Source organism: Peromyscus californicus, unplaced genomic scaffold (assembly GCF_007827085.1).
Source record: "Peromyscus californicus insignis strain IS unplaced genomic scaffold, ASM782708v3 Scaffold_10__1_contigs__length_136768540, whole genome shotgun sequence".
NCBI classification, from domain to species: domain Eukaryota; kingdom Metazoa; phylum Chordata; class Mammalia; order Rodentia; family Cricetidae; genus Peromyscus; species Peromyscus californicus.
In genome coordinates, this window is record NW_026294391.1 from 20351915 (window position 1) to 20496093 (window position 144179).

The 144179-nt window shown below is 41.8% G+C and overlaps 1 protein-coding gene, 1 long non-coding RNA gene and 1 pseudogene across 3 annotated transcripts; 2 read left to right on the top strand and 1 right to left on the bottom strand.

Moving 5' to 3' along the window:
• Window positions 1-23012: 23012 nt before the first annotated feature.
• Window positions 23013-90461, top strand: Clcn4 (chloride voltage-gated channel 4). Of its 2 annotated transcripts, none has more exons than XM_052712492.1 (13): window positions 23013-23160; window positions 24397-24560; window positions 50360-50531; window positions 52575-52674; window positions 55816-56003; window positions 58802-58924; window positions 66091-66297; window positions 66406-66486; window positions 67580-68125; window positions 70970-71156; window positions 72167-72565; window positions 79131-79347; window positions 88489-90461. In XM_052712492.1, the coding sequence occupies exons 2-13, from the start codon at window positions 24547-24549 to the stop codon at window positions 88577-88579; spliced, it is 2325 nt and encodes a 774-aa protein (XP_052568452.1). In that variant the 5' UTR covers window positions 23013-23160; window positions 24397-24546; the 3' UTR covers window positions 88580-90461. The 2 variants fall into 2 exon arrangements, with proteins under 2 accessions (XP_052568452.1, XP_052568536.1); XM_052712576.1 differs by having other exon boundaries at window positions 23014-23160; window positions 50377-50531.
• LOC128113960 (60S ribosomal protein L17-like) lies at window positions 90137-101391 on the bottom strand (annotated as a pseudogene).
• Window positions 101392-127304: 25913 nt separating this feature from the next.
• Window positions 127305-129513, top strand: LOC128094340 (uncharacterized). Its single transcript, XR_008212939.1, has 2 exons — window positions 127305-128729; window positions 129092-129513. It is a non-coding gene; the product is annotated as an uncharacterized LOC128094340 (long non-coding RNA).
• The last annotated feature ends 14666 nt before the right edge of the window (window positions 129514-144179 follow it).

Genomic DNA, 144179 nt, shown 5'->3' on the forward strand with positions numbered 1-144179 from the left:
TTTCACAGTTTCTAGGTCTCCATTCTGACTTCCAGCTCATTCATTGGATATTCATGGCCCCTCCAAACCACTGGTTATTTTTTTTAAAATAAATCTTGGCTGTAGCTTACAATCTCTCCATCTAGGACACTTGTTTTAAAAGTTCCAGTATCCTGAAGGGCACTTGTGGGATTCGACAATAATCTGAGCACTTGGGAGGCAAATGAGGCAGGAGGACTCTCTGAATTTGAGACCAGCCTGATCTACAAATCCGAGTTCCAAGACAGTCAAGGCTACACAGAGAAACCCTGTGTTGAAAACCAAAAAAACACCAAAACAAAGCAGAAAATTTGACATGAGATACAACATGTGAGGTCTGAAATTATGGCTTGTTGTCCTCTGTTTGCTCCCATCCCTCTCACATGGCTGATAGAGCCATATACAGGAGGCCAGAGGAGTGAAATATATGAGGAAAACAAAACATCAGGAGAGAGTGGACTCATCAAAAAAGGAAAGGGGGAAGAAGGTTTCGAACTTAGGGAATCAAGCTGTAGTAGTCTAGCTCTCTGACTCAAAGCCACACACTGAACCTTGCCTGAGGGCAGCTAAGGTGACTTGTGAGACTGCTGTGACGTCTGTTAAACACTCCTGAAGTCAGGACTGAAGAATGTATCTAGATCCACTTCCAAGGACACGAGACTCTCAGGCCTGGTTTAAACTTCCCTCCTTGTGTGAACCTCCAGTTCTTAAAACCACAGTAAACTGCCATTTAAGGGAACCTACACTTGGAGACCTCCCCTAAAAATCCTGCTTGGGACCCAACTGACCCTTGGTTGGGTCGATCACATGAGGAATGTCAATCATCTCTGCAAATCCGTGTAATGCTTTGGCCCAGTACCTGACACATATACCTCCTCAATAAATGTCTGTATTCCTTAGATGTTCTGTGTAAGGTCCTACTCGGGAGATAGGTGAGAAGATTGAAGAAATCACCAGGTCCATCACTACTGGAACTGTGGTCCTCTGGGAAGAGCAGCCTGTGCTCTGAACCACTGAACCACTGAGTCATCTCTCCAGCCCTAGCTGCTATGATCTAACGTAATCTTTATTACTTTTATTTTTGGTTGATATATTTGCATATATATGGGGTGAGAGACGTATTCAGGTTCACTGGATAATGACACATAGGAGTATTGTGTTTGGGAACAAAAAAACTCAAAACTAACTTAAGAAAATCATGGAAATCTGGTGGCAAAGAGAATTGAACACCAGAAATGGAACCGAAGGTCTTGTGCACAGTGAAGCCAGAACTGGGACAATAGGCAATAATCCCAGGGAGCATTGTACCCGCTCAAATGTCATACAGAAGACTATGACCCATGCTAAGGAGTACTGGTGGTATCAATACAGATAACCTAGCTAAACCCAACTCCACAGACCTAAGACTCAGAACTCTGTACTTCTGTCTTAGGACAGTAGGGAACAAATAGTGACCTTAGAACTGTTTATATAGAAATATAAGCACAAGTCTTAAATATGCTGATCTAACAGATACAAGACATATCCATATCTCTGTCTCTATGTCTATATCCCGCATCCCAATTCTTCCTATCTTCCACCTCTACTTCACAGTTTCTCGGTCTCCATTCTGACTTGCAGCTCATTCTTTGGTTATTCATGGCCTCTCCAAACCACTGGTTAATTTTTTTTTCAATCAATCATGGCTGTAGCTCACAATCTCTCCATCTAGGACAATTGTTTTAAAAGTGTCAGTATCATGCAGGGGCAGTTGTGTGGTTCGACACTGATCTGAGCCCTCGGGAGGCAAATGAGTCAGGAGCACTCTCTGAATGTGAGTCCAGCCTGATTTCCAAAGTCGAGTTCCAGGACAATCAAGACTACAAAGAGAAACCGTGTGTGGAAAAACCAAAAAAAATACCCACCAAAACAAAACAGGAAAATGTTGACATGAGATAAATTTGTGAGGTCTGAAATTATGGCTTGTTGTCCTCTGCTTGCTCCCATCCCTCTCACATTTCTGAGAGAGCCATATATAGGAGGCCAGAGGAGTGAAATGTATGAGGAAAACAAAAGATCAGGAGACAGTGGACTGATGAAAAAAGGAAAGGGGGAAGAGGGTGTCGAACTTAGGGCCTCAGCTGTAGTAGTCTAGCTCTCTCACTTCAAGCCACACACTGAACCTTGCCCGAGGACAGCTAAAGGGACTTGTGAGACTGCTGTGAGTTCTGTTAAACACTCCTGAAGTCAGGACTTCAAATGTAAATAGATCCACTTCCAAGGACAGGAGACTCTCAGGCCTGGTTTAAACTTCCCTCCTTGTGTGAACCTCCAGTTCTCAAAACCACAGTAAACTGCCATTTAAGGGACCTGCACTTGGAGACCTCCCCTAAAAATCCTGCTTGTGACCCAACTGATCCTTGGTTGGGTTGATCACATGAGGAATGTCTATCATCTGTGCAAAGCCGTGTAATGCTTTGGCCCAGAACCTGACACATATCACCTCCTCAAAAAATGTCGGTATTCCTTAGATGTTCTGTGTAAGGTCCTATGTGGGAGATAGGTGAGAAGAATGAAGAAATCACCTGGTCCATCACTACTGCATATTTGGGTTTTTGCAGCCATGGGAACAATAGCTGCTGTAATATTTTAAAAATGATTTATTCATTTCTATTTAATGTGCATTGGTATTTTTTTTCTGTATGCATGTCTGTGTGAGGGTGTTGGATTCTCAGTAACAGGAGTTACAGACTGTTGTTAGTTGTCATGTGGTGCTGGCAATTAAACTATGGTCCTCTGGGAACACAGCCTGTGCTCTGAACCACTGAGTCATCTCTCCAGCCCTAGTTGCTATAATCTAACGTAATCTTTATTACTTTTATTTTTGGTTGATATATTTGCATATATATGGGGTGAGAGACATATTTGGGTTCACTGGACAATGATACATAGGAGTATTGTGTTTTGGAACAAAAACACTCAAAACTAACTTAAGAAAATCAGGGAAATCAGGTGTCAAAGGGAATTGAACACCAGGAATGGAACCTAAGGTCTTCTACACAGTGAAGCCAGAACTCTGACAATAGACTATAATAGCAGGGAGCATTGTAGCCTCTCAAATGGCATACAAAAGACTATGTCCCATGCTAAGGAGTACTAGTGGTGTCAAGACAAATAACCTAGCTAAAACCATCTCCACAGACCTAAGACTCAGAACACTGGACTTCTATCTTAGGACAGTATCGAACAAAGAGTGAGCAATGAATTGTTTATCTAAAAATATAAGAACAAGGCTTAAATGTGCTGATCTAACAGATTCAAGACATATCCACATCTCTATATCTATCTCTATCTCTATCTCTATTTCAGGCTTCCCCATTCTTCCTCACTTCAGGCCTCAACTTCACAGTTTCTAGGTCTCCATTCTGACTTCCAGCTCATTCATTGGATATTCATGGCCTCTCCAAACCAGTGGTTAATTTTTTTAAATCAATCTTGGCTATAGCTCACAATATCTTCGTCTAGGACACTTGTTTTAAAAGTGTCAGTATCTTGAAGGGGCAATTGTGGGGTTCGACACTAATCTGAGCACTCAGGAGGCAAATGAGGCAGGAGTACTCTCTGAATGTGAGACCAGCCTGATCTACAAAGTCGAGTTCCAGGACAACCAAGACTACCCAGAGAAACCCTATGTGGAAAATCCAAAAAAAAAACACCAAAACAATCACGAAAAATTTGACATGAGATAAAACTTGTGAGGTCTGAAATTATGGCTTGTTGTCCTCTGCTTGCTCCCATCCCTCTCAAATGGCTGATAGAGCCATATACAGGAGGCCAGAGGAGTGAAATGTATGAGGAAAACAACAAATCAGGAGCGAGTGGACTCATCAAAAAGGAAAGGGGGAAGGGGGTTTCGAACTTAGGGTCTCAGCTGTAGTAGTCTAGCTCTCTGACTTAAAGCCACACACTGAACATTGCCTGAGGGCAGCTAAGGTGACCTGTGAGACTGCTGTGACGTCTATTAAACACTCCTGAAGTCAGGACTTTGAATGTAACTAGATCCATTTCCATGGACACAAGACTCTCAGGCCTGGTTTAAACTGCCCTTCGTGGGTGAACCTCCAGTTCTCAAAACCAGAGTAATCTGCATTTAAGGGTTCCGACCCTTGGAAACCTCCCCTAAAAATCCTCCTTGTGACCCAACTGACTCTTGGTTGGGTGGATATCGTGAGGAATGTCAATCATCTCTGCAAAGCCGTGTAATGCTTTGGCCCAGTTCCTGACATATATCACCTCCTCAATAAATGTCTGTATTCCTTAAATGTTCTGTGTAAGGTCCTACTCGGGAAAGAGGTGAGAAGATTGAAGAAATCACCAGGTCCATCACTACTGCATATTTGGGTATTTGTAGCCATAGGAACAATAGCTGTTGTAATATTTTAATAGTGATTTATTTATTTCTATTTTATGTGAATTGATATTTTTTATTTTCCGTATGCATGTCTGTGTGAGGGTATCTGATCCTGGGGAACTGGAGTTACAGACCGTTGTGAGTTGTCTTGTGGGTTCTGCCAATTGAACTGTGGTCCTCTGGGAAGTGCAGCCTGTGCTCTGAACCACTGAGTCATCTCTCCAGCCCTAGCTGCTATGATCTAACGTAATATTTATTACTTTTATTTTTGGTTGATATATTTGCATATATATGGGGTGAGAGACGTATTTGGTTTCACTGGATAATGATACAATGGAGTATTGTGTTTGGGAACAAAAAAACAGAAAACTAACTTCAGAAAATCATGGAAATCAGGTGTCAAAGAGAATTGAGCACCAGAAATGGAACTGAAGGTCTTCTACACAGTTAAGCCAGAACTCTGACAATAGGCGATAATCCCAGGGAGCATTGTACCCGCTCAAATGTCATACAGAAGACTATGACCCATGCTAAGGAGTACTAGTGGTATCAAGACTTAACCTAGCTAAACCCAACTCCACGGACCTAAGACTCAGAACACTGTACTTCTGTCTTAGGACAGTAGGGAACAAATAGTGAGCTTAGAACGGTTTATACAGAAATATAAGCACAAGTCTTAAATATGCTGATCTAACAGATACAAGACATATCCATATCTCTGTCTCTATGTCTATATCCCGCATCCCAATTCTTCCTATCTTCCACCTGAACTTCACAGTTTCGCGGTCTCCATTCTGACTTGCAGCTCATTCTTTGGTTATTCATGGCCTCTCCAAACCACTGGTTAATTTTTTTTTTCAATCAATCATGGCTGTAGCTCACAATCTCTCCATCTAGGACAATTGTTTTAAAAGTGTCAGTATCATGCAGGGGCAGTTGTGGGGTTCGACACTGATCTGAGCACTTAGGAGGCAAATGAGTCAGGAGCACTCTCTGAATGTGAGTCCAGCCTGATCTCCAAAGCCGAGTTCCAGAACAACCAAGACTACAAAGAGAAACCGTGTGTGGAAAAACCAAAAAAAAAAAAAAAAAAAAAAAAAACCAAAACAAAACAGGAAAAAGTTGACATGAGATAAAATTTGTGAGATCTAAAATTATGGCTTGTTGTCCTCTGCTTGCTCCCATCCCTCTCACATGGCTGAGAGAGCCACATATAATCGGCCAGAGGAGTGAAATGTATGAGGAAAACAAAAGATCAGGAGAGAGTGGACTCATGAAAAAGGGAAAGGGGGAAGAGGGTTTCGAACTTAGGGCCTCAGCTGTAGTAGTCTAGCTCTCTCACTTCAAGCCACACACTGAACCTTGCCCGAGGACAGCTAAAGGGACTTGTGAGACTGCTGTGAGTTCTGTTAAACACTCCTGAAGTCAGGACTTAAAATGTAACTAGATCCACGTCCAAGGACACAAGACTCTCCGGCCTGGTTAAAGTGCGCTTCGTGTGTGAACCTCCAGTTCTCAAAACCACAGTAAACTGCGTTTAAGGGTTCCGACCCTTGGAAACCTCCCCTAAAAATCCTCCTTGTGACCCAACTGACCCTTGGTTGGGTGGTTCTCCTGAGGAATGTCAATCATCTCTTCAAGGCCGTGTAATGCTTTGGCCCAGTACCTGACACATATCACCTCCTCAATAAATGTCGGTATTCCTTAGATGTTCTGTGTAAGGTCCTGTGCGGGAGATAGGTGAGAAGATTGAAGAAATCACCCGGTCCATCACTACTGAATATTTGGGTATTTGTAGCCATAGGAACAATAGCTGATGTAATATTTTAAAAATGATTTATTCATTTCTATTTAATGTGCATTGGTATTTTTTTCTGTATGCATGTCTGTGTGAGGGTGTTGGAACCTCAGTAACAGGAGTTACAGACTGTTGTGAGTTGTCATGTGGTGCTGGCAATTGAACTATGGTCCTCTGGGAACACAGCCTATGCTCTGAACCACTGAGTCATCATTCCAGCCCTAGCTGCTATAATCTAACGTAATCTTTATTACTTTTATTTTTGGTTGATATATTTGCATATATATGGGGTGAGAGAGGTATTTGGGTTCACTGGATAATGATACATAGTAGTATTGTGTTTTGGAACAAAAACACTCAAAACTAACTTAAGAAAATCAGGGAAATCAGGTGTCAAAGGGATTTGAACACCAGGAATGGAACCGAAGGTCTTCTACACAGTGAAGCCAGAACTCTGACAAAAGGCTATAATCCCAGAGAGCATTGTAGCCTCTCAAATGGCATACAAAAGACTATGTCCCATGCTAAGGAGTACTAGTGGTGTCAAGACAAATAACCTAGCTAAAACCAATTCCACAGACCTAAGACTCAGAACACTGTATTTCTATCTTAGGACAGTAGGGAACAAATAGTGAGCAATGAATTGTTTATCTAAAAATATAAGAACAAGGCTTAAATGTGCTGATCTAACAGATTCAAGACATATCCACATCTCTATCTCTATGTCTATCTCTATCTCCATCTCTATCTCTATATCTATTTCAGGCTTCCCCATTCTTCCTCACTTCAGGCCTCAACTTCACAGTTTCTAGGTCTCCATTCCGACTTCCAGCTCATTCATTGGATATTCATGGCCTCTCCAAACCAGTGGTTAATTTTATTAAATCAGTCTTGGCTGTAGCTCACAATCTCTCCATCTAGGACAATTGTTTTAAAAGTGTCAGTATCTTGCAGGGGCAATTGTGGGGTTCTACACTAATCTGAGCACTCAGGAGGCAAATGAGGCAGGAGTACTCTCTGAATGTGAGACCAGCCTGATCTACAAAGCTGAGTTCCAGGACAACCAAACTACACAGAGAAACCCTATGTGGATAAACCAAAAAAAAAAAAAAAAAAAAACCACCAAAACAAACAGGAAAAAGTTGACATGAGATAAAACTTGTGAGGTCTGAAATTATGGCTTGTTGTCCTCTGTTTGCTCCCATCCCTCTCACATGGCTGATAGAGCCATATACAGGAGGCCAGAGGAGTGAAATGTATGAGGAAAACAAAACATCAGGAGAGATTGGACTCATCAAAAAAGGAAAGGGGGAAGAGGGTTTCGAACTTAGGGTCTCAAGCTGTAGTAGTCTAGCTCTCTGACTCAAAGCCACACACTGAACCTTGCCCGAGGGCAGCTATGGTGACTTGTGAGACTGCTGTGACGTCTGTTAAACACTCCTGAAGTCAGGACTTAAAATGTAACTAGATCCACTTCCAAGGACACGAGACTCTCAGGCCTGGTTTAAACTTCCCTCCTTGTGTGAACCTCCAGTTTTTAAAACCACAGTAAACTGCCTTTTAAGGGACCCTACACTTGGAGACCTCCCCTAAAAATCCTGCTTGTGACCCAACTGAACCTTGGTTGGTTTGATCACATGAGGAATGTCAATCATCTCTGCAAATCCGTGTAATGCTTTGGCCCTGTACCTGACAGGTATCACCTCCTCAATAAATGTCTGTATTCCTTAGATGTTCTGTGTACGGTCCTATGCGGGAGATAGGTGAGAAGATAGAAGAAATCACCCGGACCATTTCTACTGGATTTTTGGGTATTTGTAGCAATAGGAACAATAGCTGTTGTAATATTTTAATAGTGATGTTTTTATTTCTATTTTATGTGCGTTGGTATTTTTTTCTGTATGCATGTCTGTGTGAGGGTATCTCTTCCTGGGGAACTGGAGGTACAGACCGTTGTGAGGTGTCATGTGGGTGCTCCCAATTGAACCGGTGTCCTCTGGGAACTGCAGCCTGTGCTCTGAACCACTGAGTCATCTCTCCATCCCTAGCTGCTGTATAATCTAACGTAACCTTTATTAGTTTTATTTTTGGTTGATACATTTGCATACAAATGGTATGTGTGAATTATTTGGGTTCATTGGTTAATGATACATAGGTGTCTTGCGTTTGGGAACAAAAAAGTTCAAAATTAACTTAAGAAAATCAGGCGGCAAAGGGAATTGAACACCAGGAATGAAACCTAAGGTCTTCTGCACAGTGAAGCCAGAACTCTGACTCTAGGCAATAATCCCAGGGAGCATTGTCGCCTCTCAAATGACATACAAAAGACGATGATCCATGTTAAGGAGTACTAGTGGTTTCAAGACAGATAACCTCGCTAAACCAATCCCCACACACCTGAGACTCAGAACACTGTACTTCTGTGGTAGGAGAGTAGGGAACGAATAGTAAACAATGAACAGTTTATCTAAAAATATAAGAAGAAGGCTTAAATGTGATGATCAATTAGATTCAAGACATATCCACATCGCTATCTCTATCTCCAAATCTATTTCCAGCTTCCCAATTCTTCCTCACTTTATGCCTCAACTTCACAGTTTCTAGGTCTGCATTCTGACTTCCAGGTCATTTATTAATATTCCTGGACCCTTCAAACCACTGGCTAATTTTTTTTTCAATCAATCATGGCTGTAGCTCACAATCTCTCCATCTAGGACACTTGTTTTAAAAGTTTCAGTATCGTGCAGGAACAGTTGTGGGGTTCGACACTAATCTGAGCACCGGGAGGCAAATGAGGCAGGAGGACTCTCTGAATTTGAGACCAGCCTGATCTACAAAGCCGAGTTCCAGGACAGCCAAGGCTACACAGAGAACCCTGTATGGAAAAACAAAAAAACACCAAAACAAAACAGGAAATTTGACATGAGATACAACTTGTGAAGTCTGAAATTATGTCTTTTTTTCTGTTTGCTCCTATCCTTCTCACAATTCTCAGAGAACCACATATAGGAGGCCAGAGGAGTGAAATGTATGAGGAAAAGAAAAGATCAGGAGAGAGTGGACTCATAAAAATGCAAAGGGGGAAGGGGGTTTCTCACTTAGGGCCTCAGGTGTAGTAGTCTAGTGCTCTGACTTCAAGCCACACACTGAACCTTGCCCGAGGGCAGCTAAAGGATCTTGTGAAACTGCTCTGAAGTCTGTTAAACACTCCTGAATTCAGGACTTGCAGTGTAGCTAGATCCACTTCCAAGGAACCAAGACTCTCAGACCCGGTTTAAATTGCCCTCCTTGTATGAACCTCCAGTTCTCCAAAGCACAATAAACTGCCATTTAAGGGACCCTACACTTGGTGACCTCCCCTAAAAATCCTCTTTGTGACCCAACTGACCATTGGTTGGGTAGATCTCATGAGGAATGTCAATCATTTCTGTAAAGCCGTGTAATGCTTTGGCCCAGAACCTGAAACATATCACCTCCTCAATAAATGTCTGTATTCCTTAGATGTTGTGTGTAAGGTCTTACGCGGGAGATAGGTGAGAAGATTGAAGAAATCAACTGGTCCATCACTACTGGATATTTGGGTATTTGTAGCCATAGGAACAATAGTTGCTGTTATATTTTAAAAGTGATTTATTTATTTCTATTTTATGTGCATTGATATTTTTTTCTGTATGCATGTGTGTGAGGGTGTTGGATCCTCAGGAACTGGAGATACAGACCGTTGTGAGTTGTCATGTGGGTGCTGCAAATTGAACCATGGTCCTCTGGGAATAGCAGCCTGTGCTCTGAACCACTGAGTCATCTCTCCAGCCCTAGCTGCTATAATCTAACGTAATCTTTATTACTTTTATTTGTGGTTTATATATTTGCACATATATGGGATGTGGGATGTATTTGGGTTCATTGGATAAAGATACACAGGTGTCTTGTGTTAGAAAACAAAAAAACTCAAAACAGACTTAAGAAAATCAGGGAAATCAGGTGTCAAAGGGAATTGAACACCAGGAATGGAACCTAAGATCTTCTACACAGTGAACCCAGAAATCTGACTCTAGTCGATAATCCCAAGGAGCATTGTACCCTCTCAAATGGCATACAGAAGACTATGACCCATGCTAAGGAGTACTAGTGGTGTCAAGACAGATAACCTTGCTAAACCCATCTCCACACACCTAAGAATTAGTACACTATACTTCTGTCTTAGGACAGTAGGGAACAAATAGGGAACAATGAACTGTTCATCTACAAATATAAGAACAAGGCTTAAATGTGCTGATCTAACAGATTCAAGACATATCCATATCTCTATCTCTATCTCTATCTCTATCTCTATCTCTATCTCTATCTCTATCTCTATATCCCGAATCCCAATTCCTCCTGACTTCATGCCTCAACTTCACAGTTTCTAGGTTTCCATTCTGACTTCCAGCTCATTCATTGGATATTCATGGCTTCTCCAAAAACTGGTTAAGTTTTTTTTTAAATCAATCTTGGCTGTAGCTCACAATCTCTCCATCTAGAACCCTTGTTTTAAAAGTGTCAGTATCATGCCGGCACATTTGTGGGGTTCGACACTAATCTGAGTATTCGGGAGGAAAATGAAGTAGGAAGACTCTGAATGTGAGACCAGCCTGATCTACAAAGCTGAGTTCCAGGACAACCAAGACTACACAGAGAAACCCTGTGTGCAAAAACAAAAAAAAAAAAACACCAAAAAAAAAAAAAAACAGGAAAAAGTTGACATGAGATAAAGTTTGTGAGTTCTGAAATTATGGATTGTTGTCCTCTGTTTGCTCCGATCCCTCTCACATGGCTGAGAGAGCCACATATATGAGGCCAGAGGAGTGAGATGCATGAGGAAAACAAATGATCAGGAGAGAGTGGACTCATGATAAAGGGAAATGGGTTTCGAACTTAGAGCGTCAGCTGTAGTAGTCCCGGTCTCTGACTCAAAGCCACACACTGAACCTTGCCTGAGGGCAGCTAAAGGATCTTGTGAGACTGCTGTGACTGAAGTCTAGTTACTTAAAATGTAACTAGATCCATTTCCAAGGATACGGGACTCTAAGGCCTGCTTTAAACTGCCCTTGGTGTGTGAACCTCCAGTTCTCAAAACCACAGTAATCTGCGTTTAAGGGTTCCGACACTTGGAAACATCCCCTAAAAATCCTCCTTGTGACCCAACTGACCCTTGCTTGGGTAGATCTCGTGAGGAATGTCAATCATCTCTGCAAAGCCGTGTAATGCTTTGACCCAGTTCCTGACACATATCACCTCCTCAATAAATGTCTGTATTCCTTAGATGTTCTGTGTAAGGTCCCACTCCGGAGATAGGTGAGAAGATTGAAGAAATCACCTGGTCCATCACTACTGAATATTTGTGTATTTGTAGCCATAGGAACAATAGCTGCTGTAATATTTTAATAGTGATTTATTTATTTCTATTTTATGTGAATTGGTAGTTTTTTCTGTATGCATGTCTGTGTGAGGGTATCTGGTCCTCGGGAACTGGAGTTACAGACTATTGTGAGTTGTCATGTGGGTTCTGCCAATTGATTTGTGGTTCTCTGGGAACACAGCCTGTGCTCTGAACCACTTAGTCATCTCTCCACCTCTAGTTGCTATAATCTAACTTAATCTTTATTACTTTTATTTTTGGTTGATATATTTGCATATATATGGGATGAGGACATATTTGGGTTCATTGGATAAAGATACATAGGAGTCATGTGTTTGGGAACAAAAAAGCTTAAAACTAACTTAAGAAAATCAGGGAAATCAGGCGGCAAAGGTAATTGAACTCCAAGAATTGAACCTAAGGTCTTCTACACAGTGAACCCAGAACTCTGACTCTAGGCGATAATCCCTGGGAGCATTGTACCCTCTGAAATTGCATACAGAAGACTATGACCCATGCTAAGGAGTACTAATGGTGTCAAGACAAATAACCTAGCTAAAACCATCTCCACAGACTTAAGACTCAGAACACTGTACTTCTGTCTTAGGACAGTAGGGAACAAATAGTGAGCAATGAACGTTTATCTACAAATATAAGAACAAGGCTTAAATGTGCTGATCTAACAGATTCAAGACATATCCACATCTCTATCTCTATATCTATTTGAGGCTTCCGAATTCTTCCTCACTTCATGCCTCTACTTCACAGTTTCCAGTTCTCCATTCTGACTCCCAACTCATTCATTGGATATTCATGGCCTCTCCAAACCACTGGGTAATTTTTTTTTAAATCAATGTTGTCTCTAGCTCACAATCTCTCCATCTAGGACACTTGTTTTAAAAGTGTCTGTATTGTGCAGGCAGAGTTGTGGGGTTTGAAACTTATCTGAACACTCGGGAGGCACATGAGGCAGGGGGACTGTCTGAAGTGGAGACCAGCCTGATCTACAAAGCCGAACTCCAGGACAACCAAGACCAAGAGAAACCCTGTGTGGAAAAACTAAAAAAACACCAAAACAAAACAGGAAAAAGTTGACATGACATAAAATTTGTGAGGTTGAAATTATGGCTTGTTGTTCTCTGTTTGTTCCCATCCCTCTCACATGGCTGAGAGAGCCACATATATGCGGCCAGAGGAGTGAGATTATGAGGAAAACAAAAGAGCATGACAGAGTGGACTCATGAAAAAGGGAAAGGGGAAAGAGGGTCTCGAACCTAGGGCCTCAGCAAGAGTAGTCCAGGTCTCTGACTCAAAGCCACACACTAAACTCTGCCCGAGGGCAGCTAAAGGGTCTTGTGAGACTGCTGTAACATCTGTTAAACAATCCTGAAGTTAGGACTTAGAATGTAGTTAGATCCACTTCCAAGGACACGAGACTCTCAGGCCTGGTTTAAACTTCCCTCCTTGTGTGAACCTCCAGTTCTCAAAACCACAGTAAACTGCCATTTAAGGGACCCTACACTTGGAGACCTCCCCTAAAAAATTCTCCTTGTGACCCAAAGGACCCTTGGTTGGATTGATCACATGAGGAATGTCAATCATCTCTGCAAATCCGTGTAATGCTTTGGCCCAGTACCTGACACATATCACCTCCTCAATAAATGTCTGTATTCCTTAGATGTTCTGTGTACGGTCCTACTCGGGAGATAGGTGAGAAGATTGAAGAAATCACCAGGTCCATCACTACTGGATTTTTGGGTATTTGTAGCCATAGGAACAATAGCTGTTGTAATATTTTAATAGTGATTTATTCATTTCTATTTTATGTGCTTTGGTATTTTTTTCTGTATGCATGTCTGTGTGAGGGTGTCGGGTCCTCGGGAACTGGAGTTACAGACGGAGATGAGTTGTCATGTTGGTGCTCCCAATTGAACCGTGGTCCTCTGGGATCAGCAGCCTGTGCTCTGAACCAGTGAGTCATCTCTCCAGGCCTAGCTGCTATAATCTAACGTAACCTTTATTAGTTTTATTTTTGGTTGATACATTTGCATACATATGTTATGAGTGAACTATTTGGGTTCATTGGATAATGATACATAGGTGTCTTGGGTTTGGGAACAAAAAAGCTCAAAACTAACTTAAGAAAATCAGGCGGCAAAGGGAATTGTACACCAGGAATGGACCCTAAGGTCTTCTACACAGTGAAGCCAGACTGTGACAATAGGCGATAATCCCAGGGAGCATTGTCGCCTCTCAAATGGCATACAAAAGACGATGATCCATGTTAAGGAGTACTAGTGGTTTCAAGACAGATAACCTCGCTAAACCCATCTCCAAACACCTAACACTCAGAACACTGTACTTCTGTGTTAGGAGAGTAGGGAACGAATATTAAGCAATGAACAGGTTATCTAAAAATATAAGAAGAAGGCTTAAATGTGATGATCAATTAGATTCAAGACATATCCACATCTCTATCTCTATCTCTATATCTATTTCCAGCTTCCCAATTCTTCCTCACTTTATGCCTCAATTTCACAGTTTCTAGGTCTCCATTCTGAATTCCAGCTCATTCATTGGATATTCATGGCCCCTTCAAACCACTGGTTAATTTTTTTAAAAATAAATCTTGGCTGTAGCTCACAATCTCTCCATCTAGGTAACTTGTTTTAAAAGTGTCAGTATCGTGCAATGGCAGTTGTGGGGTTTGACACTAATCTGAGCATTTGGGAGGCAAATGAGGCAGGAGTACTCTCTGAATTTGAGACCTGCCTGATCTACAAAGCCGAGTTCCAAGACAGCCAAGGCTACACAGAGAAACCCTGTGTTGAAAAACAAAAAAACACCAAAACAAAACAGGAAATGTGACATGACATACAACTTGTGAGGTCTGAAGTTATGGCTTTTTGTTTTCTGTTTTCTCCCATCCCTCTCACAATTCTCAGAGAGCCATATATAGGACACCAGATGAGTGAAATGTATGAGGAAAACAAAAGATCAGGAGAGAGTGGACTCATAAAAAGAGAAAGGGGGAAGGGAATGTCGAATTTAAGGCCTCAGCTGTAGTAGTCTAGTGTTCTGACTTAAAGCCAAACACTGAAACTTGCCCGAGGGCAGCTTAAGGGTCTTGTGAGACAGCTCTGAAGTCTGTTAAACACTCCTGAAGTCAGGACTTACAGTGTAGCTAGATCCACTTCCAAAGACCCGAGACTCTCAGACCCGGTTTAAACGTTCCTCCTTGTGTGAACCTCCAGTTCTCAAAACCACAGTAAACTGCCATTTAAGGGACCCGACACTTGGAGACCTCCCCTAAAAATCCTGCTTGTGACCCAACTGACCCTTGGTTGCGTTGATCACATGAGGAATGTCAATCATCTCTGCAAAGCCGTGTAATGCTTTGGCCCAGTACCTGACACATATCACCTCCTCAATAAATGTCTGTATTCCTTTAATGTTCTGTGTAAGGTCCTACTCGGGAGATAGGTGAGAAGATTGAAGAAATCACCAGGTTCATCACTAATGGATTTTTGAGTATTTGTAGCCATAGGAACAATAGCTGCTGTTATATTTTAAAAGTGATTTATTCATTTCTATTTTATGTGCATTGGTAGTTTTTTCTGTATGCATGTCTGTGTGAGGGTGTTGGATCCTCAGTAACAGGAGTTACAGACTGTTGTGAGTTGTCATGTGGGTTCTGCCAATTGAACCTTTGTCCTCTGGGAACACAGCCTGTGCTCTGAACCACTGAGTCATCTCTCCAGCCCTAGCTGCTATAATCTAATGTAATCTTTATTACTTTTATTTTGGTTAATATATTTGCATATATATGGGATGAGAGATATGATTGGGTTCACTGGATAATGGTTCATAGGAGTATTGCGTTTGGTAACAAAAAACTCAAAACTAACTTAAGAAAATTAATGAAATCAGGTGGCAAAGGGAATTGAACACCAGAAATGGAACCTAAGGTCTTCTACACAGTGAAGCCAGAACTCTGACAATAGGCGATAATCCCAGGGAGCATTGTACCCTCTCCAATGGCACACAAAAGACTATGACCCATGCTAATGAGTACTAGTGGTGTCAAGACAGATAATCTAACTAAACTCATCTCCACAGAACTAAGACTCAGAACACTGTACTTCTGTCTTTGGACAGTAGGGAACAAATAGTGAGCAATGAACTGTTTGTCTACAAAAGAAGAACAAGGCTCAAATGTGCTGATCTAACAAAGTCAACACATATCCACATCTTTATCTCTATCTCTATCTCTATATCTATTTCAGGCTTCCCAATTCTTCCTCACTTCATGCCTCTACTTCCCAGTTTCTAGTTCTCCATTCTGACTTCCAACTCATTCATTGGATTTTCATGGCCTCTCCAAACTATTGGTTAAGTTTTTTTTTTTTTAAATCAATCTTGGCTGTAGCTCACAATCTCTCCAGCTAGGACACTTGTTTTAAAAGTTTCAGTATCCTGCAGGCACAGTTGTGGGGTTCAAAACTAATCTGAGCACTCTGGAGGCAAATGAAGCAGGAAGACTCTGAATTTGAGACCAGCCTAATCTACAAAGCCGAGTTCCAGGACAACCAAGACTACACAGAGAAACCCTGTGTTGAAAAACCAAAAAAAAAAAAAAAAAAAACCACCAAAATAAAACAGGAAAAAGTTGACATGAGATAAAATTTGTGAGGTCTGAAATTATGGCTTGTTGTCCTCTATTTGCTCCCATCCCTCTCACATGGCTGAGAGAGCCACATATAATCGGCCAGAGGAGTGAAATGTATGAGGAAAACAAAAGATCAGGAGAGAGAGGACTCATGAAAAAGGGAAAGGGGGAAGAGGGTTTCGAACTTAGGGCCTCAGCTGTAGTAGTCTAGCTCTCTCACTTCAAGCCACACACTGAACCTTGCCCGAGGGCAGCTAAAGGGACTTGTGAGACTGCTGTGACGTCTGTTAAACACTCCTGACGTCAGGACTTCAAATGTAACTAGATCCACTTCCAAGGACAGGAGACTCTCAGGCCTGGTTTAAAGTGCGCTTCGTGTGTGAACCTCCAGTTCTCAAAACCACAGTAAACTGCGTTTAAGGGTTCCGACCCTTGGAAACCTTTGTTAAAAATCCTCCTTGTGACCCAACTGACCCTTGGTTGGGTGGATCTCGTGGGGAATGTCAATCATCTGTGCAAAGCTCTGTAATGCTTTGGCCCAGTACCTGACACATATCACCTCCTCAATAAATGTCGGTATTCCTTAGATGTTCTGTGTATGCTCCTACGCAGGAGATAGATGAGATGATTGAAGAAATCACCCGGTCCATCACTACTGGATTTTTTTGGTATAGATGAGATGATTGAAGAAATCACCCGGTCCATCACTACTGGATTTTTTGGTATTTGTAGCCATAGGAACAATAGCTGTTGTAATATTTTAATAGTGATTTATTTATTTCTATTTTATGTGCATTCGTATTTTTTTCTGTATGCATGTCTGTGTGAGGGTGTCAGGTCCTCGGGAACTGGAGGTACAGACCGTTGTGAGTTGTCATGTGTGTGCTTCCAATCGAACCGTGGTTCTCTGGGAACAGCAGCCTGTGCTCTGAACCACTGAGTCATCTCTCCAGGCCTAGCTGCTACAATCTAATGTAACCTTTATTAGTTTAATTTTTGGTTGATACTTTTGCATACACATGGTATGTGTGAACTATTTAGGTTCATTGGATAATGATACATAGGTGCCTTGGGTTTGGGAACAAAAAAGCTCAAAAATAACTTAAGAAAATCAGGGGAGTAAGGGAATTGAACACCAGGAATGGAACCTAAGGTCTTCTACACAGTGAACCCAGAACTCTGACTCTAGGTCATAATCCCAGGGAGCAATGTACCCTCTCAAATTGCATACAGAAGACTATGACCCATGCTAAGGAGTACTAGTGGTGTCAAGACAGATAACCTAGCTAAACCCATCTCCACACACCTAAGACTCAGAACACTGTACTTCTGTCTTAGGACAGTAGGGAACAAATAGTGAGCAATTAACTGTTTATCTACAAATATAAGAACAAGGCTTAAATGTGCTGATCTAACAGATTCAAGACGTATCCATATCTCTATCTCTATCTCTATCTCTATATCCCGCATCCCAATTCTTCCTGACTTCATGCCTCAACTTCACAGTTTCTAGGCCTCCATTCTGACTTCCAGCTCATTCATTGGATATTCGTGGCCTCTCCAAATCTCTGGTTAAGTTGTTTTTTTTTTTTTTTTTAAATCAATCTTGGCTGTAGCTCACAATCTCTCCATCTAGGACACTTGTTTTAAATGTGTCAGTATCGTGCAGGCCCAGTTGTGGGTTTTGACACTAATCTGAGCCCTCGGGAGGCAAATGAGGCAGGAGGACTCTCTGAATTTGAGACCAGCCTGATCTACAAAGCCGAGTTCCAGGACAGCCAAGACTACACAGACAAACCCAGTCTTGAAACATCAACAAGGAAATACTCAAGATGCAAAGTCAAGTAGAATAGGGCTTTTTAAGACTCACAATTCACAGAATAACTTACTAGATACTCATGGCTGAATTTTGGACACAAGGGAAGCAATTGCCTTGTGTGCAAAGTTTAAGAGCAGTATTAAATGCATCAATAAATATTATGCTATTTGTTACAGTAAAAATTAGTACAAGGGGATAGAGAGGCGGCTCAGCAGCAGTTAAGAGCACTGACTGCTATTCCAAAGGACCTGGGTTTGATGCTAATACTGGCATGGCCAGTTCACCACCATGTGTAACTCCAGTTCTAGGGGATCCAATGCTGTCTTCTGGCCTTTGCAGGCACCAGGACTGCAATGATGCTCAAACATACATGCAGTTACAACACACATATGCTTAAAATAATAGTAAAAATTAATGGAAACATCTGTATTGCAGAAAATAGCGAATTTTAATGTATGCTGTTTGAGCCTTGAGAGAAGGCTCTATGTTTAATCATACTTGTTCTTGCATAGTACCTGGATTTAATTTCCAGAACCCACATGGTAGCTCACAATTGTCCGTAACTCCAGCCCCAGAGCATCCAACAGCCCCAGAGGATCCAACACCTTCTTCTGACCTCTGAGGGCAGCATATACGAATGTGGTGCTCTAACATACAATTAGGCACAACACTAAAACACATAAGATGAAATAAAATAAATCTAAAAATTACATTGTTGTTTGAGGAGCCTAAATTATTGTGCAAGGGGAGCAATCTTTTCCAGTAAGCCATGGGTTTATATGTCTCATGTGTCCTCCTAAGATAGGTTTATACAGTTTTACAATGGCATGTAAATAAATTGGGCATGGTGTGTATGTGTGTGTACTCTTAAAATTTCCACTCATTTGAAAACACAGGAGAACTATATATAGGTACATACATTTCCCCTCACGTCTCCCATGCCCCCCCCCCAAAAAAAGGGCACTGCTTCCTCTTTCTCAATGGCTCACTTATGCCTCACAACAACTCCAAATGGTGGTGTCTCAGGGTTACTATTGCTGTGATGAAACACCATGACCAAAGCAACTTGGGGAGGAAAGGGTTTAGTTGGCTTACATTTCCACATCATTGTTCATCTTTGAAGGAAGTCAGGACAGGAATTCAAACAGGGCAGGAACCTGGGGGCAGGAGCTGATGTAGAGGCCATGGAGAAGTGCTGCTTACTGGCTTACTCACATGGTTTGCTCAGCCTGCTTTTTTTGTTTGTTTGTTTGTTTGTTTTTTTTCAGACAGGGTTTCTCTGTGTAGTTTTGATGCCTGTCCTGGGACTCACTCTGTAGACCAGGCTGGCCTTGAACTCACAGAGATTTGCCTGCCTCTGCCTCCCAAGTGCTGGGATTAAAGGTGTGCGCCACCACTGCCCAGCGGTCAGCCTGCTTTCTTATAGAACCCAGGACCACCAGCCCAAGGATGGCACCACCTACCATGGGCTGGATCCTCCCCCATTGATCACTACTTGTGAAAATGCCTTACACCCGGATCTTATGGAGGCATTTTCTCAATTGAGTTTCCTTCCTTTCAGATAACTCTTAACTTGTGTCAAGTTGACATAAAACTAGCCAGCATGGGTAGATTCTGTAACACTGCCTCTATTCACAGAAGGGAAAAGTAAGATTTATGCACACTTGAAAAGATAGCACAGATAGGACTGGGGCTGTAGTTCAATTGGTAGAATGCTGCTTAGCATGCACAAAACCATGACTTTGATCCTTCGCACTGCAGGTATTGGGTATGGTGATGCATGCCTGTAATCTCAGCTTTTGAGAAAGAGAGAGGAAGGAGGATCAGAAGTTCAAGGTCATTCTCAGCTACATAGCAAGTTTTAGGACTGTCTGTGATACATGAGATTATTTTTTAAAAAACACAGAAAGTAATATTGTAACATATTCAAAATATATCAAGATGGTATGTTAGATGTGTTAACTTTTGGTTGAGAATATCTTTAACATTTATTTTTGTTTTTAATTATGTATGTATGTATGTGTGTGGGTATGTGCACATGGGAGTGTAGGTACTTGCAGACAGAGTTCAGAAGAAGGTGTCTGATCTTCTGGAGCTAGAGTTACAGTCAGTTTGGAGCCACCAGATGTAGGTGCTGGGAACCAAACTGGGGCCTCTGTAAGAGCAACAAGTATACTCTTAACCTCTAAGCCATCTCACTAGCCTCTTGGTTGAAGACATTTGTGCAGAACCTGAATTGCTGTAACTTGGTATGGCCTAGAGATAGTGCTGAATGTTAGACTTTCCTTGGCAGGTAGATCCAGCTCTTCTTGTTTCCAAGAGCTATAGGACTGATGTGAGCAATTTATTTGAGTCTAATGTGGTGCATGCCATGCCAGTGTCTTGGGAGCTGTGGATTCACAGAGGAAATAAGGGGACAATCGGGGCAGGGACATCATGTAGAGATAAGCAGGGACCACGAGTCCATGTCTGAACACACAGTGTTCCAGGTTGAAGAGCAAGAGGCAGTGTCAAGGCTATCTTCTGTCCCTTCTGCAAGACAAGCACACAGCATTTTCCCTGTGCTATTGCTGATAATACCTGGCTGAAAGCATCAAAGGACACCCTAAAGATAAATGTGCTCAATGCACTGAATATTTGACACATGTACCTAAGAGCACTTGGGACATGTATGGGTAAAACATATTTAAATGCATTGCAAAACTCTTAAAACTTTCCACCAGCCTCTCAGAGCCAGCCACTGGGTTTTCCTCCCCAGAGATATAAACCACCTATTTCTTGTGGCTCTTTCAGAGATGGTGTATGTGCAGGCAGGCAGTTATTCTTTCCTTATGCTTTAGTGCCGACATGTAAGTACTTCATTATATAGCAGAGCCTCCAGCACATTATCAAGGGGGATATATTCAGAATGGCAGGGACCTAATCATACCTTATAAGTCATTCTAAGCCAGAGGCCCTCAGCCTCAGTCTTATTGATATTTGAGGCTACATCATTCACTGTCATGGGCAGCAGTTCTGCACACTGTGGCCTGTTCCCTAGCGTCTCTCAACTCCACCCACTGGATGCCAGGAATACACTGCCAGTCCCTATAGTGCCTGGGTCAGGCAGCTGAAAATGTCCCCAGGGGAAAAGGAGTAAAATTATTACCACTAAGAACTAGTGTTCTAGTTGTACAAGGTGGATCACAACACTTAAGAGGCAACCTGAGCTGCAGAGTGCGATTGTCTCAAAGCAAAACAAAGCATGCCAAACTGAACAACAATCACATTGTGTTGTAAATCTTGTGTGGCATTTCTGGAAATAGAGCAGATATTGAAGAGGGGGGAAGTGGAAAAGATTCTATGTTATGAAATTCCAAATATGTGAAGATAACATTGGAATCTAGAAATCAGAGCCTAATTGTGCTTCCACAACTACTGAAGAAACTTTTTTTCTTTATTTTACATACCAACCACAGTTTTCCCTCCCTCCTCTCCTCCTGTCCCCCCCCCCCACTTCCTCTCTTACTGCCCCCTCCCATCCACTCCTCCGTCTCCATTCAGATGGCTCTTTGGAACCCATTCCCTATGGTGGGGTGTCTTGTTCATGCCTTGTTCAGCTTTGATGCAGGGGGAGGAGCTCGGTCCTGCTGCAACTTGATATGTCATGCTTTGTGGATTCCGAAGGGAGACCTTATCTCATCCATCTGAAGAAACTTTTTGAGACAACCAACTCTCTCTCTCTCTTTCTCTCTCTCTCCCTCCTTCTCTCTCCAAAAATGAGAAGCATGGTTACAAGAAAGAGAAAATGCCATGATTGACCCTCAATTCCAGTGCCTGACAGGTAGAACTCCAGAGTAGGGCTGGGATTGTTTCCTTCAAGCTTTGTGCTTAGGACTGGAGATTCTTCAAATAAGAACTGTGCATCAAAAATTAGTTACAAGTGTGTATTCTGCATACTTCTTTGGCTATAAAACTGTGTCACTGTGGAGAAATGAGATTGCAAAGAAGAGGAAGGAGAGGAAGAAGGAGGAGGAGGAGGAGGGAACTAAAACATTCTTAATCCTATTTGCTGGTGAGTTGCCACTTTTTGATAATTTGGTGAATTATTCTTTATTATTTTCCATGTTCATATATAAAAGTTTGTGTGTAACTAGCTGCAACTATATTATACCCACAAACAACAGATAAATCACTTGGTACATAATGTTTTGGAGCCTAATTGTGTTCCATTTAACCTGGTACAAATGTCTTTTTCTTCCTAAGCATCTACCATCATAGTAACTTTTATTCTCTTTTGGTATTTGAGGGTAAAAGATATTACAAGAATAATTTCATTCTGTTGGAATTTCATGGCCCCATTTTAGGTCTGTTGTGTGTGTGTGTGTGTATGAGAGAGAGACAAACAGAAAGTGTGTGTGTATGTGTGTTTAAGAGACAGAGACAGAGAAAGTGTGTATGTGTGTGTAAGAGAGAGAGACAGACAGAAAGGGTGTGTGTATATACAGGGTATGTGTGTGTGTGTGTGTGTGTTTGGTGGGGGGTGTTTGCTTTCAATTGAGCAATCACCTGGGTAAAGAGAAGATGAAACTAACCTGTTTTTTTTTTTTTTATGTCCCCGGATGAGGAAGGTGTAGGCATTTAGTCATTTCAGCCAAGCTGAACACAAAGGAAAGCTGTGGGCAGCAGGGTGAGTTATATGCGCTGCAGTCCTCCACCCCCGCCCCCACCCCAGGAAACTACGACCAGGGAGCACCAGCCACTAGAGGTGGGGCGTCCTGTATTACAGAAACACGGTTCTCTCCAGACACTTTTCCACCAAGGTTGGAAGGCAGACCACATTACAAAGTATCTTTCAGAGCCAAGAGGTGGCCAGGAGGGCACGGCTGGGCTGAGTGGCTGAGCTGAACACGTGATACTGCCAGACTGCCTCCTGGGCCCTCTGTGAGCCTGAGGCTGAAATCAACATTTGCCTCTGGCAGGGAAATGAACTTGTTAGTTTCCGTGTGCTTCAGATCCTCAGCCCAAAGGAGCCAGGGGTTGCAGTAGCAGTTTGGCTTTGTGTATCGAGAACCTCACAGCTATAAAGGTAAGTTGTTTGTCACTCTGGGAAACAAACCTGAGAGCAGTGACCTAGAAATCCACACCACCACTGTCAATTTACAAAAATATGATCTTGAAAAGAATAGATTGCTGACAGAGGCAAGGGCTGTATTTAACCTTAATTAGAGTTTGACCTTGTGAGCAGAAATGTGGTTAATCTGGAGGCAATGGTGGTAAAGGGGACAGGGTTAAATATAGAAGGAAATAAAAGCTGTTGGAATAAGTGGCCAGCCAACTTACCTCATGCCTGCTTGTAAAACAATCTATTTAACGTGTCTTTCAGGAGAGTGAGCAAAAGGAGAGTTATAATTGTGATTTAAACTTAAAACAATCCCTGTGAAATTGGGGTACAAATGAAAAGAGCTTCCACCACTGCCCTTTTACATCCCCACAACATTTATGTGGTTTGGCAAACAACAAAGATTTTATACATGAACTGCTTTAAGTTCTAAATGTGCTAGTTCCAATTTATGAACTGATCACGGAATATTCTAAAAGCCTTTAAAGAAAGGCTATTTTACTGTCAATGAAAACGACAATATGCATTATAATAGTAAAGTGACTCACTTCTTCAGAATGTCAGAAAAATTAGACAAACCGAAATAATGAGTTGTTTTCACCAAACTCATGCTTGAGAGATGAAATGGCTTACCCGGGAGTTAAGAAAAATAAGCACAGACACATACAGTTGTGTTCTCAGTGTTTTATTTTAAATAATCAAATATTGCAGTGAGTAGTATTAATGTGTAGTGCCACTGTTTTTGTTTCCCTTAGCAAATAAAACTAATGTAATGCAGCTACTGAGAATAATTAAAAGTATTAGTTATCGGTACACTTAGCAGAATATTTCAGCAAGAACTGCTTGAGTGTAATACTTGGCATATACTTTGGAACACCAAACCTCAAATGCAGTGTGTTCATGCATATTTCAGGTGTCATTTTTGATTTTCGTAAAATATATTTCTTTATTGCATCTGATAAAGTAGAACACCAGATTGTGTTCCATTCCACAATAATCTCCTTATTGCTACCCTTTTTTTTGAAATCCTATTATATGCTTGGAACCTGTAATAATGTCGATTGCTCCTGTGCACTGTTTCCCCTAACTTTCCAAACAAGGCCAAGCAATAGGCATGCATCAAGACAAACACTCTGAAAGGAGGTCAGATTGACCGTTACCCGCCTCCTTTGGAACATCCAGGGTCTTTCCACCCCACCCTAGGACCTCCGGTCTTGCTCCCAGCCCAAGGACTCCAAAGCCATCACGTGGCAGCGTGGAGCCCGCCTCCTGATGACGTCACAGCACTCGCAGCAGACGTGCTGAAGAAAGGATGCTCTAGGATGCTGTCCAGGTGGACGGCCAGGCTGCAAGATGCGGCACTGCAGGTAAGGGGTGCGTGGTGCCTGAATGCCTTTCATGGAGTTCCCAACAGTGGAGCGCTCCAGGTGGAGCCCGGGTCGGTGGTCTTGCTGCCCTGGCAGCACCCCCTAAAACCGAAAGTGGGGCCTTTGGCTGCTGCAGAGCGTGCTGCCCACAGCTGCTTCCTCCTGCTCCTTTTGCTGTTGCAAGCATCAGATGGGGAGTGGCCTGATGCAGGTCCATGCGTGAGTTGGGTCTTGGCGTGTTCACCTGCAGAAAGTGGGCAGGGGCCAGACAGAAAGATAAGAGCCTCTTGCAAGGAGGGGGAGAAAAATATGTACCGACTACAACACATGCATTCTAAGGACAGAGAACAAGAGCAAGAGCCGCTTTTCAAAGATAACCATAAACCATTTTCCTTCTGCCATCGTGCTGGCTCAATAAAAATATCTTTATTAATTCTTCTCACAGAGGTTGCTTCTCAGCAGTGATCCTAATTTCATTCAAAGCAAAAACTTGCTGGGGAATGGCAACTTCTTAGCTGGAATATCCAGGCCAGGTGTGCATTATTTTGCAAGGTACCAGCGTTTAAACATATTTTTTTCAGGCAGGTGTTTTCAGTAAATTTAAAAATAATAGCATTCAATTAAATACAATAAAATATAGTTTGCAAAGATAATGGGGCACTGTAAAACATGGCTATATCTCTAAGAACAAAATGCTGCTTAGCAAGAGCTGGGGGTTGGAGATAACCCAGACCTTCAGAATTTCCAGCGCTCTTCTTAATTGCTTTGCTGCATAATTAGCTCACTGAAGGAAGGGGCTTGATGACTCAGCGGGAGATGGAGGGGTCAGGTGACTTCAGTCCCAGCATGACAGCCTGTGTGTGCACGTGGTGGGGGGTTTAATGCCCTCTTTCCCACCAACCCTGTTTACATTCCTTTTCTTTTGGTCTGTGGCCAGGACATGTGTGGGCACCCTAGGGAGGAGAATTAACATTTTTTTCTGAAAACCTGATGCCTCTAGAAGCTGAGGCATCAGTCAACTGCACTGGAACTTACTCCCTGAAGAAATCCATCCACCAGCAACTTTGGTGAAACAGTGCTATTCAAACTGATAATTAAAGATGGCATTTTGTTCAGACTTTGGGCTATCCTGGTGGGTTGTTGTATCGTTCATTCAGTGATATATTTATTGTGATTTTCTTCCTTTGGTTTAGGTTGGCTGCAAGCTTTAAGATTAGTCAGAATTGTAGCTCAGTGTTAGGTCATGTGCTTTATATTTGAGAGACCCTGGATTCCATTTCTAACAGCAAAAACAAAGCACCCTCAGGTCCCCATCCTTTCTTCTCCCGAACCAACTCTTGACAGAGCAAAGCAGTGATGGAAGCAGGTGAAATAGATACTTGGAGCTACTTCTGATTTTGCAGCTGTATAACCTGGGAATAGTCACTGTGATCTTTTCTTTTTAGACTTCAGCTTTCTCGTTCTTAAAGTAACAGTCATTTGGTTTACAGTTTCTTAACTTTAGGGTGGCTATGAGGGGCATCTGATTCACTGTAGGATGTTTAGCCTAGTCTGGCCTCCACCTACTGATGCCAGTATGAAGCTCTTCCTTCTGTTGTGACAACCCAAAATGTCACCAGACATTGCCACCTGCTTAAGGATTACATTGACCCTGGTTAAGAGTTACTGATTTAGACAATAGCTTTATTCTTTTTGCCACCCTGGTATTGGGGGTGGAATCTAGGGTTGTGTATTGTCTGTTAGGTAAGCACTTTACCACTGAGCCATAGTCCCAGCCCATAGATGTACTTTAAATGTTTTTCCAGCTCTTACATTCCAGAATTTTTTTTTTATGATTTGTTTGATGTGGAGCCCTTGTTCTGAAATTGTCATACTGGGTATACGTGAATTATAAATGTGAAGGCTTTCTTTATTGAAGATTATCATTTGCAGTTTCTGAGGGAAGAGGAGAGGGATGCTTGCATGGCATTTGTAGTTGGGGGCTGGACTGACACAAAAGTGAGTGTTGGGGACAAAGAAACAGGCATTAGCCAGTCATGGGCTGACATCTCCCCAGCAAACCTGTATATATTATAAGTCTCAATCTGGGTGAAAAGTGTCCAGTGAAGATGCCATTTTTCCCTTTTGCAAGGGTGAGAATGACAAGCTGCAGTGGAGGTATCTGAAGGATGGAGTGAGATGCTTTGTTCTGGGGCCAGGTATGGTGAAGTAAGGATGGCAGTAGGGTCCCCACAGCTATGAGGAGGTCAACATGACTACCTGCTGAACCAGCAATCTGGCAGGTATCTCAGGGAAGCCATGCATGCAGGCCTTAAGATTTAGGATAGGACTATGTGTCTTCACACTTATGAGGGTAGACAATTGGCCACATTACTTCTCATCTTAGCGTAGATGCAAGATATGTAAGATGGGGCCAACTAGTACTTTCTGGTCCTGCTTCTTCACGTTTAGAAAGGACCAGACTCATGGAAGATAGAAACATTCCAAGAGACATGAAACTGTGGTCCTGGTGCTGTTGCAAGGTGGGAAACATGTTTACTAAGGGTTTGAAGAATCTGAAAATATTTCTTTGTCTCCTGTGCCTGAGGATTTGGGATGTACCCCCTCCAATTCTTTTGTCATCAGCTCATGTCTGTCTGCCCCTCCTCTCTTGGCCCCATCCTTAGGAAATGGTTTGCTTTTAGTGAAACAGGCTGCTGCTGAAATCTAGGATGATAGCAGCTGGCCATATCTGCTCCTCAGGTGGCTTTCTGCTTGGGCTTCTTTCCCCTGAGTCCAGATAGCTCCTCTTGCAGCCAGAGAGGTAACAACTCTTGTTACCTCAGAAGGCTTGGCCTTCACTCTGAGCTATCCGGCCTTGCTTCTTCATAATTCAGTATCGTAAAAGCAAATTAGAATGAGGACATGAGGGTATTCTTCATCAAATGATACCTAAGAGATCAAAGAACCTAATAAAATTTGTGGCCCTTGATTGGATCCCAGACTGAACAAACATGCAGTAGACATCGGGAGGACACTTGAAGAGTTATGTGTCTGGCTATCACATGATCCAAGGAGACTAGTGCTGATTTGGTAAAATGAATCTGAGACTTACCCTCTTACTGGGTACAATCTTGTGTAATCCTCTCCCTTGGCAGTTGGGCCACACCTAGTGACTCACATGGATATAAAATGGCTGGGACAAAGATGTGGCACTTCTAAAACTAGGGTATAAAGAACCAAGACTTCAGTCTTGGGTATGTGTTCTCTCTCTTGAGTCACTCCAGCACAGGAGCGAGATGCTGAGAATTCCTGCCTTGTGTTGGGAGCCAAAACCAGTTGTGGCATGGGTGCACTTGGCAACAGATCTCTCGGCCCCAGCTGAGGCTTGAGGTTGTGGCCGTCTTCTGAGAGGCCTGGGACCTAGGGACTTAGCTCAGGCACACTCAGATTTGTGTCAGAAACACCGTGATAATTAGTTTTAATTGTTAATGTGACACAATGAATATCACCTGGAAAGAGTCTCAATAATGAATTGTCTAGATTGGGTTGACCAGTAGGCGTGTGGGGGAAGATTTATTTTGATTGCATTAATTGGTATGGGAAGACGTAGCCCATTGTGGGCAGCACCATTCCCAGAGTTTGGCTCCTGAACTGTATAATGGTATAGAAAGTTAGCTGAGCAATAAATATTCATGCATTTATTCTCTCCTGCCCTTGACTGTTAATGTAATTTGCTGCTTTAAGTTTCCACTGCTTTGACTTCTCTGCAATGATGGACTGTCATCTGGAATTGTATGCCAGATAAACCCCTTCTCCCTTGAAGTTGCTTTTGTTAGGGTATTGTATCACAGCAACAGGAAAGGAAACTAGGACACTCAGTGAGATAAGACATGCTTATTTCCTACGACTGTGTTTTGGGTAATTTGTTACACAGCAATATATGTATGGATAACTCATACATATGTTTATGGGCAGGGGGTCTTACATTTTGGAGATTCTTGTTGAAGTACTCCAGTTGAAGAGGTAAAACGCCATGATAAAAGCAATTTACTTTTTTTTTAATTTTTAGTACTTTTTGGAGATCTCTTTAATATGTGTTTAAGTTGAAGACAGAGAATTATTCTCCTAACTGTATTATTTTCAGTGCCTTGTAGCATGGCCCCTCCCTGCTCATCCAGTGGGTGTGTTGGACGTGGGAAAGTCTCACTGTTAGTCTTTTGCTTAACTATGTTTTCAGAAGCAACCCAACAGACATTTTCTTTCTCATATGCAGGGATGAGCTTCTTTTATACATCATGATGTTAATTATATATTAATGAAAAATAATACCTTATTTTTGATGAAATAGGCATTTATGGACATGGTGACAATTTCAAGGTTACATAAAGACCATTTTATTCCCTTATATTCTTGTACTCCCTACTGCCTAACCTATAGATAATCTGGTTATATACTATTTCAGAAAATGCTTGTGCAGACACACCCATCTATATAGTATGTCATCACTTGCCTCTTTTCTCCCCTGTCTTGACATGCAGTATGTACAAAATTGGGGCTGGAGATATGGCTCAGTAGTTAAGAGTACTTGTTGTTCTTGCATAGGACCTGGGTTTGCTTCCCAGTACCCATATGCCAGTTCAAACTGCCTGTAACTCCAGTTCCAGCAGATCTCACACTCTTTTGACCTCTATAAGCAGCAGGATCACATGTAGTGTGTATGTGTGTGTGTGTATATACACACATACACACATACATACATATATGCAAGTAAAAACACATAAAATAAGTAAATCCAAATGAATATACGCAAAGTCAGATTCAGGAAGATTACTTCCATTAATTTTGGTATATCTATACATTGAACATTACTAGACCTTCCAAGGATACTATCTTGTCCCATTGGCTAGAGTGGCCACTACCATTTTGGTTCCTATTAGCACAGGTTTGCCTGTTCTCGAATTTCACATAGATGGAATCACAAAATACACTTTCACATCTAGCTCCTTTGCTCTGAATGCCTTAGAAATTCATCCCTGTTACAGCAGTGACTCAATTTGTGTTCTTGTAAATAGCACCATAAGAAATAAAATTGGGTAGCCAGGTATGGTGCCTCATGCCTGTAATCCCAGCACTAAGGAGGCTGATGCAGAGGACTGTGAAGAGTTTGAGGCCAACATGAAGTGAATTCCAGAGTAGCCTGGGCTACAGAGTGAGACTTTGTCTCAAAAAAAAAAAAGATAAAATTAAAGCACCTGAGTACCTGACAGCTCTGTTTCTCTAGCTATTTTTAGAGGATTAATTTATATCCGCACATTCACAGTACATTCCTATCTCAAGGTCAGTACAGGAATTTACCACACCAATGATGATTGATAGACATGTGGATTAGGCACTCTTTTTTAATCAATGATAATGGTTTTATATAACTAGAAAATCTCTAAAGAGGAAGCAATCCCCTGAGATGAAACTACAGTGTTTAGATGTGGAAGTAAACTTCAAAATCAAAACAAATTTTGTAATTTACTTCTGTGGAGTAGATGTCCAGAGAAGCTGAATGACTGGTCTAAGATCAAGCAGCCAGTTTTGATAGAGCTAAGTATGAACAATTGAGATACCTTTATTTTTTCCAGTCTGTCTTCTTCAGTGCAAACCAAAGTTATGTGATAAGTGTGGTGGTGCATTTTGGAGGCTGTGGCAGGAGTATTGACAGTTTGAGGCTACCTTGGGCTACATAATGAGTTCCAGGCCAGCTTAAGCTGTATAGTTTGACATTGCCTCAAAACAACAAAAAAGTGTGGCAGTTGGCTACAGAGATGGCTTAATGATTAAGAACTAGCAATGTTCTTTCAGAGGACCCAAGGTCAGCTCCCCCCACCCACACCAGGCAACTGACAACGACCCCTAACTCCATTTCTAAGAGAGCCAAAGCCCACTTCTGGCCTTGGTGAGCACCTTCACTCAAGTGCACATGCCGCCATATGGACACATACCCATACATATAATTTAAAAAAATAAAACGAATCCTTAAAAGACCCAAAGGCATTAATGTCCTTAGAAAAGACCAGTAACATTAATATGAATATGGCAAAAGCATTTCCATAAGACATGAACCTCATTATTCATTCATTCCTCTGCTCAACACCTTAACAACACTAGTTTATTTTTGAGTGTGTATGCATGCATACCCACATGTGCAGGTGTGTGTGTTTACACATAAAAGTATATTCATGTGTATGAATGTGGGTATATATAGAGAGGTCAGAGGACAACCTTTGGTGTGGGGCCTCATCTTCCACCCTGTTTGAGACAGGGTCTTTGTTCTTTTTCTACTGCATATACAAGGATAGCTGGCCCACAAGCTTCTAGGGATTCTCCTGTCTCCATCTCTAGTCTTTTTATAGGAGTGCTGGGATTATAGATGCGTGCATCACAGATGTTCATGCTGTGTATCTGGCTTTTTTTTTTTTTTTTAGGTTTTTTTAGTTTTTCAAAACAGAGTTTCTCCATATAGCCCTGGCTGTCCTGGAACTCACTCGGTAGACCAAGCTGACCTCAAGCTCACAGAGACCTGCCTGTCTCTGCCTCCCAAGTGCTGAAATTAAAGGTGTACACCACCACTACCCGGCTTTTGTATCTGGCTTTTATGTGTGTTTGGCAATTCCAACTCAGGTCCTCACATATACGTGGCCTATGCTTTTACTCACCAAGCCATTCCTCCAATATCTTTAAAACATTTTAATCCATCAGCTATTCCTTGCATCTCTGTTGTGTGTCTAGGCTAGTTTCTCAACTTGATACTATGTATATTTGAGGCTGTGTGATTGTTTTGTTTCTGTTGTTTTAGAGACAGGCCCTCAGACTTGTAGCCCAGGCTGGCTTCAAATTTATAGTGTTCCTGCCTCAATCTTCCAAATACTGGTATTACAGTCATACACCACCACACCCTGTTGGGGCTGCAAGGTTCTTTATGGTGGTGGTAGTGTAGGATGTTTAACAGTTCCCCTCACCTGCATCTACATAGCAATCCCTCTAGTTGGGACACCCTAAAATATTTCCAGGGGTTGGGGATTTAGCTCAGTGGTAGAGTGCTTGTTAGAGGCCCTGGGTTTGGTCCTCAGCTCTGGAAAAAAAGACAAAAAAAATAATAAAATATTTCCAGTCATTACCAGGTGTCCGCTGGATGTAAAAATTGTAGACGACTTTGGGATGGTGAGGGGGCTGTGATGCAATCATCTCTGCTGCTGGCCCTCTAAACACCAGGCTGGTGACAGTGACAAGAGCTCCCCATTAGCCATTTAGTGGCTGAGAGCCACAGGACCCAAGAGGAGACAGTCTCAAACAGAGGGAGGCTGGGAACAAAGGAATGCATAGAGACATAGGAGAACTAAACTGGCCCTGTTTCAAAGTGTTAACAAATTACAAACGTGTAGCACACAGAGCTCAGAGAAGATCACTTCCTATTGCCTCCTCTCACTTCTTCCCTGCCCACCAGTGCTCTCTGTGCACTGCTATCCCAATCTGCCTTACAGGACTGAGCAGGCTGCTGTGTGGTATGGCAGGCTTCCTACAGCCCCGGGCCCACACAGCTATTTGTCCCATTTTGAAACCTAGCCTGTGTGTTGGAAAGGAGACCAGGCCAACCTCATATGGCCTCTAGTGACACAATCAACCCAGTGTTCTCCACCCTCACCCAAGAGGGGGATGGGGCTGTGAGATTTCTGTGTTGCTATTGCCAAGAGCCAGCTACTTAGAATTTCCCCACAGACACTTCCCAGTAACAACAAAAAGAAAAGGCTCAAAATAATAATAATAACAGCAACAATAATGAGTATATGGCTCCTAGTGCTTCTTCAAGCACTTTATATGAGTTAAACTCATAGGGCCCCTGGCACTCTATGAATCAAGAACTGTTACCATGGGCCCTTGTTCATATAAATAAAGTGAGGCAGGAAAGAACATAATTCTCACACACCACGAGAAGCAGGTTGTATAGACCCCAGGCGCCAAGGCCTTTTGCCATGCCCAACAGGCAATGATCATTTTGGGACCCTGATGCTCCCTGGTTACACTGAGTGGTTTGTTGGAAGCCATGTTTCTCCGAAACAGTGTGGAAGTAGTTTACTAAAGACACTTGGGTTATTCTCTCATCTCTCAGGTGGGCAAAGGCAGACACATCCACACAAAACCTGGTTATTACTATATTCATTGTTTGGGCTGCTGTAACAGAGGATCATATACCAGGTGGTTCAGTAACAGCAAATTCCTCATAGTCTGAGATTAAGTTGTGGGTGGCGTTGTTTCCTTCTGAGGGCTGTGAGGAAAAAGACTCTTGTAGGTCTCTCTCCCTGGCTTGTCCTCTTAGGGTTGTGTTTCTGTGCCCAAATTATGTCTTATAACGACACTGATCTTATTGGATTAGGGGTTCCATCCTAATGACTTTATTTCAACTTAATTACTTCTTTAAAGACCTTGTCTCCAAATATGGTCACTCTCTGAAATACTGATGCCTGGGACTTCGACACAGGAATTTGGAGGTGAATACAATTCAACCATAACAGTGCCAAACAGTGCTTGAGGGAAGTTGTGCCCTGTGTCTCTCCCTGTCCTGGCATTCCTCACATTAGCCTTCTGCTGACCTTTTTTTTTTTTCTGGCACGTTTTTCTCTACAATCTGTTTTCTGCCTCCCGGTGATAGTTTCACTCATAGATTAATAAAAGTGAAATAGCCACCAATGACCAGTGACTTTGTTAGCTTACATGCAGGGGGGCATCAAACACAGCTTTGATGTGTCCCTCCTGTGTCCTCATACTGGCCACAGCAAAGAGAACAAGGCTGATGTGGCTGGGGTGGTGGGTGAAGTTTCAGTCCTTTCACATGTTTCGGGAGAAACCGGGTTGGTGAAAGGTCTGACTAAGCTGTGTGGAAAAATAGCTCACTGTGGTGGCTCCTCCTATACACTGACCACAAAGTTTTTTTAAGCTAACAAGCACCTCGCAGGCTTCCTCTGGAGGAGGAATAGTAAGTATCACATTTAGCCAAATCAACCCAGACCAGAAACTAAGACCTGAGAAGTAAGCAAACACAACCAGGCCACAGAGCCCTGGAAGAACTGCTAAGTCAGCATAAGTCCAGGCCTTAGTGACCACCCTGAGATGTATGTGCAGGTTCCCTAGCGAAAGCCAGAACAGGTCCTAGGGGATCTGCAAAGCAGGCCACTGGATGGCCTTATTTCAGCCAAATTCCAACTCAACCCCAGGGGAGGTGTGCCTACTCAACAGCATTCTCTCTGCCATCCTTGTTGTTGTTGTTGGGTGATCATTAGACCCAAGCCTTCCTTACACCCATCTTTTGTAGCTTCAAGTCTGGTTAAACTTACCTTCCTGTAAGGAAAGCTCTGGTCTCAAACTTATACGAAGTCCAGCCAATAGCTGGATACTGTGCTTTCAAGAATTGCTGGTCATCTTTTGCCTCTGACTATTGAACTCCAGAGACCTCCACAACTCCAATGACCTTGTCTTCAGTTCCATCAGATGTCCCATCATCTATTAACTGATACAATTTTGTCCCTAGGGTTCATTTGGCAGTATATTTTTTAAAGCTAATTTTAAAAGATTTTCAGACAGGGTCTCATGTATCCCAGGCCAGCCTCAAACTCATTTTGCTAAGGATGACCTTGAATTTCTGATCTTCCTGCCTCTACCCTCCCACATAGGGGATTAAAGGTATAGGCCACTACTCCTGGTGGGATTCAAACCCAGGGCCTCTTGCATACTAGGCAAACATTCTGTGAACTGAGCTACACCCTCAGGCACTGACCAACACTTTAGAAAAATTTATTTATTTATTTACATGTGTATGTGTGTATTTGTGTATATATCTATGCTCATGCATGTATGATGCTTTATTGGAGCACAGTCAATTGAGAGTTGGTTCTTTCCATTTACCACGTGGCTCCTGGGGATCAAAATCAAGTTATTGGTGGTAAATGTTTGAGCTATTGAGCTGTCTCACTAGCCCAACAGTAACTTTTAAAGAAAAGTTTATCCTCGGGTAAGTTTTTTTTTTTTTAATTTAAGATATATTTATTTATTATGTGTACAGTGGTCTGTCTGTATGTTTGCCTGCAGTCCAGAAGAGAACATCAGATCTCATTATAAATGGTTGTGAGCCACCATGTGGTTGCTACAAATTGAACTCAGGACCTCTGGAAGAGCAGTCAATGCTCTTAACCGCTGAGCCATCTCTCCAACCCCCCACCCCAACAGTATCTCTCCAACCCCCCACCCCAACAGTAACTTTTCAAAGTAACATGGCATTAACTCAAATGAATTTGAAATGGCTGGGGATTCCCACAGGCAGCAAGATGAAGGGAGGAGCTTCCATTGCTGAGGAACCCAGCTTCTAAGATGGATCTTCCCTTATGTCTGATATATAGGCCCCTCTGTTGATTAACTATAAAGGCTTTTGTGTATGTACTTTATCTGCCCTCATGGCAGTTTATTGTCTGTGTATCTTTTCTCTCTCATTGCTTTTAAGAGACCTTGGTTTGGGGTTATAGAGATGGCTCAGTGGTTAAGAGCACTGGCTGCTCTTCTAGAGGACCCAGGTTCAACTCCCAGCACTGACATGGCAGCTCATAATTTCCTGTAACTACAGTCTCAAAGATCCAGCACCTTCTTCTGGTCTCTGAGTACACTGCACATATGTGGTACACAGACATACATTCAGGTTGGATACTCATCCATACACATAAAATAAAAATAAATATGTAAAACATATAGAGAGAAAGATCCTGGTTTTCACTAGTTTTGGCAATCTGATTGTGATGTGCCTGGGTGGTTCTTTTTATTTTGAGATGCATTGAGCTTCTTGTTTCATTTAGAATAAGATTTTCTACAATTAATGTTCTAGTTATGATATCAAAAATTATTTCAGATAAAGTTCCTGAGATACTTTATATAATAATTGTACAGTGCTGTAGATGGAACCTAGGGTCTCAAATATGCTGATCCACTCTCTAGCCCCTTGAATGGGTTTATAAACCAGTTTCCCTGTTGAATTCTCACACTCCTCCACCATTTGCCTGAAAACATTAGGGGTTGGTCTCATGGTTGGTTTAAGGAGCTGCCAGATTGTGGTTAGTGCTTAAATTATCTGGAGGGGCAAGGGAGTAGGGGTATTTGTACACCAGTTCTGAGAGTCATTGCTAACATTGGCTCCCAACCATACATTTCAAACATGTCACATGAACAGAACCACCATCCCTGGCTTCCACAACAAAGTTAGAGATAGAGATGCTACTAGAAATCAGTTGGAGCTTACTACAAAGTTTTGAGTGATGTGGGCAGGGTACATCAGATATAGTTGTTATTCTAGAAATTGGATAAGAACAACAGAGACACATGTACAAGGCAGTTCACATCTATGTGGTCACATAGCAGTGTTGCAACCATTGGCAAAACTGGTCAAGGTCCAGACTTGTCTATAATTTCTTTGGAATGTGGCAATAGTGCCTGGTAAAAGTTAAGGACAGAGGTATGGGGAGAGCCTCATGTACCTAGCTCTGCATCATGTGTGTGTGTGTGTGTGTGTGTGTGTGTGTGTGTGTGTGTGTGTGTGTGTGAGAGAGAGAGAGAGAGAGAGAGAGAGAGAGAGAGAGAGAGAGAGAGAGAGAGAGAGAGAGAGATGGGGGGAGAGAGAGAGGCAGAGACAGAGACACAGAAACAGAGAGACAGACATACAGAGAGATAGAGAGACAGACATGTAGGTAGAAAATAAAATCTTGGTTGCTCTGTTATGTTTCCTTTTTTTTTCCTTCGTTCATTTTTTTCCCCTTGAGACTGTGTCTCATATATCCTAGTTAAAGCTAACACCTGCTATATAGTGTGGGAGGACACTGAAATCCTGACTCTCTCCCTGTTCTGGTTAGTTTCTTTTGTCAACTTGACATAGGCCAGGGTCATATGGGAAGACGAAATTTCATCCATCCAATTGGCCTGTAGGCAAGTCTATGGGAGCATTTTCTTGATTAGTGATTGATGTGGGAGAGGCCAGCCCATTTTGGGCTGTACCATCCCTGGGCAACTGGTTCTGAGTGGGATAAGAAAGCAGTCTGAGCAAGCCATGGGGAGCAACCTAGTAAGCAGTGCCCCTTCATGGCTTCTGCTTCAGTTCCTGCCTCCAGGTTTTTGTCCTGTTTGGCTTGCTGCCTTGCTTTCCCCTGTTGTTGGACTGTAAAATGTAAGATGAAATAAACCCTTTTCTCCTCAATTTGCTTTTGTCATGATGTTTTTATCACAGCAAAAGAAAGCAAACTGGGGCCCTCTCTTGGGTCCTAGTATCATAGACTGCTAGAATTATATACATGCATGACCATAGCTGGCTCTTCACTGTTTTTAAACTTTCATTTTTAATCTTTCAATTCTAAGCAGTATGAGTAAATCGCTAGAGCAATATTTTCTACTGCCTTAAAATATTTGTGGCAAATTTATTTTTGCCTCCATCCACTCAGGCAGGTTAGGAACATTAAGTGCTTAATGGTGGTGAATGTCTGTCATTCAAGATACTGAAGGAGTCGGACTGTTGTAAGTTTTAGGCAGTCTGAGGTATAGAACAACAGAAAACAGACAAAGTAAACAAAAAAAAGTAGCACAGTTCTCTGTTGGGCAATGTGATGCTAGAGGTTACCTTGTACTGGATGGCAGTGTTTAAACATTTTGTTGAGTGCAGAGACTCTGGGCTCTGAGGAAAGGCAACCGGGGGCATCATTATTCAGTGTGAGCTCTCAATACTCCTTTCACCAGAGAACAAAGTGGAGAATGAGAAAGTGGCCTGGCTATCCAAAGCCAGTGGGCTGATGATGCCCCTATATCTGACTGCCAAGTCTAAGAGCAATTCCCTGAAACCCCCAGCCACCCTGGTCAGGACACAACATATTGCCCCCATCCGTCACTAAACCAGTCTTGTGACTTTTGTTGTTTGTGTCTTTGCTTTTCTCTGTAGAATTGCCGTTGAATTGTTCATTCTTGTGAATCATAGCCTAGTTCTGCCTGTTTTTGAATATTCCATATATAGAATCACATAATGTGTATTCTGATGTGTCTGAATTGTTTGGCTCACCCTTTTGTGTTTAAAAGTCATCTATTGCAAGCATGTTTAGGGATGTGCTTGAGTTGGAGCAGGTTAGAAGAAAAGCTACTGAAGGGAACAGAGAAACTGGCATGAGTTTTAGAGCAGTGCCTGTTCCTCAGTGCTCTGTTGGTATCATGGGCTCTTCAGTTTGGGACTTCTGGCAACCTACAGGCCCAGCAGAGAAGCTCCAATGAGGCTGGGTTGAGTTGGTTGCTGGAGCAATTGCTGACTGAACCAGGAGATCCTGAGAGGCTCCCTCTGGTGGTCATATGTGATGACACTATGTGTGAGCCTGTATCAATTCCTGAGTTGTGCACTTTATGTAACCCATGTAGATTACAAGAAAAAGACCTTTAAAAGGCTATTTGTGGATTAGTCATTTGAAATCGGCTAGAAAATCTGTAAGAAATGAAGGTTTTTTTTCCCTGTAGGGGAGTGATGCTTATTTTTAGATGCCACCTGACCTAGGCCTGTCTCTGAGCATGCTATTCTCAGGTCCTCTCCTCCAGCTGTGCACTTCTAGAATTCCTATTGAGTCTTATGCTATTCACTAGAGGTGACCTCTAATACTGTCCTTGGATACTTTATTAGAGAAATGCAGCCATTATATTTTATTCATGAACCAAAGCAACAAGAAACTGGAAGAATTAATTAGTTGGGGGAAATCCTTCTGGTTGGAGAATCTCATAGAAACCTTAGAGTGTGTGTGGGTAGGGTGTGGGTGTGTGTGTGTGTGTGTGTGTGTGTGTGTGTGTGTGTGTGTGTGTGTGTGTGTGTGTATTAGGAACTGCCTTTTATCATCTCAAAATGTCAAGGTCAAAATGTTAGTAATGTTCTTTATTGGTATTTCTGAACCTCATTCTGTCCTTTAAATACCCCTATGAGGCACAACTGGCTGCTTAACTTTGAACTAGTCCCAATGGATCACAACAAAAACCTGTCCATAGTGGAATGGAGCAATACATTGGAACTTAGTTCTACAGTCAAATAACAGAGTAGGAGCTGGCAAAATACATTGTTTCATGGGCCAAACCCAGCTTGCTACCTGCTTTTGTGTGACTTCTGAGCTGAGACAGTTATATTGTTGAAGTCAAATGGTTTTTATGTTTTAATATTGTTGACAGCCCCAAGTATTTTGTAACACATGAAGATTATGTGAAATTTGAATTTCAGTGTCCATAAACAGTTTTATTGAACCAAAACCACAGCTGTGAATGTATGTCTGATCTTTTGCTGCTTTTGAATGACAACATAGAGACATATAAATCTAACATCAACCACATGGCTCACAAAATTTTAAACATTTATACTCTGACCCTAGAAAGAAAGCGTTGCCTCCCACCTCCCCAGTTACAAGGCAGAGAGGTTGAACACAGGGTAATTATGTTCAACAATGTAGATAGACCTTATAGCATGATTTAGAATACAAGAAACCGGAAACAAAAGATTAATAAAATGTTCAAAGTAGTGGTAGCATATGGTGTAGGCTTATCATAGCAGTGCTTAAGGACTACGGGTGCAATGAAAAGCTTCTAGGGTCTAGGTATATCCAAATTAGTTTTTGAGACATGGTCTCTCACTGAACCTTGAGCTCACAAATTCAGCTAGACTGTCTGGACAGTGATTCCCAGGGATCCTCCTGTGTTTGCCTCCCCAGTGCTGGGATTACAAGTATATTGCTGCATTCTGCTTTTTTCTTTCTTAACATGGGTACTGGGGGTTGAATTCAAGACCTCATTTGTGCACAGCAAGCACTTTACTGACTAAGCTGTCTTCACAGCCCTGATTTTTGTATTTTTGTAGATAGATATTCACTTCAAAAGGAAGTGATTTCAAGTGACTTGTGGTATAGGTTAGTGGTAGAGCACTTGCTTAGTATGCATGAGACCCTGGATCCATCTACCAAAACTGAAAGAAAAGAAAGGTGGACCGAGTGGAGAAAGGGATTTCAAAAGATTAAATACAGAGTTCTGTAGTGGTATTTGCTCCACCCATGACCTTGCGCTATAGGCCTGAGAAGGGACCTCCTAAGAAAAGAGGAGAGAGGGGCCGGCTAATGGCAATGAACTGATAGGTGCTATTAGACAGGCTCGAGTCTCGAACCCGTGGGGGTAGGGAGTTCAGTCACTACCCTTAACCGCTAAGCCAACTCTCTCCTGTAGTTTCCAGAGCTCACTTACGAAGCTAAGAAGACTCTCCTTCGGGCCTATGGCCTGAGGTCATGGGCGGAGCAAATACCAGTACAGAGTTCGCCTCTGTCCTAACAGCTTCGCTTCGCTCTGAAGCATATATGCAAGAGACATGAAAACATGAATACGAACACTTTACACCGTGTTTATAATAGCATTATTCATAGCATCGCAAAAGTAGAAACCACCCAAATGTTTTTTCAGGAGAATATAGAGCAACCAAGTGTGATACTGTGCCGCAATGGAGTATCATTCAGCAATACAAAGGAATGACGTGCTAATATATGGCTCTTAAAGATATTGTGCTAAGTGAAAGGAGATAGCCACAAAAGGCCACATAGCAGATGATTCCATTTAGGTGGAATATTATAGAATAGGCAAATTCATAAATAGAAAAATAGATCAGGGGTTGCTGGAGGACTAAAGAGAGAATGATTGCTAATGGTTATAAGGTTACATCTAAGGGAGACTGGATAGTATTGGTGATTGCACAAGTCTGGGAATGTACCCAAGTATAAATTGCAATTTTATAGTAGATGAATTATGTATAAACTATGCTTAAAACAGATTACTGCTCCATGGCCCCTTCTGTAATGTGGGTCAGAATGCAGAATTCTTAAGGTGACAGCCACCTTATCAACACAGGTAGCTCAAGGGATTGGCTCTCCCACCAGGTTATCTAGATTTGTCACTTGGTCCAGGCTGATTGTATCTCGAATTCAATTAAAAGGGACAACTAGAATTCTAGTTCTTAGAAAAACAAGGCAAATTAAAAGGTCGTAGCAAAATAACTAGTTTCCTTGGGCTTTCCCTGTGATTATATCTAGCTTGGTTCCCACTTCCCTGACCTCTGATTTCCTTTAGTCTGAAGGGAGAGCAGTGAGACTCTTAGTTGGCTACTGCTATTCATTGCCACTCCTGAGGGAGGACTGTTAGCTCCTTGCAGGTTGCTACAAGGACCCATTGCTTACCTGTATGTATCTTGTCTCTTTTCTTCTCTGATACTTTCTTTTATCCTCTCTCCCTTCCTCCTTTCCTCTCTCTCTCTGCCTCCCAGCTCTTTTAAGACAGGGCCTCTCTCTGAAGCTCTGGTTATCCTGGAACTTGCTATACAGACCAGGATGGCCATGAACTTGCAGCAGTCCTCCTGCCTTAACCTTTCAGGTATGCCTAAGATTCCAGGTATGCCGTTACACCCAGTTGTAGATATCTTTTTATAAATACTTATCAGCCTCTTCTGTGTCATACTCCTTGGTCCTCACTTCTAGATGGTAAAGACAATAATGGCTTTTGAGAGTTTGAGACAATCTCCCTGATTATCTCTATTTGAATTTTGCTGGCACCAAAGAATAGGTATTTTAGAATTTTCTTTTCTGTACTACTAACTAGTTAAATACAAATGGCAGTGAAGATAGCTCTGAAAATTCTGGAAAGTCCCAAGGGCCTAAACATTAGCTGTGACACAGACAAATCATTTTGATTAATGAATAAATGTTTGCTTGTCCCTGAGAGGGTAAAAAGACTAGGCATTAACTTTTTAGTCTCAGTGTCACATGTTTTGGCAGGTCAGAGGAGGTCACATAGCTAGACTGGGGATTCATGCAAATATCTCAGTGGTTTGTCCACTTTGAATAGAGGAAACTCAGATTTGAAGGAAATTAGCCTCTAATAAATGCAAACACTTTAATGGTATTTTTAGGAAAAAAGATTTAAAATTTCTGGCATAGATTCCTATTTTAGTGACCTAATTCACTGATCCTTGAAAAAGGCAACCATAGGAGGCCCCATAAAAAGCACCATTGGAGCTAGGCGTGGTTATTCACACCTTTAATCCCAGCACTTGGGAGGCAGAGGCAGGAGGATCTCTGTGAGTTTGAGGTCAGCCTGGTCTACAGAGTGAGATCCAGGACAGGCACCAAAACTACACAAAGAAACCCTGTCTCAAAAAAACAAACAAACAAACAAACAAAAAGTTCAAGTGTGTTGGTGCACGCCTTTAATCTCAGCACTCTGCAGGCAGAGGCAGATGGATCTCTGTGAGTTTGAGGCCAGCCTGGTCTACAGAGTGAGTTCTAGGACAGCCAGGGATTCACAGAGAAACACTATCTCAAACCTACCCACCAAAAATATTCAAGGTTATCTTCAGCTATATAGCAAGTTGGAGGCTGGCTTGAACTATATGAGATCCTGTCTCAAAAACAAAGTAGTATTTGATGTTTGAATCTAGCATGCTAGTAAGTGCTCTACCACTGAACTACAGTGCCAGCCAGCCAGTTGTTTTAAGATATACTTATGAAAAATTATAGCAACATTTTATAGTGACCTACAGCCTAAAATGATCATAAATAATCAATATTTTCTTTTAGATATTTTTCTGCATTTGTGAAAACTTTTTGTAAGGTGAATGATCAGTTCTACTTTTCAAAAATGGCCCCAACACAATTTCTGGATTCTGGGTGATTTCTAGAGACTCAGCACTCCCCCATCAGGATTGTGATCTATTTTCTTTCCACTTGACCTTGAGTGGGCTTTTGCAGCAGCCACCATAGTCAGTGTATGACAAGAGGACTTCTGAGGCGAACTGAGGTAAAAGGACACGGCTGCGGCCTGGTCTCTCTCAGGACACAGACACCTTAGAGCCTAGGGCCTCCAAGTAAGAAGGCCTGCCACCCGACGCAGCCATACTGGAGAGGCCACGTGGCGGTGCCATGTGGAGCCTTAGCTGTTCTAGTCCTCATTGTTGACTCTCCCAAGCCAGGCACAGATGGTAGTGAGCAAGCCTTCAAATGATTTCAGGCCCTGCTGTCTGTAGCTCCTGAGCACTCTCTAGTGAGAACTGTCTTTTTCTGGTAAAATTCTAGTGCTAATGGGAGACAAAAACGAGGCACTTGGTCCTATGTAAGCCATCATCGTTTGAGATCAGCTATCAATAACTTATATAGCTCATATTACTTTTATGGTTATGATCACAGTGATACGACTACTTTCTGCCTCCCCACCACTGGGGTCATAAGTATGTGTTACCTCTTCTGCTTTCTGCACGGATTCTTTGGATCTAACTCAGGTCCTCATGCTTGTGTGGCAAGCACTTTCCTGAGGCAAGCTTTCTACCGAGTCCCTTATAGTAGTATCAGAAGGTAAAAGGACAGATATTATATTAAACCTAGCTGTTTGGGGCTGAAGAAAAAGGTCTGCCCAACCCAAAGCTGTGCTCCTTGAGCGAGCTACTTTCTTGAGCTCCTAGTCAGAGGTCAAGAGTTTCTTTTACCTCCCTCACCCAATCCATTTGGGATAGAGCTGCTCCCAGCCTCCTCCCCGCCATACCACCTCCCTGCCATTCATGGTAGACCATAGCAGTAATTCAAGATACTAGTTTTCTTGCTTTCTCTGAGCAAGTCAATGACATGTTTTCTTGCTCACCGTGGTCTTCTGCTGGCCTTAAATCCTCAAGGTCAAAGACGGACCCAGAAACTTTAGAGGTCGCCCATGAGCACCCGCCTTATCAATTTATTGAGTCCTGTCCAATCTTCACTTTCTGGCTTCTGGAAACGAAAACGTTCAAAAGCATCAGGAGAAGCACCTGGGGCTGTTAACCTGCCTGGCACTGATACCACTTCTAGTATCTCTACTTCCTTGTGTTTGAGCTTGCATGATGCTTCCAGAGATGAACCTGGAAATTCTGGATCCTTAACTCCAGACAGATTTGGCTTTGTCCTGGAAAGATGAATATAGTGTAGAGTATCCTGAAGGCTGACTCAGTACTCAGAGAAAGATCAAGTTTTAAACCCCTTATGACCAATAGCATGTGTTAATGCCACTAAACTCAGTTTTAGAACCACAGAGTCAGGGGCTGGAGAGATGGCTCAGCAGTTAAGAACACTTGCTGCTCTTCCAGAGGTCCTGAGTTCAATTTGGTAGCTCACAACCATCTAGAATGAGATCTGGTGCCCTCTTCTGGAGTGCAGGCATACATGAAGGCAGAACACTGTATACATAATAAATAAATCTTAAACAAAAAACAAACCCAAAACCAAAAAACCACAGTCATTGAATTCCAGATCTGAAATGACCCTCACAGGACTCATTTTATGGAGGAGAAGACTAAAGCCCATGGAAGTCAGGAGGCCTTTTCCCACTATCCCACAGCTGGGTGGAAGCAAAATCAGCCAGGTACTTGAAGATTTGTTTGGGTCTTTCTAAACTGTACCCTTCAGAGTGAAGAGATCAGTGGCCTATTTCATCTCACACAAGTTCTTTTCAAAAGGGGTAAAGTACATCATATAGAATTTTAAAGTCAAAAAATGTAGTCCCATAGAACTGCTTGTGAGTGCTGTATCAATAGTGTTGTCTTGCCTTATTCTCACGAGTACGTAAGGGGAAGTCTTGTTTCTCTGCCTAAGGGATGTGAGGAAAGTGGCACAAAGCTGAAAGCCTAGGCAGGACCTTGTGGGAGAGCACATGCTGGGGATCAAACTTCATTTTCCCAGCCTCCAAATTTAGCTTTTCCAGGGATGTGCCACCAATCAGCCAGAAGGGAATTGGTCAACTGAAAATGGATGAGGAACTTTGTTGTACACCCAGATGCTGAATTATTAATTCAAATAAAGGATGGACTAGAGTTTGAGGGGTTAATGTTGTCTATGCTTTGTATAGCTGGGCCTTTTGGCAATGGGCACAGTCAAGGGCTTCTTCAGAGTGATCTGGTGGCTTCTAACATTTTGCTCTGAGAGATGAATTCCCTCAAAATCATGCTGATCATGCCCACAAGTCTATTGGTCTAATCTGTCCTGGACCACACAGTAACTACTGGCAAACTCGCTTATTTGCTTTTACATCTTTTGTCCATGTATCTTCCAGTCACACTTCTTTTTCTCCCTCTCCCCTCTCTCTTTCTCATTTATGATAACATTAACATTAAAACTTCTTTGCTGTTTTAGGTGGTTGCAAGAAGTTCCAATGGGCTTTGTTGCCCCAGCGGTCCAGAAATAATGCATACAGTTGAATTAATTCAATGAAGGTTATTGAACACCGACTGCACTCCAGGCCCAGACACAGAGAGGCAAAAATGACTAAGGTTTTCATACCACAGAAGATTACAGTAAAGGAGAAGTTAGTAATTGATGTGACGTTCATAGGAATTCTGATAAGGGAGACTTTGAAATGCCTAAACAGAATGCAGCAGCTAGCTCTCTCTCTCTCTCTCTCTGCCTCTCTCTCTATCTCTCTGTCTCTCTTTCTCTTTCTGGGGAAACGAATGCAATCTCTATAGGTGAGGACATGCAGCAAAGAGATCTACAGAGTAAACCAGAACTTTCCAGGCAGAGAATGAGAAGCCATTCAAAGAAGAGGAGCAGCACATTCAAAGGGATGGCATCTGGGGGCAGATATGCTGAGAGCCACCATTTAGTTCAGGGTGGCATGTTCTTTTATACTTAGTCGGAGCCTTGATTATACTTCTTGATCTTTATCCAAGTGATTTCCTGCCTTCTTTCATGTCTAGAATCCATTACATCTTTACCAACGCCCAACTATGCACAGGCTAGGTTTCCTTTAAATGATACAGATCCCTATTCTGAGGGTGAGCTGACCCATTCAGAGTAGCTTTTAACATCAAAGTCCTAAGTGGCACCATTGATGCTATCACTGCTAACACATGCTTGTCTTTGTTGGGCTCTGGTGAATTGAGTTTATGGGATAGAGTCTGTTTTCATCTGCTGTTGAAGACTTTGATCCTGGCCTTTTGGGGCCTTCATGCTGAGACTAAGCCTTACAGATATTTTCTTGCCTTAAGGGATTAGATAAAAGATCTAGGTGTCCTGCATGCTTTACAAAGACCCTTTGTAGGTAAATAATGGTTGTATAGGAGAGATGCTATCTTCTCAGGCAGAATACCACCAGCATGAACTAAGGAAAATTCTGTTCCATCCTATCTCTTCTGGGCATTGTCATCCATTGCTTCAATCTCCTTCACTCCTGGAGTTGCTTTTCCTTTCTGCAGAGCTGACTCCACTAGACTTCATTTTCCAGAGCCCGAGTGGGCATGACTGTATGCTGATAAAACTTTATTTCTAAAATTAAATGACCTGAATGTTCCTATGGGATGCAATTTGCAGAGGCTTGATGTAGGTGATTCAGGTCAACAAGGGATTTCAGAATCAGACTGTAGGATGCTGTCATTCTTTGATACAGTGGCTTCAAGGTCATATGCAGAGCTATCATACGCCAGCAAAATGTACCTGTTGGGAAGAAGGAACAAAAAATAAGTGGAAGAAACAATGATCCCCTTCTCAGGTGCAAAAGATGATGTGTTCAGGGTTCATATACCGTACTGAGCTGACAGAATTGGTCAGTTCATTATGGTGTCTGATCCAAGCCACATACTTCCTTCTTGTTGCTCCCATATCTGGCTGGACTCAAGTTACTCCTCCATTTGTGATATCCCACTGGATCCCAGACAGAGTTTCTTTCATTTTTCTCACCCATGTTGTCTCTATTTGCACTCTTCCCAGCCATCCCTTAGTCCCTTCTCCTTGTTTTTTTAAACTCAATCTCAGGAGAGACATCAGCAACTCCTTTGGGGGTTCCTGGGAGGTAATCCAAACACAGTTGATTATAACATGTTTACTTTTCCCTACTAATTCTGGGTCTAGTCATCGTACCTGACATCCTCCATCAATGTCTACAGATGAATGGGCTGTGGAGATAGCTCTTGCCATGTAGTCATAGGACTTGAATTCAGATCCCCAGAACCCATGTATAACTAACTGGATGTGGTAGCACATTTATGTGTAATTCTAGAGCTCCTGTGATGAGATGAGAATGAGACAGGGAAAGCCAAGGAAGCTGGTGGGCCAGTTAGCCTGATATGCACAGTGGTGAATAATAGATAATCTCTCTAAGAAGGTAGAAGGCAAAGAGCAACGCCCGGGGTTGCCCCCTGACACTTGTCTGTACACACCCACACACTTCCACCTCTTCCCCAAATGAAAAGTTTGCTGATGAATTTATTCTCTAAAGTGGCTTTTTCATTGTAGCACTGTAGCCTGGAGTAGCTGCTGCAGTAGAAACTTGGTTAGATTTCAGGTAGTCCCCTTCCCCCCTCTTTGAGATACATCTCAGTCTGTTGCCCAGTCTGATCTTGAATTCATGGCAATCTTTCTGCCATATCTTCCAAGTACTTGGATTATATGCATGAGGCACTCTGTCCAGCACCAACTTTCCTTCAGTAGCAGGACCAAGTCTCTGCAATTCTTCCATTAGCTGAGGTGTTTTTGTTTTTGTTTTTTGACAAGACCTCTGCATTGTGGGTCTACAGCCTGTCATCTTACTTTTCCCTCATCAGAGGTTTCCCTTCCCACATGTCATAAGAGATTGTGACCATCGTGTTTTTTTAAACTGAGAATGCTAACCCTGCTTTCTAATTTTATTCCTTCCCTTATATTATTGGTTATGTTATTGGTTGCTACTGACTTCTGCAATGTGATTCTTCCCTGGGTACTCATCAGTAGGTGTACTTTTCAACTTGGCACAGCTCAGACCTCAAACTTTGAAAGTTTTAAAGCAGCTGAGTTACACAGATGCTCAATAAATCAGTCACTGTGGCCATTTTATTGCTTGTAAGGTGATTACCCTATTTTGTTCATAGTGACTTTTCTAGTTGATTAAAGTGCAGTTTCATCGGGACATGGTTGAGTCCTCTAAATATGTTAATACATAAAGCAATGAGAGAGGTCTGAACACAAATATTTTTATAACCACCTTCAATGTTTTAACCATTGATTCCAAGTCTTTTGTGGCCTTCATACTATAATTCAAATTTCCATGCTTTTTGCCAAAGTAATTTTTTTTTTGGTGCATTTTCCAGGCTCTTGTCTTTGTAGAAGTTGTTTATTTTTTTTCCGTTAATCAGAGTGAGCATTGGTCCTGCTACAAAAATTTTCGGTGCCTCAAATTGGTTCCTATGTGATTTGGAAATGAGACTTTGAGGGTGGCAGAACATGGGAGGTTTATGACTGATTGGTTTCCAGGCCAGGGCAGCCTGAACAGTTGGAATGGAATTGTTATCTAAGACATTCAAATCTTTTACTGTCCTGGCAGCAAGACCTGTTTGACTGTGTTTTAAGAAAAACTTAAATGAGTGTCTGTTCCCAGAGCTTTGTATGGCTCTTGGCTGTCAGTGGTCTGTCCTATTGCTTTTGTTGATATCCGTGGTGGCCCTCCTTTCTCAGAGGGCTGCTGCCACCTACAGATTGCCTTGATTGTCACTTGTGGTTAAAAGTTGCTCTGCAGCTACTGTTGTACATCTGGACATCTGTGATGATAACCACAGAGGCTGTTTATTTCTTTCATCTATTCTGCCTCTCAGGAGAATCAATGATTTTCGTTATTATTTATTTACCATTCTGACTGTTTCCTTTTGTAGAATATGGAAAGAAACTCATATTTATTTGTGAACTGTATTTGCAATTTTGCCTATTCACTAAAATTTGCCATCTTGTGTGCTTTTGAGCTTAGCATCACTGTAACAAAATGTCTGATCTAGTCAACCTAAAAAGAAGAAGGGTTTGTGGGGTTCATGGTTTTTGAGAATCCAGTCTGTGATCAATTAGCCACCTTGCTTTGGGATTGGTGACAGTGTCCATCGTGATATGATTTTGTGCTGGAACCGACACTTCATGGCCAGGACATGAGAGGGGAGTGAGGGGAAGGAGCTAGGGCCCAGCACTCCCGTTTGAGGCACAAGTCTTATCATCTTAAGGACCCCCTCCCCTTCAGCTCTACCTCTTCAAGGTTTCACTACCTTCCAATAGCACCACCTTGAGGATAAAGTGTGTAATACATGGACTTTTAGGGGACATTCAAGAACCAAACCAAGTCAGTAGTAGTGGTGCTTTAAAGGTTAGTCACTGACTTGGAAATTGTGTAGAATGGTGAAAAGTTAAACTCACCAGAAACACATCTGGCACCTGTGGTTTTAAGAAGATAACTGTCTTCCTTTGTGTTTCCATGGTTGTACTGTGAACAAGTGGCCTTTTCCTGTTTTATTTAGTTCCTCATTAAAAACAAACCCCCATGACGTACGCCTTTAATCCCAGCACTCGGGAGGCAGAGCCAGGCAGATCTCTGCGAGTTCGAGGCCAGCCTGGGCTACAAAGTGAGTTCCAGGACAGGCTCCAAAAGCTCCACAGAGAAACCCTGTCTCAAAAACAAAAAACAAAAAACAAAAAAACAAAACAACAACAACAAAAACGAAAAACCAAACCAAACCAAACCAAACCAAAAAAACCCAACCAAGCCTGTGCTTCTTTTGTCAGTAATTTTGCTGTTTAAAGTGTTATAGTGCTGCCTGTGTTCCTATGTGCTAGAGCATTGTTTGCAAGTGCTTTGTGGAGAAAATATATCTGATAGAGAAACTTCGATCAGGCCTCAGCAATGGTGCAGTTGGTTGAGTTCCAGGATACTGAATGAGTAATGTCTATCAAATAAGATGTCTTTAAATAGAAACACAAACAAAAAAGGTGATATAGTGATAGGTTGGGAAAAAAAAGTTGTGAGCAGAGGCTTGTAGGATTTGTTTGGGGGCATTGCTTGGTATTTCCTAATTCAGTGTTCAGTATTCTTTGCAGAAGATAACTAGTGAGTGATGAACTGTGTACCTATTACATTACAGCAGAGATACTGATGTGGAAATAATTTTTATGTTATGGAAAAATGGAAGCAAGGAATGGTGGCACATGCTTGTAATCCTAGTACCCAAGAGGCAGAAGTAAGAAGATTAGGAGTTCTAGGTCATTTTCTGTGACATAATAAGTTCAAGGCCAGTCTGGGCTACATGAGACCCTGTCTAGAAACAAACAAACAAACAAACAAACAAACAAACAGAAAAGAAATCAGTGGTAATGTACTTGCCTAACATGTGAAAGGTCCATCCAACACACAGCACCATACACACACACACACACACACACACACACACACACACACACACACACACTTCCCCTCAGCCCCTTCATACTACACCATAACACACACACACACACACACACACACACACACACACACACACACACCACATGCACCCCTTACACCCTACCCCACACCAACACACACACACAACACAACACACATAACACACCACACACAATACCACACACACCCTTTCCCACCACACTACACACACACACACACACACACACACACACACACACACTCCACAACATACCACACATAATACACCACACACAATGCCAGAGAGAGAGAGAGAGAGAGAGAGAGAGAGAGAGAGAGAGAGAGAGAGAGAGAGGGAGAGAGGGAGAGAGAGAGAGAGAGAAAAAAGAAAAGTAGATACAGTTCTTGGATTATGGTGCTATATTCATGTTGTGGTCATGCTTATTTTGTTTCTTTGTGGAGCTGGTGATGTAAGCCAAGCCCTCATGAATGCTGTAAAGACACTCTTGTCCTGAGCTACACACGAGCCCTGTTTACATTTTTAACAGGTGGACTTCTCTTCCAGGAGTAACTAGCATGGTCAGTGCAGGAACCATGAGTGCCTCTGGGAACCTAATGGACTTCCTTGATGAGCCCTTCCCTGATGTAGGGACCTATGAGGACTTCCACACCATAGACTGGCTGAGGGAAAAGTCCCGGGACACTGACAGACACAGAAAGGTAGGTGGTACTATGCTAAAGGGGTCTTTAACAATAGTTCCACAATGGTTCCATCTGTAGGTTATGTTCTGAGTCTGAGGCTATGTATCACATGTTGGTTCCACAAAAGGAAAGCGCTAGTATCAGAAGCAGAGACAAAGACTGAGAGTTACACCGTCAGGTACTTTGGGTAGAAATATGACCAGTGAAAGCAACAAAGGGACCCTGGAGTCAGACACATTTGGACCACATCTTGCCCTTGACACCTTCATGGTGGTTGAGTTTGAGGCTGTCATTTCTGAGCCTCATTTAATCATCCTTGAGAATAAAAGTGATTACATTGAAGACTGTATGAGATTGTGTGTGTGTGTGTGTGTGTGTGTGTGTGTGTGTGTGTGTGAGACCACGCTGACAGACATCTAGTTGGCATTCGGTGTATACTAGAGTGGGACACAGTGCAGTTATATGGCAAATGCTGTGGGCTCATTTAGGAGGAATGACTAGAGAAGGCATTTTTCAGAGACGTAAGATTTTAATTTTGTCTCTCAGTGTGACCAAGAGTTTGGTAGTCAGAGAGAGGGAAAGGATCCTAAATATCAGGAGTGTTGTTTTTTTTTTAAGTTACAGAAGCATGAAAGAATGTTACACATTCAGGTTATTCAGGGGAGTCTTGGGGTTGTTGGAGGGTTCGCAGAAGGAGATGAATAGAGATGAGTCTAGACGAGTGAGCTATGGGGCTGTGTTAGGAATGATTAAATGGCCCATGGGGAGGAGTTGGTCAAGGCCACAGAGGACAGTAAGGAGGTGCTGCAGAGAGAAAAACAGGAAGCTTAGGAGTGTGGTCAGGAGGAAGGAGGAGTTCTTCCTGGAGGCCGTAAAAATGATGGACATAGGATCAGGGTCAAGCCATGATGGGCTTTAGAGGAGGGAATAGAGTGAAATGGAGTCATAGAACCATAGACTCTTGTCAGACAAAGTGAGCCTTTTGCTAATGAGTTGAGGAAGTGGAGTGGGGAATGTCCTGCAGTAGGGGCTGGAAGACAGCATGCTGTGCAGCTCAGTGTGAAGTTGGAGCTCACCTTGGAGAGTGAGAGACTCCTACCTGCAGATGTCTACTGAAGCTTGAGACATGGCTAAGGTGGCTTAGGCACTTAAAGAGAAGGGGGGTGTGTGGAAACAGGACCCTGGAAAAGTTAGGGTACAGGTTCTGGGTACAGAGGGAGGCAGGTCAGGTGGAATCAGAGACAGAGACTTGGAAGAAGCAGACATGGGTGAAATAGGGAACCAAAAATAGTTGGGGAGATAATGATGTTAGAGGAGTGCAAGGCTCCCACAAAATGGGGAGGGAAAAGGCATGCTATAAAAATGTCATAGACGGGTGGTCTTTAATCCCAGCACTCAGGAGGCAGAGGCAGGCGGATCTTTGTGAGTTCAAGACCAGCCTGGTCTACAGAGTGAGATCCAGGAAAGGCACAAAGCTGCACAGAGAAACCCTGTCTCGAAAAACCAAAAAAAAAAAAAAAAAAAGAAAGAAAAGAAAAGAAAAAAGAAAAATAAAGGTCATAATGATGTCTAAAAAGTTAGAGTACCCCCAAAAGAACACAATTAAAAATCCATATTGAATTTTATCTGTTCTTTGATTATCTAAAATTCATTGTGAAGGGAGACACTGATCCTGTATTGCATCCTTTTAGCTTTGTGAACCAGAAAGTCCATTTTATTTAAAATTTAGTTATTATGTATACAGTATTCTGCCTGCCTGCCAGAAGAGGGCGCCAGATCTCATTATAGATGGTTGGCAGCCACCATGTGGTTGCTGGGAATTGAACTCAGGATCTCTGGAAGAATAGCCAGTGCTCTTAACTGCTGAGCCATCTCTCCAGCCCCCAGAAAGCCCATTTAATCATTGTCCTGCATTGTTGCATGAACAGCATGACTGGGAATTTGGTGGCATGATTATACTCATCTTCTCAGTCACCTTGTTTCCTGAGGAATATACTTCAGAGAAAGAAGCATGAACTGGAATTGTGTTCTGATCAACTGCTGTATGTACTTCATTTCCAGATAACCAGCAAAAGTAAGGAGTCGATCTGGGAGTTCATCAAGAGCCTGCTGGATGCATGGTCAGGATGGGTGGTGATGCTGCTTATCGGGCTGCTGGCAGGTATGTGCAAGATATGTATGTGTACTGTTCTCCTAGCACCCCCAAACTCCAGATGTTTGGGAGATACTGAAGCTATGGAGTATTCACCTTCTGTCTCAATGAAAGGGATTTATTGCTTGAACTATTTAAGGTCAAAATACCTGAACAAATATTTTTTTTCTAGAATCTACCAAGACTTAGGCAGGAGCCTAACCCTAACTGTGACACCACAGACCAAAACAGAAATGGCTCACAAAACAAGTGTGGGCTTCTGGAAAGTTGTAATTAACAGCACTGCTTAGCCTTGTTCACACACTCAATAGATTTATGACTACCCTGGGTTTTTACTGAAAGCACGCATTTTATATTCTGTTATACCTAGCTATGTATAGGATTACAAAATATAGAAGCATTTATAATTTTGAAGCATCAGGCACCATATATGGTGGGCTTTTCCTACTACTGGAAAGCCCTAAAATGCATGACATTCAAAATAATGCTAACCACCACGGGATCCAAGATGAGTCCAGGACAGTTGCATCTAGAGTATACACTGTTCCTACCCTTAGAGACTTCTCATCCTCCATTGTCATAATCTCAGTGCCATTTCATGGATAGTAGATATTTGGCTCTTTGTGGTAGTTATTTGCTGAAGTTAACTTCTTTTTAGGAGGCTATGACGATTGGTGTTAAACAACCTTTCTGGAGAAAACACTATGATGCTGAGTAAAGACCTTCTCCTTTCCTTCATGATTCTAATGTGCAACTGGAGGCAACAAACACTTAGAAAGCTGGTTCTATGGACACAGTAGGAAGAGAAGGAAGGTGTAGAATGGAGGGGTTTTGGAGATAGGCACCCCCAGTGTTCTTTGAATTTGGATGCATATTGGAGGGAGATCTAGAAAGTAGCACCATTTTCCCATGGCTCCAATGGTGGTGGGGAGGACTCAGGTGTCCAACTGCCTGGATGGACGTTCCCTTGGTTTAATTTGGGATCTCCTCATAGAGAAATCACACGTATCCTCTGCATAACTAATTTACCAAAACTTACCATAAGGGGGCACTGTTGCACCATAGACCAGAGCATAGATGGTTCACAAAACAACTTGGTCAGCAAAGGAGATTGATGGGATGAAGAATAATATGACTGTAAGTGGCTGAAAAATGATGGATCTCAGGGTGATCATCAGATCTTGCTCAAATATCACTTTCCACTTGAAACTTTCTCTGATCACTTCTCTAAAAAAATCACATTTTTCTGATTGAGCCTCTTCCTCACCAGTTTCTCTTTTTTTCTCTCTGTCTGTCTCTCTCTCTGTGTAACAGTTTTCCTGAATTATACTACACATATTGCATGATTAACCCATTTAATGTGTACAATTAAATGGTTTTTTAGTATATTTACAGAGTTGTGCAGTTATCATCATGACCAATTTTGTAACATGTTCTGTCATTCCCACCTAAATATCATCTGCACCTTTTAGCTATGGAAGGATCTAAACCATTACCAGTCTACTTCCTTTCACTGTCTGTTCTGGACATTTCATGTAAATGGAGTTGAACATTATGAGTGTCTTTTGAAGTGGACTCAGGTCTAGATGCCTGGCCTGACCCTAACTGTGGCACAAAAACTGAATGACAAAGCCTTTTCTTTCTAGTACATAAACTAGTCGAACTACAGATACACACATGCATAAGCACATATACATGCATACACATACACATATATACACATACATCTGCATACATATACATGCATATGCATGTGTGTGCGCACACACACACACACACACACACACACACACACACACACACACACAATCTGTTATTGAAGGCTGGGGTTTTGTGGGCCTGGATATATCTTTAGGGCTCAGTAGCAAGAGGGATACAAATAAGACAGTCAGGGAAGAATGCACAATACGAAAGGAGAAAAAAGATTTAGGGTCAAGCTTTGAGGAAATACCGCTTTAGAAAGCCAGGTGGAGGAGCAGGAAAGATCAAGGGAAACAGAAGAGCTAAACATTGCAGAAGCAATGAGCTTCTGGAAGAATGGAGTGCTTGGCAGTTTCAAATGATGCCGAGAAGCCTAAAACTAGGATTGGCAACCTTCCTTCTATAAAAGGCTAGCAAATAAGTGTTTACAGTTTCTTGAGCTGTGTAGTTCCACTCTCTATAATTCGACTCTGACACTGTGGCAGGAAGAGTAGCCACAGTTAGTGTCCAGTGATAAAGTGTGGCTATGCTGGGATGAAGCTTTATTAACAAAAAGGTAGTGGGCTCCATATGGCCTCTTGGTTGTGTGTTGTATGACCTGTTCCGGAAAATGAAGCCTGGGTACAGGTGATTGCTTTCGTAGTGGAAGGAAGGAATGAACTCTACTGAGGGGAAGAGGAGAGAAGGAAAGCTACAGGACAGTGTCTGGAGGGGAATGTGGACTAGGGGCGACTTAAATGTTGATGAGAAAGAGCCATCGGAAAGGGAAGGGTTGTTGATTTGCTCACGTGTTAAGTGCATGTGGTGTGTGTTACGTGTGGGGGGTGTGTGTGTGAGTCCACCAGTACACACGTATTTGGAGGCCAGACAAGGGCTTCTTCCTGTGTTTATTTCTACTGTATTCCCTCCAGACAGGATCTCTCACTGCACCTGAAGCTTGTTCTTTTGGCTAGGCTGGCTGTCCAGTGAGCTTCCAGTATCTTCATGTTGCCTCCCGCAGCACTGGGGGTATAGGCGCACATGGTCATGCCAAGGTTTTATGTAGGTGCTAGGATTTGAACGCAGGTCCTCATGCTTGCATGGAAAGCAATCTTATCTGCTGAGCCATCTCCCAAAGTTGGGGGGGGGGTAATTTTTCAAGATAATGTATCGACAACTAAAAAACTTGGAGAAAGATGAGTGAATCATGAACTCCCATCTGCCCTCACAGCCTAAGAGTGGAACCGTATAGCCCTCCTACCTGATTTGAGATCTTAGGGCCTTTGTGGCTCTTTGAGCTACCCACTGCCTGGCTCATACCATAAATGCTTGAGTGGCTTCCAGGTGACTGAAAGCAGCTGTCAGTTTCAGTGGCGGTATCATGGCATGGGTGGACCTTCAGCTTTGGGGGCGCCCTGTCTTCTTTCTTTCCTTGTGACAATTCTTCTCCATGATTCATTCTTTTCCTAGGTACCTTGGCTGGGGTCATTGATCTTGCTGTTGACTGGATGACAGACCTGAAGGAGGGGGTCTGTCTGTCTGCCTTCTGGTACAGCCATGAGCAATGCTGCTGGACCTCCAATGAGACCACTTTCGAGGACAGGGACAAGTGTCCCCTGTGGCAGAAGTGGTCAGAGCTTCTGCTGAGCCAGTCAGAGGTGTGTATCTGTGTCCTCAATTCCTGAACACCCATGACTTCACCTTCAGATAATAAGCTTTGGCTTAAATAGCGCTGCTGCTTGCTTCCCTTGAGCTCTGCGGCTGCTCAGAATTTACTTGGAAAGCCCGTGCTCACCTGGAGCCCCTCGCTCATGGGCATTCTATGTGTATTTTAGGAAGCCCCTTTCCTCTCTTCCTTTCGCCCTCACTTTGTCTATCGTTTCTCTCTTCCCCTCTCCCCCCTATCTCTTTTCTGATTTTTCAGGCGTGGTCTTCCCTATAGCCCACCCTGGCCTGGAACTCACAGTAATTCTCCTGCTTCAGCTTCTCAAGTTCAAGCATGAGTTATCATAGCTGGTATATTTGCCTTTTTCTTACCAAAGGTGGTTTCTTATTTGTGCTGAAGAAATGGAGTTGATTTTCATGTTTTAAGCCAGAAGAAAAGATGTCATCTGTTTTTAAAGTAACACTTTCAGGGAGCCAATTTATAGTTCATCAGATCTTTCCACAGAAAGTACAATTCAGTGGCTTTGGTCATATTCACAGAATTGTGTAATGCTGACCATGATCAAATTTTAGAATATTTTTATCGATAATACACACACACACACACACACACACACACACACACAATTTTCTGTTCTGGTCCAGTGTTATTGATTGCTAGCCCCAAGCAACTGCCAATGTCCTTTCTGTCTCTATAAATTTCCACCTTCTAGACAGTTCAATTAAATGAATCCATGCACTGTGTGGACTTTGTGTCACTTAGCATATTGTTTTCTAAGTTCCTTCATGCTATAGCATAAGTCGGCATTTCCTTCTTTTTCATTGCTGTATGATACTCCACTGTATGGATAGGTGGAATATTATTTGATGAACATGTGTTTCTTGTTTTTGGCTAGCCTGAACGATGTCACCATGAACATCTGTGTTCAAGGTGGGGGCATATATTTCATCTTGGGTATAGGTGTAACTTCTAGGTAAGAGGTGACCTCTAGATTTAACTTTGAAGAATTGATAGGATGGTTTCCAAAGTGGATGCACTATTTTGCATTCCCATGAGCAGTTTATGAGGGTCCTGATTTGTCTACCTTCTTTCCAGCACTTGTTAGTTTCTGCTTTCACTGTAACTAACCTAGTGAGTGTGAAATAGTGTCTCACTGTGGTTTCCATTACCATCTTCCATTGAACTTTTCTGACCCAATCAGAGATGCTTCTGGGAAAAGCATGTCTCAGGCACTGGGATATATATGTCTGACCCACAGATCTAGTACTTATCTTCATGGCATTTAGATGTTCAGATTACAATGAATATTTGCAGAGGCCGAGGCCAACCTAGTCTATATATTGAAACTCTGATTCAAAAGGAGGAGGAAGAAGAGGAGGGTCATTGATAGATCAGAAAGCCAGGTGAAAGGAGCTAGGTAACAAGCTTCACATTAGTGGTAATGGGAGAACTGTTAAAGCTAGAGTATGCTGGGAGGAGATCTATTTGGACTTCTCCTTCCTTTCCTGTTTCTTTTGACTGGCTTTCACAGCTGAAGACATTTGGAATGTACTTTGCCATTTTACTAAACCTCTGTCTTGATGGAATATTCCTTCACGTCTTAGAAATAGTCAGGGCTCTTGAAATCTCACACATTCGCAGTGCTTTCCAGTATTTCCAAAGAGAAGTTCTCTACTTGGGTTGATGGACCTGGGCAGATGAGTCTGGCTGACTGCCATCTTTTTTCCTACTTGCAGCATGTGTTACAGGGGAAATAGAGGTGCCTACCCTTTCAACTGGTTGTAAGATTTATTCTCTATTTCAAAGAACTACTCTTTAAAAGAGTGAGAAGTTATTTTTAGCCTCTAAAATGTATTTATTTAAGTGGATGAAAGGTATTCCTTGGGCTGATTTCTCACCACACAGAGTATGAAGTATGTGGTTGCATTGCAGTCTCCAGGAACGTGTCCTTACATTTAACAGGCACATATGTGGCCATGGCCATGGCCTGACAGGTAGGTGATCTCTGTTTCCTTTTCTCTCACTTGAATAATCCAGATGGTGAGACAAAGCTGACGCCCTGAGAAAGGAGAACCTGCCCAGACTCTGTGTTTGTATCAGAAAAGAAAATGGAGTAAATGGTCCAATACATTCTTCTGAAGAGGATGTTCAAGCAGCTCCCTTCTATGAGTGCCTGTCACATGTTAGCACTTGCTGGAATCTTCCAGAGGCTTGTTAAAATGCACTGGGCTATGTGCCTGTGTGAAGTATCTGATTTGGCAGCCCTAGGGTGGGACCCACAGGTTATGTTTCTGCCAACCTCCCAGGTGATACTGATGCTGTTGGTCCATGGACCACAGTTAGAGAAGCAGCCTTCTCAAACACAGAACTGACGCTTATTCACTGTGGTCTGGGTGTGGCTGTAATGAAAGCTAAGAGAAGCCATCCCACCACAGACAAGACAAAACAAATCATCCAGAGTCTCACAGCCAGAGTTTTCTGCGCCACACCTTCTATTAACTACAGTGCAAGTGGTGATTACAACCCGGCATCATCCTTGCTTTCCATTACTGCTGAGGTTTCATCCCCTGGAAGGTTTGTGTAAATAGCTCCTGGAGAAACACCTGATGTTGTTTGTGTGTAGAGACTGTAGCAATAGCAACAATTGTTTCTTTTGTTTATGCAGGCCTGGGATGAACCTCTCTGAGCCCATCACAGCTTCACTTTCCTGATGGAGATGGTGGGGTTGGGTAAACTATTCAGGTCTGCTATGGTTCATTGCTTCTTCCTTGTTTTGTGTCTGCTCTTTAGGGTGCCAGTGCTTACATTCTGAATTACTTAATGTACATTCTATGGGCATTGCTGTTTGCATTTCTGGCTGTCTCCCTGGTACGTGTATTTGCACCATATGCCTGTGGCTCTGGCATACCTGAGGTAAGTTGTGGCTGAAGTCCTGTGTGCTAGCTATAATCCTCACAATAAGCTTACTAGATAGGCACAGTGAGTTCACTTAGTAGTTAAGGAAGCTAGAATAAAAACCAGTTAAGTAACTTCCCTAAAGTCTCTAAGCTGGCAAGTTGTGAGGTGAACCCAGCAGTCTGGCTTTACAATGGGTGCTGTATTCAGTAGTTTTGATCTGTTGCTTCTCCAATGATTAGACCTCTGCCTTAGAAGCCAAGATAAACTCTTAAAGCCTGAAGAATCTGGGTTCACAAAGCATTCATGTAAACATGCTACTGTAGTAACTCTATGATGAAATGTGAAAAACAGACAGTAGTGGAGGAGTATTGCTGGGAAAGTTTACTGGTGATCAGAAGCTTTTGCCACTTTTTTTTTTTTCTGGTGACAGGGTAATAGGAATCTTTGAAAAATAATTCTGGGGGTTGGAGAGATGGTTCAGAGGTTAAGAACACTGGCTGCTTTTCAGAGGTTCTGAGTCCAATTTCTAGCAACCACATGGTGGCTCACAACCATCTATAATGAGATCTGGTGCCCTCTTCTGGTGTGCAGACATTCGTGTAGGCAGAGCACTGTATATATAATAAATAAATAATTAAAAAAATTAATTCTGCTTTCAGTGCGTACACTGTGACTATGCCTGTGTGAAAGTACAGTTCTTGTAAATAATTTTCAGCCATTTGATGTAGCCACTGTATCATGGAAGTGACTTCATCATTCACTGAGATCAAACTTGAAGCCTGGGAGAATCTGCTGGGTCAAATGATGGTCATTGAGCTGACGCCTGGAATATCCTGGGCAAAATGCTAACCAGAAATCATAAAATGTCTTGCATATTATCTCTAGTTAGCACACTTGCATTGTTCCTTGCGTAGCAGTGGAGAGGGTAAGTTGAAAGTTGAGTTGTTAGCTGATGGTGGCACTGGGTCCCTGTTTCACCTCTTACTTTAAAAAAAAAGTATTTATTTATCTTTGGATACAGCTTTCCATGTATCTCATGCTATCTGAAAACTTACTATGTAGTCAAAGATGACCTTGAATTACTTATCCTCCTTCCTCAATTTTCCAGGTGCTGGGATTGAAAGTATAGACTACCAGCATGGGTTTATGTGTTGCTGGGGTTTGAACCCAGAGCTTTGTGAATGCTAGGGAAATACTCTACTAACTTAACTACATCCCCAGTCCAGTTAACCCTGTGTTGTGTCTTCCCACACCAATGCTGGTCACACAAAGGGATAGAAGATATATAAGGAAGATGTACTGAAAAAGTACAATATAGACTTGTTTCAAGAGTGTAAAATATGTATTGATATGTCATACTGAATTTTTGGCAATTTATTTTGACATATTACTTCAAGAACATCCAACCAAACTGCTTTACCTAACCTGTCTTATTTAGTGTTCTATTGCTGTGAAGAGGCCATGACCATGGCAACTCTTATAAAGGAAAGCATTTAATTGGGGTTAGCTTACAGTTTCAGAGGTTTAGACCATTGTCATCATGATGGGGAGCATGGTGACATGCAGGCTGACATGGTGCTGGGGAAGTAACTCAGAGTTCTACATCTGAAAGAAAAAGAACCACCAGGCTTGTCTTGTGTTTTTGAAAACCCAAGGCCCATCCCTCAGTGATATAATTCTTCCAAAAAGGCCAAACCTCCTAATCCCTCCCAAATAGTGCCACTCACTGATGACTAACATATGAGCCTATGGGGGGCCATTCTCATTCAAACTACCTCATTCTACCCGATTTCCTCAATAGCTAATTCTGCTTTAATGAAGTGTGTACACTTTGAAAGCATATGGTGCTATGCAAAATAGCACACTAAAAATCACAGAATTATGAGAAAAATGGGTCAGAGTGTGGTCACAATACTCAAAACCTGACATATGGGAGGAGAGAAATCTTCTAAGAACAGTAACACAGTGTCACACATGTTAAATTGCCTCCACATATGTAAATGCTACAATAAATAAATATTTCACATGTTGAAAAACTTTGATGTTTGCTTGTGGAAAGTGGGGGCTAGCAGCATTGCAGTTTGTGAGAACTAAGGTGGGGTATATTCCAAAATCAACAGAAAGTGGTCACAGCAGGTGTAGACAGCCATGGCACCCTAGCACAGGTGTGAGATGGTAGATTAGAGGCTAATATTGAAATGTACATTTTATGTTTTCCTATACAGCTCAGTTCAACTAGAGACACTTTTCTGCATTCACCTTGAATTTCTCTTGGGGGAAATTATCTGTAAGCAATCTCAAAATTTTCATTATGCTTAAATTCTTCTCTGATGAATGAATAGCATGGGTGGCATTTTGCATTTTTAAAGCAAGTATTATCTCAGAACTCACTGTTTTAACACTCAAAGCCTAAGGCATGCTGAACAATAAAAAGGATGGAGAATTATTACTGTCCCACTTCATGATCTTACTGTCCACTAGTAGGCATGTTTTTACTCAAGCTTTTCTCCAAACAGGAAGATGGCCATTAGGGATTTTAAAACAGCAATAAAATGCACACTGGATCAATCCTTGTCTCCTTTCCAAGAAGCAGCGATGAATGGTTGCACTGGTGATCTTGTAGACAGATGTGACCTTTGTCTTTGAGTAGCTGCTTGAATGTTTCTTCTCCAATGTGGACATCTTTTAAAAGACATTTTTATTTATTATTACATTGTGTGCAATCATGTGATGTACACGGTTGAAGTGGGGCTCTACACATGCCATAGTGCCTGTGTAGAGATCAGAGGACAACTTTGTGGAATCAGTTCTCTCCTTCCATCTTCATGTGGGTGCTGGGAATTGAACTAAGATCACTAAGTACATTGGCAAGAGCTTTTACCTGCTGAGAGATGTTACTGACCCCAAAGTAGATACCATTTTTGGTGACAGTTGCACATTCAAGTTTCTTATGTGATAAAATGACATGTGACATGGATAATACTCATAACAGTGATGTCAAGTGTGGAAAGTAAAAAGTGAATGGATACCTTAAGTATCGGTCCATTTATATGGCAATCACAGGTAGCTAAAATGAAGCAACCTATGTACTAACTTGATCAAGAAATGCAATGGAATTATTGGAAGTGGAGGGGGAAGAAGGAAGCTTCTGCTGGTGAGGCAAACAGAGCTTCCAAAGATATCTGCCCTTGTATTTCTTAAACGTGGTGGAAAGTATAAGAGCACTTGTCCTACCAGCACTCTTTTAGCCACAATTACTTAATAGAGTCATTTTTCTGTTTTCAAAGCATTCGTGGTAGTCTGAAAGTTTTATGAACCAATGGAGATTTCACAGTTGAGGTGGGCTGGTATGAGTCAGCAGTAGCAATGCCTGCACTGTAAGTGTAGTAGAGCTGGAACTCCTTCACCTAGGAAGACAGAACCAACCATGGTTCTTGAAGAAGATGGACAAAGTGAAAAGTTTATGTAAATCCGTATTTTTTTGTGTGTATGAAAAGAAGCTTCTCTGAGTCAAAAGCCAGATCACTGTGGAAACTGACTTAAAGTAGGGATTGGGGCCATGCTACTTTACATTAGCAAAGATATGGGCTGAACTGCTTAGAAAAACTACTGTGTCTTACTGGAGTCATGTGATCTGCTGGAATATGTTGTATGGGAGATAGCACAAAAGCAGACTTTGGACACAATGCACATAGGTACATATTCACATCACTTTATGATGCTGAGGGTGAGACCTAAGGCCTTGAGCTATTGAGCTACAAACTAGTCCAAAGCCAGTTTTCAAAATTGCTCATCCCTCTAAGAATTTTCTTCCACAATATTTTGATTATTTAATGTGAAAATCTCTTTGAAAAAAAAAAACCTCACTATATAGCTCTAACTCTGTGGAACTACAATGTAGCCTGGGCTGGTCTTGAACTTTCATCAATCTTTTAATCTGAGCTTCCTGAGTCTTGCCTGGGATTACAGATGTGCATCACTATAACCATTTTAAATGCTAAGTTAGAGAATTTTTGTGTAATAAATGCACTGTGTAAGTTCTGTAAAGCACATTTGAAGATGAACACTTGAGCTGAGAAGACAGCTCAGGGGGTAAGAGTGCTTGCTCTGCAAGCATGAGGGCTTGAGTTGGAATATTCAGCATTCAAATACAAGTTGAGCTTGGCTACACATCCCCATAGGGCCAGTATTGTTGAACAGAGATGGGCATATCCTGGGAACTCACTCACCAGTCAGCCCAGCTGAAATAGTAAGCTTAGTGCTTAGTGAGAGACCCTGCCTCAAGGAATAAGTAAGTAGACAGTGATAGAGAAGACACTCAGCATCCTCCTCTAGTGTCTGTAAGTGCATACATGGGTGCATGGACCTGTGTGCATGCCCATATACCACACACATACCACACAAACCACACATACACGCAAGTAAAATAAAAGTGAACACTTGTGGTTTCTTGGACTTCAGAGTTTGGAGAAAACTGAGTTCCTCTTGGAACTCTCAATTCCGAAAAGCCGTGATTGTTCACTACCACCTGGACAAGAAATTGCATCCTCTCAGAACTTATTCTTCACTAATTTCTGTTCTTCACAATATATGAACATTCATACAAACATTTATCAATTAGAAAGAGCTTTGGTCTTAAGGGTAACACCACCTAGTAAAAGTCTCTGCAATACATCTCACTAAAGCCCTGCTTGCTTCAGTCTCTATCAGTTCAAATTAAAGTAATTAGATTTGGGCATCTCCCGGGAACAAATTTGCCTTCTTTAGTTCTTAATTTGATCATGACAATTTTATAAAATTATTTTAAAGAATTGCAAAATAACTATTACATTGTTCAATTTACCACATGTCATTGCTGGCAAAGGCTCGGGTAATTTAGATGCTTGTGATTTTCTAAGTGGTATTATGCTTTTAAAATGTACCCCGGGGTATAAATCCATATTAACTAACTGACAAAAATTATAGATATTTTTATTTGAGGCAACACAAAAGGGCTAGATTGTGGCAGGCATAATCAGACATCTGTTCCATACAGAGTTCTGATATCCCCAAAGCACAGGCTCAATTAGGGCAACTACCACTAGTTAAATACTAGTTTAACCACCACTAGTTTATCTGAGTAGTTAAATGCTAGTTCAAGAAATACTGTCTGACTATAGTTAAGAGTCCTGGCATATGTTCTGTAGGAAGGAGCTCACAGAGAATTTTGGGATCTCTCTCTCTCTCTCTCTCTCTCTCTCTCTCTCTCTCTCTCTCTCTCTCTCTCTCTCTCTCTCTCTCTTCCCTCCCCATCTCCCTCTCTCTATTCTCCTCATTCTCTTTCTCTCCTCCTCAAATTGAGAAATGAAAAACGATTATCTGAGTGACTCTGTGATGCACACCACTAATCTCACCACTTGGGAGGTGGAGGCAGGTCTGCTTGGCCTACATAGTGAGATCGTGTCTTAACCCTAACCCATTAAAAGGCAAGAGGTCTCTATCAAAATCCTGAGATGAAGAGTCCTATGCACAGTCCTTTGAAATGTGAGGATTAGCCTATTCATAACCTCTCCAAGTCAACAAAGTTGACATGATAAACAATACAAGTAAGCATTGAAAGAACAAATTGTGTTTCAGTGATGACCCCTAAATATTGAGAAGTTATGGATATTTGTGTTACTTTCTATGGGAGCAGAGCATTTTAGAATCATCTAGCTGTAAAATTCTCTTTGCCTTGGCTGCATCTCTGGGCAGTTACATTAGATCTCTGTAGGGAGCGTTAGGCCTTGATTAGATCTCTGTAGGGAGAGCTACTCCTTGATACTTTCTAGTTCGCCAAGTGATTCTGATGAGCTTGAGAAGCATTGTGTTCAATGTTTGAGAAGTTGTTTTACTTGGCTGAGTAATGTCCACAAGAAGACATTTTCATGTTATGTAACTGACACTGAAAAGGGAAAACATTATTCTATAACATAGCATGCAATTGGGAAAACTGGCTGGGAATTTGATTAACTGACCTAGTATCTCATGAATCTAATCAGGGGCTTGAAAGTTGCTAGCTCAATGGTAAACATTCACTCTTTTTTGCTCATTGTGGCAGAGGTTGGAGGTAGAAAAGTATTGAATCACTTGGGGGAGTGAACTTCAGTATACAAAGTCCATCATAGATACTGGCATCCAATTGAATTCTAGGCAAAGATTGAAATGTACTTGTAGGAATAAAGCCATTGTTTGGCATTGACAAAATGGAGCAAGTCTGCAAAAGAGTAATATAGTTCTCCTTGTACTCAAAAGTGTTTTCATATGACACAATAGGAACAAAGTATATGATTGATATGTATGGAAACAGCATAGTGAAATCCATTATTTTGTATGCTAAAATTATCTATTTAAAAAAGTAATCTATGACTGGGCATGAAACCTTTAATTCCAGCATTGGAGAAGCAGAGGCAGGTGAATCTCTGAGTTCAAGGCTAGCCTGGTCCAGGTAGTGAGTTCCAGGACAGCCAGGGTCACATAGTGAGACCTCCAGCTCAAAAAGAAAAGAAAAGAAAAGAAAAGCAATCTGTGGTACTTCCAATATACACCCTAATTGCAAAAATTTTATAAGCGCCTAATTAAAATGAAAAAGGCATTAATGTTAGGTGGACAAAAAAACAAATGGAAACTTATTTTGGTTGTTGTAATTGTTCTATTTTGTTAATTACTGGTGTTAATCTCTCTCTCTCTTTTTTATTTTATTTTTTTTTGTTTTGTTTTGTTTGTTTTTTGAGACAGGATTTCTCTGTGTAACAGCTCTGGCTGTGCTGGAACTTGATTTGTAGACCAGATTGGCCTCTAACTCACAGAGATCCCCCTGCCTCTGCATTCTCAGTTCTGAGATTAAAGGTGTGTGCCACTACCACCCAGCTTGGTGTTAATCTCTTACTGGTCTTAATTTATGAATTAAACTTTAATATGGTATATATACAGTTGGACATAATCTGGGTTTCAGGAGTCCATTGGGGATCTTGGGATGTGTCTCCATGGGTACGAGGGCTACTGTAATAAGACACAAACTTTTGCTGGTACAAAATTCTAGTCAAAGGAACTGAGCTAGCCTTCCATCTCTATGACTTAGTCTTGTTCAGAGTCATTGCAGCTTCTTTCCTAGCCATGGACCAATGTTGTTCATTCCCCTCACTCTCTGTCTTCTGTTGCAGATAAAGACCATTTTGAGTGGATTTATCATCAGAGGCTACCTGGGGAAATGGACGCTGCTAATCAAGACTGTTACCTTGGTACTGGTTGTGTCTTCTGGCCTGAGCCTTGGGAAAGAGGGGCCACTGGTGCATGTGGCTTGTTGCTGTGGCAACTTCTTCAGCAGCCTTTTCTCCAAGTATAGCAAGAATGAGGGCAAGAGGCGTGAGGTGAGCCAGCTCCCTCCCACCTACAGGGGACATAACTTCTTGGAGTCCCTACGTCATCCCGCCTGCACTAAAGTCCCCAGAGCCCACCTTTAACTTCTCGCTTTGCAGGTGCTTTCGGCTGCAGCTGCTGCTGGTGTCTCTGTGGCCTTTGGTGCTCCCATAGGAGGTGTGCTCTTCAGTCTGGAGGAGGTGAGATGGGGGGGGAAATGGGCTTTTGTGGTTTTGAGTGGCCAGAAATATGGGGTGGCTGACAGCACAAAAACTGTTGAACAAACTTCATGCAATAAATTAAGGAACACAATTTCTGCTGTTAAAACGTGTTCTCAGGTACTGTTTTCAAAATTGCCAATAAAAAATTTGTGGAGATTTCTAGTGTGGGAATATAGACCAACTGGTTTCCAACTTGATTTGGGAACCTAATGGACCATTCCAGGGGTTAGTAAACATTCCTCTGAAAAGTTCAAGAGAGTTAACTATGTGAGTTTCAGGAGCCACACACTTTTTGCCACAGCCAATTGACTATGTCCTTGGAGCAATATCCATGAGTAGGCATGGCTACGTGGCTGAAAACTTTTTTTATCGCTTTGAAATTTCACCTTTTATAGTTCTTATGTGTCACAAAGATGTTGATCTTTTAATGAATATGTCAGGGTATAATTAGTTACTTTTGTTCTCCTAACCATTCATAAATATAAAAATTCTGCTGCCATAGAAATATATTTTCTGGGCAAGGAGTTGACTTGTAGGCTAGAATTTTCCAGCCCTTTATCTATTCTGTTGTTCATACGATAAGAATTATTGAATTTGGGAGGACTTCTGAGACATGAACAGTATTATGAGTACGTATATTAATTTTTTATCATTTTTGTGGTGTTGGGGATGAAACTCAGGGTCTTGAGCATAGTAAGCATACTATACTCCCAGCCTTCTATTTCTCTTAAAAAACATCATTTTGGTTAAAGCTGTTTCATTTTTGTTATTTGTTTACTAAGTTTCGTAGTACTGGGTATTGAACCCAAGGTCTTATGACTGCTAGGTAAAAACTGTAACACCAAGCTGTATCTAGAACTCAGCTCACCAGTCTACGTTTAGACATTAATTCCCTTAAGTGTCATTGTTGGTGCTTTTTGGTCACAACTAAACATAAACTGATTAAATGAGTAGCATATACTTTTGATTTTTAGTCTGTGTCTTATATCAAGTGCCAACTGCTCACCCAAGAGAAAGGCTCTGAGCAGTCCTTTCTTTGGTCCCTCTCTGATTTTCTATTTGTTCGTCTCAGGTCAGTTACTACTTTCCCTTGAAAACCTTGTGGAGGTCATTTTTCGCAGCCCTGGTGGCGGCATTCACACTGCGCTCCATCAACCCCTTTGGAAATAGTCGCCTGGTTCTCTTTTATGTGGAGTATCATACACCCTGGTATATGGCTGAACTCTTCCCCTTCATCCTGCTTGGAGTCTTTGGGGGTTTGTGGGGAACCCTCTTCACACGCTGCAACATTGCCTGGTGCAGGAGGCGTAAAACTACCAGGCTGGGGAAGTACCCAGTGTTGGAGGTCATTGTGGTGACAGCCATCACTGCCATCATCGCCTATCCCAATCCATACACTCGCCAGAGCACCAGTGAGCTCATTTCTGAGCTGTTCAATGACTGTGGGGCTCTTGAATCCTCTCAGCTCTGTGACTACATCAATGACCCCAACATGACTCGGCCTGTAGATGACATTCCAGACCGGCCAGCTGGAGTTGGGGTTTACACAGCGATGTGGCAGCTGGCCTTGGCACTGATCTTCAAAATAGTCATTACTATATTTACCTTTGGCATGAAGGTAAGTGAAGTAGAAAGAAGTAGAGGAGGGCATGTTTTTCTGGATACAGCACATTGTTCTCCAAAATAAAATTACGATTTGAAGAAGAAGAACACTGACCTTTCTTGAATGTTCTCATGTGCTTGGTCTTTTAATCAAAAGGAAACAGTTCGCTAAACAGCAAGTGTATGAAGTAGAGATTTTGTTTCCATTTTCTTTTTCAGTTTTTTTTAAGACAGGGTCTTACTATGTAACTCTGGCTAGCCCAGAACCTGCTATATGTAGACTAGACCAGCCTTGAACTCACAGAGATCTCATTGCCTCCCAAGTGCTGGTATTTAAGGCATATGGTACCACATCTGGCTATTTTCATTTTCTAGTTGAAGAAGCTGTAGGTGGATTGGTTCAACCCAATTTATAAGATATTTGTGGGATACAGAGCTGGATACCAAGTCACCTCACGCCTTCTTAGAAGCACAGGTTTACCTGCTGTGTGGGTGATGGTAGGTAGTGGACAAACAAAGCCCAGTTTGGCCTCCATTTCAGTCAGTAAACATCCCCAGAGAATCATCTGTATCATGAGCAATATACTAGGTCTGAGAGGTACACAGCCCAAAGCAGAATGCTGCCCTTGAAGGGTACATGGCTCTGGAGAGACATACCCAAAGTCAGCATTTAGAGAATCTGTACTGAGCAGCTTACATATCCCCTGTCTGGATTTAGCTAGGCCTATGGCATGGACTGTTTGCATATACCTTTTCTTGATGTCCTTTGAGAGCTGTGGATAATAGCACATGCTTCCATTTTTGGAGAAAAGACAGGTTTTTTCATTCTGTTTGAAGCACTATTTTAACCCTGCCCAGATATATATACCTCCAAGGTCACTGAGACATTATTGCTTTCTTTTTCTCTTTGAGATGGTGTCTCAATGTTTAGACTAAGATGTCTCTGAACTTGTTGTCCTCCTGCCCTCCTGAATGCTGGGATTACAGGTGTTAGTGCCATGCTTGGCCAAGCTGATCATTTTTAAGTAAAGAGTTCATTGTCATATGTACATCCGCAATACAGCATAGCCATTGTCTATTTAGATTCATAACATTTTCATTCACCCAAAGACACTGTATTAATAGTTACTCTCCATCCTCCCTCTAACTCTTGCAGCATTTATGTGTTCTCTGTCTGTGGATCTACCTATTCTGGTGGCCTTTTGTGTCTGGCATCTTTCATTCATCATCGTGGTTTCAAGGTTTATCCAATGTTGTACCATGTTTCAATACTTTGCTCCTTTTATTGGAGTATTTCACTATTGTATTTCAGTATATGTATTTTCCACATTTTCTTTATCCATTCATCTTTTGATGGACATTTAGATTGGTTCCACCTCTTAGCTGTTGTGATTAGTACCGTTATTTTTGTTTAAAAACTTACCAGACCTGGGTGGTGGTGGTACATGCCTTTAATCCCAGCACTTGGAAGGCAGAGGCAGGTGGATCTCAGCGAGTTTGAGGCTAGCCTGGTCTACAAAGTGAGTTCCAGGACAGCCAAGACTGTTGTACAGAGAAACCCTGTCTCAAAAAACACAAAGAAAACAAAAAACAAACAAACAAACAAAAAACTTAACAGAATATACCATTCATACAGAGTTGGTCGCAGCTTAATGAATTTCCACAAACGATGTGTGGCCATTACTATTGTTGTATGGTATTCTACAAATGTATTCTTTTTACAGATCCTCAGAAATGATGGTTTCATAAAGCACAAGATGGGTAGAACTCATTAAGTAGATGACTCACCCTTAATCTTCAATTCCTATCAAAGGAGTTTGTCTTGGTGTTCAAGGGAAATGCTATCAGTACCCTTTGTGCTTACTAAGAAAGGCCTACTTTGAAGTTAAGGGGGATTCCATGATTGTGGACTAAGGGAAATTCAGAGAGACAGTTTCTTAAAGATCATTCCAGACTCTAGAAATTGCACAGGAGGCTGCTTCCTTCACTTCACTTCAGTGAGGTTAAAAATCTGTCTCCATCCTCAGATTGATGGCTGCTGGGGGTGGTGAGAAGAGCAGCTGCTGTGAGGTCTACAAGCTTGTGGATTCTCATTGAGCATGGGAAGTCAGGGCTCCCGTAGCACATTCACCAGCTAAACCAAAATATGTTTTCATTCATAAAAGTAGAAAACTCACCACTACCAACTACTATTACACCACACAGTATGCTTCCTTGCTGCCGCTAAGATGGCTGGAAAATATTCTGAACGCTTCTTGGAAAATGTGTTTAGTCAGGAAAGGGAGATTTTTCTCCTCTCTCCCTGATAAGTGTCCAGCCAGCACCCTTTGAAGAGGGTACTAAGTCTTTGAAAAGCTTTTGGGGGATTCAGGACAGCTATGGTGACACAATGCACTCAGTTTCTTTATTTTACCTGGGAGCAGTTGAAGGCCTTTCTCATCTATTCTCATGCTGTGGCTTGACATTTAATTTTCAAAGCCAGTGTGAATGACACAGCTAGGGGAGTGAGAAAGTGGTGAGAGGCTCAAGTGACAGATGCTGGCTTGGAATGTTATCTGCAGTGAAGCTTATCAGTCTTTAATGCACAGCAGGCAAAGGGGCTGGCTTTTGAAGGACAGGAAATGAAAGTGTCAAACTATGTTCTTTTTGAGTTGCAGTGGAGTTCAACAACTAAGCCATTGAGCAGGTCAAATCATTTGTCTCACCTTTTCCCAGCTTGTTTTGAAGAACTGTGTCTCCTTTGAGGACCCAAGCCACATGCAAATGTGTGGGGGTGGGGGACTTTCACTCTCCCTGGGACTGGGTGATGAAACTGCGCCTTCTTATCTCAGGCTACCTTTTCTCTGTGTGCTCCTTCGAGATTCCTTCAGGCCTCTTCATCCCCAGCATGGCTGTAGGAGCCATGGCAGGCCGGATGGTGGGAATCGGTGTGGAGCAGCTGGCCTACCATCACCATGACTGGATCATCTTCAGGAACTGGTGCAGGCCTGGAGCAGACTGTGTCACACCAGGGCTTTATGCGATGGTGGGAGCTGCAGCCTGTCTAGGTACAGCCATGGGTGGGGAAGGGAAGGGGCAGGGTGCTGATCTACCTTAGAGGTCACACAAGAGCGAAGAGATGGATTTGATCATTGACTTCACTCTGGATAAGGTTAGGCTATCCTCTAGTAACAAGCAAATTCTTAGATCTTGGTAGCTCATGTTTTGTTCAACACACACATACACACAGACACACACAGACACACACACACACAGACACACAAACACACACACACACACACACACACACACACACACACACACACACACCTATACCTATCTTCACATGTTAGCAGAAGATTCTCTTCTGTCTAGTCATTTAGAGCCCAGGCTGATGAAATCTGTACTGTGTTACAGCTGCACCATCTAGAATATGGCTTCTCAACAAGGGGTGACTCTGCCTCTGGTGATATTTGGAGACATTTTTCTTTATCATAATTATAAGTGGCACTTGTACATAGTGGGTAGAGGGCCCAGAAGCTGCTTAGCTTTTAAGCATAGCACCTTCTTGATAACATAGAATAGCCAGACTCCAAATATCTCATGTACTGAGGTTAAGAGATCCTGCTTTAGGTTTATTGGAGTAGGATTTAGTTGGAACTGCCTTTGAATACCTAGGGATTCAAAGGCAGATCCCTGTCCAAACTAATATTCTTAATAATCTCCCCAATATTTTAGCTTCTGAATTGCTTGCACTGTCAGGAGCCTGGATATTCTGGTAGGATCCACTCATCAAAGGGCCAGGCATACCACCTGGAAGAATAGACACCCATGTTCCTCATTGAAGTGGAGCTCTGTGTCAGGCAATTCAGGTCCCTGATGCAAGACTGGGTTTCACAGAGCCTGAGCATCATGTGGGACTGACTCCATGGAACAAGTATGAGAAGGACAGAAAATTCTCATTAAAGAGCCTGCTCGGGCTGAAATTCTGGTCTGTAAGTGTGTCTGTTTGCACAGATCACACATTCTCGGGGTCTGTGGCTGAGCTTTCAAATCCCACTGTCCTTTTCTGTTATAGGTGGAGTGACGAGGATGACAGTGTCACTGGTAGTCATCATGTTTGAACTGACTGGAGGTCTGGAGTACATTGTGCCCCTGATGGCAGCTGCTGTCACCAGCAAGTGGGTGGCTGATGCCTTTGGGAAAGAAGGGATTTATGAAGCCCACATCCATTTGAATGGGTACCCATTTCTCGATGTGAAGGATGAATTCACCCACCGTACTCTGGCCACTGATGTGATGCGGCCCCGGAGGGGAGAACCACCATTGTCAGTGCTCACCCAGGACAGCATGACTGTGGAGGACGTGGAGACACTCATCAAAGAGACAGACTACAATGGCTTTCCTGTGGTGGTCTCCAGAGACTCGGAGCGCCTCATCGGCTTTGCCCAGAGACGAGAGCTGATATTGGCTATAAGTGAGTACAGACATGGAGGCTCTCACCTTTCCCTCAGAGGCTAATGATAGCTTTTGTGACCCTAGAATCAGCATATGTGTCCCAGGGAGTTCATTAAGTCAAGGGCTTCATTGACAAGCCCCTAATATGTCACTCAAGTCTAAATGGTCAGTCCTAAACCTGTGCTCATATGGGCAACACTAATTGGAGTCAATACATTATGTGTGCATTCATATATACATGCATATATGCAATAACTATAGAAGCAGAGAACATGAAATTTAGAGGAGGATATGGCAGGGAAACATAGGGGGAGTTGGAAGGGGAGAAGAAGGAGTAGAAATTATGTAAATACCGTGCACTCATTATGATTATGTATTTGTATATACCAAATTCATTATGATTTAAGGAAAAAACATTTTAAAAAAGCCAGAGTCTTCCAAGTTTTGATTTAACCATATTTGTCACATGGGATCAGGTTAAGATACAAATTCTGAGCTAGGCAATAGTGGCGCATGCCTTTAATCCCAGCACTCTAGAGGCAGAGAAAGGCAGATCTCTGAGTTTGAGGCCAGCCTGGTCTACATAGTGAGTTCTAGGACAGCCAGGGCTACACAGAGAAACCCTGTATCAAAACATAAAAAAGACACAAATTCTGATTGAACTGGCCCACTAGGGGCTGAGACTCTATATTCCTTCTGAGCTTCCCAGGCATGCCAGTGTTTGTTTCTGCCTCCAACTCACATTGTGAAGAGCCAAGGTTTAAAGATTTAAACTCAAGCCCCGGGGTAGATATTCCTGGTTAAAAAATGGTTACTGTGGGTACAGGCAGGCATTGGGGGTCTATTCCTGCTAGGAGGTATGCTGCTGCTGCTGCTGCTGCTGCTGCTGCTGCTGCTGCTGCTGCTGCATTTTTAAAGGAATTGTTGACTAAAGCTGAAAGGAAGGAATGCTGTGAGAATAGTTGAACAGCATGGCTTATGTCAAAAGTGGACTTTCAGGTAGCGTAGTCAGCCCACTGAAGTGGGGAGTTCAGCACTGCACAAGTCTTTGCTTCAGTCTCTGCCATGATTTCAATCCAACCAATTAGGGGCCCATGTGGGTTAGCAAGCAGCATCAGTAGAAATTAGTTCGATGTGATTATGCTTTCCTAGTATTTGAATTGATGTCAGTCACCCTGAGGGCCAGACTGTTTTATTTGGGGAACAGAGAAAGGAATGATATACAGGTGGAATGTTCCAAAAACAAGCTGTTCAAGGAAGCCAATCTATGGATGTCTTGTGCTAGGGATGACTGCAATGGAAATGAAAGTAAGAGGTAGACCTGGATAAAAGTTGTAGAGAGAGAGCTCTAGGCAAAGAGAAATAATGTGCCTCAGAGGACCGAAGTCTTGTGGACCTCAGGATGTAAGCAGTTGCAAGGACCAGTGTAGTCCATCTTCCCTTGCATTACAAACACCGTGCCCTGCCCATCAGCAGTCTTGCTCCACGATCTGTGAAATACTCCTATATCATATGGGAGACAAGCCTCTGGCACAACTTTCATGCCTGTGGGACAGTGTTATGTTCCACCACATCTTCCGGAATGTTCCTGCAGCATAATAATGAGCCCTTCTTCCTCCTGCCTGACTTCTGATTACCTCACTGGGAACACATCTTCACCATGCTGCTGTTTCATCCTCTGGCCCTTTGTTCCTATTTCCCAGGCACTTCCTTTTCTATTTTTAAAACCCTTTACACATACTAAATAGCTTAAAATGTGTTTAAGATATCTTCCTCTAAAGCTTTTCAAATGTTAGTGTAGATAAGCACTGCCTTCTAACTTTAATAGTTAGCTCACACAGAAAACAAAGTTGGAGTTTACATTTTAGCTACAATGGCAAATTCCTGTGTGAGTGCACTGAGATGTTTCTCTTTATATAGGTCCCATCTCTGAACAGGGAGGTGCCTTGAGGGTTAAATATTGCCTAACAAATAATAAGATCATTAAAAAGTTGTTTAAGTAGGGTTGAATTTGTTTTAAAATAATATAATCAATGGCTTTTAAAATGCATTCAGTCCTCCTAAAATCTTTTACGCAAAGGTTGAGTTTAGAAACTAAAGTAATAAATGTCACATAATCCATTGCCTATTGTGCTGCTCCAGGCACACCTGCTAAGAAACATCTTACTAATTTTGCTTAAATCCATTACTGTAATCAAGTGGGAAGTGATAATTGGCATCAACTGGTTGGAGAAGAAATTTAAGCTCTGCAAGCATGCACCCTCTAAGAAAGCTATGTTTGGAATATCTGAAGAGGCACCATGCAGTGTAAATCATATTTCTGTGCTTTTGGTTAGGCCCATCACAGTGCAGAAGCTGCTGTCTATATGGCTTGCTGAAAGGTGAGGGAAGTTTTGCTCCAGAGAATCAGACAAGCTGTTTTCCTAAGCCATGGAAACATAGGGATCACCACATTCTGGTGGTGAGATTCAGGACCTGTATTTGAGGAATTATATGCCCTTGTATGAATATCAAGATAGGACATTAAACATTTTGCTAAAAACTCCCCCATGCCACGTTCACTTTTAAGGGAATTAGAAACAGAGCTTTTGCAAGGAACTTTCAAGAAAGTTATCATGAGTAAAGAATGAGAAATGAGCAAAATAAGGATTTTCTTCCATTCTATTCTTCTAAAACTTAAAAACACTTTTTTTTACATTCGCAAACAAAGTAATGGATCTCCTAATAGCATTTTCACACATATGTGTTACTATGTTTTGTCATTCATAATCCATCTCTGCAATGCCAGAGCACAGCCATTGCCTTTATATTAGCATCAACTCTCGGCCATCAGAGTTTATTAGCCAATGGGGCCCTGTGTGTGACTGTGTTCAAACTCCTGGCAAGTGGATTTTACCTTTCATTACTCTTTGCAAATATGAAGATCCTTCTGTACTCAGCAGGGCTCAGGCTTTTCAAGTCCAGGCTTCTGCAATTAAGCAAGTACAGGTTCCAAGAGGACTCAGTGGGAAGCCACAGAGATGATTAAAGGAATGGAAAGTTAGAGTTATAGGGAAGAGTTAAGGGAACTCTCAGTTTTTTTCATCTGGTGGATGACTTAATAATGATTCTCCAACATATGGAAGATGCTTACTTGCATAAAGGGAACCACCTTCAGGACTAAATGAGAAGATAGGTATCAGATCTGCCAGACAGGCTCTGTAAGAGTAGAGGTTTCTGTCTGGAAGCACTGTTAATTATTGGAATGGGTTATGTGGCATAGTGGTGTTAATTACTTTCTGCTAAATGTTAAAATACATGGAGTGTGTAAGATTTATCCATTCCTTGGTGGATAGTATCTTATAAAATAATCTGCTTTTCTTTCGATGTAGTCTTTAAATCATGTCATACTGCTACTTAGCATGAGAGTGGTTGCTTCCAATTTTCCATTTTAACTTTTCTTGTTAATTGTGTTTGTTTTATGGAAGCATTCTTAACCAACTGGATGATAGAGTATTGCTTCACTGGAAACAATTACTCTAAAAATAAAGGCTTTTAACCTTATTACCACTGACATTTGTATGGGTTGGGACTGTCCTGCACACTATAGGATTTTGAACAGCATCCTTGCTCTCTCTCCACTAAAATCCAGTGGCACCCCCCCTTCCCATTTTGTGACAACCAAAAGGGCCTCTAGACATTATCTAGAGTCAGGCCAAAACTACTCAGTTAGGAATCATTGCTCTGAAGCTACTCACAGGCTTGTTTGGTGTTTGCTTATTTCTAATTTTTAAATTTTTTAAAATTTATTGCATTATGTGAAATTCGTGTCACCAACACTGTATTAATTACCCTCTTTGCATCTGACATTATTGCTGCTGGAAAGTGGACTATGAGGTTGAGCAGCTTTAGCAGGTGCTCATAAAACACACATCATTTTTAAAGGAGCTGTGTCTACCCAGACTAGTTCTACTACAATATTATGATGGAGCCTTCTACATTAAAACATTGAAAGAAACATTCAAGTGCTTGAACTCTTGAAGATTTACAAATAAAGTTTTTGTTACATTTTAAAAGTAAAAGCAATAGAAGCACCTACATTATTGAAAAAAAAAATTGGAAAAATTGTAAAGGCACCATCATTCTCAGCACTGTTCAATAGGGCCATCACAGTCAGCATTCAGCTCATTTTCTTCCTATCTTTTGTGTGTCCAAAACTATATGTTAGGGGATTGAAGCTATGACTCAGAGGTCTATGTATAGCACCTCCTTCCCTAGAGTTTGAAGCCTTAATATAAATCTTTACAATCTAGTTTCAAAGTGACCTAGGAGAGCCATTCTGAAGGGAGCAGCTCAGATTCCCATCTGACCCCAGCTAATGTTTAAAATCCTTGCCTGGTGGTAGATAGCCCTTGGGAATTCCTTTCTAATGCCTCCTCCCTCCATGAAATAGGTGCTATTCTACATGACAAACAGACATTTAGTAAATCTTATCCATCCATGCATATATGCATGCATGTGACAGGAATGTTTTATATTGGGGCTAAAAAGATGACTCAACAACTAAGAGCATTGTTGCTCTTTCAAAGGATCCAAGTTCAGTTCCCAGCACACATGTCAGGTGGCTCACAACTGCCTGTAGCTCCAGTTCTAGAGGATCCAGTGCCTCCTTCTGGCCTACACAAACGCACTCCCCGCCTCTGTCTCTCTCTGTCTCTGTCTCTCTGTCTGTCTCTGTCTCTCTCTCTCTCTCTCTCTCACACACACACACACATACACAAATCAAAAGGAAAATAAATCTTTTTGTTTTGGTTTTTTGAGACAGGGTTTCTCTGTGTAGCCTTGGCTGTCCTGGTACTAGTTCTGTAGACCAGGCGGTCTTCAAACTCACAGAGATCCACCTCCTTCTGCCTCCCAAGTGCTGGGATTAAAGGCATGTGCCACTACCACCTATCAAAAACAAATCTTTAACAAAATGTTTTGTGCCTACTTTATGTTTAGACATGGTCTTGGCATAAGGGATACACTAGTGAACAAGACTTCATTGAGTGTGTAGCTGTTATTATCAAGGTTTCAAACAGTATCAGTAGATTCTGAGGAAACATGAGCTTGTTTATTTCAGCAACTGGGCTGGTTGGTTTTATGAGGGGCTTGGCAAATCCATGTGATCAGTTCTTGATTAAGGGTTGTGGCTTGATCCAATCCTGATGTCCAATCTGATTGTTGAAGTGGATGGAAATTATGTTATGTGGGACTTTAAGAGAATATATTGGTTCGTAGAAATGAGCAAATAAGTATGTACTGAATATAGCCTCTGTGCCTGAGAGCTTTAAGACAGAACCCTTTGGATTAGGAGACAAGAGCACAGTGTGTAGCCTGTAGTATGGATTGTGTAGGATCTGAAGTTGAAAACATGTTGTACATCAGTATTATCTGGTATTTGTGGTTGAATCACATCCCATTTGATGTAACTAGATTCAACCTGACCCATATAATGTGCAGGCATTTGCCCAGCAGGCCCTCCTTTCCTCTTTACAACAGAGCCCCCCTTTCAGACTCAGCCTGACCCCTGATGCTGCCAGTTTTCCATTAGAGTACTCTATTGCACTAAATGGTCTTAGAGGAGGCAGTAAGAATTTTATTTTTGAAAGAACAATATAGGTGAATAGTAATCTTTGAGAAGGTTAAGAAATGTACTGTAGAAACTGGGATTCATTTTTAAGGCATGCCCTGCTGTACATTTTTTCTAACCTTTTCCCATGAACTAAAAGGAAGATTAAAATTCCAACAGCAGGAAAATGGCCTTGGAGAATAGCTTGAGACTGATGGATTTATTTCATGTGCGACTTAAAATAGCGTGGATTTCTAGCACTACATTAAGCTGTATTTCTAATGAATTCCGGGTATACTACTTTCCCTTCAGCTTTGTATGGCCTTGCCTATACACAGAAATAGACTAATTGCTACCATAACAGTTTTACTATCTTTCTTTGCGAAATCTATGAAATGACACACTTTAAAGAGAGGAGAATCTAGAGGCAGAGGGATGAAACTTTTCTGGGGTTGTTTCTTTGGTCCCAAGAGGGATATTTGGGATTGAGCTGCATTTCTGGGCTGTGAGCCTGGGCAAATCTTATTGGTTTCTCATCCCTCTAGGATTCATAATGCCATTTAGGCCGCTTGTAAGCTCGTTTGTAAAAATCAATGTGCTAAGGTTACTGGGCAGTGAAATGAGGTTTCTTAACCTCATGACCTTCAGCCCATGTTGAGATGCTGTAAAAGCAAGAACGAAGAAGAAGCATTTGGGGTGCTCAGGAGTCTACGGGAAAACTGTGGACATCCACAAAGGGCCATGTTGGTGGGGGCCCATCTTGCAAGATGTTGGCAGTGAACATTCTTGTCACAGCAGGGCCCCCCTCTCACAGCATGTGAGAGGGATGCCAGGTTCACGGATGTTTGGCCGAAGTACTTGTTATGACTGTGCCTTTTGCCCTCTGAACTCCTCTTTGTGAGATGCTGATATGCTGTATGAGGGCAGGTGGTGGTAGTTAAGTACAAGATTTTTGTGTGTGGCTTATCATTTCCCCCCTTCACCATTATTCTAGAGAATGCCAGACAGAGACAAGAGGGCATCGTGAGCAATTCCATCATGTACTTCACAGAGGAGCCCCCTGAGCTGCCTGCCAATAGCCCACATCCACTGAAGCTGAGGCGCATTCTGAACCTGAGCCCTTTCACTGTCACAGACCACACCCCCATGGAGACAGTAGTGGATATCTTCCGGAAACTGGGGCTCCGCCAATGCCTGGTGACGCGGAGTGGGTGAGTAGCCAGACAAGGGAAGAGAAAAAGTGTACTGTGGCCAGCTCTATTGTGTCTGCCCTTAAGGAACTCATGGTCTATTGCGGTGGACCAGTCCTTGACGGTTGATATCACTAAGCTGAGTTGAATGTATCGAGAAGAAAATGTATGAGAAGCTTGGGAATTTTGAGCAGAGGGAAGAGGGAGAAACTTCTAGGCTAGACTATTGCCTGTGTTCAGTCTGAAGATTTGGTCAAAGGGAGGAGTTAAAGAACAGCTTGTTTCTTCTGCTATATGACACTTGGCCTAAGGAGAAGGTGCAGCTTGTTCTGCTATTCCATGACATAAATGCTCCTCAAAACTGTAGTAGTATGCCAAAAGGAGCAGCAATCAAAGCACAGGAGTTATGGGGAAAATAGACAGGTGCACAGTTCTCAAAACCTTCAGCAATGATACATCATTTTAAAAGGATGAGAATCTAAAATACACATAAGTTTGTACATTTTATACTGGTTAAATAGTTGGGAAATATACAAATATGACAATAAATATTCTTCCTTGGGGAAAAAAAACCTGAAGTTGGCTGTGAAGTGGACACCTGAAGGGACATCTGCTCTAGAGTTACTGTGAAGGAGTCCAGGGAGGGAATGGGAATTCATCACAGCAAGCAGGATGGGTATGGTTCCTAACTCTCACATGAGGGCAGAGTGTGGGTGGATGATCAGTGTGTGTGTGTGTGTGTGTTTTGTTGGGTTTGACTGGGAACACCTTTCTTTGTTCCCCCACTTTTTATGGATGCTGTTACCCCAAAAGCAAATGCTATATCTGTTATTCTCAGACTGTTCCTAAGACATCAATGCATTTTTTTAAAAAAAGATACTTTTGTTACACAAATAGTATTAGAAAACAGGAATTTGATAGCTTGATGGCATCATTGCTGAAACTTTTACCTTGTGTTCTCACAGGCCAGGAAATCAATAACACAAATATAAATGGCCATGATAATGCCTAAGATGTAGTTCTCTAAGGGCCATTCTTTAGGCTTTGAGGTGTGGCTCAAGTTCCATAGCCTCAGAAGACTGTACAGAGAAAGGTGCTAGAAGCCCCATCATATATCTGCTATACTCCCAGCTTGGAGTCTGGAAATAAGAGGTGTTGTGTAGCTTCTGATATCCAACATAGTTTAGGCCTTTGTAGAACCCAGAGGCTGAACTGCTTAACACAGTTGATACCACTTTAGAGCCAATACACTCTAGTTTAACACGGTAGTCCTCAACCAGGACATTATTGTCCTGCTGGATCTAGGGACAATTTTGGGTGTCACAATCAGAGGAAGAGGTATTATAGTTGTGTAGTGGGTAGAGGTCAATGGTCAATGCTGGTAACATTATGCAGTGCACAACACATTTCCTGCAACAAAACCACAAATTTGGCTTAAAAAAAAAACTAGTGTCATAGTAGAAGGACCCTGGGTTGAATATTGAGGAATCTTACTCATTTGGCTTCCTCCTGCTGATCTAGTAACAAGAGTACAGACTCTGCAAACTTTCAGTGTGTACATTTACCTGCAGAACTTCTAATTGGAAGGACAGGTTTCTCCTTCATTCTGACTGAGGCTACAGATCACACTTCTCATGGATTCTAGAGGTACTCTCTACTGTCTCACACTTGCACATGTATTGGAATGCCCTTTCTAGATAGAGGATGAACCTCCAGGTGAAACTCACTTTTATGTTGTTCACCCCAGAACTTCTGGTCCCTGAGGTCTTGGGTAAGGCCTGAGAAAGTGAGTTTTTATCAAGCTCCTGGGGATCCCACTTTGAGAACCACTGAAATGAATACCTGCACTTGGGTTTCCAGCATGGAGTAAATACTGCAATGATTGCCCAGGCCATCTCAAGTGTATAGCAGTTTCTCCTTTCCTCTAAAATAGTCTGATGTCACTTATCATTGGAATTTCCAGTTCAGTCAGGAAATTCTGCCCCCAATGCCCACTTACACCTCATGGAGCCCCACGAGGTTTTCCTGTGAAGATCTGGGTGCTGAAATTGGCTCCGAATGTTCTAAGAGAAAACAACTCTCCCTCTCTCTCTGGCTCTACATGTTTTAAACAAATACAGATGCTGATACGTTAGTGCTGGCAAGGGATCCTTGTTTTCGGGGCCTTTCATCTTCTCCTTGGGCTTTCAGCCAGGGCAGGCCCGGCTCAAGCCAGCTTATGGTTTTGATGTGTTCCATTGCCATGTGCCTTCCCTGCTCTAGTGGATGAGAGTCTGAGCCTGTCCCTTGACCTGATTGTCTGCAGGCTATCTCTGGGCCTGGGGCCCAGAGTATTCATAAAACTAGACTAGGAATCAGAGATGCTTTGTACACAGAGTGCTGGAATCTAAGAAGCCTTCAGGTACTAAGATTAAATTTGGGTGGGTTTTTCTCCCTAGAGGTTCTAGAAATGGAAAGCAAGTCTGGGTGATTATATCAGGTTTCCCTCATCATTTTTGGGTGCCCCACAAGGGATCTGGGTGGCATAGCTGTCTCAGAAGATTCTAGCTGCTGCAGTCTGTAGTTTAGGTCCTTTGTCATGAATCTGGCCATTTATAATTTATCAGATTTTTCTTGGACTGCCACCTGAAGAAGCTGGAGTTCAAACACTTGATTTAAATCAAATAGGACATTTACTACCACTAATGAAGCCTGCTGGGTTTGATGTTGCTTCCTTCTGTGTTGATGTTTTGCTGTCTCGCAGGTCAGGGCATGATTTATGCTCAAAGCCAAGGAAGATCTAGAACGTATATTTTCTCAGTGCTGCTGGAACCAATCTAACTTACAGACTTTATAGTCACAGAACTTTATGAAGAGGTTTTCAGAACTATAATGCTTGATTTTTATTATTGTTCTTGTTTTTGGTAGTAGTGGTGGTAAGAGGATCAATCTCACTAAATTGCCCAGGCTGGCTTCAAGTTTCTGGGCTTAAGTGATCCTATTGCCTCAACCTCCCATGAGCCAAAACTATAGATAGGCACATGTTACCACTCATGGGTATATTATATCTTTGGATTCTATCTCTAGGGTAAGGAAAATAAAACAAGGCCCAGACTATATAGATACATGAAGGGTATGTGTGCACAGTTTCAGCATTTTGCAAATGATAGTGGTCATAGTTTTTGCAAGGAGATATGGGTGCAGTCAGTGTTTTTACTGAGCATCCATTGTGGCTGAGAACTGGAGAAGGCTCAAAGTGGTTTTAAAACAGAAGACCAGGGATGTAGCTCAGTGGTACATCACTTAGTGTGTACATAAGGCCCTGAGTTCCATGCCCAGCATCACACAAACAAAGTGTTAAAAAATAAAAGTCTCCTGGGCCTAGTGGCTCCAGCCTTAAATCCCATGTACTTAGGAGGCTAGGACAAGAGAATGGTAAGTTCAAGCTCTGATGCCTAGACTGCAGAGTGAGTTCAATATCAATCTGGGCAACTTAGTGAGACCCTATCTCAAAATGCAAAAATAAACTTGAGAGGATTGGGAACATGGCTCTGTGGTAGAGTGCTTACCTTACATGCGTGAGGCCCTAGGTTCAATCTTGAGAACTACACACACAAAAAAGCGAAGGCATTGACTAAGGAATAAGGAATAAGGAATCCAATTTAAGTGGTATCACCCAAGGCAAGTGCTCCAGAGGTAGCCATCATGATCTGTGTTTTCGAGTGAAAAATACATAGCAGAAGATGAGTGAGCTAGTTAAGCTAAAACACTGTTTACATGTTGAGCATGGACAACTGTGGGATCCTTGCCACCAGAAGAGCAACTATGAATGCTCTGTCCGTGTGAGCTGATCTGCTCAAATTTAGTTCTTGATCATGGTTTACATAGTGGCATATTGTAACTGTATACTCTGAGCTTCATAACTATTATTTTTTAATTTTGAAAGAATACCAGATTCCTCACACTTGCAAATAACCATGCTTTTCCACTTCCGGCTACTGGTCCTTTGCACTACAATTCTTTCACCTGTCCTTTATTCCTATCACTGTATTTTAGCATCTGAATGGAGAGGTGGACTTTGTATAAGTCCATGTGGTCCTGCCTTTATTTTTATTGATTCATTTTTCTTTTACAGCTATTATTTTATAATAATAATAATAACTTAATACTTATTAAGAAGAAGAATTGGGTGAATGTGCATATAATATGTTTGTGAGAGAGTGTGAGTATGGGTACATTTGTGCCACAGCTCATGTGTGGAGGCCAGAAGACAACTTTTTTTTTTTTTTTTTTTTTTTTTTTTTTTTTTTTTGGTTTTTCGAGACAGGGTTTCTCTGTGTAGCTTTGCGCCTTTCCTGGAACTCACTTGGTAGTCCAGGCTGGCCTCGAACTCACAGAGATCCGCCTGGCTCTGCCTCCCGAGTGCTGGGATTAAAGGCGTGTGCCACCACCGCCCGGCCAGAAGACAACTTTTGAGAGTTGTTTCTCTTCTGCCATCTTGTTTGAGGCAGAGTCTCTCTTGTTTCTTTCCTTCTGTGTACTTCGGATTACCTTCTCTATAAGCACCCAGGTGATTCTCCTCTGTCTTTCATCTTACTGTAGAAATGCTGGGGTTCCAAATGCATGCTACTGCATCCTGAATTTTTTTCCACTTAGGTTCCAGAAATCAAACCCAGCTCTCAGCCTTGCACAACAAGCACTTTTACTTGCTAAGCCAATCTTGCCGGCTATCTTAAAGCTTTATTGAGATAGTTGCATAACCTGCAATTCACCCATTTAAAATGTATAATTAGGTAGTTCAAATAGAAAAAGAATTTTGCATCCATCATCACCATCAAAGCCAAAACATTTCCATTACTTTTAAAGGAAAGCTTGTATCCCTCAGCTGTCACCTCTTGTACTAGTCCAGCCTTAGGCAACCATGGAGCTACTCTCTTAGCTTTGTGGATATGACATATCAAGGTGGTATATACTGTGTGCCCTTCTGTGATTGGCTTGTACCACTTGGTATAGTATTTTCAAGATTCATCTATGTTGAGGCTTGTGTCAGTACTTCATGCTGTTAGTGACAGAATAACTTTTCATTGTATGGATAAGCCACCGTTTATCTATTCATTCTTCTATTGTTAGACATTTGGGCTGTTTCCAGTTGGGGCTATTGTGAAAGAAGATTAGTGTGTAAGTTGTTAAGCAAACATGTTTTTAGTTTTCTTGACTTGCTAACCAGGAGTGGGTTTGCTTAGTCATGTGGTCACTCATTTAATTAATTTAGTCCTCCCCTCCCTCCCTTTTAGTTTGGGCAGTGTTTCTCAATAAAGGGTAACGTTTGGTAGTACCTGAAGAAATTCTGGTTGTCATAATTGTGGGGCAGGGCAGGGGTGAGCACCAGTGCTGCTGGCGAGTAGCAGAATCTGGGTAATGTACAGGACATGTCACTCCCTATGAAAAAGTCTCCAATTACCACAAGTATCAAAGTGGAGAAGTCATGAGTAAAGCCTTCATGGGATACAGAAGAGTAGAGAGTGTCATTTAGATCAAGGTTAGAACTCCTTCAGCCACAGCTATCTAGGAGGGAACCTCACTGGACACTCCTAGTTGGCTTTAAATAGTGACCTCTCTTAGCCTCAAATCTCCTTGCTAGCTCTGTTGTATCCTTGAAATTAATAAGTATTGGCAGAATGAGAACACACTGTATCTGACCCCAGGGGGAAAGCTGTCTTCTTTACCTGGGGAATCCAAGCCTCTGACATGGCTCAGGCCTCTGGAATATATGATTATGAAGACCCAATGGCAATACTGAGGACTCTGATATTTCTACTGAAGTATGGTGATTGACCAAATACTGGGTAATAGTACCACTGGGAAAATCATTACATCTCATTGGATGAATGCAGGGGCCCTTATTATGGCAGTTGATCCCCAAGCAGCTTAGACAAATTGAGTTGGAAAAAAGGATTTTCAGGAGTTATTAGCTGAAGCCAGGCTCATTCCTATGTGAGAAGCCCAGAGTGCCTTCTTTTGGCTGTGGTCACACTTGTGGAAGTGTTCCCAGGAGAAACTAGCATGCCATTACAAGAAGAGTGTCAATGTTTGGTTCCTTCAGGTTATTTGAGGACTAGAGCAATATATGGGTAGACCAACATATGGGGAACCCACTAAGTTCACTTAAGTCAGTTCAACGTATTATACAAGTTTTAGAGTTTCACATGATGTGGAAAGGGAAGCACTCAGAGGAAATTATTTTATCACAATTGTCCAGTACAGGCAGTTGAAGTCCTGATAAGGACTGAATTGTCTCCTTCTAAAATATTAAAGACCTAACCCTGATTTATGGCTGTTGCAGTAGGGAGAGGCACTGAGCCTTAAGGTTAAATAAGGCTGTTTCATTAGATCCTTAATCCAACAGGACTAGTGTCCTTTAAAAAAGAGGAAGAACCCAAGAAGTATCTATACACAGGGAGGAGGCCATATGAAGACACAGTGGGAGCATGGTGGTACCCATCTGTCATGCAAGGAAATGAGGCTTGGGGAAACTGGCCCTGTTGGCACCTTGATCTTATACTTTAATTCAACCACCATGTCTGTGGCATTTTGTTACAGCAGTACAGGCTCAATGATTCCAAAACTGCGAGTCAGCTTGGCAGATTTGGCAGAGCACTGTTTTCTGTTGCACAAAAAAAAGCTTCAATTCAATTTTACTGCATTGTGCGGCATTGTAGACATATATTTTGCTGGGTGTGGTAACTTATGCCTGGTAATCCCAACACACAGGAACCTGAGACAGGAGAATTGCCTTGAACTTGAGGCAAGGCAGGGCTACAGAGTAAGACCCTAATGTATATAATATATATCTTATTACATATATAACAATAATATAGCATAACACACACATACATACATACATACATACATACATACATACATACATACATACACATATATAAAGATGGTCAAAATCACGGAACCCAAAGCAGCTTGAGTTAGAGTTGCAGTCCTGGCCTCTAATCCATTTAAGCACTCACTCCCCAGTTGCTGTCTAGCATGCTTTTAGAAGGCCTTATGGCTGCTTTCCTCCCTCCTAAAGATGCTCCTGTGACACAGAGGGTGGGGAACAGTATTTGCTCACTTTCTTAATGTGATAGAAGAAGAAACTACCACCTGAAAGATAGCACATTTTCTAGATTGTTTGAGGTCCAATGTTGTCAGAGACAGCCTGATTTGTTCACCAGCTGTAGCTGGCATGGCTACCCCTTGGACAAATGCAGCTTTCTTCATATTAACTACTGGATAGTACAACATGAGTTTGGCTAATTAGGCTTGAGTTAAATGGCAATGTATTGTATCTGTGATTCCTTATTTTTTGGTTTGCCATCATCTTACATAGCCCCAGGAGTAGAGGCCTGTCATTTTGATTGCTCCGTAATTCTGAAGAGAGGCTGCTGTGGCTTGCTTCCTGGTCCTTTTTTCCCCATCGTGATGGAGATGGAGCAAACAATTATTTTCATACTTACCCGGTGATGGAATGTATTCCAAAGAAATTGTTCACATTGTCTTTGTAGAAAAATTCACTTCACCAGCAGGGCATGATTTGGTCCCACAGACTGTTATTTAAGTATTTAATAAAAAAGAATAAGGCAAGGTTGGTTCAGATGGGCACAGTACCATCTGCCCTGTTTACATCCCAGACTCTGTTCAAATGGGCACAGTATCATCCAGGGAGCTCTACTTGCATCCCAGTGTCTGTGAGCCATGCTCCCTAGGATTGTACAGTTTAGGTAACCCTGTAATAACAACCCTGGGAACCAGGTTCCTGGCTCAGCTGGTAAAGTGCTTGCTGTGCAATCGTGAGTTTGTATCTCCAAGACCGTCCTAAAAGCTGGGTGTGGTATTGCATATCTGCAACCCTAGCACTGGGGGGAGGATAGATGGAGCAGAAAATGGGAGGGTCCCTGAAGCTCATTGGCTCCAGCCCAGTTGAATCAGTGAGCTCTAGGTTCAATGAAAGACTCTGTCTCAAAAAATAAGCTGTTAGCAGTGGAGGAAGACCCATAAGTTAACCCCTGGTCTTGACACACACATAAACACAAATAAGTACATACACCATACATATGTATTTGTGCATGTGTGTATATATGCACACATGTGCATACACACACACACACACACACACACACACACACACACACACACACACACACACATAGACAACAGACTCTGGAAACTGGCACTCTTTAATAGTTGAAGACAATGGAATTTTGGAAGAGGAGAGAATGTGTATATTTGGCCAGAAGTGTACATTGTACTTTCCCCATCCAGTAACATGAAATTAAAAGTAGAATAATTTCTTTTGATACAATCTTACTTTGTATCCCAGACTTTCCTGGAGCTCCCTATGTAGGTCAGGCTAACCTCAAACACATGATACTCTTCTTGTCTCTGCTTACTTAGTGCTAATATTAATAGGCATATACTTCCATGTCTACATTAATTTCTTATACTAAGAAAACCCTTATATTTGGATTTTCTATGGTGTGGTCAGGTTGTGACAATAACTTTAACAGCCCTTTATAAATTGATTAAAATCTTAAAATTGAAGGCATTGTATTATTCACTGTAGGTTCACAGCTTGTGTCAAAAACAAGCTTCTGATATCAGTGGCTTAATAACAACTATTTTTTTATACTAAGTATAATGATACATACTTATAATCTTACACTTGCAATGCTGAGGCAGGAAGATCAAAAGTTTGAATCTGACCTGGACTACAAGTTCCAGGCATGGGCTGTATATGGAACCTCTGTCTCAAAACATACAAGCAAAGAGAAGAGTCATTTTTCTCACCTATTACATACTATGTAGGTTGCAGGTACAGGCTCTTCTCCAGCTATTCAGGGATCCATATCTTTGAATCTTGTGGCTTATGAATCAGTTTTCTGTGCTTCAGAGTCCTTCCCTGGCTCTCTTGTCCCTGGATGCCAGGTGAGGAGAGTGGAAGAGAGAAGAACTACACAGGAGACCTGAGAGAGGCACCTGTCATCTTTGCACACAGGCCGCTGCCTGGAGCTCATTCTATTGGTCCTGCTTAACCATAAGGAAGCTAGGAAATGTTGCCTGTCCCTGAGCCTGGTCACAAGTCTCTTCTGTCAGGCTGACTTCTTTTTTTCTGTTTTGTTTCCACTCCAGGAGACTTCTTGGGATCATCACAAAAAAGGATGTTCTGAGACACATGGCCCAGATGGCAAACCAGGACCCTGAATCCATCATGTTTAATTAGCAATAAGGCGGCAGTTATTTTGAGAAGACCAATAACTACATAATTTTTAAAGAAATAATCAAATGATACATTATGATTCCAGTGGAAGACCATGTGCTGAGGGCAGCAGAAATGAAAGCCTTGTTTGAAAGAAGGGGGAGAAGGATGAAACTTTTTTTAAAAAGGCAAAACCACAAATTAGTAGGCATTTTGTAATTAACCACTTATAATTTCCAAGCCGTGTTTCTTAATGAGTTTACTAACTGCTTTGGGGGCATGTGGAAGAGTGTAAATGACATAAATTATATGAGAATGTGGAACACCAGAAATCGCGGTCCCTTCACTCAAGGTTGATATTTGTAATTTTGGAGTACATGTGAAACTTTGAGTCCAAAAGACAAAGAGGGGTATCAGCATGCCACTATTATGTATTGGTTCCTAAAATTTTGCTATTATGTTAAGAAATCATAGGGAAGATATTGCACTTACTGTGTTGGAAGAGAAAAGAAAATTAAAGTTGGATACAGTGAAAGCTACAAGCAGACCCTGATGGGTCTATTTATGACCATCTCTTATCTTGCTTTTCTTCTCAAGCCCGTTGTTTTGCTTCTTTATCAGTCTGAACCAGTATCAGTGGTGCCCACCATAGTGAGCATGAAGAAACTACTTCTCCTACAAGAGACCAATACCTTGAGACTGGACAGTGAACTTTTGGAACATGTAGTACTGTGTGGACATTCCTCTCATATAAGGGGACACATTCTTACTTTGAGGGGACACTTGCCTCATCACTGATTTGCAACTCCAAAGCATCGACTTCATTTATTTATGCAGTTACTTGTACATTTGATATATAGACCAGTCCAGCCTCTGCCATGGATTATTGCCTGTGTGCTCCCAGATTGCTATAGTGTGTTTTGGTTTCTAAGTAGCATGTGTAATACTCAAAAACCAGCTACCCAGTGTTTCTACTTAACTTTCTTCTCAGGTCTTTCAGACAGAGCCATGATTAGGGTGAAGCATATGAGTTCTCAGTGGGAACTCCTCCAAATGAATTACAAAAGAAATAGTAAATTGATTCTAAATCTCTTCCATTCTCTTCTCTGTAGGATATAAAATGTCCAGTTTTAATGCCTAAGCATGTACTTTCATAATAGCAATCACAGCATAGGACAGAGTTACATTTTATACAGCCAATTGAAGCATTGGGTCTCTTTGTATTTGATCTTAATGACACTTTTATTCTTTTAGTCAGCACTTCTGTCTTTTCTGCAGGAAGGAATTAGTGTTTTAGGTCCATTGCATGATCTCTGTAAGATTTATGTCATTTGCCATTTCACTTCATCTTTGCCCCCCACCTTTCCCTCAGTCATCATCATTCTTTTCAATCTTATTGTCATTGGATGTGGATGTATCAGGTGCATGTGCACTTGGCTGTGTGTAGCAGAAAGCACAATTGACAGTCTGAGTAAGAAACCTAGGAGATGGTCACTCCAGGACTGTCTCCATGCTATTTCCAGAGATCCTAATTCTTCTGGCATTTCATTTTCGCTTCTCTTATCCTCTGCCCTTTGGCTTACTGCCTCATAGTTGTAAAAATGTTGCCCAGATGCCAGGTGTGATGTCTATTTACTGTGTGGGAAGAGGGAGAAAGAGGCGAGTAACAAGATAAAGTGTGTGTATCTGGGAAAGATAAGCTTTGCTAGAGATGCTCAGCATACAACCATTGGCTGGAATTTTGTCACATGTCTTGTCCTCCTAGATATATGTGAGTCTAGAAAGAAAAATTTTAGCTAGACACATTACTTTCTGAATGACAATTAGATTCTCTTAATAGGTGAGGAGGATTGGGTTTGGGGAGGGGAGTGTATCTGTCATATTAAATTCCATCATCATGTCCCTACCATTGTCTTTTGTGTCTTTTTTACTCTCTCATACTTGACAATCCTTCCAAACATCCCTCCAAGCATTCTTATAACCTTTTTGCATCTTACCCATTTTTGCACATTTGAGAGAAAAATTAATTCCTAAGCCGAGTCCATTTCTCAGGTCTAATAGGAATTTTAATTTTGAATAAACCCTAACTACAAGTGGGTTTCTGTGAATCTTCTCATTGTTACAAGAAATATATATTCTGAAAAGAAAGCCTTTTAAGTCAGATCATGCTGACAATTAAGGAATACTACAGTTCCAGCTATTTGTTTCTGTAACTAATTGTCTCCCTCTGAAATAATACTAAGTAGGCACATCAGTGTGAAAATATCCAGGTAATAGTAGTGATTTTAAGCCTTGGTTTGAGAATGAAGTTCATTGTCTCATTCATAGCATGTAAATATTAAGTAGTAGATCCTAATGTTAGGGTTGTTATTAGGTTTTGCATGGAACATTTATAAATGAAGCTGAATTCTCCTGGACTGTAAATTCTAAGTGTGAAAGATTACTTCATGTGGCTCCCCTTTTTTGCCCAAGTGGTTCCCCTCAGAGTTGGTCTGTAATGGAAGAGTATTAATTAGTCATAGCCAAGCCTTCTATAATCCATGAGCCCCCCAACCCCTGTGTGTGTGTGTGTGTGTGTGTGTGTGTGTGTGAAACAGGTAGCTTAAAAAAACAATGCACAACAGTGGAAGTATCACCAAAGGTCAGCAAAAACACATAATTCCCCTCTAACCTAGCAGAGTCCGTGGAGGAAGACTAGGGAATCAGTTTACTCTTGGCCAAAGTTACCAAGCGGAAATTGAAAGCATTGTGTATTTCTCCTAGTGCTTACCATGGAGATGGTGAAATAATTGAAAGTGTGACTGGACTGAAATAAGCCAGTCTTCTTTTCACTTGCAAATTGATCCTCTAATGTGGGATTGAGGATCAAAGCTGTGGTTAGACAGGCAGGTTAAGGTCAAGGATGGGTAGTGTGCTGTGGAGACTGCCTTCTTCCCAGGGAGCCCATCTCTCAAGCTATCATTTACCATTGAATAAGCTCCCTTGGGAACTCAATGCCCTCCTCTTTGTCACTTTTTTTTCCCTTTGGTGGGGATGGGGGTTGAGACAGGGTTTCTCTGTGTAGCCCTGCCTGTCCTGGAACTCTCTGTAGACCAGGCTGGCCTCAAACTCACAGAGACCCACCTGCTTCTGTCTCCGGAATGCTGGGACTAAAGGCATGCACCACCACCTCAGACTCCCTTTGTTACTCTTAGGAAAGCTTCCAGTAGGAACTCTGAGGGTATTTGCTGTATCCCAATATTAAGTTCCCATCCCCTTGGTGGTCTGATAAAAACTGGGACATGGAGGTGAAATAAACGTCTTTCCCAGTAATGCTCCTCCCCCTTTCCAGAACCAAAATCTTCAGGCATCTGTAAAACATTCTGGAGTCTTTCTGAATCCATTCTTCATACAAAAACCAAACAAAACTGAAAGTACAATGGAGAAGGTGTTTTCTGATGAGACACACCACCTATTTCTTGCATTCCCTCTCTGTTACTAAGGAAATGGGTTATAGAACACCAAAGAATGGCTAACCCCACCCCAAAGACATGTGGATTTATTCTTGATGTTTTTCAGTGCATTTCATGGGAATGTAGATATTCCTCTGGCTTTTAGGGATAGGCAAATGTGCCAAAAGGAAATCTTCAAGTATTCAGCCCTCACTGTTCCAAAGAACAGTTCTCTACTTTGTCCTTCCCAAAGGCCTTTCCAAGGAGAAGGTGTAAACATACATTTTGAGCCTACTAAGTCACCGAAACTAGACATTTGAGAATGATTTGTTCCATTTAGGCGAGAATGGGTTACTTTAAGTTATAAACATGTGTATATTCTGCTTAGTATTCATTATCAGATGCTGTGCTAGAGATGATGAGAAACTCATAAAGGAGAATGATGGAATCCTTATGTAATTGCAATATTCCACCTTTTGGATTTGGGCAGTGGTTTATCAGACTCAGCTTCTAACCTTTGAAATGATTTACATGAGCACAGAGCCAGTATATCTGACTTGGGAAATAATAACCAGATCCCATTTTACCAGCATAATAACTATTTATTTGCCATGTTAGGTGTGCTGGAAATGAGCCTATGTGTGATTTTATGGGATATGTTCACATTTGGTCTTGCAACAACCACATAGTAATGTGTTATTTTTGTTTAAATTGTAACACTGTGTAAGCATTGGTACCTTATTAAAAATTAAATGTTTGAACTCTGTTTTTAAAAAGAAAACACACACAATTCTCAACAAGCATGTTGTAAGTGGAAGAGAGGTGATTTCACTGCACATTTCTTCCCAAAAGGCATTCTTGAGACCTCCTGGTGATGGTTGCTGACACACCCAGCCACAGGAAAGACCTGCTTTGCAAGATTGTTGTGCAGATTCTGATGCCAATGTGGTTGGATTTAAAATCCCTTGTTCTTGGCAGAGTGGACAATGACTAACTCAAAATTCAGACTGGGCCTTTAAATTTCCAAGAATGGGGCAGGATCATTTTCCCCAGGCCATCTGTGTGTCTATTCTGTGTTGGAGACTAGGAAGTACAGCTTGGCATTCTTTATTTTAATGAAAGTGGAAAACAGAAGGGCTTGCACTATGTCCTCCCCTACCATCTCTCTCTCTATTTTTTTAATGAAAACTTGAAAGAAAATTGAAAAAGAGGAGGAAGGGCCAAAGAAATACTCAGAAGGGGTGTTAATCAATATCTGCAGTGAAAGTAGTTTTCTTCTGATTGGGAGGAAAACAGTTTGGGGAAGAACATCAGGTGCAACTGTCCTAAGATAGAAGGTGGCCTAGCCTGCTGTGGTCCCGTCCAGGGCAAATGGCTACAGATGTGGTAGAGGTTGGGGCAGCAGCAGACATGTTTGAAGTCTGTTTCTTTTTGGAGAGAGAACATACATTAATAGATATCTCAGGATCTTGAAGGACCAGGTAAAGACTCATGGTTTGAAGGAGTGACATAATTTAATTTGTGCTGCTCACAAACCATTCTGGCTGTTGGACAGTGAGTCAGGAGGTCAGGAGTCTGGCTAGATGAACAAGTGTGGAAGCTTGCTCTAGTCAAGTTCATGAATAAAGGCTTGATTGCTAAGGTGTTGTACCCATGTCACAAAACCCCAGAGACCACCAAAGAGCTGGTTTCTGATGCAAGCACATAGGAGTCTTTTTATTGTCAGGTTCGAACCTGGGCCACCACCCAGCAGATGAAGGGAAATGCAGCAGCCCAGGGCTCAGAGATTGGAGGGTTTTAAAGGAAAAAACCACAAGCCAGGAATTACATGCCTTGGTGGTTTGGGGGATTTGGTAAAAGGGATATGGGGCAAGGTGATTTTTTTTGAAACTATTGGTCTAGACTTTCAGCACAAAACCACATTTGAAACTATTGGGTTAGACTTTTGGCGGAGAGCCATAACCTGCTGACAGGATTATCTGGATATCTTCAAGGGCCATAAATTGCAGACAGAATGTCTGCAGGAGCATCTGGATCTTGTTAAACTTTACTGCCCTGTATCTGTTCTAGTTGTCATGGCACATTCCTGAGATTCTTCCTGGAACTGAGTACAGCCTCTAGTCACCAGGTGGTCTAAGATGGTGGCCCTTCCCTAAGAAGGAGTCTGTAAAGTCAAGTTTAGGCCTTCATATTGCCTTCACAATGGAAGAGCCAGCAAGCTTCCTGGTAGACTGGCTATATTGACTGATGGGCTAGATGAGACAAGGAGCTTCATTGTTCTGCCAAGATCATGGGGACCCCCCAAAAGAACACCTTGGTGACCAAATCCCATATGTAAAAGCAAAGAGCCTTTATTCAAGCTCGAGCTTGGTCTCTTTGTCTGTCCAATGCAGTGTAGCAGTGAGAGCAGAGAGTCCTGAGCTTGGAAGGGGTAGGGTTTTTAACCATAGCAGAGGTTGGGGTGAGAAGATTTCCAGGGTCCAGGACCCTGATTGACTGGCATTTGTCTAGGGGTATCTTAGTAAAAAAGGGAAATAGGTCTGTGCTAGGCTCAGGGACATCTGGCAATCTTATCTAATCCTAATGATTGGAATGTTTGGGATATCAAGTACTTCCTCTTAGATGCTGGCCCATCCCTGGGCAGATTCCTGGGTGGTGTCAGCTTATGGTTTTTCCTGGATCCAGGTGTTGCCTACCAGTAGGCCTGTCACAGCAGCTGTGTCTGGGCCCTTAAGCCTGCCATGGCAGCCGTGTGGTCAAGCTGTTTTGGGCCGCCCACATTCATATGGAAATGTTGATGGTGAAACCAATGTTAAGCTTTCAAGTACAAAATTCAGAGGAATCCATAGGGTTAGAAATGGAAATCAGGTCATTGGTGTATCAGTGATACTTAAAGCCATGCCATATTGGGCGTTCAGAAAGTTACATAAATGTGAGGTGCCTACAGGACTACACTTGAATTCGAGCTCCATCAAGACCTAGCTGAGTGACATTTTCAACCTTATCAAATGTCTTAGAGTGGTGGTTCTCAATCTGTGGGTCGTGACCCCCTTGGATTTGCATATCAGATATTTACATTAGTAAAATCACAGTTATGAAGCAGCAATGAAAATAGTTTTATAGTTGGGGGTCACCACAAATAGTTGCAGTTTAGGAAGGTTGAGTACCACTGTCTTAGAGCCTGGTTTTCCCCATTTCTTTAAATTGAGATAGATCCTTCACCCATTAGCATGCCTGTGAGAATTAAATGTAAGAACTACTATAAAATTTTGGCATAGAACATAGTCATGCAAATATGACTATTATTTTCTTCCATTATGAAGCCTTCTCATTATCTTCAATTGGAAATTCATTTAGAGTTGGTAAAGAACACACACACATGCACACACACACACACACACACACACACACACACACACACACACACTACTTTGATAATAAGACACTTGCCAATGTAAACCCAGATTGGGCTAGCCAATTCTTTCTCTTTCCAGCTCCTGTTATTAGTTTTACAATGAAACAAAACAAACACCTCCTCACAAACCAACAAAAATTCCAAAATACACACCTCTTAAGAGTTTTCAAAATTGTTTCTTTGTTGATTCCAAGTTCATGGGGGAGAAGTTATAGAAAAGGAAACAAAAGAAATTTTCATTTTTCTATAGCTTTATATTAGCTTAAGGAGAAAAATCACTAACATGAATGGATCATATATTGATCAATTTGAAATTTGAAACAAGATCTCATGATAAGCAAGAATGTGTGCAAGTTGCTTTATTTTCAAACAATGTAAAACTTGATACCCACTAGCAAAGAAAAAAAACTCTCCAGCACAGTGTTAATGTAGAAATAAGTCTGTTAGTAGAATTCATGAAAAAATAGACTTTTGAAGGCATTAGATACTTGTCTTTAACACGATGTAGTTAAAAACTAAAGAGTGATAACGAACAAACAGGATTTGTCCCAAAGGTGACAACCTCTAAGTATTACTTCTGGGAACTCAGCCATAGTGGCCTCACAAATGTCTGGGTCATGCATTGGGTTCCTGGATTTTTGTAGATTGAGTCAGGACCAGAAACTTCCATCTCTGCCTGGGGCCATGTGCACAGTGCTGGCATGCCTATGCTTGTGGCTCTTCTCAGTTCATTGGTAGTTAATTGGCTAGAAAGAAGCTATGTGGAGGCAGATAGGGAGCTTCTATTTTTGGCAGTTCCTCAACATTACATTTCATTAAAGAAATGTTTTTTTTTTCTTTCTGAATGAGCAATAAGCAAAGAGCACCTTGTGGGGATTTCCAAACCCCTTTAGTCAGGGTTTGGCTCACAGAATGAAGGGAGCAATTTATATGTGATTCCAGCATTTGTTATGGAACACATTATTTCAAAGATTAAACAGCCGTCCTCAATCTAAACAGATTCTGTCAGAGAAATTGAAAACACATCCATAAATTCTCAGTACACAGGCTGCCTGATGGGTTGGGTCCAGAGGACGCTTGCTTGATAGAACATTCCTTCCTTCTGAGGTGCTCCATGCTCATTTCAAAAGCTCACATTCTCAAGACTTCCACCTGTTTCTAGCTGATACAAATGCAAACACAAATTGGAGCTCATTCCCTTTTGATGAACAGGTTTCTTTTCCTGCCATTTCTCAAACTTCAGTCTGTTACCAGAAAGCCATTTTTAGGAATGGCTCCTGGGTGGTTTACAGGATCAACAAGGAACTTTCTCCAGAGAGTTGCCAAGCCCAGTTGTTGCCCAGGGCAGATATTTCCATGGGTTATTAAAGAGGTTGGGGGAGAGAGCAAGTCTGTGTAAGGTACAGAGGGTTGCTCACAGCTCCTGCAGGATAAACATCATTCGGTGGGATGATCTAATATATCAGATGACAAGTAGTTTTTGTAGTTCACTAATTGGTGGTGGGAACATGGGAGCTCAGGAAGTCTCTTTTTTAGTTTCTTCTAGAATTTCTATCTGTGTGCCCTGAGAAAAGTGAGTTCACGTGAGTGGACTGTAATTGCATCATGTATATAGTAAGGACTTCTCCTTTCATTCTGCCAACAGTTTAGATGATGCCCCATTAGGCCTATACTATCAGAGGAAGTGCAAGGTCATAATGCAAAATCTACCTGTGTCCTGGTCTGCAGAGCTGAATCTTCACCTTATCTACCTAGCTGATTTGTGTGTGGAATAAAATTTGAGAAGCCATCCAAATGAGAATTTACTGCCAACTCTGAGATAGACATTCTCTAAGATTCCCTCCCAAAGGAGGGAGTGATGACCATAGTAACCACAAATCCTCCCACAGCTTCCCAAGTGCTGAGATTATAGGTGTGCTTCATGATGCCTGGTGAAATACTAGTCTTGATTTAGATATTCACAGAGGATTCAATGAGTTGTGATGGCTCATACCTGTAATCTCAGCACTCCAGGATGGGGGTGGCGGGTGGGGGGAGAAGGTGCGGTGAGTATCAAGGCAATTAGTTCTAAGGCTGCCATAGCTTGCCACCCTCTGGCCTATGGGAATGAGAAAGGGGATAGATGAGTTCTGGTGGAGGTAAGGTGCTAAAACAAGCACACAGATACGTGTAGATAGTTATACCTGCATGGCTTAAACAAGCCCTGCCACTGGGAAATCAACCCCAGGTGTAGAAGGGTAGAGTGATTGTGAGAAGAGTCGAGGAAAGCAATAGTCCAGGAGTGTCTGGAGAAGGATAAGCCAGGGCGCACACACACACACACACACACACACACACACACACACATGCACACACGCACGCACACTTCACCCATGTCTTGGGATGAGCATCGGTAGGCTTAATTGTCCATAGGCTACACTGAAGGTGTCAGCAAGAATTCATGCATCCTCTTGCTCTACTTTCGAGTTGGAGGTTTTGTTGTTATTTGTTTGTTTTGTTTCCTTTTTGAATTTTTAATGTTCTGGGGTTTTTAGGATCACACATTTTGTAAAGATGAACATTCTTCTGTGATTAAATGAGCCCCCATCTGTTTATATCCAAAGTCACATTCTTTGCTTCAATTTGATCCCAGGTGCTCCTTTTTTTTTTTTTTTAATTGCATTTCATATTCATCTGTGTAGCCATCCCCTTCTCTGACAGGGCTGGCCCCTAATCACTGCAGTGCTTTTACCCCTGCATCTGGGACTTCAAAGGCCCCAGAAGTCATATTGAAATATGAACTCCAAATTGTCCCTGTGAGGGAACCCAGGCAAGCATTGTTAGTCAAGACTCATCAAGGGGACAAGGGAGAACAGGGTACCTCGGCATGACATGGAGGTGAAAGAATGCAACTTCATCCTCAGTCCTCCTCCAGTCTCCTGGTCCAGCGCACTGCCACTGATCATAAAAAACCCCACTGGGACATACATAATGCAAGGCCATACATCGGTCACCCAGAGTGTGGGGACAGCCGCCTGTGCCCAGGAAAGAATGTTTGTTTCAAGCAAAAGGTCACAGCAGCAGCTGCCAATGGGAGAAAAAAAGCAGAGAGGGGGGACTCCCGCAGACTGACATGGGAAAGTATAAACAATGATTACAGGCTCCGCAAAGGGGCTGTTGTTGGGTGAAATCACATCATCTGATTTGGGTTTTGGTTGTGTAATTACCGACCTAGAGAATGTAACTGCAAAGCACATGCTGTTTCCAGAGTGGGCAGGACCACGTGAGCTCCTGACGGTTTCAAGTCTGCACTTTGACATTCCTGTTGGGCTCCAAGACCTAACAAGAGCAGGCCCTGCTTTAAATAGAAGCTTCATTTTAAGTTCCAAAGCACGGTCCCGGAAAGCAGTTGGGGCAACTTGCGCTTCCATTTGCTTTCTTCAGCCTGGAGCTAATACAGAATATTGATTCCTAATGTGAGAGTTCTGAGGGTGCAAAAGTGGCATCAGCTTTCTTGGTCAAATTGAAGAGTTTCTCAAGGGCAAGGAACTTGGCTTTTGGTGTCAGTTTTAGCATTTTATATATTAATGATTATCAATCCTGGGTTTTAAAGAATGGATAAAATGCTGAAAGGCTGTTCTTTAGCTGTTACCTTTTGCAATCAATCAAGGAATCATCTTGGCAGAGTTTTCTGGAGATGTGGTTCACTTTTCCCAAAGAGATCCATCTGCCATCATGTGAAATATCACATAAAACAGTAAATTCCAAAAGAAAATGAAATGGGCTTGGTATTGTGTGGCCTGAGAGTGATTCCTTAGTTGAGACCCTGAACTTCCAAAGGATAAATATGAAAGTGGAGCCTGAAGATGCTCTGTGCCCTGCTGTATCTTTGATCAAACTCAACCTGTAGAGGAAGTGTGGCAGGCTCTAAATGCCATAGAGACTAAGTGTTCAGGAAATCCATGCCAGTGACTTTACTGAAAATGTCACATCAAAGGCAAAAAAAAAAAAAAAGCCCCACTAACTGGAAAGTTCTTTTGGTGTTCAGTGTTGAGAGAGAATAGAAATAAGATTAAATTTCAGTATTTCTGGATTTGGTTATTAGATGCCCCCCTCTTTATAAGAACTTTAAGAGATTTGATTCTGCTTTACTAGAAAACTACTCAAAAGTACATCCAATAAACCAAGGCTGATGAAGATAAAAAATATAGTTGGACTCCCAGAGACTCAATCATCAACTTCAGAGAAGTAGTCCAAAGCATTATTATTGTTTACTTTTATCTGCATTTATTTTATGCTCTCTCTCTCTCTCTCTCTCTCTCTCTCTCTCCAGTTTCTTCTGTGCAGCCTTCTCTTCTGGCTTCAGAACAATTCGTTCCTGTTCAGTGAGGATCTTCTCAATGTGGCAGGGAGAGCTCATGTATGGGTTAATCCGGCCATGAGCTCTGTAAGTTTGTGAGTGCTTAGGTGCTTTGTTCACCTGGATGTGTTCAATGACTAGAGAATCTACATCTAAACCCTTAAGTTTGGTATTACTCTCTGCAGTTTTAAGCATGTGCGGCAAAATTTCAGCACTCTTTTTGGGCTACCAATTCTGTGTCCAGCCCCACTGTTTGGCCTGGGTGCATCTACGACTCCACAATTTTACCACGGCACATATTGCTTCTTCAAAGTGACATCTTTCAGGCACTTGATGGATTTTTGGATATGCATACCCTTGATGGCCTGGACAGTTTCACAGGTGTTCTTAAAGTGAACACAAAGATTTGAACCTCTTGATTTGCATGACTTTGTAGGGTGTGTTGAGAGTAGTGAACCATCGTCACAAGTCACTACAGAAGTCAAGTCTCAGGCATCCTAGTCTCCTCAGATCATCCGGTGCCTCCACCTGCGGCCGGGCCCTGTCACCGGATGCCTACTCCCCAAGCTGCTCTGTGGTCCAAAGAGGCCTGTGCAATCCTGGGCTCCAGGTCGGACTCAAAACATTATTTTGAACCACAACATCTAAGATGGACACAGGTCATCAATGCAGATGTTTCAAAGATAGACACTGTTTGCAATGTGACTCTGAAGGGAATAAGAAACTGCCACTACAAAGTATGCAATTCTGAGGTATTGACCTCAGAAACTCACTCTGTTGTATTTTTTAAAAGCAAGAGGTGATATTCCCATGTGAAGGTGCCCTTTTTTTATTTCTTCTTCTTCTTTTAGTTCTGAGACTGTAACCTGGGGCCTTACACATGCCAGGCAATTGCTTTTTCACTGAACTATGTCCGGAGGTCCTTTTAAAATTTTTCATTTGAGAAAGGGTCTTGAAAAGTTAAAAGTTTCTCAGGTTGGCTTTGAACTCACTCTGTAGCTTAGGCAGGCCTTGAACTTGTGATCTTTCTGCCTTGGCCTCCAATTAGTTGGAATTAAAGGTCTGTGCCACCAGAACTGGTGAGATATCTTTTTTATATGAAAAGGAATTATATTTTTATTATCAGCAACAAAAGATGAAATTAGGAAAATTCTATATAGACTTCATTAAAATAATTCCTTTAGCTTCCCCACATAATTTAGATGCTTTTCCACCACTTACAATTCTTATTGAATTTGGTAAATGACTCTTTCTTTGGGTCTTCATTCCTTTATGACTGACCCCCTCACACCTCATAAACCTGTATTTAATAAATTCGTATGTTTTTCTCCTCTTAACTCATTTTGTGTGATTTTAATTCTCAGGCCCAGCTGAGTCTCTCAGAGGCTAGAGATGGGAGGCTTTCCCTCCTCCCAGGGCTTTTCTCAGAGGGTCAAGGAGTCAAAAGCAAAATATAAATGATATTGGACTAATAAGCATCTTTATTGATGTTTTATAAAAGGAAAGCTTTTTATGTGCATTCACATAGTTCATGCTAGTACCAACCTCCCTAAGAGCCCCCACACAAGCTACCTTAGCCAACTTCTACTCTCGCACCCTGTAATGACTGCAATGTTCTTGGCAGCCACATGCTGTGCCCGGAAGAGTCCATCATTAAGGCCCCAGAATTTAAGATGGCAAACTTATTTCTGGTCCTTTTAGTTGCCCTGAGTCAAGACGTCAAACTCTCTTTCTGTACCCAAGATGACTCAATCAGAACCTCAAGGCATAGCTCCAAGGCACTGGTATTTTGTAAAACTATTAACACTAAGATCTTTTGGTTAATCTTTTTTCTTTTTCTTCTTTCCAAGCTCTGGTTTTATGCTTCCATCGCTCCTATGCTTGAGCTAAGAAGTGCCATTTCCCTTCAATGTGTGCCAGCCAATATATTCTACAGAGGCCTTGGATTCTCATGGTTCATTCCTCCAAAATGAATACATTTCTCAGATTGGCTTTTAACTCACTGTAGAAAGGTTAAATAAATCTCTATTCACTAAACTACATCATTTCTGACAACTAGGGTTAGTAGGCTCATTTGCAAAATCAATCACCTCACTCCCTCTCTTGAGACTAAAGGTATGAAGAGACAAGACTGAGAAATAGCCTTGCCAAAGGCAAATGACTTTATTAAGGCTCTGACTTAAAGTCACATTGTCTCTGGTACCCATCTTTACAAAGGTGAAACTAGATGAAACTTATATATATTGATGAACTTGAACTTTGTTATAAGACAGACATGGTTTTGAGTCCAGACTCTCCTACTTGCTAGCTGTGCAACCTTGGGCAAAGCACAGAGCCTCTGTAAGCTTTTGTTTGCTCATCTGTAAAATATGTGAATTCATCCATCCACAAAAACCTGCCGAACACAGTAGCTTACACAGCATCAACACTGTGCCATACAAATATGACTGTGCCAGAGAAAGTACATACTCACTGAATCCATGTTCTTCTCATCTTTCTGGGCTCACAGATTCCCTACATTTCCCAGCTTTCTTTGCAGATAGGTGTACACATGTGCTGTTTTTAATCGATGGTATAGAAACAAAAATTGATGCTCACAAACTCTGTTGTAATCCTTTACAGCCTTCCTCTTTGGGGCAAGAATGGAGAGGACCTAGAATGACATTTGAAGTCATGGGTTGAAGACAGAAGCTCTGGTATCAGCCTAGGCCTCTAAAGGACTGTGAAGGAGGACTTTCCAGTGGTCTATTTGCCTGCTCAGTATTGATATGTGAGTCTGTGGGACTCAATTAGTTCTTCCACAGGAGTCACTTTAATCAAGCAAATTGTCTACCCAGAGTGAGAAGTTATTTCCAGTACGAAGTCTTAGAAGGCTGGGCAGTAGTGTGACGAAGCCAGCTATAGCAGTTCACAAGAGCTAGTTAAATATGTAAGAGTTCTGTGAGCCATCTTATGTCATAGTACTAGGTTGCAATGAGCCACAACAGTAATATTTACATCATAGAAATTGGTAGGCACTATAAATCAGGATTTTGTGTCTTTGTTGGTGGTGAGGTTGCCCAATTGGAACATTTGTCCATACCACTGGCAAGGAATATATCATTTTCCTGTTTGCCTCATTCTAAAACTTCGTAACATTGTATATTTGTGTGAACTAAAAGTATTTGTGACTATGAACCAAGATTAAGGTTGAATTAAGACAAGAGATATTAAAGTGTGCTAGCAAAAATCTAGGGTTGAATGGAGCATAGGGTAAAGGGGAAATAGGAAGAGCAGCCCCATATCTGCCCTTCATAGGGATATATTGTTGTGTCTTGAATCCTAGAAAATTTCAGGTCTCTAATTTCCTTTACTTCCTTTACTGGCTGTCACTTGTCCATCTGCAAGTGGGTATTATACTCCCTAGTGGCAGGTACCAGGGGAGTGTTTTAGTCTCTTTGTGTTCCTGTGACAGAGGCTAGGGCTGATACAAAGAGGGAACTGTCTCCATCTAGGCTTTCCCAATAGCAAACGCTGAGACAAAGAATCAAGTGCAAGCTAATCATGTAGAATGTGATGCCAGAACATGAGAAAGTAGGGGAGAAATGAAGCAGGGAAGGGAGGGCAAACAACCCTCAAAGGGGCTGTGATCCAGTACATTGCTGCTGTGGGCATCTGGGGGAAACAGAAAAAAATATAGAACACATATTTCAAGGTCCTTTCTCCAATAAGAGACAGTAGGCTGTGTCCTATTAGCTCTCTTCAGACATTGGTTGGTATAGCACTATAAGCCTAGGATTCCCATATCCTGTTGAGACAGCCAAATTGCTTTTTACATTCATTATCTAGTCCCTGAGAGTCTCTGCTCTGGCAAGACTCTCACTTTATCAGAGGCGAGCTGATCAAGTTCTGTAGATCAGGACTTTTCATGTGCTCCCTTAGCTGCCCTTCACTGTGACTCTAGTGACATTTTCACCCTGACCTCTGCACACATTTAGTTCTCTGTATTTATACACTAGGAGAAAGACTTCAATCACAGTCTTGATGCTCACATAACTGGAAGGGGTAATACCCTACGCAACATAACTATGACCATCTTAGATTAGATGTATGTTCAATTGGAATTTCTGTCTTTGGGAGAATGTCACTGTGCCAAACCCTTGATATTAGTCCCTCCTGACTTGTAAAACTGTAAGGTAATAAATTTGTGTTGTTTTAACCTACTCCTCCTGTAGTAATTTGTCACAGCAGCATTAGGGAACAAATACATGTCCAATATTTTTAAATTATGTATTTTTGCACTGCCTTTTGAGGATCCACTATAATTGCTATGCTTATGTTTAGCTGTCTTTGTTCAGCTGGTTTCAGGAGTAAGTTTTGTAGATAAAGTATAAGCAAGTCACATCTGGGTTGACTGCTCTCTGAGGCTTGTTCTCATTAATCAGCTGGTGGCTTCTCAGGGCCGAGACCCTGACCTCACACGTAGAGGGGCTGCAGGGTAGACTATTGCTGGTGAGAAATTGGCGTTTGATGGCACCTGCTGATTGTGGTGCAGTTATTTCAGGCTTAAGTGCTGCTTTAGATCACTTGCACTCTTTTTGGTGGATGATCCTCCATCCAGGTGATTTAACAATTCTCTTCTTGAACATGGCTTATTTTGTGGCACTTGAAATGCTAAGATTTTGTTTTTTCCTCTGGTAAGTACTTTCAAAGCATCAGCAAGAATAGTTCATGTACTCACCAAATTGATTATCTAACTCATGAATACGTTTCATTCTAAATAATCTTTCTTGAATGCCTTCCTATGCCAGTCAAGCTCTCGACTAAAGAACTTTTACATTCATTAACTTGGGAATCCTCACTCTGAGGTGAGTGCAACCATAGCCCCCCCTTCTTACAGATGAGAGGCTAAGAGTTGCAGAGGTTGTATGGATTATGGAGGGCCACATGACTCATGTACAGCCAAGCTGTATTGTGAAATCAGACAACATCATTCCCAAGCCACACTTCTAACCAGTAATGATATTGCTATGGTCTTTTTGGAAATGACTCAAGTTTGTTCTCAGAAATGGTGTTGAACTTACCATATGGCTTTAACTGTCAGTGGAAGAGACCAAGAGTCAGGAGGCAAAATCAAGATCAACCCCTATGTTAAGGTTAACTATTGTGCTTTCTCTTGGACACAAGCTTTTGATGAGAGAGTCTGTCTGTCTGTCTGTCTGCCTCTGTTCCTGTCTAACTCTGTCTATCTCTGTCTTTCTCCCTGTCTCTGTCTATCTCTGTCTGTCTCTCTTGTCTATCTCTGTCTCTGTAAGTCTGTCTCTATTTCTGTCTCTCCTTCTGTCTTTCTATCTCTCTGCCTATCTCTGTCTGTCTCTCTTGCCTGTCTGTCTCTGTCTATATGTCTCTCTCTGTCTGTCTCTGTCTGTTTCTCTCTCTCCTGTCTGTCTGTCTTTGTCTGTTTATCTCTGTAAGTCTATCTCTGTAAGTCTGTCTCTCTGCCTACCTCTGTCTGTCTCTCCTGTCTGTCTTTGTCTGTCTTTGTCTCCTTGTCTGTCTTTGTAAGTCTGTCTGTCTGTAAGTCTGTCCCTGTAGATCTATTTGTCTGTCTCTCCTGTCTGTCTCTTTCTATATGTGTCTGTCTGTTTCTGTGTGTCTTCTCTCCTGTCTGTCTGTCTGTCCTTGCCTGTTTGTCTGTCTCTGTAAATCTGTGTCTGTAAGTCTATCTGTCTGTCTATCTCTCTGCCTACCTCTGTCTGTCTCTCCTGTCTGTCTTTCTGCCTGTATTTGTCTGCCTGTCTCTGTCTGTCTTTGTTTGTCTGTCTCTGTAAGTCTGTCTGTCTGTCTCTCCTGTCTGTCTATCTCTGTCTATGTGTCTGACTGTCTGTCTCTATCTGTCTGCTTCTGTCTGTCTGTCTCTCCTGTCTATTTATGTCTCTATCTGTCTCTCTATCCCCTTCTGTCTGCCTTTCCATCTCTCTGCCTGTAAGTCTATCTCTGTCTCTGTCTTTGTCTGGGACCATCTTGCTTCTCAAGGGGCATTTATTAGTACCTTGGGAGAGTTTTTATTTTCACCTTGGAGGAAGATGCTATTGGCATCTTAGTGTAAGACTGTAAGTCTGTCTGTCTCTAAGTCTTTCTCTGTCTCTCCTGTCTGTCTGTCTATCCCTGTCTCTGTTTGTCTATCCCTGTCAGTCTGTCTCTGTCTGTTTGTTTCTGTCTCTCCATCTCAGTCTGTCTGTCTCTCCATCTCTGTCTCTCTCTGTCCATTCATCTCTGTGTCTCGTCTATCTCTGTCTGTCTGTCTCTCTTTGTCTCTCCATCCCTGTCTGTCTTACCATTTCTGTTTGTCTCTTTTGGTCTATCTGTAAGCCTGTTTCTGTCTGTCTGTCTGCCTCTCCTTCTGTCTGTCTTTCCATCTCTATCTCTGTCTGTCTTTGTCTATCGTTTGTCTGTTTCTATCTCTTTCTGTCTGTCTGTCTCTGTTTCTGTTTGTCTGTTTCTGTCTCTCTTGTCTGTCTGTCTTTCTCAATCTCTGTCTGTCTATCTCTGTTTGTTTGTTTCTGTCTGTCTGTCTGTTTCTGTCTCTCCTATCTATCTCAGTTTCTGTCTGTCAGTCTCTGTAAGTCTGTCTGTAAGACTATTTCTGTCTGTCTATGTCTCTCTGTCTCTCCTTCTGTTTGTCTCTCCTATCTGTCTGTCTGTCTCTGTGTGTTTGTCTGTCTCTGTCTTTGTAAGTCTATTTCTGTCTCTCTGTAAGTCTGTCTGTCTCTGTCTCTTTTTCTCTATCTCTCTATATGTCTCTGTTCATCTGTCTGTCTCTCCATCTCTCTGAAAGTCTCTGTCCATCTCTGTCTGTCTAACTCTGTCTGCAAGTCTGTCTCTGTTTGTCTCTATCTCTCCCTCTGTCTCTCCATCTCTCCGTCTCTATCTCTGTCTCTCTGTCCCCCGCACCCCTGTCTTCTTTGTGCTTGTATGAGTGTGGACCTCTCTCTGATGGTCGGTCCTAGGTTCCTTTCTTTTTCCAGGATCCTGGGCTTCACCTCTACCTTGCAAAGAGGCAAAGATAAGAATTCTTTGTAAAGTTTAGTAATCCAAAATGGATTAAAAGGAGTGCCTGCTTACACTGAGTGGTTCAGAAGAGAGGCCTCATTAATGAAGAAGACAGTAGCTGTTTCTGTGTTTCCGCTTCCCCAGTTTTGTTGCAGTTTGAGTTTGTCTTCATGTTGGTTGTCTTACCCTGCTGTCTAGGTGATCTGATGACTAGGGAATTTTCACAGATATCACAAGTTCCTTTTTTTTTTTTGTTAGAGGGTATAATGACAGCACAATATTTTTTAAATCCTGGGACCATCTTGCTTCTCAAGGGGCATTTATTAGTACCTTGGGATAGTTTTTATTGTCACCTTGGAGGAAGATGCTATTGGCATCTTAGTGTAATGCACTGGTCTCTTGATATTGCTGTATTTATCAGAGAATCAAAAGAGACTCCTTCCTGTGGTCCTCTCCTAGATTCTCATGACCATAAGCAGTCATTAGTATTTATTCTGTGGCTTGTGGAAGCATCACTCCAACCTCTGCCTCTGAATTTTCATGGCCTTCTGTCTTGTATCTCATCCCCTTACTATTCTTATAGAAATCCACCTGTCACTGAACTTCAGACCCTCCCTCAGTGTAGGATGAGCTCATCCCAAGATCCTCAATGTGATTACATCTGCAAAGACAAATGCTATTTACCAATAAGCTCACACTCACAGGTGCTGGGGCTTGGGACTTGGACTGATCTTTTGAGAGCTCATTCCTCAACTTGATGTACAAGAAGAGGGCAGAGATATGAGAAACATTCTACAGTGCCCAGAACAGCTCCATAGCAAAGAGATTAGAAAACTGCTCTGCCCTGAGTGAGAAGTTTACTTCGTTTGAGAATACGTGTCACTAAGCCTCAAGCCCTTCAGCCAGCTGTAGCAACAATGTGACCCAGTGCAAGCAGTGCTGCTAGCTGGTAGTTGGTTCCAGGTTCTGTAGTAGGAATGATGCTTTTCAGTGCATTGAGGCTGTTTGTGCCCAGTAGGTGGCATTCACATACCCCATATAACTGAGCCTGGTGTGCACATGACACAATGCAACTCTCAGGAGTGTATGTGTTCTGGTCTACAGATTTAAGACTTATATCACTCTTTTGAATGCAGACTAAATCAGTGAGCCTCTGATTTCCCAGCACAGACTCTCAGAGTTTCAATTCCCCCAGGTTCCCCAATCATAATGATTAATCTATTTTGATAGTGTTTTGTAGAAATTTATATTGGTGTGATCCCAAAATTTAGTGTGAAAGGGCAGATAACAAGTATTTGGGGATTTTCTTTCCCAAAAGTAACACGAAGGAGGTTGTGTGGGTTCTGGTTTATTGAAGGGGAGAAGTCTTGCTGTACTCTGTCCCATTTGCCTTAGATGGTTGGTCCTAAAAGGAGTTGCCATGTTACATAGACTTCCTCAGGAAGAACAGTGCTCATAGGGTTAGGGCCTGGCTCCAGGAGGGCAGGTGGTGAACAGGGTTAGGAGGACTAACCCAGATCAGTTTTACTCTCTGCCCTGGTGATACCCACTGCCTAGTGTATCTGCTGGAGATCCGTGCCATTCAACTTGGTAGCTAGCCAGAAAGATCCTAGACTGCTTGGTACCCAGAAGTTGTCAATAGCAGTGGCATCAATGTATACATAGTGATCAGCACAGCCCTTTGAACAACATCCACCAGTTTGGGAAGCAGGGTCTGGGCTAGAGGCAGAAAAAAGGGATGCCTGATTGGCCTTCTAGATCACAGTGCTAGCCTATAGCAGCAGTGTCTTTGGGTTACAAAAACACAAGCTGTAGGTTATATTTAGAGCACAGGCCATAATTTTCCAGACTCTGGCCACACTGCGTAACAGATATTTAAATAGGTTTTTTTTTTTTTTAGCTTGGCAAACTGTGTGCTTCTTCAAAGTCACATTGATGACAGTAGTAAGGACCATCTGACACCCCCATACCAAGCTAGTCTGTCTTTAAAGTTTTAAAACTTATTTTATTATTTTTAAGTGTGTGTACATGCATTCAGAAGCCAGAGGTATTGGATTTCCCCAGAGTAGGAGTTACAGGTGGTTGTCAGTCATCTGATATAAGTGCTAGGAATCGAACGTGTATCCTCTGGAAGAGCAGTACATGTTTTTAGTCACTGAACCACTTCTATGATATATTTTTTTTTTTTAGACAGGGTCTCTATGTATAGCTTTGTGCCTTTCCTGGAACTCGCTTTGGAGACCAGGCTGTCCTCGAACTCACAGAGATCCACCTGCCTCTGCCTCCCGAGTGCTGGGATTAAAGGCGTGCGCCACTACCGCCCGGCCTACATCTATGATATTTTTAAAGCTAATGCATACAGGCTTAGAAACATGTACTGCTCATCATTACTCTAAAAATTCATAGGTAAGTCAAAGGGATACCTAAAAGTGGGGAGCCAAAATGAAGGCTCTTGCCCATTGTCCTTTGAAGTTTCATTCCTGTCCTTCATGTACATTGCCAAACATCTTGCCAGAGTGCACCATTCTGCCAAACTGCTGTACAACAGATTATATTCTATTTATTTTGGTGATATATAGTTTCACCTGAGCAAACCTGTGTTTTGGCAATGGTGAACAATGAGTTTATTTTGTCTTTTACTATATAATCCTCCAAGATAAATATTAGAAGCAGTATGTTTGGAAAGAACAAAAGACCAGTGAACTCCAACATCTGAAGTTTTGCATGTCAGGAACTGTGTGCTACACAAGCTAGCCATCTGGTATTTGCTATACACACACGTTGGGTAAGACAAAATGCCTTTCTAGTCAAACTAAAAAAAAAAAAAAAACCCAAAAAACAAAAAAACAAACAACTGTCTTTCCTCACAGTGGCAACCTCTGTCTTGCAGCAAGTGTTCTTCACTGTCTTAGAAATGGCATTAAAAACTTCCTGAAAAATGAGATGGCACCTCCTGCTTTATTCTACTAACCCCCCTATTATATATTCCTTTAGTTGCCTGTTTGCCTGTCTGCTCTAAGGCAGGTTATAGAGTGTCTGCTCTTGTCCTCGTTTCTTTTGCGCATGATTGCAAAGTCAGGATGAACTATCCAGAGTCCTTTGACAGTTTTCTTTATTATCGTTCTTTTGTTTGTTTCTTCATTTCGATGTTTTCATTCATGGGTATCAGTGTACTTTGCTCTATTCACCCCTGCCATTATCTTGGATTATTTAATTATGCACTAACTTAGGACTGAATACCTTTTCTGCCTTCTTCTCTGCCATGGAGTCTTTTAACCACCAGAAACAGAGGGTTTTAAATAGAAAATGGGGAAACTTAAGATCACAAGAGAGAGATCTGGGTCTGGGAAGAGGACAGAAGATTTTTGGTTTTGATTTTTGTTTTTTTTGTTTTGTTTGCCTTCCAAGATTTCCCAAAGCACATTCTTACCTTTTTCTCTTTTTTTTTGTTTTTTGTTTGTTTTTTTTTTTTTTTGGTTTATCTCATTCTTTTTTTTCCTTTAAAAACTGTTTGTTTATTTATTTTTACTTTAATTGATTCTTCGTGAATTTCACATCATGCATTCCAATCCCACTTATTTCCTTGTCTGCTTGCATCCACCTCTGCCCTTGCAACCTCCCCCCAAAACAAAACCAAATTTAAAAGAAAAACCAAAAACCAAACAGAGACAAACCAAAACCAAAACCAAGAAGAAGAAAAAGAATAAAAAGAAGAGGAGGAGGAGGAGGAGGAGGAGGAGGAGGAATTATTTTGTTGAGGAAGCTGTGGTGTAGCCTGTTGAGACCCACAGGTTACCCTTTAGTCTGTTCGTCTTTACTTGCAAGTGTTCATTGCCATGAATCATTGGTCTGGCTTCACGCCTCTGGTTTCTGCTACACCATTGACAATGGGCTCTCACTGGGGCTCCTCTTGGACATGCTATTGTTGTCCTGTGTCATGGAGATCCTGTTGTTTTGGATCTGTAGCTTTGTCCCTTCACATGCTCCAACAGTTCTTAGATGGGGTGGATGTTAGGGTGAGCCAACTCATAGCCCTGGTTCTGGGCCTGAGGGTGTGAAAGCAACAGAGGTGGGGGGTAGGTGGGTTAGTCAGCTCGCTAGCTTTTCCTCATTGTCACTACCCAGTTGACCTCTCCAGCACTGCCTAGGCTAGCTCACCCAATGCAGCCTACAGCAAGGGCTGCTCTTGGGCCCTCAGATCCACGTCTCCTTCACTCATATAGCCAGGGTCGCTCTACTGTTTTGCCCAGGCAAGGTGCAGGGCCTCCTCTGTCTATTGTTGTAGGGGGCATATAAGGGGGCGGGGTTACCTGTGTTCCTGACAACAGAGTCAGCTCTAGTGTGTTTCCCAGGTGAAATGCATGCCTGTGGTGAGGGGTAGGGCCATCTTTCCCGAGTGTGAGTATGAACTCTCCCCTGAGGGGTAGGGCCAGCTCTCCTGCTGCAATATCCAGTGAGGGCACAACCAGCCATCCCAGGTTCAGTGAAGGGTGGGGCTTGCTCAGCACAGCATGGTTCCAAAGACCCCCGTGCTAACTCAGGCCATGGATACCACTACAGACCCCAGATGCACCAGGACCTTGAACTCAGACATGGCCCTTAGCTGCAGTTCAGGCCCAGATGCCACCATGGCCTGGGTGGCAGCATAGGTCCCTCAGGTCAGTCCGGCCCCAGCAGCAGCATGGCCCCCTGGGCATCAACATAGTCTCAGATGGCAGGCCAGACCCTAGGCATCCACAGAGCCCTTGGTGGCAACTGGAGCCATGGACACCATCCCAGACCCTGGCCTCCACGGGGCCATGGACCCTGACATGGCCCTAGGTAGTAGCCTGTGCTCAGATGTCTCCATGGCTCCAGGTCATAGCACCAGCCACCCAGATCACCATGGCCCTAGGTGGCACCAATATGGTCCAAGGTGGTCAGCCAGGCCCTCATCCTCCCCATGGCCCTCAGTGACAACAGGAGCCCTGGACATCAACTCAGACCCTGGCCGCTGTAGGGCCACAGACTAGAATAGCCCTCTGCAGCTGCCCTGGCCTGGATGACATCTTGGCCACAGGTGACAGTGTGGCCACTCAAATCAGGATGTCCTTGGTGACAGCATGGCCCTCGGATGCTCTCATGGCTACAGGTTGCAGTCCAGACCCCAGACATCTATGAGGCCTTTGGTGGCAATATGGGCTACAGACCCTGGTTGTCCTACCCTTTTCAATAAATGCCTTTAGGGATCTGATGGGTGCTGATGAGAAATTTCTCAGAGGAGAGCTCTAAGCTCAGAGACAGGGCTAGACATGCTAGACTGGTTGCTTGTACCCCAAGACTTAGATTCTTGCCAGTACCCAGACTGATGGAGTTAGCAGGTAAAATTAGGGTTGTAGGGAGGAGAAGGTCACTTCCTGGAGCAGGTCATTTTTTCACTTACAGTGGCTCTTGCTATTTGGCTGCTAAATATTTTTGTGGGCCTAGTCAACAAACTCTAGGTAAAGTAACAATGAGCAGTGTCTGCCTCCCATGCCTGAATATGAGGCCAGCAGGGTTCTAGCCTTGGCCTTCTTGGTTTTACAAGCTTTTAATAACTGTATCCAAGCTTTTGATTTGAAGAGTGTCTTCCCAACCTGTATCTGGGTCCAGCCCTAGAACTTTTGTAAAAGATGTTTTTAATTGAAATATAATTACATCACTTCTCCCATCAATTTTTTTCCCTCCAGCCTCTCCTAGCTACCCTACATGCCACCCTCAGGTCAATAGCCTCTTTTTCTTTATTATTATTACATACATATGTGCATGTATATGTATACACAAATATGTATTTACAATCAGCTGAGTCCATTTTGTTGTGTGTATATGCTTTCAGGCTGACCACTGCACACTGGACAACTAATAAAGGAGGTTCATTCCTGGAAGAAGTTAATTTCCTTCTCTCAGCAGTCATTAGTTAACTATAGTTATTTGTCACAGGTGGGTCCCTGTGAAATTTTCCCCCTTCCATTGATAACACTGTTGTCTGGTTTTGTTTATGCAGCTATTTCTAAGAGAGATTGTTTCACAGCAGACTTCCTGGTTCTCTGGCTCTTACAATCTTTCAGCTCTCTCTTGCTCAGTGTACCCTGATCCAGAGATGCAAGAACTGTGATGTAGGTGTATCGGTTAGGGCTGGGATCTCCAAGATCTGTTGATCACTCCATTATGTCCAGTTGTATTTTCTGTTATGTCTTCATTTTCTGTAAAGAGAAGCTTCTTTGATGAGGGGTGGTACCTACACTTATCTCTGGGTATAAGCATAAGATTTGGATGGTAGTAAGGAATTATACTCGACTAGAAAAAATATCCCCAGAACTTTAGACTTGCTTCTTATTTAGATGTAGTTGAAGGTCCTGGAATGAGTGAAAGCTCAATATACTACTTACAAGAGAAGCCCTTTAGATGCAAAGCACAATCAGGTTGAGATGCATCCTCATACATATTGGAGGAGACAGATGAGGAGGAGTCAGTGAGCTTATTTCATCTTATTGGTGCTGACTATGAGAGTAGAGAGACATATGGAAGATGTAGGTTGGTGTGAGGTGAGGATGGAGGAAAATGAGGTTGGGTCAATGAATTATGTTGGTTTCAAATTTCAAAACTCAACTCAGAGATCCGCCTACCTCTTCCTTCCAAGTGGGACTAAAGGCATGCACCACCACCGCCAGGCCTCAAGCTCGTTTTAACATACACACAGAAGACAGAAAAGAAATTATCTCAAGGAATTAGGAAGTCTGAGGAGGTTGTTTCAGGAAGAGTTGGATTTAGGAATTCCAATGGTGCAATCAGTTATGGAGATAGAGTCTTCTGTTCAGGCGGCTGAGGCAAAGGTATATGTGTAGGTCGTGTATTTGGGAGTGACATGTTGAAGAGAACTAAGAGATATGTTACTTGATGACTTGTCTGGCACCATGGGAAACTGCAGCTTGATGCTGGGGTATCTTTGGGAGAGTCTTACAGAATGTATGTTTTTTAGGCTTTTCCTTCAGGAGACAAAATAGGAGGAAGCTTTTGTTTCTCTGTTTCTGTCTCCCATTCATCAAATATGTCCTCAGTATTGACATGCTCACATTTATGGGTTGTTCCTTACGTGTCTGAGTTTGTTCCTCATGTGTCTCCCAAGTGGGAAGCCTCAGGGCAGTGAGCAAAGTTTTATTTTGTTATTTTTATTTGTATAAGTGTTTGCCTCCGTGTATGTCTGTTGAAAACATGTGTGCCTTTTGCAGGTGGAGGCAAGAAGAGGGTATTGGATCCATTGGAATTGGAGTTACAGACACTGGTGAGCTGCCAAATGGATGCTGGGAATTGGACCTGGATCCTTGATAAGCAGCCGGTACACAACATAATAACCCTGAGCTGTTTCTTCAGCCCTGACAGTCTCAGCTTTTGATCCAAGGTTATGCTCTTCTGACAGTGTTTCCTGGTCAAAGAATGAGTAAAGGCCTTGGCTATTTATGGCTAACACAAATCTGTTCTAATGCCAGTCTTTGCTCTGATACATCCTGTTAGTTGATGGAGATGTTGCCAAATCAATTTCACAGTCTGTGAGGTTCCTTTGCTAAATCCTGCTGGACTCTCTTTTTTTCTCATATTATTCTCCAATACATCTGATACATTCCTAGATCTGTCTCAGTGCAATACTTTCTATTGAGCCCACTAGCACATAGGCAGTTGTGAAAGGATCAAAGTTTTTTTCTACCTCCTCCTAGGGATAAGAAAACCTGAAAAGTGAAGGAAGGAGAACTTTTTTTCCCATTCTCTGGGAAGGCCCAGATGAACCCACATTGGCTGCTTCTCTGGAGGGTTGCATCCTCAAGGAAAAAATGCATAATTCCCTAGATGAACTTTCATCGAATTGTCTTTTATTAATGGGCACAATACAGAGGGGGATGGGCCTCCTTAGCAAGGGGGTTGGTCTTGCTAAATTGGAAATCTAAAGTCTGAGGAAGAGTAAGGAAACACATTTTTAACCTTGACTTGCGTGGTGATACTTCTGAAACTATTCTGTTTTATGTATCTCCAAAACACCTGGTTTGTTCGTCATTGTCTTTAGGTTTACAAATTGGGAGTGAATTTTATGAGAAGGTGCCACATAAAGTTTTTTGTCTATAAATGGCCATCATAAGCCAGCTAAATAAAAGACATAAATTCCAAGTTATAGGGTATGAAAAATCAGAAAGTGTTAGTCAACCATTCCACAATATTTCATCCCTGAATAACACAGAACACAAGTATAAGCTTTGACTTTGTGCCACCCACCCCAAAGACTTTGGTTGTCCTGATGCTTAGATAGCTGGGAGGTTTGCTTAGAAATGGGAAGACTGGAAGGTAGAAAATCAGAATTGTGACTGGTAGATGATCCTAATGGCTACTCCAGTTCATGATAACTTTGAATAGATAATATAACTCAGTAGTACTCATCTCTTATGAATGAGTGTGGTGCTCATATTTGACAGAGTCAATGCTTATCTGTCTGTCTCAGTTAAATAGTAACACATTTTACTTTTATTATACGTGTTCTGCTAATCTTCGGGTAAGTCAGCATCATCCTATTTATTAACTACCCTGTTGTGAGGACTGGAGAGGAGGCTCGGTGTCTCCCAACACCCACATGATGCTTATAACCATCCTTAACTCCAGTTCCTGGAGATATGATACCCTCTTCTGGTCTTTGTTGGTACCATATCCATATGTACTGCACATCCATCCATCCAGGCAAAACACTCATACACATAAAATAAATCTAAATACAATTTAAAAAAACAGCTTGTTGTGACAATTTAATACAATGGATTACTTCATAAACATTTTAAAATATTTATTATTTCACTATTTTTTAAAGTATGTGTTTGGGTGTATGGGTGTAGGTATGCCCTGTGACTACAGGGACCTGTGGAGGCTAAAAGAGGGTTTGGATCCCCTGGAGCTTGAGTTATGGCTAATGTGAGCTGCCCAATTTGGGAGCTGAAAATCAAATTTGGGTCCTCCAAAAGAGCAGCAAGCACTATTAACCACTGAGCAATTTCTCCAGTGCCCTATAAAATAATTTTTAGACATCCTCTCTGTAATGATGCTGGTATGATTTGGGGAGCTTACCAAGATCATACGTAACTTTTATCTTTTATAGTTTTGATGATCTTGTGGATTTAAAAAGTTTTTTTGGGGGGGTAGAAATTGCAAAATATCAACAGGCAGGCAAACACAAGAAGAATTTATAGCATTTAAAAATTTTCCCTATGACATTATCAAATTTTAATCATATGGTAACTACATTGAGTTTTCTTTTGACCATCTACTGGTAAGATTTTTCTGTCTTTCAAAAGTTGGAACTGAGCAGGCTGTTCTGAGATGGAGGGCTGAAAAATAGGGTCATATCTGCCATTGTAGTAGTCTGAGTAAGAATGGTTCCCATAGGCTCATGTATTTGAATGCTTGGTAATCAGGGAGTGGCACTATTTGAAAAGAATTAGACTGTATGGCATTGATGGAGGAAGTATGTCATTGGGAGTGCCGGGTCCAGTTCTTCTCTGCCTGTGGATCAGGTTATAGCTCTCAGCTACTTCTCCAATACAACACTCACGTTCCCACTATGTTAATTGTGGTAATATTTTATTTGTGCACCCCAATAAAGCTTACCTGGAGATCAGAGGAAAAAGCCAGCCATATTAAACATAGAAGTTAGGCAATGGTAGCACACACCTTTAATCCTAGCATTCAGGAGGCTGAGATTCCTCTCTTTGAATTCAAGGCCACATTGGGAACAGAGCCAGGTGTGTTGGCACATGCCTTTAATTCCCAGCACTAGTTAACCATAGAGGTCTGGAGGTCTGTACAGACAGACTGGAAGTTGTAGAACTGGCCAGAAAGAGGAAGTGATGTAGCTGGGCAGAGAGAGGAAGTGAGATAGCAGGGCACAGAATGGATACAGGTGTGAGTATATGGGAAGTAGCTCTGTCTGGAGGCTGAGGAGTTGGTAAGGTGAGATTGTCCGTGGCTTGTTCTGTTTCTCTGATCTTCCAGCTTTCACCCCAATATCTGGCTCTGGGTTTTTTATTAATAAGACCGTTTAGCAATTCGTCTTACAGTTGATAATGGACTAAACCTCTGAAACTGTAAGCAAGATCCAATTAAATGTTTTCTTTCATAAGAGTTGCCTTGGTCATGGAGTCTCTTCACAGCAACAGAGAAGTAACAAGGACAACTATCAGACTTGAATCTGGTGACTATTGTTTCAACAGGAGCACAAGTGATTAGAAATGGCCACATCAGCTTGTGATTTTACTCTGCTCAACTGGAAACACCAAAGGCCATGTTTTTCTTCTCTTTAGTAATATCATAGCAAATCACAATTTTGAAATACAGGAATCTTTGTTTCAGTAATTTTACATTTTATCTCCATTTTTTTTTCTTTCTGTAGCATGTCTAAATTCTACTTTGGGTTAAAACAAGAGTCTTGTAGCACTTTGCACTAATGAAACAAATGTCAGTTTAGGGATCTTTTCTTTTTCAGAAGGGTAGACATACCACTGGTGAGCTAGAGTCTCTGTGCCTATGTATCTCTATTGGCCAATGGTTTCCCAGAGCAGTGCTGTGCTCATAGTTTGGGATATATCCTAAACTCTTTCATCACTCATTTATAGACACACAATTCCTGACTTGTTAAATTCATCCATGTTATGTGAAAATTGCTTGTGGACCTTTCTGCGAGTAATCTTATTTCCCTTATAAGGCAAAGATGTTTGTATTCATCAAATTTACACTGTGTTTCCCTGTACTTCCCAGATGCTTTTGGAATGGAGTGTAGACTATCTAGTAACTTCTGGTAAATCAATTGTGCATGAAAATGGCGTGTATTACTTATGGGCCAATGAAGTGAGGAGCTGGTGTGTCTCTTCCAGTCCTCTCTTTTCCAACCATCACAATCTGGGAATTTACATCTTGAGAGGGCAGGAGCACCAGATGGAAGAAAGTTAGATTTCCAATGTCACCAGATGGAAATGAGCTCTGGCCAACTTGTATCAGACTTCATGCAACTGAAAAGTAAACTAATGTTTAAGCCTTTGAGACTTTTATTACAGCAGCATACCTTGTCTCAAGTGAACTAAATGTTATTTCCATGTTCTTGTAAAAAATGTATAGTCTTCTCTATGAACTAATTACAAATATAGTAAAGACATGGAGTTCCCATCTCCAAACATCTGTGACAGTATAAGTGAGGTCGAGAAAGATTCTAATTAGCCTCCTTTAACTCAGACATAAACAAAAAACAGACAAGCAAATACACTTCCAAGTTTTCTACTAAAAAAGCCTTCACTTCTAAACTGTCCATTATTCCAGAAATGAGGAAGTTTTTCATGCAGAATTATGGAACATCATATCTTTAGAAATACTGTTTAAAATATGCACATGAGTTAGTAGTAGTGAACAGAGTTGAGTGTATATGGTGGGGAGGAAATGGAAGGTTCTATGGACAATTTTACATTTCAGAAAGGTTTTTTTAGACTGTTTTATTCTTGTCTTCCTCTTCCTCTATCACTTCACCTTCTCCTATCTCTCCCTTCCCCTTCCTTGTTCTTTATCTTCAACAGGTCTCAATATGTAGACATGGCTGGTCTTAAATTTGTGTTTCTCCTGCCTTAGCTCCCAGAGTTCCGGGATTATAGGTATATACCATCCCTCTGTCTTTGGCTCTGTCTTTCATTTTCTGACATTCATTCTTCAGTTACTAGGCTAAATTTGATTATATACAAATTTGATTATCTAACAGGCAAACTATAAACACATACACATAAACACACACACACACACACACACACACACACACACACACACACACACACACACACACACAAATCATTCTGAGGGAGTGAACTAACAATTTTGAAAAGACAACAATTCAATAATCAAGGAAGAAACCAAAAATATGACTTCATATTTTTTAGCTCAGTATATTTTAAGTTTTAATTGACATTGGGAAAGGAAATGGGATTTGGATGAGGTTTCAGTCATATATTTCAGATGCTAAGGCCTGTAACTTTCTTCATAGGATTATGCTTAGACATTTCTTCAAAATTGTATTGTGTATCCAGTTCTCGCACTGCTGATATCAGACATTAAATACAACTGAAGCATTGTCTGATAAGAGAATTTCTTTATATTTAGATATGGTAAGGGTATGTAAGTGAAAGTTTTTGGTAGACTCTGACTGGTGACTGAACCATTTTCTTTCCTTCTCAGGTCATAACAGTTTGATTACATTTCCTAGAATTCTTTACAGTTGGGTAGGGAATGTATTGTGCAGCATCTCTAGGCCTGGCTCACCTACAGTCTCTCTTCAATATATATAAATATATTGCTTTGTTTGTTTTCTCCTTCTGTGAGGAATGACCTATTGCAGAGCACCCAGAGAAAGAGGCTGCCATGGATTTAGTAGAATTTAGACAGAAGAATCCTGGGTCTCTAAATGATTGTGTGGAGCAGAGTGTACCTGGTAGCCTGTATTGGACTAGTACATCTGAGAAATAAACCTTTACAGTGTAAACATACTGACATTTGGAAGTTGTTTCCTGCAGTCAGCAACGTACTCTGCCTAATGTAGACATTTTAACCAGTAGCAGGTTATTGTTTAGGAATTGTACATGACAAGAAACAGTTCCCCAGGTGCCATAAGCACCTCAGTTAAAGCTCAAGGTTTGATTACTTCCTTTGTGAAGAATTCCTAGTTGCTCCCTTCCCAAAGTATTATATCCTTGTTACTGACATCCTGACAACAAACTTCAAAAATACTTCATTTATTCTTTGGGAATTTCATGTATGTATATGATGCATTTTGAGTATATCCACCCCTACTTCCTGCTTCAACTCCTCCCAGAAATCCCCATCACACCCCCTCCCAACTTCATGTCCTTATATTTTTTATAACTCATGGAGTGCTATTAGTGTTGTCTGTATACACATGGGTACAAGGCCAATTACTGGAACATGTGCAATGTACCAGAGGCCACACCCCTGGAGAAACAAGTGACTCTCCCTCTTCCTTTAAGCATCAACTACCAACAGCTTCCTCGGATAGAGGTGGTTCCTTATGAGCCCCTCATTAATCTAATGGCAACAAACTTTTATGTCCCTGATGTAACATGCCACATAGCATTTAAAATGGTATTATTGATATAATCTGACAAACTTAGATAAAGGGAAATTTATTTTATGTTAGGAAGTAGGATTGATAATCTCCCAAAATGGTCATCATCAGTTCCTCTCTTCCATGTACATGCATGTTGCTACACTCATCATAGGTGGAGTCAATTCCGTCCCCCATCCCTTATTACTTGCTGTGATTGGTAGATGACAGAAAATACATTTTGGGTATTCTGGGTCTTATTATTAATGTGAATAATGGATCCTTTGTAATTATATCTCTTGGAATCTGACCGGAGTTTAAGAGTTCTGGAGCACAGGTATGCTGTCTTATCTGCTTCTTGGCTGCTATGAGGGGAGCTCAGCCATGCCCTTCTGCCATTACACTTTGTCTCTCAATGTTCTAGAAGCAAAGGGGCTAGCCACCTAAGGACTAAAACCTGTGCAAATGTGAGCTGAATAAGCCAACTCTTGGAAAATGATGTTTGGAGCCAATATTTTAAGAATCACCATGGCTATGGCTTAAGGACTGAGTTCAATGTTACTGATGTGCAAAGGTATGCAAACAACTACCAAGGAATGCTTAACATAGCTTCTGCTGATGAGTGGCAAGAAAGGAAGATGAAAACTGAACACTCTGGAGAAGTTATTAAACCATATGACTAAAGAATCTTTTAAGGTAATGATTGTACATGCTACAGATCATATACAGACAAAGTAAAAGCAAGAGAATAGGTTAAGGTTCTTAAAGAAGTTTGAACTACATAATGATGGAGTTCCAAATCTGGGTGTGAAAGTTAGATTAATTCTTTTGACTTTTTCCATTGTTGCAATTTTTTAAAGAATTGATGGGATTGATTATCAGAATGAATGACCTTAGGCTTTACCAGAGGCCAACATGACCTATGGATTATACAGATCTCATAGGAGAGCAAAATTGTTATTTCAGTGTACGTCTCACTTGTCCACTTCACAAAACTAATGAAACATTTCAATATTTTCCAGTAAAAGTGGCAACTTTGTGGGAAGTTAATATTTCAGGAAACAGTTGGTTTTAACCTTGAAGACTCATAACAAAACACATTTGTGAGATAGAATGTCATACAACATAGACTTACTATAGAATCTGACTGGACACGTTGGGCATTTGTAGGAATCTTTTTTGTGAGAAGTAGTTACCCTGCTTATTTGCAGATTTCTATGTAGGTTGGGGAAAAAAGTATTGTTGTAGCTAGGTTCTATTTCAGGAAAACAAAAATCTGACTGTCTTGAGACAACCATGCTGGGAGAGAGCCCAAGCTAATTGTGTGGAGAACCCACATGCAGAAGCATTTAGGCTCCAGAGCCAAGAAATATTCTTGAACCTTTGTGTTCAACTAACTGAATACAACTATGTACATGACTCCAGACAGGGCAAATGACCATGAAGAAGCATTTAGCTTAACAAGCTCACAAAATCATGAGGGAAAAATAAATTGCTGCTGATTCAAGCCATTACATTTTAAAGTAGTTTGTTACACAGTTAAAAAGTAGTAATAATAATAACAAAAAGTATAGGAATTTTAGGTGTAAAGTTTTGATTGGTTAGGGTCATGAAAGATGGCACCTGTATTTCCTTTTATTTATCTTTTTTTGTACTGGGGTGTGAATCTAAGACCTTCTACATGCTATGCAGGTGTTGTACCAGTGAGCTATATGTAGTGGCAACGCCCGCGTTACCGATACCCGTTCACCATGTCCGAGCGAGGGGCTGTGGATTAAAAAATAAGGACAAGAGCACACCTAATATATAGTTCAAAATTATGAATCCTGTTCCTTTAGTTTATCTACCATGATAATCAAATATTCATCCAAACATTTATTAAGACAATCAAAAGAACAAAACATCCTTTATTCACACAGCATTGACTTAGCATTCAATGTCCTGACCGAAACCATTTTTCACCAGAAGTTGGGCCCGTTTAAACTTTTAGGTGCTAGTCCCTCTCCCAGACTCTGCTGGCTTCGTCCGTTCTGTTGGTCTTGTGGCTCTGCCTCCTGCCTGTGCGTACCTACCCACCCGCTGCTCCGGGCTATCTCACGTGCTGCTCCTGCAGCACGTGCCTTTGACCACAGCCATGCTGGACATGCACCACTCCCACACACGCATTCCTGTTTAAACTTTTAGCGCTAGTCCCTTCCTGGGCCTCTGCTCACTTGGAGCTAGCTGAGGCTGCGGCTTAGCTTTGGCTCCGCCCAGTGCTCAGGCTCTAGTGCCGGTGCCCGCTGCTCCGGGCTATCTCGTGCACGCCTTTGTCAACAACTGCCGCTGGGCGCACACCCCCGCACACACAAACTCATGTTTAAACTTCCTACTCCTATGAAGGGACTAGCTAACAATGAGTTATTCCCACCATGAGGGAAAAACAGAAAAACATTTCCCATGAAGGGATCCTAAATATTGAATTATTCCCACTCTGAGGGAAAAATAAAAAAAAAAAAACATTTGAACCAAAATAAGCAAACAGACAGCAAAACTTCTAACCTCTGGGCTCGCTTGCTGTTCAGCCAGCAGAAATGAGGCCTACCTGCCGATTCTTTGTAATTCAGATGCTGCACTGCAGAAAGAGCTCAGAATTTCAGCTATTCTGAAAATTCTACAATTGGAAAAAGTCTTTTATTCCTCCATTACCACTGGGAAGAGGCTTCTCTCTTTTGTTCATCCTTCCTCTACAGGACCCCAATCTTTAGGCCTAGTTTCAAAATTTTTCCCCCTTTTACCAGGAAAATCCTTTTTTCTTGATTAAAATTTTTCTCCCTTTTCTAACAGGAAATTTCCTTTCCTTCCCTCTTCTCTTTTGGGAAGATTTCCTTTTTTATTTAAAATCTTTAGCTGTCTTGCCCTATCTAACTGCAGCGGTGCCCTATTTGCACCCATGACAATTCACTCTTACCTTTTTCTTTTTTCTTTAAAATGCTGGCCAGGCTTCCAAGAGTGTCCATCAGCTCGTTCCTTCTTTCTCAGATCTCGGTAGGGTCTTGGTAGAATTTCAGTAGGGACCTCCATTTGTTGCGTTAACGCCCGTGTTACCGATACCTGTTCACCATGTCCGAGCGAGGGGCTGTGGATTAAAAAATAAGGGACAAGAGACAGCGAGTCACTTGCCATAGCTGAATGCCAAATGCCGTTTATTGAAAGAGGGAGGAAACCTTAAATGCAGGCTTACAGCACAATGAGGATCCCCGGAGGGCAGAAGTTCACTACATTCTTGCATCTAAGCTGTTTACACCAAATGCAGGATACAGGAACAAGGAACCTCCTGTTGATCCTTAGGTGAGAAGGAAACCAGCAGGGAATCTGAATAGGGAGGACATCTGGTCAAGGTTGGCAAGCAAGGCGGCAGCCACTCACAGTGAGGGCCCAGGGCCCACACTATATCCCTAATCTTCTTTTATTTTTTATTGGTTAAGGTCTCCCTTAGTTATCTAGGTTGTCTTTGAAGTCACAGTGTACCCCAGGCTACCCTTAAACTTGCTGTCATCTTGTCATAGCCTCTTAGAAGCTGAGGTTATATGCCTGTAATGGCTAACACACATTGCTTTCAAAGAGTTCTAAGAAAGGCCATTTTGCTCAGGGGCAAGCAGTGATCAGTTTCCCATACTCATGCCTGAGCCATGGCAAATATTTGATTCATTAAAGTATTTTAAATGAAAACAAGTATTCATTTACCCCTCTCTTCTATCTTTTAGGCTCTGAGCTCTTGATGATGCAGCCATGCATGTCCTAATCAGAAAAGAGTGTCTCAATAAGGCAGCATCAGGCTTGAAGGATTTGTTGACAGAGTTAATGCTGGGCAGGGTGAAGGAAGGGTGAGGATTCCATCCTTGGAAGAAATGAGGAAGCTATGAGGAATCTTTATTTCACCTCTAATATCACACCCAAAGGTCAAAGGATGGCTAAGTGGAGAAAGTTTTGGTGCTTCTTGACTCCTGGCAGTTTCAGGAAATCAATAAATAGTCTAGCACATGTTGCAGAAGAGAATTCAGTTGCTACTCAAAATTTTTTAATCATTAGGCCAAAAAAAAAAAAAAAAAAACCCAACCACTATGTGAGGAGAAAGATCAGTCAAGCTGCATTTGTAAACTTCCATTTTGATTTTAGAAACATTCTTTTCTTCAAGCAGTAATTTGCCTCTCCTTAGACAGTGTGATGGTCTCCAAGGTCAAATAGCAGAAATGGCCAAGCACCAGGCAAAAGTAGATGTGAAAAGGGAGCAGACCTGAAAACCAATATATCCAATGGAAGGAAAATATGCAAAGGCTGTTACTTATCTGTTTTGTCCTATACTCAGACTATAGCTGTTTTCAATAGCCAAGTACAGATCATGCAATTCATATATAAATTTATACTGTAGCCTGAGAAAATATTAAGGCCAGGCCTTTGTAGAGATACAAATGGAATAGCTGAGGAGAAATGAACACATCCAGTTTAATATTAAGTTGAAGAAATATTTGCCACAAATTCTCAAGAGTTTACTGTATTGTTTTCTTATAACTTACAGTAACTCTCCTTTTTAAGGACTTGATATGAATTTTTAGTTTTTTTGACCAAGAGACCCAGAGTTTTAGCCTGGAGTCATGCTTACCATCCATCCATCCATCCATCCATCCATCCATCCATCCATCCATCCATTTCTGAGTTAGTTATACAAGCATTCATCATTGGCCTGGCTCTGTGAACACCACTAGAGATATGAACAAACAAATAACTGTGGAGCGAGTGTGACAAATGGTTTTGATGTGGGAGCCCATGAAAATATCACTATGACAGCCTCAAATTGTTTTGATCCTTTCTTATTACGTCTTGGTTGTTTAAAAAATGTATTCTGTTATTTGTAGAATCCTGTGGTGGTTTGAATGAAAATGGGTCTCATAGGCTCATAGGGAGTGACACTATCAGGGAGTGTGGCTGTGTTGGAATAGGTGTAGCTTTGTTGGAAAAAGTGTGTCACTGGGAGTGGGCTTTGAGGTCTCAGATGCTTAAGCCAGGCCCAGTGTCTCTCTCTTTCTGCTGCCTGAGGATCCAGATGTAGATAAGAATTGCTGTGGTCATGGTGTCTCTTCACAGCAATAAAAATCCTAACTAAGACAAAAGTTGGTACCAGCGACTGGAGTATTTCTGTGAGAGGCTGGACCATGGTTTTGCCTGGAGGAATATGGAATACTTTGAGACTCTGGGCACTTTAAGCAGGACTTAATGGGCCATACTAGTAGGAACATGGAAGACAGTGGTGCTGTGGTGCCTGAACTGGCCTACTCTGGTAATCAAATGCCCTAACTGTCATCATAGAGCCTTCATCAAGTGACTGAAGGAAGCCTATGCAGAGATCCACAGCCCAGCACCAGGCTGAGCTCCAGGAGACCAGCTCAAGAGAAAGAGGTGGAATTCTATGAGCAGAAACAATCAAACTAGACTAGTGTGAACTCTTGAACTTTGGTCCAATAGCTGTGGAGCCTCCATGGGACTTGACTGGGCCCTCTTCGTGGGTGAGACAGTTGTTCTGATCTGCTTGAGGGGCCCCTTGGCAGTGGGATCAGGATTCATCGCTGATGCATGGGCAGGTTTTTTGGAGCCCAGTGTCTATGGTAGGACACCTTGCACAGACTTGGTGCAGGGAGAGGGACTTGGACCTGTGTCAACTGAATGTGCCAGGCTCTGCTGACTCCCCATTGGAGACCTTGCCTTGGGGGAGGTGGGAATGGGGGCTGAGTTGGGGGGAAAGGTTGGGAATCAGGAGGTAGAAGAGAAGGGGATCTGTGGTTGGTGTGTAAAATGAATGGAAATTTCTTAATAATAAAAAAATTTAAATTTCTCCATTGGGCAGAGATAGTACACTCCTATGCCAGGATAGGGTAGCAGCACTAACACTTAAGATTTTCAATTTCAGATTTTACCATTAATAAAAATCTGATACTATTTGGGTCACAAGCTCAGGATTTTAAACTTGCAGGTATGAGTCTACTACTGCTTTTCAGATGTCCCATCCCTGCTCTAGTTCAGGAGTCTTTCTCACATGTCTATTCCTGAGGATGGCATTTTTCTCTCCTGGTATCCAATTACCAAAACTATAGGCCTGAAGGCTCCAAATAAATTCATAAAGTTTAACTCCCATCTCGAGTCTGTGTTCCAGCAGGCTGGCAGAAACATCGAAGCAGCAGTTGTGGACCTCAGCCAAATGTACTTGTTCCCTGTCCCTACAGCCAGGTCAGATAACCACATGCTTCTGACAAGTGCCCCATTGCCTTTGACTAATCCTTTCAACATTTTTTGGGGGGGCACTGACAATAATGCCCCAATGCCAGCTCAAAGTAGTTCCAGGAGAAAATACATTATCCCATGTTCCTTTTCCAAAGTAGGCTGAAATGCTGGGTCAAAAAAAACCAAAAAACCAAAAAAAAAAAAAAAAAAAAAAAAAAACAGGCATAGAGGACCAATTGGCTATCTAATGCCCATTGATATTTATCAACTGAAATGGTTCTGCAATAAGATAAGACACTTGACCTTCTTTATGCAGAACCAGGGAGATATTGTATGACATTAAGGAATTAATTTTTCTATATAAATCATTCAGGATGGAGTTTCTGGTCCACTAAGAGTGTCCTTTTCTCAGAGTTGGGCTATACCCTGACTCATAAGCCCCTTTTCTCCTGTTCTCATTCAGCCTTGGGGGGATCTTTCCCCATCACTCTTCTTTGCCTTCTCAGGAGACAGCTTAAGAAATAATTATTTCTATATAAGTCATTCAGGATTATAACCTGGCTGTATTCAAAGATCAGACAAGAGGGCCTTAAAAATGGTAATAGATTCAAATACCACTGCCAATAGCTTAAAGAATGTCTCCCTTATTCGAGATCTATTCAGGCTTAAAAATGTGAACTTTCCTGCCCTTGCTAACTTCATTAGGCTTTAACTAACCGAGAAACCTGTATATTCAAATTTATCTCATATATATGCTCTCAAAGTTACAAATACATCTAACAGATTTTGTTCCCCCAGTCCTCAATTACCTGTTAAGATGTGAGAATATGGCATTTAATATAAAACCTTTTTATGGTAAAGAAACATGTCATCTCCTGGCAGTAGCATCCTGTATCTTCTCCCAAGAAGATAGATGGCCACAGAACCTTCACCTGGAAGCTTATGGCAAGGCTTGCCACACAGTGAAAAGCTGAGATCCTGTCCAGACTGTGAATAAGAGTAACAGATTGGTTTTCCTCTCTGCCAAGACAGGTAGGATGACCTCCCCAAATTTCTATTTCACACACACACACACACACACACACACACACACACACACACACAAAAAAAAAAAAAAAAAATCTATCTTATCAACTGAACAAGTGCTTCCTTTGGGGCTTCTGCCCCCACCCCAACGACCATGGAGAGACTTGGGATTGCTGCCTAGGTAGCTGGAAAACTGTCTCACTTCTTAAATTTATCCTTCTCAGATCTGACGATGTTTGATGACTAGGGTGCATCAGTTTGATAACCCCAATTCCAAGATTACTGACAGTTCACTAATAAGTTTCCTATTAAAATTACAGACAGCTATGCCTCATTCACAGACTTCATGGTACAGGATAGACTGGTTTCAAATATAACTCCAGAGGTTCAAATTTTTAATATTGATGAATACAGCTTTGATAAACCAATACAACATTGACTAAAAGCAATTCTTAAGAGTCCTTGAATTTCTATGGATTTTTAACCCTTTTGCCATGATGTAAATCTATTACAGCTGTCTTACAGATACCTACAGGAAAAGTTCTGCTACTGCATCAAAAATCAGGTCTGATAAAAATTAACAGTCTTCAGAGCCCATTCTGACCTCATTCATTTTCAAGAATATTTTGCAGTTTCCCTCCTCCTGCCTGGGCCAATGGACTCTCCAGGTATGCCAGCCCCTGCAACATCTGTCACCAGCTTCGAGGTTGCCAACCCCAAACCGAGAATGCCAATTGGGATGGATATACCTCACCTCCAGAGAAATGACAGGTATGATGGCTGTTACAATTCTGAAAACCACATCATTCAATGTACCAATGTACTGCCAGTACCACCTTTCCAGGCTCAGGAGGGCACCTGCCCAGCAACTGGAACCTGTTCACCCTTGCCTCTTCTGTACAACCAGGGCACTTCTCTGTTCCATTCTTTTTTTAAATAAATATTTTATTTAATAATTAATTTAATTTTACATTTCAGCCACGGATTCCCCTGTCCTCCCTCCTCACACTCCCCAGCTTTCCCCCGCAATCCACCCCCCATTCCCATCTCCTCCAAGGCAAGGTCTACTACCCTGGGGATTCAGCCCAGCCTGGTAGATTCAGTTGAGGCAGGTCCAGTCCCCTCCTCCCTGCACCAAGGCTGAGCAAAATGTCTCAGCATAGGCCCTAGGTTCCAAAAAGCCAGCTCATGCCCCAAAGACAGGTCCCGGTCCCACTGCCTGGGGGCCTCCCAAACAGTTCAAGTTTATCAACTGTCTCACTTATCCAGAAGGCCTGGTCCAGTTCCATGGGGGCTCCTCAGCTATTGGTTCATAGTTCATGTGTTTCTACTAGTTTGGCTATTTGTTCCTGTGATTTTTCCAATCATGGTCTCAATATCTCTTGCTCATATAATCCCTTCTCTCTCTCACCGATTGGACTCCTGGAGCTCCACCTGGGACTTGGCCGTGGATCTCTGCATCTGCTTCCACCAGTCACTGGATGAGAGTTCTATCATAACAGTTAGGATGTTCGGCCATCTGATCACCAGAGCAGGTCAGCTCAGGCACTCTCTCGACCATTGCCAGTAGTCTACAGTGGAGGTATCTTTGTGGATTTCTGGGGACCTCTCTAGCACTCTGTTTCTTTCTATTCCCATGGGGTCTTCATTTATCATGGGGTCTCTTTCCTTGTTCTCCCACTCTGTTCCTGATCCAGCCAGGACCTCCTACTCCCCCAAGCTCTCTTTCCCCTGACCCTTGCCCTCCATTACCCCCCCTCACGTCCAGTTTGCTCATATAGATTTCATCCATTTCTCTGTCGCTGGGTTATCCCTGTATCTTTCTTTCTGGCAGTTATCACTCTACCCATGGCTAGAACAACTCATAAGGCCAATGATAACATTTTTTTTCTCCTAGCAACCTCAAGGAACAGATGCCAGAGATTTCCACAATGACAGCTAACAATGCTTCTTCACTCATGCCTCCCACCATGTGTGACTCCTGGCTTTCCCCCTCCCCACTTCACCCTTTGCCAGCTTGAAGTATTCTCAAGAATTCAGCGCCCTTGTTCCCTCACTTGCTCCCATAACTCACCTCTTTTTATAATAATCAAAATGGAGAAATGTTAATATTCTGATCCTGCCCCTTGGGGCTGCTGCCCTGCATCCTGATGTAGAAGCCTTTTCTTAAGGATAAACTCCGTCCCTTCCTCTTTCCCCTTCTGCTTTTCCTCTCATGAGATTTGCACCCCTCTCTCTCCCTCTCCCTCTGTATTCCTCTTTCTATCTTTCTGCCTCTTCATCTCTCTATTATAATAAACTCTGCATGTGGATGCAGCATCTGGGTTGTGTATTACTGGCTGCTGCAGCCACTACCATGCCTGCATGGAGTGGGTCATCCACCAGCCCACAGCCGCATCTGCCCAGCATGCCTAGCACATTTCCCTGCATGCACAGGATACCCTTTGGGGTCCCCTGTGTAATAAATAATAACACCTAGTCTTCCTGGGTCTGTGGATTGTAGCATAGATATCCTTTATTTTACAGCTAATATTCACTTATGAATGAGTACATACCATATTTGTCTTTCTCAGTCTGGTTTACCTCACTCAGGATGATTTTTGAGCACAGTGTACCTGCATTCCACACACCACCCTCTACAGTTATCTCTGGATGCTTGTGAAGAGGCAGAAACACAGTATCCAGCTATAGCCCCAGGAACAGTAGAGAGCTTGGAGTGAAAATTCATAAAATCTGAACACAGGACTTTCAGAGCTCACAGTGTTTGTTTTAAACATGTGGCGCTGTTACCATGTGGAAAGGTCACAAGGCATGACAAAACCCAGTATCAGAACTTTATTAGGAGGAAGGGGGAGGGACAGAAGAGAGTGACCAGGCTTGGGAAGAGACACATGCAGATGGGGGAGGAGGAGAGAACAGAAGAGAGAGGAGGAGTCTGTGACCGACCGGCTTTTTAAGGATTTTCCTGCACATGCGCATTGTGGGCTTACAGAGCTATGCCACACATGTGCTGATTGCGTGATCAAGCTGCGTGCATTTGTGCAATCACGCAGCACACTGATGACATAAGACCTAAGACCCCTTACTTAGCTACTAAACTGCATGTGCGGTCATATAGCTGTAGTGGCAGAATCCTAACACACAGGGTCTAGAGACTGCTGTCTGACCTTTGCCTAGTGATGCTTGAATTCTGGGGGTTGGAAATTTCTGGGAGGGCAGGGAAGACAGAGAGAGTTGCCATAGAAACAGCTGAAGGCTGAATGTTTTGTTGCTGAAAGGGATGATTTCCAGTGGGTCAACTAGCTATTCAAGGAGGGACCCCTCTCAAAAAATTAGCCTGACCAGGTGTGTGATGGGGGGGAATAAGGAACTATTAGAGATAATAGCTAAGAGCAGAGGTAGAGGTGGCCTTGCATCCCCTTAGCAGCAGCAGTAGAAGTGGCAACAAAGCTTCAGGGGTGGCTACATCAAAATTCCCTTGCAAAGTACACCTCTATAGCAAAGCACCTGTGACCTTCACCATAAGAATGAGTTCAATTGACTGATAAACAGTGCTCAGGAATCAGGGCCTCGGGAGGAAGACTTTGTAATAAGCATAAAGATGGGTTTTATTAATTGAGAATGCTAAGTACATGATACCTCTTTCATAAGGATGGGTTCACTGGGATACAAAGCTCAGGATTAGGACCTAAACAATGCTCAGGATTTGGGAGGATTCAAGTGAAGGCTACCCCATAGAATCACAAAAGGTCACCGGGGTGTTACACAACATCCATTCCAGCCTTCTGGGTGAATAGGTGCCAGTGCTTTCTTCCCTTGAAGACAAAAGCCTGCATGTTTAACAATTCTAGTTTTTCTAATACTTTTTATAAACTGTGCCTCCTACAACACACCAAAGCTGCTGGCTCGTGGATCTTGGACTTCCTTCGTCTAGAACTACAAAACGAATTTCTGTTTTTTCTAAAGAACCAAGTCCTGGGTATTTTGTTACAGCAGGATGGACTAAGGCAGCAGTTTGGTAGGAAAAACAGCAAGCAATATTGTGAAAACTGGCTTTTGTGTATCTTTGAGGAGTACTTGATTAAATGTGTGTTAGGGTTAGATGGCTTGGGTTATTTGGAGTCAAGCGCTGGCACATTAAGCTGATAAAGCATCAGAAGAAAGCCCTGGATCATTTCCTTGCAGCCCTTCACTTCTAGCCCAAGAGTAGTCCTGAAGGTCAACCTCGTTCCCAGGTGGAATGTCTCCTTCCTGACATTTATCTTTGAGTTATTATGTAGAGCTCCAGAGAGCAAAGCCAAAAGCACCTCAAGCATGAGATTGTCTGTGGGGTTGGGACAGAAGCAGCCATGGGTCGGGATGGTAGAGCCAAGGTAACACTTCAGGTAACACTCATTTTATATCTCCAGTCCTTATGATTTCATTTTTCATCATTTAAAATCTGATGATTAGAGAGGGCAAATTGCCATAAAGAGAGTTGCTCTGAATCCTTTTCCTTTAAACAGTGTCTTCCTGCCACCTCTCTGGGAACTTCCTTAGAACTCAGGCACTGGGTTCTGTGACCTTGCTGGAAATGACCTTCAATTTGCTTTGCTTAGCAAAACTATATGTGGTTCTGATAGCCTGGCTAGCTGCCTTTCACCTCCACAAAGCCCTCCATGACCCTCCAGCTCAACTTAAGTTGAGGCTTGTTCCCACTGTATTGCATGGCTATTTCTGTGGCTGTTTTGTGAGTCAGTACAACTGCAGTGCCTTTCATGATTGATTCTCCATCCTCTGGCATTGTGCTGGGTAGTAGGAAACATACGATAATCCTTTGCAAACAAATCCTTGACAACTGTCCGTTGTGATTTTTTCCCCTATATCGTAATGACATACTGCATTTTAATCATTATTTTACCACCTCTAACCCTGACATTTAAGTTCTGGTTTCTATTGATCAGAGAGGGCTTTGAAGTTCATTTTAATTTGATTTTTGTATTTCGGTGAAGGACTCAGCTATCCCATGTGACTCACTCCAGATAATCTTGGTTCTCTGTGAGCACAGCAGGGAACTTTAGTGCAGATTTTACTGGAATGCATTACCAATCTTTATCTTTAACTTACTAAATTACATAGCAATGACTATGAAAAGGTAAAATTTAAAATCCCATATAATTAAAAAAGAAAATGGATTCGAGTAGTCATATGTTCTTGTGATAAAGTGTGTATTTTTATACAGTATCAGTGCTGAAGGCACACATTCAATAATTTTTTTTTTAAGATAAGGTCCCATTCTGTAGCCCAGGATGGTTATTGTACAGAATAGCACTGAACTTGCAACAACCCACTGCCTTAGCATCCTGTGTATTGTTATTACATGCATTATGCATGCACTACCATGCCCAGCTAAATATTCAGTTTCAGTTTCTTGTCTACTTTTCAAAAGCATTAAGGCAACATGTAAGAAGTGGAATCTATCTCACACTTATGACCAGTGTGAAAGAACAAGGACTTAGCAACAGAAACTTATGTGCCATAAGCTTTATTCTTAGTGTTCATCATCAACCTTCATAAGGGGGAGATGCCCAGGAGGTCCCACTTCTCCTTGAGGGACTAGGGCAGTTCAGTATTGTTACAAGATGATCCCATGAGCCACAATTCCCTTGTGGGTCCAGAGACTCAATCCCTCCCTGAAGGGCTACTGGTAGTTAACTGTTGTTGGAGGAGAGGCTCATGAGGCCCTACCCCTCCCAGAAGGTCTAAGACAGACAGTTAACTATTGTTAGAGGAGAGGCCTTTGAGCAATTCCCCGCTGCAAGAGACTCATGAAGCCCACCCCTCTGTGAAGAGCCACTGTCAGTTAACTGTCATTGGGGGAGATGTCCATGAGGCCCACCCATCTCTGAGGGTATAGGACAGTTAACTGTTGTTAGATAAGGAGCACATAAAAAGCCTTCCTTGAGGGGCTCATGAATTCCTACCCTTTCCTCATGGTTTTTGGGAGAGAGGTGTCCTTTTATTTAATGATGTTACCTTTCCCTCATTGTTGTTGGGAGAGAGGTGTCCTTTTTTTAGTGATATAGGTAGCCATGAATAAGTTGTCTTTGCTCCAGTAAATAACTTCTTACCCATGCTTAAGCAAGAATCTGTGGTGATATATTGTGTACCCTAGTAAACTTGCCTGAGGATCAGAGGACACAGCTAGCCACTAGATTAGACATTGAGGTCAGGCAGTGGTAGCACACACCTTTATTCCTATCACTCAGGAGGCAGAGATCCCTGGATCTCTGTGAGTTCAAGGCCACACTGGAAATAGAGCCAGGCATGATGGCTTTAATCCCAGTACTGGGAAGCATACATGCCTTTAATCCCAGGAAGTGATGTCTGGGCAGAGAAAGGTATATAAGGCGTGAGGAAACAGGAACTCACTCTTTAGGCTGAGGATTTCGTAGAGGTAAGAACTAGTGGCTGGCTGTTCTGCTTCTCTGATCTTTCAGCTTTCACCCTGATATCTGCCTCTGTTTTTTTTTTTTTTTATTATAAGACCTTTTAAGATTCATGTTACAAGAATCCGTTTAAGCTCAGTAGTTAACATGCACACAGAGAGTGGGAATGGGACTTGGAGAGATGAATGATTCTAATGAGAAAGGAAAGAGAATGAGGGAGGGAGGGGTTACAATGACTAAATGTCAAACACTTAAAACATGTCTTCATATTGAGAATTCTCACTCAATTTGTCTGAACTCTCCTTATTGCATAAAGACACACCAGTAGATAACAAGAAGAGAAACAGGCTGTCTACAACTGACCTGGCAGTCAGATACATGTTCAATGGAAACCACAAGAAAGGCAAAACCTGCCTTGCTTTCTGGGTGGGAAAGTAATGAGTCATCATATTCTTGTGATAACTAGAATGACCAATTCATAAACTCTGTGTAATAGCTTTTCGCTTGTTGGGACTAATGCTCCATTATTTTACTTTCCAACTCCTGGTACGTACAGCTGCCAAATGCAATGTGATGGCATCTTCTGGTTTCTGATCACATATAATAAATGTACTTGGCTCCTGATGCTGCCTGATAAATGAAAGAAATATTCACACCTCCCACTAACAGCTATGGAGGTTGAGGTCTTTTTTCAAGGGAGAAATGAACTTTTCAGTGCAATTTGTGCATGATAATATGTAAGGAGTGTGAAACAGATTGTATGACCTTCTTGAAATAGCAAAGGTCACCAGAACCCAGCTATGTCATAGCTTGGCTGACCTCAGCCTATTAAAATTAGAAAGGCTTTTTTCTCAATTCAGTCTACAGAATGTGAACTATACCCAAGATTGCTATTTGTCTGAGATCTCAGTTAAGATCTGAATATATTTAATGATGTTGGCCCCCCTAATTCTCATCCAAGGAATTTATTCTAGCCTTATATTACATGAAAATCTTCTATATGAACAAATTTGTTTTTTATTTCTGCATGTATTTACCATGATAAACGAATCATCAGACAAATATAATAATACACTCTACATGTACTTTAAAAAGAAAGAAACACTCTACATGTACTTTAAAAAGAAAGAACTCTATAGGGTTTCTCTGTGTAGCTTTGCACCTTTCCTGGAACTTACTCTGTAGCCCAGGCTGACCTCGAACTCACAGAGATCTGCCTGCCTCTGCCTCCTGAGTTCTGGGATTAAAGGCATGTGCCACCACTGCCCAGCACAGATTTTTTTTTTTTAACAAACACTATTACATATCATTTCATGTGCTAATGTAACCTACAGGCTCATTCTTTCGAGTTACTGTTTCAGGATTGGTCAATGTTTTCAGTTTATGAATAACATGTTATTCTTTTTACGTCTTCTTCCTGTACAGAGATTGGACCTCCTAGGCCCAGGTTTTATCCCCAGACCAGAAAATCCACTGCTAACCTAGTGTGACCACCAGCATGCTAGCTGTATTTCCTAGACAAATTCAGACCTGGGAATTCTTTATCTAGAAGGTTAGACAGGAGCTAAAATGATGAATGAAATGGTCAGTGGAAAAGTAGCAGGAACCCTGAGTTCTAATACTTACCCATGGTCATTATTCTATTTGTAACTTTGGAAAAATCACTTCAAAATAATCTGGCCTTCACTTTTTCTTCTGTACAGAAGGATTGGCTACATGTTCTCTAGAAGGCTATAATTTTTTCTAATTTCTAGAATTTGACTTATTTGTACTACACCAAATTAGAGAGTTTCCTTGTCTGGAACTTTACAAGGATAGCTCAGGACTCCTGATACTTTAATTTGATATATTTATAAATCGTGTTTCTCAAATATCTGTTACCTCCCCCTATCTTCCCCCAACTCTTCCTAGATCAAGTCCTTACCCCTTCCCTCCTTATCTCTGATTCATATCCTTTTTATTTTTTAATAACCCATTCAGTCCAGTTTTTACTATCTATATAACTCATTGTTTTGGGACCATCCACTGCAGTATGGTCCACATATTAGGGACCATACCCTTAAAGAAAAATGATTCCTTCCCTAGAAGTCATCAACCCTCAAAAGCTGCTCAACTTTGGGTGGAGGTCCCTAAGCCCCTTCCCTGTCCATGCTGGAAGGTTGACTGACTTGATCTTGTGCAAGTCTTGTGTAAGCAACAACAGTTGCTGTTAGTTTACAAATAGATCAGCCCTTTCATGTCCATAGAACAGTTTTGTCCTGGTTCTTCCTGACTCTCACTTTTGCAGTCTTTCTACCTCTTCTTCTCTAATGTTCCTTGAGCATCAAGGGCCTGTGATATAAATGTCCCAGTTATGACTGAGCACTCCATTGACTTTTTTCACAACACTTTGACCAGTTGTGAGTTTCTGTGTTAACTGCTCCCCATTGTACAAAGATGGGGATTTAGAGCTGCACTAATCTATGTGCATAAGAGTAAGTGTCAGTATTCTTCATAAACTTCAAATTTGTGTTACATTCCAGTCCCACATCTATTTTCACTTTCTGGGAAATTTTCTTCCAATTAGCTCATTTTTTAAAACTTAACTTTGTTCATAGAAATATTGTACCATTTCATTAAAGAGCTACATGATTAAGGTATTTACTTTTTTTTGCTGTAATAAAAACACTATGACTAAGAAAAGAGTGTATTTTGGCCTATGGTTCCTTAGGGTTAGAGTCCATGGTGGTGAGAAGCGTGTCAACAGAAGGCTGGCATGGCAGCTGAAGAAACAAGCTGAGAGCATATATCTTAAACCACAAACGTGAAGCAGAGACAGAAACTGCAAACAGGTTAAGATCTTAAGCACTCAAAACCTACCCCTAAGTGACATACTTCTCCAGCAAAGCTGCACCTCTTAAAGCTTTCCAAATAGCATCACTAACAGGGGGACAAATGTTCAAATGCCTGAGACTGTGGGAGGCATTTCTCATTTAAATGACTAAGTTCTACTCCCTGCTCCCCATATAGTCTTGTGGTCATAATACCACATGTTTTTAGTCCATCTTCAAAAGTTCCCATTGTCTTTCACATTTGCAATGCTATTTAAAAGTCTAAAGTCTCTTGGGTTCTGGAGAGATTGTTGATTGGTTAAGAGAACTTGCTCTTGCAAAGGACCCAGGCTCAGTTCTCAGCATCCACATTGTAGCTCACAACCATAACTCCAGTTTCAAGAATCCAACGTCCTCTTCTAACCTCTGCAGGCCTGTGGTGTACATATATACAGGCAGGCAAAACATTCATACGTATTAAGTAAAAATAAATAAATCTTTTAAAATGTCCAAAGTCTCTTCTGAAGCTCAAGGCAATCTCTTAACTATAACCTGCTATAGAATCAAAACCTAAATACATACGTCTAATGTATATTGGCACAGAATATACATTGCCATTCTAAAAGATGAATCAGGACATAGTGAGGAAATACTGGACAAAAGCAAGACTGAAACCCAGCAGGGAAAACTCTAAATCCTGTAGCTCCATGTCTGATGTCTGGGACTTTAATTTCAAAGGGCTTATATGTTTCTGCCCCTCCAGCTTTGCTGCCTAAAATATATACATATATTCTGGTTCCACTCCCTGTATTCTCTTGTACATCTCCTTCAAAGACAACTTGCCTTTCTGGCATCTCCAGCATCTTGATGTCTCTACTGTAACACAGGCTTCGTTTATTATTATTATTATTATTATTATTATTATTATTATTATTATTATTCAATGGCCTCTCAGGACCTTCATGCATAAACTACCCTACCACAAACTTCCTGGACTCAGCAGTTCTCTGAAATGGTGGAGGAAGATTTTCTGTCTTCATTGCTTTTTCATCTTTCAAGACTCTAAAGCCAGAACTATGAAGATCGCACTACTCAGGTTGGCTATGCATGGAGTACTTTGCATAGATGTAATAAAACACCATAAGCAAGGCAACTTATATAAGAAAGAGTTTATTTGGGCTTATGGGGTAGTAGTCCATGATGGCTGAGCAAAAGAATGCAGGCTGGAACAGCAGCGGAGAGCTCACATCTTGAACTGAAAGCAGAAAGCAAAGAGAACCCTGGGAATGACATGAGGTTTTTGAAAACTCTAAGCCCAATTCCTAGTGATATAATTCCTCTAGCAAAGCCACCTCCTAAATCTACTCCATCAGTGCCGTCGGCTAGGGGACCACTCATTTAAATGCCAAGATTATAGGGAATATCTCATTCAAATTACCATATTCTACTTCCTGGCCCCCATAGGCTCCTGGTCATATCATAATGCATTTAGTCCTCCTTTCAAAAGTCCCCATAGTCTCTCAGTCTCAACACTCTTTAAAAGTCAAAGTCTCTTCTGAGACTCAAGGCAATCTCTTAACTATAAAAAAGCAAATTACCTAATTTCTTACATATATGGCATAGCATATACACTGTCATTCTAAAAGGGATGAATGAAGGCATAGTGAGAAAATACTGGACCAGAGAAGACTGAAACTATGCAGAAACAATCACCAAATCCTTTAGCTCCATGTCAGATGTCTGGTAAATTAATTCCAAAAAGGCTTAGATGGCTCTGTCCTTCTACCTTTATGGCACAGCCATATTTAAATAGAATGGCAGAAGTCATCAAGCCAGCACAGCTGTTTGACAAAGATCCAGCAAAGCTGAGCCACATGATGGCTGCCATGCCACCTTTGGTTTTCATCTCCACCTTTTACATACTTGGGACACTTTTAATATTTGTACAATTTGGGGATATTGGATTGATGGAAAATGCCTTATGAATCATTTATGCCTTCTCCCAGGAATGCTGCTTCTAAGCTTACCCAGGAAAGTCCAGAACATACTATTCCCTCCCCCCCACTTTGAGGGAGCTATCCTTATCTACTTGAAGGTCTTCCTTATACCTTGGAGGTTGTGACACATAAAGAAGCCAGAGGTCTCTTCATGAGGCTATGAGACATTCTTGAAACATCTGTCCCTGTACTTACACAGGAACAAGATATTCAAAACAAAGTAAACTCAAAAAGCCAACAAGATTAGGTGGGCTAGAGGAATTGTCCACAGTTCAGATTACAAGCCTTTTTCCACTGTACACTCAGACAATTACGTGGCATACAACTCTGCCCTACACAGACATACTGATGAGCAAAGTATGGAATGGAAAGATGATAAAAGTATGAGGTGTCAGGACCTCCCTCTCTTATAAAAGTTAGCTCATGCAGAGCCACTATAATGTCATTGACCAAGGAACAACGGAATGCCAGGATTAGACATAGAGACAAATTCTATAAAGATATAAATGTGAACATTGACTGTATTATGTCAGAATTTGAATAATAGCTTCATCAGCTTTGGTCTGAGAATTTTTCCTGGGTACTATGACCACTAAGAGTTAATAATACACTGCTTGGGACATGGCAAAATGCCCAGGGTGGTTGAAGATTTTTGTTTTGGCCTAGTGTCCTTGAAGTAACCAAAGCAACCAGCCTGACAACAGGCTGTCATATGCCTCTAGATTCTCAATAACTGGGTTATGGAGTTAATGAGTAAGAATGATAACTCTGTTTATTAATGATGTCAAAAATTGAGGGAAAATGATTGGAAATGATAATTCTGTTCTGTCATAGTTTATTAATGATGACTAAAAGATGAGCAAAAGGAAGTGAAACACATGTCCAAAACCAAAAATGATATGATCTATGTTTTGGAACATCATGAATGTATCCCTGCTTACTAAATTCTGTATAAATAAAGAAACACTCTGGTTGCTAGTCAGTCAGGCTGCAAGATTCTCCTGACCACCATGGCCTGGCTCACTTCCTTCCCCAGGCGACTCCTTACATTCTCTACAGGACCCACCCACTGCCAGGGATGGCACCAGGCATCTTTACTTCCTGTAACATATTTTTTTCTCTTGGACTGTTTCCACTCCATGTATTCAGCTCTTCTTGGTAGATATCTCACAGTTCTGGCATCTCCAATAGCTTGGGGGCTCCACTGCAACTCAAGTTTCACCTTACAGCTTCACAAAAAAGATCCTCAGGACTTCCATGTTACTCACCTGCCATACATTGCCTGGCCTCATTGGCTCTCTGAAATCATGGAGGAAGATTTCATGACCACTTAACTCTTGTATCCTTCATGACTCTAAAGTCAGAACTACAAGGATAACGCTATCAAGTTTGGCTGCCTATTTGAGATAGACCTTGGCCCCTGAATCATCTTTGCAGCAGCTTGTTTGTTGTCCCTTTCTAGTAGCAGAAAAATCCTTAGGCCTTTTCCTTTAACAATTGGAAGATTGGCTTGGTGAGCTTCTGCTATGAGATTATCGTTTCCTACATTCCAGTGCAGATCAGGCCTGTCCTTAATCCCCTTGTCACTTTCGGCATAGTCATTGAATGAAAAACTAGGTTTTCTGGTGCTCTTTTTCTCTTCAAATCATACATTTCATGTTTATTTTTTGCCCCACTTGCTCATTTTTTTTGTTGTACATCTACATAAGAGTGATTACTAATGACCATGCGACAAAGTCAATATTAGGTTGGTGGGAAATCTCTTTTATTAGAGAAATTAGTCCTTTAGTTTTCAATTTAGCCTCAGGCAAATTATTAGGACGTGGTCAGAAAGCATCCAGATTTCTGCCCTATCACAAGAATAGTCTCTAGCTAAGCTGCTAATATTGTTCCCCTCTGAAACCTCTTGAGCTGGGCCTGCACAATCTGTATTGCTCTTGGCACTGTCTTCCAGGCTCTTGTTAGGTTGGCCCATTAAGTCATGTTTACAACATTTGACTATTTTTCTAGTCTAAAGTCCCAAAGTCTTTCACATTACTCCAAAACAGCACATTCAGATTTTTTACTTCAGTACCTCACCCTCGGTACCAACTTCTGTATTAGTAACTTTCTTATTGCTGTGATAAAACAACATGGCCAAGTAAACTTATAGAAGAGTTTATTTGAGCTTATGATTCTAGAGGTTCAAGTCCATGATGGCAGGCAGAGTGACGGCCTGGTGGAGTATCAAGCAGCAGTGGAAAGCTCATAGCTCGACCCATAAACAGGAATCAGAGAGAGCATACTGGGAACAGTGTGAAGCTTTTGAAACTTCAAAGCTTGTCCCCTGTTACATAGTTCCTCTGGCAAGGTCACACCTTCTAATGCTGTCCAAACAGTGCCTGCCATCAACTGGAGACCAAGTATTCAAGTGCTCAAGACTATGTGTCTCATTCAAACCAAATAGGCTGACAGCTTGGAATGGCCTCTTGGCCTTGGCACTTTGGATGATGTTTGTAGCAGGATTTGTTTGTTGTTGCTTTAAAGGAATAGAAAAGTTCTTAGTCTCTCTTTTACAAAAGAAAAACTTAGGTGATTGAGATCTTGTCCTTAGGATACCCTTCATTTTATCCCAGTACAGGTCAAGTCTCTCCTATAGGCTCCAATCTCCTTAGAAATTACATCCTGTCTTTCAGCACAAACTGACACTGTAACATTAAGGTTACCAGTGTTCCTTTTCTCTTTAAACTATACATTTTGTATTTGTTTTATCCCATTAAGTTTCATGGTACTGTTTTTCTCAAAAACTTTGTATTTCTTTCTGCCTCATTTGCTCTTTTTCATTCTAGATCTACACATGAGTCATTACTAATAACCATGTGACAGAGTCAATATTAGGCTGTCTTCAAAATCTCTTCTGCCAAAGAAATTAGTCCAATATTTAAAATTCAGCCTCAGGTAAGTTCTTAGGACACAGGAAGAAAACAATCACATTTTCAACCAAAACATAACAAAAATAGCCTGTAGCTCAGATACTAATATTGTTCCTTTCTGAAACCTCTTGAGTTGGGCCTCTACAGTTTATATTACTCTCAACATTACTGTCTTTTCAGCTCCTAGTAGGATTGACCATTAAGATCTGATTACAACATTCAACCACTATTCTAGTCCAAAGTTTCAAAGTCTTCCACATTTCTCTATAACTCAACATGATCAAATTCTTTTGTTGTTGTGATAAAACACCATGACCAATGAAGTTTATGAAAGAAATAGTTTGTTTTGCCATATTGTTCTAGAGGATTAGAATTCATGATGGCAAGGAAGCATGGTAGCAAGAGACAGGCTTGGCAGCTGGAGCAACAAGCTGAGAGCTCCCATCTTGAGCCACATGCATGAAGCAGAAAGAGAAAACTGCAAACAGGCCTTGATCTCTTAACAACTGCCACTAGTCATATACTTTCTCTAGCAAGGCCATACCTCCTAAACCTTCCCAAACATTATCACTAACTAGGGCCAAGTTGAGTCAGGTAAGGCTGAAGCACTGGACCACGCCTGAAGCAAACAGAGCTGTGATGTGCGCAAAGAGCACTCTGGCCAGAGAAAACCTGACCCATAAGCTCCAAACCAAAAGATGATGACATGCAGCCTAGAGCTAACCAAGAAACACCACAGCATCTAGGAGAATAGCCTGACAAAAATCCACATATATAAACCTCAGATCAGCCCTTTGTTTAATAAATGAAAGATTGCTTGCAAACCTCCTGGAGTCTGTGTCCTTGACTCTGTGTCTACTCACTTCCTGCCCCTGGGTATCAGAGAGAGTGAGAACCTAGCTGCAGAGCCAGCAACACCAAGTGACATTTCTCATTCAAACCACCACAATTAGTACCAATTACAGCAGAAATAACTACAGTGATAGAAAATAACCATCACCCAGGGACAGTAACCCTGGATCATGGCTATAAATGTTTAGAGTAATAAACCTTCTAGTCTGGGTCATGAACTATAGGCACATATCCAGAGAATTCTCCAGTAATACCAATCTTAAAAATCATAAAAGAAAAAAATATAGGGCTAGATGTGGTGGTACATGCCTTTAATCCCAGTATTCAGGAGGCAGAGGCAGACAGAGATTTATGAGTTCTATGCCATTCTAATCTGTTCCAGTACATCCAGGATGTATCTTAGTCACTGTTTTATGACTGTGCAGAAACACCATGACCAAGGCAACTCTTATAAAACAAAATATTTAATTGAAGATTTACTTAAAATTTCAGAGGTTTAGTTCTTTATTGTCATAGCAGAAAGCATAGCAACATGCAGGCAGGCAGGCTCTGTAGCTGTGTCTGAATGCTACATCCTGATCTGTAGGCTCAGAGAGAGATTCTGGGCTTGTCATGGGATTTGAAAACCTCAAATCCCACCCTCATTGGCACACTTCCTCCAACAAAGTCACACCTCCTAATCTCTTTAATCCATTCAAATAGTAGCACTCCCTGGTGACCAAGCATTCAAATATATGAACCTATGGGGACCATTCTTATTGAAACCACCATAGTCCACTTCCTGTCCCTCATAAGCCTGTAACCATATTATATTACAAAATCCATTTAGTTCAACTTCAAACATATCCGTAGTCTTTCACAGTCTTAAGTCTGCTTAAAAGTCCAAAGTCTCTTCTGAGACTCACAACAGTCTCTAATTGTAACCCCCTGTAAAATTAAAATCAAAAAGCAGATCACATACTTCCAACACACAATGGTACAGAATGTACAATACCATTCTAAAAGGGAGGAAAGGATGCATAGTGAGGAAATACCGGTCTAAAGCAAGACTGAAAACCAGATGGAGAAATTCCAAACTTTGCATCTCCATGTCTGATGTTAAAGTGCTCTTCAGATCTGCTACTCTTTTCAATTTTGTTAACTGCAATATATTTCTTTCTCTTGGGCTGGTTCTATACCCGATCTGTAGCTCTCCTCAACAGGTATCCCATGACTCTGGCATCTCCAACATATTGGGAGTTCCAAGGCAATTTAGGCTTTACCTTCATAGCTTCACACAATGACCTCTTTGGGCCTCCATGCAGAGACACCCCTGACACATGCCTGGCCTCAGTAACTTTCATTAGCCATGGATGGAGATTCTACACCCTCTTGTATTCCTATTCTAAAACGAGAACCACTTAGCTGAAGCTGACAAGTTCATCTGCATGATGGGGCTGGAACTTGGTCCCTCATTCAAATACATCTGCATCAGCTTTCTGTTTTTGATTTGTTTCCTTCATGGTTTAAACTTTTCTTTAATTCCTTTTTGCAAGTTGGAAGCTTAGCTGGATGGGATCTTTCCCTGAGGTCACCACTCATTTTTTTTTTCCATCTAACATCAGGCTTTTCTTTAAACTTTTTATCTCCTTGAGCACTGGTCTTGGCTCCACATTACATTTCCTGGTGCTCCTTATTTCCTCAAACTGTGTGTTTTGTATTTTTCTTTGCTCAGCTTGCTCCTTTTCATTATAGATCCGTGTAAGAGTGACCACTAATAACCAAACAACAGAGTCAGTACTAGGCTGTCTTGAACTCTCTTCAGCCAATTAATCAAAAACTCTATTTTGCTATTAATCCAAAACTGTTCAATTTAGCTTCCAGCAAAATTTTAGGACAAAGGCAGAAAACAGACACATTCTTTGCCAAAATATCACAAGAAAGGTCTCTAGGCCACTTAATAATATTCATCACCTCTGAAGCTTCTTGAGTTGGGACCCCACAGTT

What these genes read in the sequence shown, in the direction of transcription:
- Clcn4 (XM_052712492.1), top strand. An exon ending in ACACTGACAGACACAGAAAG is followed by an intron (nt 50,532 to 52,574) that starts GTAGGTGGTACT and finishes CTTCATTTCCAG; the next exon opens with ATAACCAGCAAAAGTAAGGA. An exon ending in ATGAGGGCAAGAGGCGTGAG is followed by an intron (nt 66,298 to 66,405) that starts GTGAGCCAGCTC and finishes CTCGCTTTGCAG; the next exon opens with GTGCTTTCGGCTGCAGCTGC.